Source organism: Lontra canadensis, unplaced genomic scaffold, assembly GCF_010015895.1.
Source record: "Lontra canadensis isolate GAN:19392208 unplaced genomic scaffold, GSC_riverotter_1.0 scaffold72, whole genome shotgun sequence".
NCBI classification, from domain to species: Eukaryota; Metazoa; Chordata; class Mammalia; order Carnivora; family Mustelidae; genus Lontra; species Lontra canadensis.
In genome coordinates this window covers 6930017-7067704 of record NW_022631066.1, presented here as the reverse complement: position 1 = coordinate 7067704, position 137688 = coordinate 6930017, and the positions used below count along the sequence as shown (strand labels likewise).

General features: G+C 38.4%; 1 protein-coding gene across 1 annotated transcript; it reads left to right on the top strand.

Moving 5' to 3' along the window:
• Nucleotides 1-17587: 17587 nt before the first annotated feature.
• Nucleotides 17588-117113, top strand: MRC1 (mannose receptor C-type 1). Its single transcript, XM_032880888.1, has 30 exons — nt 17588-17870; nt 30157-30558; nt 33826-33999; nt 38211-38375; nt 46266-46379; nt 49336-49482; nt 53074-53259; nt 60716-60873; nt 62446-62556; nt 69851-69966; nt 72015-72163; nt 74374-74573; nt 77352-77479; nt 78180-78267; nt 80218-80362; nt 81909-81950; nt 83379-83542; nt 84920-84987; nt 88344-88444; nt 89120-89262; nt 89645-89759; nt 92663-92829; nt 95987-96089; nt 99318-99550; nt 101661-101826; nt 102673-102822; nt 112793-112906; nt 113741-113905; nt 115012-115053; nt 116170-117113. Exons 1-30 carry the CDS (start codon nt 17810-17812, stop codon nt 116418-116420), a joined length of 4368 nt encoding a protein of 1455 aa, XP_032736779.1. The 5' UTR covers nt 17588-17809; the 3' UTR covers nt 116421-117113.
• The last annotated feature ends 20575 nt before the right edge of the window (nt 117114-137688 follow it).

The following is a 137688-nucleotide window of genomic DNA, read 5'->3' as shown; positions in this document are numbered from 1 at the left end:
TTTGTTCTCCGTGGTCTCCTGTCACTTTTTAGGTTTTGCCAGGGCCCCTCCACAAGGGGAGAAAACATAAGGAGTTAAATAAAAATGTTTTTAAACATCCAAAAAAAAAAATCTTAAGATTACCTCAGATTATAATTTTTCGTCAAGTTAGTATTAGGTTCAAAATGAGCAAATACACAGATTAAAGTTGTTCTGACTATTGATTCATCAGGCATTTGACTGTCCCCCCTGAGTTTTCATAGATCCTAATTATAGCGCTCTGTTAAGACTTTATGGATTTGCTTTTTTGAGTTCCCCATCAATGTTTAAATCCTTAATCTTGTTGACAAATGGATCTCTCACCTCATCTGTCAATCCAACAGGAACGTGTAATACTTCTAACTCTTAAAAATGAGAATTGAAATAATTTCTTTCAAATTATGCTTGATAATCTTTTTTAATTAAGGAAGACTTATGGTGAAGTAGTTGATTTGTAATGTTCTTAAATATGAACTTAAATATGAAGATATTTTATATACACTTATATTGGAATTTATAGTGTGAACAGTGCTCAAACTCTAAGGTATTACTTATTTGAGTTTAGAATGCATTTTGTGTCTCATATTTGAATATGTATGTACCTGATATATTGGGAAGTCACAACACTTAATACAAGTAGTAAAGTCATGTATGTGTAGTAGGAAGATTATTGAGTAATTTAATATTTTATTTCAAGAGTATACACGTTTATAAAGTTCAAGTCTATTTTTTTGTTACAATGCTTTTCAGTATTTTGTTTAATTAAAATTTTTTTAAATTGAAGAATAGTTGACATACAGTATTAATTTTAGGTGTATAATAGTAATTTGATATTTATATACATTACAAAATGATCACTATAATGAGTCTAGGTACCATCTGTCACCATACATAGCATTTATAATATTATTGACTACATTCCCTATGCTGTGTTTTATATCCCCATGACTTATTTATTTTATAACTTGAAATTTGTATCTTTAATCCCCTTCACCTGTTTCACCCATCCACCCACACCCTTCCTCTCTGGCAATTACCAGTTTGATCTCTGTGTCTAAGAGTCTATTTCTTTGTTTTGTTTGTTCATGTGTTTTGTTATTTAGATTCCACATATAAATGAAATCATATGGTATTTGTCCTTCTCTGTCTGACTTATTTCACTTAGTGTAATACCATCAAAACCATCCATGTTGTGGTAGATGGTGAGATTTCATTTTTTATGGCTGAATAATATTCCACAGTAATATATAGCACATTTTTAAATTTATTCATATGTTGATGAACACTTAGGCTGCTTCTGTATCTTGGTTATTGTGAACAGTGCTACAATGAACCCAAGGGTGCACATATCTTTTGGAGTCAATATTTCCATTTTCTTCTGATAAATACCCAGAGTTGGAATCACTGGGTTGTATGGTAGTTCTATTTTTAATTTTTTAGGACCCTCCATACTGTTTTCCATAATGGCTGTACAATATTACATACATTCCCACCAACAGATGTAGGTTCCCATTTCTCTACATTCTTACCCATGCTTATTATTTCTTTTCTTTTGAATTCTAGCCATTCTTATTGGCGAGGTGATATTGTAGTTTTGATTTGCATTTCCCTGTTGGTTAGTGATGTTGAGCATCTTTTTGTGGTCTGCTGGCCATCTGTATGTCTTCTTTGGAAGATGCCTCTTCGTCTCCCTCCTTTGCCCATTTTTTAAATTAAATTGTTATTGTTGTTGTATGGTGTTGAGTTGTATTAGTTCTTTATGTATTCTGGATATTAATCTCTTATCAGATACATCATTGGCAAATATATTCTTCCATTCAGTAACTTGCCTTTTCATTTTGTTGATGGCTCTGTACAAAAGCTTTTTCATTTGATGTGGTCCTATTTGTTTAGTTTTACTTCTGTTGCCCTTGCCTGGGGAGACAGGTCCAAAAAATATATTGCTAAGACCTATGTCCAAGATTTTACTGCCTCTGTTTTCTTTTAGGAATTTTACAGTTTTGGGTCTTAAATTAATGTCCTTAATTCATTTTGACTTTATTTTTGTGTATGGTTGAAAAAGTGGCCCAGTTTCATTCTTTTCCATGTAGCTGTCCAGTTTTCCCAACATTATTTATTGAAGAGCATGTCTTTTTTCTCATAATATATTCTTGCCTCTTTTGCCATAGATTAATTGACCATGTAGTTGTGGGGGTTTTTCCTGGGCTCTCTGTTTTATTGTGTCGATTGTGTGTCCATTTTTTGTGTGTGCATCTGTGTGCATCTGTGTGTGTGTGTGTGTGTGTGTGTACCATGCTGTTTTGATTATTAAAGCTTTGTATTACACTTTAAAGTCAAGGAGCATGATGGCCTCCAACTTTGTTCTTTTTCAAGACTGCTTTGGTTATTCAGGGACTTTTTTTTGCTTCCATACAAATTTTAGGACTATTTGTTCTATTTCTGTGAAAAATGCCATTGGTATTTAGATAGGATCACCTTGATTCTATAGATTTCCTTGGGTAGTATGGATACCTTAATAATATTACTTATTCCAATTCATAACCAAGGTCTAGCTTTCTATTTGTTTGTGTCCTCTTCAATTACTTTCATCAACATCTCAAACAGTTTTTGGAGTATAATTCTTTCACTTCCTTGATTAAATAGGCATTTTATACCTTTTTTGAGCCTAGCTAGCACCTTGAGAATTGTCATTCTGAACTCTGGATCTGACATATTACCAATGTCCCTATTGATTAAGTCCCTGCCCTTCAGTACTGCCTCTTGTTCTTGTTTTTGTGGTGAGTTTTTCTGCCTTGTCATTTTATCCAGATAAGAATATATGTAGGAGTGAATAAAATACTAAAAAAGGGTGGCAAAACCCCCAGTAAAATGTGCTTTAACCAAATCAGAGGAGACCCCAAATCATGGGGGGGAAGAAAGGGGGTAAAAAGAAGTTCAGAAAAAAAACAATTAAAAAGAGAAAAAAAATAAAAAGAAAAAATATATATATATTAGACTGGTGAATAGAACAGGTTCACCCACTTACTTTTGGGACTATTTTGGTCTCTTAGAAGAAACTACCTCCTAAAATTTTAAAGAATGAAAAACATATATAAGGGTAAATATGAAGAAGGGATGGAATATGACTATAAGGATGAAAATTTTTTTTTTTTAATTTCTAAAAAAGGAGTTGATAAGTTGGTTGGGAGAATAAAGAAATAGAAAGTGGAGAGAATTTGCTCAGGCTGGAGACTAGAACAAAGCCCTGTGCTAGATTTAGGGTATATTTTGATCTATCAGAAGAAGTTGTATCCCAATTTTTTTTAGAAGAAAAAAAACCCTATGTGTATACAAAAAATAAAGTTAGATACAATGAAGAATAAAATGTGACTATAATAATGAAGGTTCAAAAAAGATTTTTTTGAAAGGTATTGTGATAAACTAGTTAAAAAATGTTAAAAGAGGAAAGGGTAAAACTTAAAGAAAATTTAGCAGAAGAAAAAAATAAAATTAAAAAAATTAATTAACTTTGCAAGACTAAAGAATCGTGGGAAGAAAGCCATGAATTCCATGCTTTGCTTTCTCCTTCTCTGGAATTCCGCTGTTCTCCTTGGTAAGTGAACTTGGTCCTGGCTGGTTTTCTTGCTGATCTCTTGGAGAGGGGCCTGTTGTAATAATTCTCAAGTGTCTTTGCCCGAGGCGGAATTGCACCTCCTTTACCACGGGCCGGGCTGAGTAATCCGCTCGGGTTCGCTTTCGGGAGCTTTTGTTCCCTGAGCGCTTTCCGTAGAGTTCTGGAGGACGAGGATGAAAATGGTGGCCTCCCAATCTCTGGCCTGAAGGAGCCGAGAGCTTGGGGCCCCACTCCTCAGTATGCCCTTGGAGAAAAGCACTCAATCACTCCTGTCTCCCTGGCCTCTGGCTGCGCTCCGAGCTCACCCAGCCTGTGACCAAGAATCTCTGTCTCTGGCACACAGCCCAGCCTGGAGTCTTGGAACCTCGCAGATCCCTGAGCTCTTCCAGGGGAGTCTCCTGGGGTCTTGTGGAACCCCGGAGAGGGTCAGAGGCACAGAGGCACAGAGCAGTGGCCTGTGCCACGGATCACGATAAGGTAACCCCGAGTTGAGAGCTCACTCCTCGGCTCCATCTCTGTAGCCAGCTTTCCCGCTCTAATACCTGTGAGCTCTGCGACACTCAGACACCGCTGATCCTTCTGTGACCCTGCTGGACTTGAGGCCACGCTGTCCCCACGTGAGCTTCACCCCTGTTTAGCCTCTGGAGCAATGTGTCCCTCAGTGGAGCAGACTTTTAAAAGTTCTGATTTTGTGCTCCATTGCTCTGCCATTCTTTGAATCCTATTGGCTAGTATTTTGGTGAAAATTTTTGCACCCATGTTCATCAAGGATATTGGTCTGTAATTCTCCTTTTTGATGGGGTCTTTGTCTGGTTTTGGGATCAAGGTAATGCTGGTCTCATAAAATGAGTTTGGAAATTTTCCTTCCTTTTCTATTTTTTGGAACAGTTTCAGGAGAATAGGTATAAATTCTTCTTTAAATGTTTGGTAGAATTCCCCTGGGAAGCCATCAGGCCGTGGGCTCTTGTTTGTTGGGAGATTTTTGATGACTGCCTCAGTCTCCTTACTGGTTATGGGTCTGTTCAGGTTTTCTATTTCTTTCTAGTTCAGTTTTCGTAGTTTATATGTCTCTAGGAATGCATCTATTTCTTCCAGATTGTCAGATTTGCTGGCGTATAGTTGCTCATAATATGTTCTTATAATTGTTTGTGTTTCTTTGGTGTTGGTTGTGATCTCTTCTCTTTCATTCATGATTTTATTTGGGTCCTTTCTCTTTTCTTTTTGCTAAGTCTGGCCAGGGGTTTATCAATCGTACTAATTCTTTCAAAGAACCAGCTCCTAGTTTCATTGATTTGTTCTATTGTTCTTTTGGTTTCTATTTTAAAGATTTCTGCTCTGATATTTATTATTTCTCTTCTCTTGCTGGGTTTAGGTTTTCTTTGTTGTTCTTTCTCCAGCTCCTTTAGGTGTAGGGTTAAGTTGTGTACTTGAGACCTTTCTTGTTTCTTGAGAAAGGCTTTTATTGCTCTACACTTTCCTCTCAGGACAGCCTTTGCTGTGTCCCAAAGATTTTGAACAGTTGTGTTTTCATTTTCATTTGTTTCTGTAAATTTTTTTAATTCTTCTTTAATTTCCTGGTTGACCCATTCATTCTTTAGTAGGATGCTCTTTAGTCTCCATGTATTTGAGTTCTTTCCAACTTTCTTTTTGTGGTTGAGTTCTAGTTTCAGAGCACTGTGATCTGAAAATATGCAGAGAATGATCCCAATCTTTTAGTACTTGTTGAAATTGAGACCCAGGATGTGATCTATTCTGGAAAATATTCCATGTGCACTAGAGAAGAATGTGTATTCTGTTATTATGTTCTGAATATATTTGTGATGTCCATCTGGCCCAGTGTGTCATTTAAAGCCTTTATTTCCTTCTTGATCTTTTGTTTAGATGATCTGTCCATTTCAGTGAGGAGGGTGGGTGTTAATGCCCCCTACTATTATTGTATTATTGCCGATGTGTTTCTTTGGTTTTGTTATTAATTGGTTTATATAATTGTCTGCTTCCATGTTAGGGGCATAGATGTTTAAAATTGTTTCATCTTGTTGGACAGACCCTTTAAGTATGATATATTGTCCCTCCTCATCTCTTATTATAGTCTTTGGCTTAAAATCTAATTTATCTGATATAAGGATTGCCACCCAGGCTTTCTTTTGATGTCTATTAGCATGGTAAATTGTTTTCCATCCCCTCACTCTAAATCTGGAGGTGTCTTTGGATCTAAAATGAGTTTCTTGCAGACAGCATATTGATGGGTCCTGTTTTTTTTTTTTTAATCCATTCTGATACCCTGTGTCTTTTGATTGGGCATTTAGCCCATTTACATTCAGGGTAACTATTGAAAGATATGAATTTAGTGCCATTTTATTGCCTGTAATGTGACTGTTACTGTATATTGTCTCTGTTCCTTTGTGGTCTGTAACTTTTAGGCTCTCTCTTTGCTTAGAGGACCCCTTTCAATATTTCCTGTAGGTCTTGTTTGGTGTTTGTGAATTATTTTAGTTTTTGTTTGTCCTGGAAGGTTTTTATCTGTGCTTCTATTTTCAATGACAGCCTAGCTAGATATAGTATTCTTGGCTGCATATTTTCCTCACTTAATGCTCTGAATATATCATGCCAGTCCTTTCTGACCTGCCAGGTCTCTGTAGATAGGTCTGCTGTCAATCTATATTTCTACCGTTCTGTGTTATAGACCTCTTGTTCTGAGTTACTTTCAGGATTTTATCTTTGTCACTGAGACTTGTAAGTTTTACTAATAGATGATGGGTTGTTGACTTATTTTTACTGATTTTGAGGGGGGTTCTCTATGCCTCCCGTATTTTGATGCTTGTTCCCTTTGCCATATTAGGGAAATTCTCTAGTATAATTTGCTCCAATATACCTTCTGGCCCTCTTTCTTTCTTCTTCTTCTGGGATCCCCATTATTCTAATATTCTTTTGTCTTATGGTATCGCTTATCTCTCAAATTCTCCCCTCGTGATCCAGTAATTGTTTATCTCTCTTTTGCTCAGCCTCTTTATTCTCCATCATTTGGTCTTCTATATCACTAATTTTCTCTTCTGCCTCATTTATCCTAGCAGTAAGAGCCTCCATTTTTTATTGTACCTCCTTAATAGATTTTTTAATTTCAACTTAGTTAGATTTTAGTTCCTTTATTTCTCCAGAAAGGGATTTTATTTCTCCAGAAAGTGATTCTCTAGTATCTGACATGCTTTTTTTTTTTTTTTTAAGCTCAGCTAGCACCTTGATAATCATCATTCTGAGCTCTAGTTCTTACATCTTACTAATGTCCTTATTGATTAGGTCCCTAGCCATCAGTACTGCCTCTTGTTCTTTCTTTTGAGGTGGGTTTTTCCACCTTGTGGAAAAACTTTCCCCTATTTCATCCAGATAAGAATAGGTGAATGAGAGAACAAAATACTAAAAGGGTAGCAATGACCCCAGAAAAATATACACTAACTAAATAGGAAGAGACCCAAAACTGGGGGAGAAAGAAAGGAGAAAAAAAAATCTATCTTGATATATCTATATATCTCTCTCTATATATAGTGAATTGAACAGAGCTACACACTTGATTTTGGTTGTATTTTGCTCTGTTAGAAGAAACTGCCTCCCAGAATTTTAAAGAAAGAAAAACTTATATATATATACACAAAAATAAGGGGTAAACATGATGAAGAGATGGCATATGACTGCAAAGATGAAAATTAAAAAAGATTCTAAAAAAGGAATTGATAAGATAAGAAAGAGAGGGGGGGGGAAAAAAAAAAAAAAAAAAAAAAACAGAGGAAAGAATATGATCAGGCTGGAGACCAGAACAAAGCCATGTGTTTGATTTAGGGTATATCTTGATCTATTAGAAGAAACTGTATCCCAAAATTTTAAAGAAATAAAAACCTGTAAGTATACAAAAAATAAGTTTAAATACAATGAAGGGATAGAATATGACTATAACAATGAAAATTTTAAAAGATTTTTTAAAGGTATTGATAAGATAAAATAGTTAAAAAGGGTTAAAGTAGGAAAGGAAAAATTAGAAAAAAAATAGAATAAGAAAAAAATAAAATTTTAAAAATTTAACTTTGAAAGACTAAAAAACCATTGGAAGGGTGCCTGAGTGGCTCAGTGGGTTAAAGCCTCTGCCTTCGGTTCAAGTCATGAACCCAGGGTCCTGGGATCGAGCCTCGGATCGGACTCTCTGCTCAGCAGAGAGCCTGCTTCTTCCTCTCTCTCTGCCTGCTTCTCTGCCTCCTTGTGATCTTTGTCTGTCAAATAAATAAATAAAAAATCTTAAAAAAAATAAATAAAAAACCATGGGAAAAAAGCCATGAATTCTATGTGCTGTATTCCCATAGCTCTGAAGTTTTGCAGTTCTCACTGATTAGTAAACTTGGTCTTGGCTGGATATTCTTGCTGATCTTCTGGGGGAGGGGCCTGTCGCCATGATTCTCAAATGTCTTTGCCTAAGATAGAATTGCACCACCCTTGCCAAGGGCCAGGCTAAGCAATCTGCTCAGGTTTGCTCTCGGGAGCTTTTGTCCCCTGAATGCTTTCCGTACAGATTTGGAGGATGGGAATGAAAATGGCGACCTCCCAGCCTCCAATCCCAGAGGAGCTGAGAGCTCGCAGGTCCCACTCTTCAGTGCACCCTCAGAGAAGAGCAGTGAATCCCTGCCGTCTCTGTGGTTTCCAGCCACACCCTGAGCTCACCTCGCTGACGGAGCGTTTCTATCTCTGGTGCTGGGCCCTGTTTGGAGTCTCCAAACCTAGCAGATTCTTGCCGTTTGCTCCCTCATCACTCCTTCTGGGATCTACCAATTTTTGGGTCCTTCCTCGAAGAGCAGTGGCCTGACTGTGCCTCAGATCATGGTTTAAGGTAACCCTGAGCTGAGAGCCCACTGCTCAGCTCCATCTCTGCCTCCGGCTTCCCCGCTCTGTTATCTGGGTGCTCTATAATCCTCAGATACCCCTGGTCTCTTTGTGACCCTGAGACAACACTGTCCCTGCAAGGGCTCCACCCCCCCAACTGAGCCTCTGGAACAATGTCCTTCAGTCGAGCAGACTTCTGAAAGTTCTGATTTTGTGCTTTGCTGCTCCACCACTTGCTGGGAGCCAGCCCCTCCCCCCCCCATCACCCTCTCTTTCCACTTACTGCTTTAGATTCACTTCTCTGCATGTCCTACCTTGCAGAAAGTGGTCACTTTTCTGTTCCTAGAATTGCCGCTCTTCTCTTCAATCTCCTGTTGAGTTTGTAGGTTTTCAGAATGGTTTGATAGCTATCTAGCTGAACTCCTGGGACCCAATGATATGAGGAGCATGTTTCCTGCTCCTCCTCTATCTTGCTCCTCCCTACCCTTAATCTTTTCTCTTTGTTTTGATGATTTTCTATAGGTTATGTTTGAAATTCTTTCTCCTTATTTTTTTGGGTGTCTCTTGTAAGGTTTTGGTTTGTTGTCACCATGAGATTTATATTTAACACCCTTTGTATATACAAGTCTATTTAAGTTGATGGACCATAAGTTTGAACATGTTCTAAAAGAGCTGCATTTTTACTCCTTCCCCAATGTTTTATGTATTTGATGCCATATTTTACATCATTTTATTTTGTGTATCCCTTAATTAATTATTATAATTATAATTGATTTTACCACTTTTGGTCTTTTAAGATTCATACTAGCTTTATAAGGCTTATCCACTACCTTACCTATGTGTTTGCTTCTACCAGTAAGATTTTTCCTTTCATAATTTATTTTTTTTTTAACTTCTAGTAATAGTCTTTTCTTTTCCACCTAAAGAATTTCCTTTAACATTTCCTGAAAGGCCAGATTAGTGGTGACAAATTTTAACTTTTGTTTCTTTGGAAAGCTCTTTATTTGTCTTTCAGTTCTGAATGATAACCTTACTGGGTAGAGTATTTTTGGTTGTATGTTTTTTTACCCCTTTCAGCAGTTTGACTATATCATGCCAGTTCCTTTTGGACTGTAAACTTTCTGCCAAAATATGAGCTGATAGTCTTAGAGGGGTTCAATTGTACATGACAAGATGTTTTTCTCTTGCTACTTTTAAGAGTCTTCCTTCAACCTTAACTTTTGACATTTTAATTATTATGTGTCTTGGTGGGAACTTCTTTGGGTTCATCTTGTTTGGGACTCTCTGTGCTTTATGAACTTGGATGTCTGTTTCCTTTCCCAGGTCTGGGAGGTTTTCAACTATTATTTCTTCAAATGAGTTTTCTGATCCTTTTGTCTTCTATTTCCAGAATCCCTATAATAAAAAGAAAAAAAAATAGCGTGGTTGATATTGTTTCATAGGTTAAACTATTCTTGTTTTTTAATTTTCTTTTTGCTGTTCACTTTGGATGATTTCAACTACCCTGTCTTCTGGATTACTAATCTGTTCTTCCGTATCCTATAATCTGATGTTGATTCCCTTTAGTGTATTTTTCATTTCAGTTATTGTATTCTTCAGCTTGGCTTGGTTCATTTTTATATTCTTTATCTCTTTATTGGAGTTTTCACTGTCTTCATTCATTCTCTCCCTAGTTCAATAACCATGTTTATGACCATTACCTCCAATTCTTTATCAGACAGATTGCTTATCTTCATTTCATTCACTACTTTTTCTATAGTTTTGTCTTGTTTGTTTGTTTGTTTTGTTTTGTATGGAAAATATTCCTCTATTTCCTCATTTTGTCTGACTCTCTCTTTTGGTGTCTATGTATTAGGTAGATCAGCTTCATCTCCTGGGCTTGAAGAAGTGGCCTTATGCAGATGTCCTGGGAGGCTCAGAAGTACAATCCTCCCAGTCACTAGAACTAAGTGCTCCAGAGGTGTCCCCTGAGTGGTCTGCATGTGCCCTCCTATTATGGCTCTGCTATGACTGGTGGGCAAGCCTGGCCCCAGTATGGTTGATTAAGAGGACAACTGTGGCTACTATGGGCATTCTTGTGTTTGAAGTTGGTTGAAGGCCCAGCTGATAGGTACGCCACACTGCTGTACCTGCACTGGGAATGTGCTTCAGTTTCTCACAAAGAGACATTAATTCATGAACTCTAAATCATGCTTCTCCATGTATTTTTCAGGACTGTCATGAATGCCCGTGGTAGCCCATGCAAAGGGCACCCCTTTAGGTTTACCAGTGAACAACCCACACATCCTTTTGCAATGCCCTTGAAAAAAAGAAACTTCCTCCAATATGCATTCCCTGCTTGGTGAGTGTTGACCCAGAAGATACAACCAAGCTGAAGAATAGGAAAAGGAAAGAGTTTTGCCTGCAACAAGTAAGAAGAACATCAGGGATTTTTCCAAGATTGGAGAGATAGACAGGGAGTCACAGCTTCCTAAAAGAGATACCAGAACCCAGGTAGGAAAACCTCAGATGTAACCAATGAATTGTTGAAGGCTCTGTGTAGATAACTGAGTTAAAAGCTCCAGAGGGACCCAGTCATAGAAACTCCCCATAATACTGTGAGATTAACCTCCAGGAGCTTTATCAAGTTTCCATAGTAAATATTGGGGAAAAAATTCCCTCATGCTTCCACCAGGGGGAAGAGAAAAGGAACCTATTTGAAATAATTCAGGGGAAGCTAGCTAACCAGAACCTAATATGCTGGGGTGATCATCAGAGTCTAGCTGAGGGACACTGACCCAGTTTTGGCCCACTCTAGCTATCTTGTTGACTTAAGATGGGGGAGAAAACAAAACAAAGCAAAACAGGGAAACTCTTGTGAAGTTCACAGTCCAGAGGCATAGACTGCCTAAAGACTGAGACCTGGTCATAAATTATAAAATGCTGCCCTCTGAAACACACACGTTTCACCAGAACACTACTAAAGGCCTAGTTACAGAAGTTCCTTTTTCCTGGTATACCATGTCCAGCTAGCAAGAAAAAATTAGCAGGCGTAGCAACAGGCAAAAAACAAAACAAAACAAACAAACAAACAAAACCCCCCAAACCTGGAGAGATAGAACAAGCATCAAAACCAGACATGTCAGGGATGTTAGAATCCTCAGACCAAGAATTTAAGACAACTAGAGTTAATATGATAAGGGCTCAAATGGTTAAAGTAGAGAGCATGCAAGAACAGATGGGTAGTGCAACCAGAGAAATGGAAATCCCAAGAAGGAATCAAAAAAGAAATGCTAGAAACAAAAAACTGTGTAGCAGAAATGAAGACTGCATTCAGTAGACTTACTAGTAGATTGAATACAGCTGAGGAAGGAATCTCTGCATTAAAGGATATAGCAATAGAATCTTTGAAATCAAAGAAAATGAAGTCTGAAAAAAAAATGGAACAGAGTACCCCAAAACTGTGGACAGCTGCAGAAGGCATAAGTTATGAGTAATAGGAATACTAGAACTGGAGAAAGAGAGAAAGGAACTAAAGAAATATTTGAAACAATAATGACTAAGAATTTCCCCAAATTACTGTGAGACACCAAGCCCACAGATCCAGAAAGCTCAGAAAACACCAAACAAGATAAATGGCAAAAGAATTACACCTTAGGATATCATTTTCAAATTATAGAAAAGTCAAAGATGAAATATCCTGAAAGAAGCCAGAGGGAAAAAGCCACCTTACCTCTAATACCCACCTTCTCAGAAACCATGCAAGCAAAAGAGAGAACAGTGAAATACTTAAAGGGCTAAGAGGAAAAAGCTACCAATCTAGAATTCTGTACCCTGTGAAATCATTCTTCAAAGGTGTGGAGAAATAAAGACTTTCCTAGACTTACAAAAGTTGAGGAAATCTGTTGCCAGTAGATCTGTCTTACAAGAAATGTTTAAAGAAGTTCTTAGAGAGAAAGAAAAAAATGAATCAGAAACTGAGATACACAAAGAAAGGAAGAGCATCAGAAAATGGATAGATGAAGGAAAATAAAAATTAAAAAAAAATTTGTAACTGACCTAATGAGTAACAGTTTGTTCAAAATAATAATAGCAACAATGTAATTATGTATGCATATGTATATATCATATATACATATATATTTATTACATGCTTTATACAAATACATGTAAATAAAGTGAGCAATGATACAAGTGATGGGAGGAAAGAATTAGGAATTTTTTAAAATTTTAAGATACCTTCATGGTAAGTGGTATAGCATTATTTGAAACTGTACTTGGATTAACTGTAAAAATGTGTTGCAAAGTCTAGGACAGTCACTAAAAACGTTTAAAAAAGGAAGAATAACAGACACCCGAGAAAGGAGACAAAATGGAGTCATATAAAATGCTCAATTAATACCATAAAGGGCAGAAAAAGAATGAAAGACAAAAAGAACAAAGAAAACAGCAATACATATGATAGATATGAATCCAACTTTATCAATAATCACTCTGAATGTCATTGGTCTAAATACACCACTTAAAAGACAGAGATTGTCAGGAAAGCCTGGATGGCTCAGCTCTGCCTATGGCTCAGGTCATGATCTCGGGGTCATGGGATGAAGCCCTGCCTGAGGCTCCCTGCTCAGCCTGAGGTCTGCTTCTCCCTTTGCCCCTCCCCCTGCTCATGTGCACGTGCATGCTCTCTCTTTCTCTCAAATGAATAAATGAAATCTTAAAAAAAAAAGTTGGAGATGGTCAGAGTGGATCAAAAAGTATGACCCAGCTATCTGGTCTACAAGAAACCCACTTTAAATATAAGGACATATTATAGATAAAAAGTAAATGGATGGAGAAAAACATGTTTACACTAACAACAAAAACAAAAAGCAGTAGTAGCTATATTAATTTTGGAAAGAGAAGTCAGCAAAGTAAGGAAAGTTACCAGGATTAAGGAAGGTATTCCATAATGTAAAGGGTGGATATCTTAAGGAGACATGAAAATTCTTAACATGTATGCAACCTAAAAACAGAGCATCAAACCACATGAGTCAAAAACTGCAATAGATAAATCCATTATAGTCAAAGACTTCAACACCCCTGTTCAGAGATGGACAGTTCCAACAGGCAGAAGTAAGGGCACAGTTGAACTCAACAACACTATCAATCATACTACAAATCTCTGATAAAGAATATCAAAGGAGAACTAAATAAATGGAGAGATATTTCACGTTCATGGATAGGAAAACTCAATATTGTCAAGATGTCAGTTCTTCACAACTTGATCTAGAGATTCAGTGCAATCCCAATGAAAGTTTTCACAAGTTATTTTGTGGATATTGACAAACTGATTCTAAGTTTATATGGAGAGATAAAATCTTCAGAAGAGAGCACAGTACTGAAGGAGAAGAGCAATGTTGGAGAATTGACTGCCTGACTCAAGACTTACTCTAAAGCTACAATATTGTATTGACAAAACAATAGACAAACAGATCAATAGAATAGGATAGAGAGACCAGAAATAAACCCACACAAAAGTAGTCAACTGATCTTTGAAAAAGGAACAAAATAAATAAAATGAAGAAAAGATAGTCTTTTCAACAAATGGTGTAGGAACTACTAGACATCCACATGTAAAACATTAATCTGTATGTAGACCTTACATCCTTCACAAAAACTAAGTCAAGATGGATTATATATCTAAATGGTAAATATGAAACTATGAAACTCTTAGAAGATAATAGGAGAAAACCTAGATGACCTTGGATATAGTGATGCTTTTTTAGGTCTAACATCAAAGGTATGATCCATACAGAAATAATTGATGAGCTTGATTTCATTAAATTAAAAAGCCTCTGCTTCATGAAAGACAATGTCAAAATTGGAATACAAACCAGAGACTGGAAGAAAATAATTGCAAAATTCATATCTGATAAAGATTGCTATCCAAAATATACAAAGAACCCTTAAAACTCAACACTAAGAAAACAAGCAACCCTGAAGACAAACCACAAGAGACTCTTGACTCTGGGAAACAAACTGAAGGTTGAAGAAAGGGAGGCGGGTGGGGGACTAGGGTAACAGGGTGATTGTCAGTAAGAAAAACACATGATGTGATGAGCACTGAGTGTTATATGCAACTAATGAATCACTGAACATTTTATCGGAAACTAATGATATACTGTATGTTGGCTTATGGAATTTAAATTAAAAAGAAAAGAAAAAGAAAACAAGCAACCTAATTAAAAAATGGAAAAGGACCTCACCAACTGAATAGACACCTCACGGATGGCAAGTTTACATACAAAGAGATATTCCAGATCATATGTCATCAGGGAAATTTAAATTAAAACTACAATGAGATACCACTACACCTCGATTAGAAGGGCCAAAATAAAAAAAAAAAAAAAAAACTGGCAAGAACAAATGCTGGGGAGGATGTGGAACAGAAGAAATTGTCATTTATCGATGACAGGAATGCAAAATGGTATAGATACTTTGAAAGACAGAAAGATGGTTTCTTATGAAAATAAACATAGTCCTACAATACCATCCAGCAGTCATGCTTCTTGTCATTTACCCAAAGGAGCTGGAAGCTTATGTCAACACAAAAGCTTGAGTGTGGTACTATGTTGAATATAAGTGTTGAAAGCAATTAAAAGCAGTGGTCAGTCTTCAGAACCCACAACTCTGATATTTTGAAGGACAAAGTCTTTATTGTCCACTCTGACTCTAGCAAGCTACAATGGAAAATCAGTCTGCCACCCTAACACTGCCAGCCACAAAGATTGGGGATAGAGGATGGTAGCCACTACCATTAGGGAAATGTTGAAATTCATTGAAATTTGCCAGTTCTCCACTGGGTGTTTCAAAGTTTCTACTACAGCCCAGAGTTCCAGAAGTCACTTCAGACAGTTGCTGCCAGTTCAATAGTTGCTGAGATGAGATGATGAATTCCTAGAGCTTCCCAGTCCACCATCCTCTGTGATGTCACTCTCCCAAAAGTTGCGTTTCTTTTTTGCCTGTCTACCTCTTCTAGCCTGATATATTTTTGTTTCAATAAGTTCAAGGCCTGGGGCACCTGGGTGGCTCAGTGGGTTAAAGCCTCTGTCTTCGGCTCGGGTCATGATCCCAGCGTCCTGGGATCGAGCTCCGAGTTGGGCTCTCTCCTCAGCGGGGAGCCTGCTTCCTCCTCTCTGTCTGCCTCTGCCTGCTTGTGATCTCTGTCTGTCAAATAAATAAATAAAATCTTAAAAAAAAAAATAAGGTCAAGGCCTTGAGGTAAATTCTTTGTGGGACAATTGGATCCCTTTTGTTTCAGAGTCACAGATTTACCATTGATTTTGGCTGGCCATGTGACACATTTGTATAATTCAAAAAACTTTGAGGGTGAGTGTAGAGAGAATATAATTATATTTTCTTTGCTTCTGAAATTGATATACATCTAAATTGGGCCAAATTTTTTGTATTTATGTAAATTATTTATATCTAAAAGCCATGAATGACTCATTTAAAATATCTTTTTTGTGTATGTGATAAATCAGTGAAACAGTGTGTCAGAAACAAACACGTTGTTTTATCTGTTCTGTTTCATAACCAACTTTTTCTGTCAGTCAAGTCTTAGCTTAATGAAAAAACAAAAACAACAAACTTTTGTCCTGTGGCCTACATTTTTATCACCTTTGACATCCTGTCTGAATAATCTTAGAGTTAGAATGTTTTAAAAAAATCAGTGAGGTGACTTTATCATATTTCTTCCTAGGAAGCAGTTTCTAACTTTTATAACATTCACAAAAATAGTCAATTTGGGGGCTACTTCATGATAAACTACTCATGTAAAATTTTACAAAAAGGGGTGCCTGGGTAGCTCAGTCAGTTAAGTGTCTGCCTTTGGCTCAGGTCATGATATTAGGGTCCTGAGATCATGCCCTACATTGGGCTCCCTGCTCAGCTGGAGAGCCTGCTTCTCCCTTTCCTCTCAGCCCCTCCACTCTCCTCTGCTCATGCTCTCTATCTAGCTCTCTCTCTCTCTCAAATAAATAACATCTTTAAAAATTTTTTTTTTAAATGCAATGTTTCTAGCAGCTTCATTTTGAATTGCTAATTTTTACCATGTTCCAGGTGTGGGTTGGCTATCTAATTACTGATATCTGCATCAAGATACTCTTAATCCATGTTTTACTTCTGAAAAATAACAGTAGATGTTTAGGGGTTAATGTTGTATTTAATGAACATTTTGTTTTTCTTTTTATTTATTGTTAAAATTATCATTATTTTTTTAAGTAGGCTCCACACCCAGCATGGAGCCCAATGCAGGGCTGGAACTCACAACCCTGAGATCAAGACCTGAGCTGAGATCTAGAGTCGGACGCTTAACCAACGGAGCCATTTGCTCCCATTTTTGTTTTTAAAGAAAGAATTCCATCCATCATGTAATGAATATACATCCTTGTGACTAAGTAAGCGGATTTTCTCCTTTAAGAGGACCTTTCTGAAGTTGAAGAGGATGAGTATGGTTGAGGCTGGGCTTCGAGGCTTTATTACAAATCTTTTATCCCTGTTTTCTCTGTTTTTCTGGAGAACTTTCTAGAGAAAGCCTTCTAGAACTATCTGCTTCCTAGCCTGGAGGAGACTCCCTCTTAGGTTTAGCCTCTCACTTTTCTTCTGACTGAAGGAACAAAGCTCTGTGAGAACGGTGTCTTTTGAAGCTAAGAAAAAAAGACACGACGCTCCAAGCACTGAGTATACAAAATGAGGGGAATCCATTTCAGCCCTTAAGAAAACGTTTCCAGCACAAAGCTGTCCTTTTTAGTGCTGCCATTTCTGTCACTCTACAGTGACGTTATCTGCTGAGGGACCGTTGGCTCAGCTGCTTCACTGAGGGAAGCCCAACTTTCCAGGCCAGGTAATGGCCTCCTGCTTGCTTTTCACACAGCCCCTTCTGAGCCAGCCCTGAGCCGCACAGCTGTTTCACTTCTCCCCTTCTCTGCAGGCCAGCCTGGCTCGGCGTTTCTCACCATCACCCTTTCGCCACCCTCCCTTCCTCACCCCTCTCCCACATGTGTCCCTTTCTTCCCTTCCTCTGTGTCTGCTCTTCTCAGAAGTTAGCTTACAAAGCAAAGTTGTAACTTTGAATTCCTGTTTTTCCAACTACCATCATGTGACAGGATATCTCCTTATTGGAGGTTTTCCCTAATTTCAGAAGCCCTTTAAAAGTGAGAGCTTCCTCCACACCTCTTTTCAGCAGGGCAGCTCAGAGACCAGAGTAGGGGAAGGGGGGATTGGGTGCCTGCCTTGTTTTGGTTTCTTCCTCCCCACTCCTCTCCATTAGTGCAAGTGAAGGATAAACTGTGGGACATGAGGCTGTCCCTGCTCCTGGTTTTCTTCCCTCTCATTCCGGTCGCTGTACAGCTATTGGGTAAGTTGACTGAAGCGGAAGCTTTCTGACTTGGGGCCTGGGGGAGATGGCACACCTTCCCTTTTGGGTCAAGGTTAATGGATTCCTTTTAATACCGTGGTGAGGAGGAAAGCAAAAGTCCCCTGCACTTCCGGGTCTGCGGGGGAAACGGTTTTCCTCCTCTTGGAAGCCGGGAACATGGAGTAGGGAGGCTGCTTCTCAGGCCAGAGGTGCTACCTGACCCCCAGCCCCAAAGAACCCCTGTTTCCTCCTGACTTCTTTCACGTCCCATGGTTCCTTCCCTGTTCTGTTCTTAGAGGCATTTCCTCTGTAGTTTGTTCTGGTTTTCAATTCACAATATTCCCGTCTAAGCACCAAGAAATATCTTCTGAATATTTTTGGCCAAAAGGAGGGCGGCACTGCTCTCTTTCTTCATGGTGGGTCTAAGGACAGGGTCATAGATCATCCTCCAAGGACAGATTCCATGAGGTTTTCACAACGCGTCTCTTTCTGTGAACAAACGTTTTAAATACCCATAGATTTTTATAGCTACAAAGTTCATCAGTATTCTAAGTTGTTCAAACTGATTTACACTTGTTTTCTTCCCTTTTTTTTTTTTCCTGGAGACTGGTGATTACTCATGAGGAACAGAATCATAGCTTTTCAATTCTTAAAGACATTGTCGAGTCTCCCTTTTCTTTTCTAGTCCTTTAGACTCAGACTGTTTAACTTCAGAATGAGAGTACCCATTAGAATTTTCTTTCCCTTTTGAAATGAGATCGAAGGGATCTCAACTTTGAACTTTGGTTCCTGATCTCTCTTCTTTTCTCCCAAATGAGCACAGGTCATCTGTGTGCATTCTGTTCCAAGGCACTCCACACTCTCCATGTAATGGTGCGGGCGGGACTGGGGCACACCAGTAAGACAGAAATGCCCACCACCAGGAGACTTCCAGAGAGGGTGCTGTCCACAGAAAACATTAAATCATAATGAGCATTAAGTAGTGGTAATTATATGGGGGCATTTGGTGACTTAGTCAGTTAAGTATCCGGCTCTTAACCTCAGTTCAGGTCTTAATCTTAGATGGTGAGTTCAAACCTCATGCTGGGCTCCATGCTGGTGTGGAGCCTACTAAAAAAAAAAAAAAAAAGAAAAAAAGAAAGGAAAAAGAAGTAGTAGTGAGTACAAAAGCTCAAGTGAAAGACCCCTGCCCTTGCCAGGGAGCTACTTAATTAATCTGTGTTTTAGATTCCCTGTTTATAAAATGGGGGGTATAATGTTACCTGCACCAAGTTTTTGCAAGAATTCAATGAGTTACAACATGGAAAATGTTTAGAACATAGTCTGGCCCATAGGAAGGCTTCCCAAGTGCTAGCTATTAAAAGTAGTGACTTCTTGTTCCCACAGCAGTAACAAATTATCCAATAAAAGCAGTATATTAAGCATTTAAAGGAGAGATTTTCCAAGGAACCGTGCTGAGGTTCCTGGAGCCTGAAAAGATATTTTACCTTATTGCTGGCTACAAAGCATATCTCTCAGTGAGTAAGGGGTGCTGGAGGAGGAGATGCTTAACCCAAGTGGGAGGAGACCACAGGCTGGGGTTAGACATTAACACAGTGTTTGTCTTGCTAGTCTGTCTTGCGGCAGGGAATTAATGTATGCTTCAGGGCCCCAAAGGTTAAAACTAAGACCAGTGAAAATCTAAGAGTTGTGCTGTCTTAGATAGGATAGTCTGCTTAGGAGTGAGTTCGCTGTCACTGAAGGTCTTCGAACAGAATGTCAATGAACAATTCGAGGGCTCTGTAAGCGACCTGGATTCTAACCCAGGCAGTCCAATAGAAACATCATTGGTTAAATTATGTAGCCATGCTAAAAAAGTAAAAAGAAACAGGTGACATTGATTCTTATGAATATATTTTATTTAACCCAATATATCCAAAATATTTTCAGTGAAGATCACTAATATCACCTGACCATTTTATCAGGATAAAATATATGGGGATATTTTTATATTGATTTTTTTTAAACATTAAATTTTCAAAATCCAGTATATATTTTGTACTTAGAGCACATTTCAAATCAGACTGGCCTCATTTCAAGCGTACAATAGACCCTCAGGGCTGATAGCCACCATATTGGGCAGCATAGGTACTAATTTTCTTTAAACTGACTCAACGTTTTGGGGCAAGAAATGTTTCTCAATTTGCTTAGGAAAGTTTCCCTCCTTGAGACAGCAGGATGCCTTGCTCTGATGAATGTCTTCCTCTTCTTAGGCACAAATATGGGGGAAGCAGGGAGGTGCTAAAGATGTGTTTACTCAGAGAATTTGAAAAAAAAAAAAAGAAAATGGGTAATGGAGTCCCTTCCAAATTTTTTTTTCCTCTAACTTGAAAGGCTATAATTCTGATTTTACCTTTTCTTGGTTCACATAGCACATGGACAGAGGTTAGTTACTGCTTCATAATAAAGCAGTAGAACAAAGGGTATTTGAATTCCCATACCCCTTGCACCAGCTGCCCTGGGTCCTAACCCATGAAGAAAACCCACAGAAAGGTCTCCCTACTTTCTGTGGTTTGTTTGTTTGTTTGTTTGTTTATAACTCAGAACACTTTCTCTTACCTCCCATAGTGCATCCCGCATCATCAATGCTGGGAGTACCCACGTCATACCTCGAGGGGCCAGGAGCCCAAACTTAAGCGGGGAGTGGGGGTGAGAGGGTGGTACATGGAATTCTTCTGCTTCTCTTGCCCTACTATCTGTTAGCAGGAAGAGTTGCATTCAGCACTAATGTTTAGATCTCAGTGGGGATATAGTCATAGTAGTGATATAGGGAGAGATGTTCAGACACAGAGGTTAAACCTCAGCTGAGAACTTTAGCTTAAAATGGAATGGTTTAGCTCATTAGCAATGGTGTGTTAGTAAACTTAACAATCGATTCTCAGAGAAGAGGAAAAAAAGCACTGATTTGTGGCATTTAGTGATTTCCATGGTGTAAGATTCCTGCTACGGTTGATTTCAAACTACGAATGCTATGTCATGGGAGGCAGAGTTGGAAAAGATGCCAACAATAGGACCTCACTAGCCAATGAGTGTAAAACAAATACAGTGAACATGATCCCTGGCTCAGTCTCATGCAGCATCCAACCTCTGTGTTTTATAGGTAAGAAAATTGAAGTCCTGACAGGTTAAGTGATCTTTCCAGAGTCCCACAACTAGTTAATGGCACAACCCATTTAGTGCTTAGGAGTCCTGACTCCCAAGGGAGTATTCTTTCTATTAAAGAGAAGTGATGTGTTTTCTTGCTGAATGAGTGTTTGGTTAATACCAATCTAGAATTCTTCAAGAAACAATTCCCCACTGACATTCCCTTTGTCATTTTAATTTTCATGGAATTTTCCTTATGATATTTCTATTTTTCTTTATTTCTAGTCTCTTCATTTCTTCCTTTACATACAACTTCTTTTAGATACCAGATGTAAGACACACTTTATCTAAAGTTACTGAGCAAAACCAAGTTCTTGTCATCATTTTTTTTGCCTCCATTGTTCTTATATTTGTCTATTTTTCCTGCTATTGTTCTAAACGTCATCTGACTTTTCTGAAATTGAAAAATGGAGTTCTGCATATGTAGGATATTGTGGTTAATGGTTAGATGACACTTGTTTTGCTAATGACAATTCAGCACCTTGTGAGGACGCTGAACTTAATTTCTCGGGGTCAGTACATATGACCCTGTAAAGTTCACATTTAACCAATGATGGTTAAATGTGAACTTTACAGGGCCATATGCGCTCAACCTCAGTTAAAGACAAAAAACCTTGCCCTCAAAAGGGAGCTAGAGACCATAGGCATCCTTCAACACTCAGATCTGGTTTCTGGGACTGGTAGGCAAGCAGCTAAGGGAGAACTAAGAAGTCACAGAGGCCACACAAGAGGAGTGGAATAAAAGGAAAGCAGCTTCTGAAATCGCATATTTCCATAGCTGAGAGGGAGTCAAACTGATATCAAATGAGAACACTAATGTCTCTTGGCTACCATCAAGCATTGTTGGATGGAAACATCATGTGGTTAGTTTGGGCCATACAGGAGACAGTCAGAACACAAACGAGAGTAAAGGTGGTAAGAAAGCAAGGACCCTTTCAAAAAGAATTGAAACTGACATCGGAAAGAGAAAGCATTCTAAGACAAATTTGTCCACTTACAAACCAAGTTAAAGTCACAAAGCACGTTCAGATCCCTCGTTCCATTCATTAGTCATTTTCAGATCCTTCACAATAGCCCCATGAGGTAAGATGGATAGGTGTTACCGCCCACCTTTTACTACATGAGAAAACAGGCTCAGAAGTTAGCTAGCCACTAAGGACCAGAGCTGATTCTTGACTATTGTCTTCTGGCTCTGATGCTAAGAATTTGCCAGCTGGAGTATGTTGACAAGGAAAGACATAAAATGTGCTCAAAACAGCAGTATTTCAAAAAAGGACTTAGTCCCTCTATTTGTATCAACTGTTTAGAGTTTTCACTTAGGGAGGGGAAGGAGGGCCTTAACCCTGCAATATTTACTGTACACAAAATGATATGCTGGGTTTTTTACACCAATTATCTCATTCAGAAATTTATAGCAAGTCTATCATGGAACATTATTATCCCTATTTTACAGATGAGGAAATCAAGGCAAGAATGGTTAATTTAACTGAGCAACACAACTAGTGAATGATGGATGCAGAATCTGATCACAAGTTTGCTGACCCCAAAGAATATACTTTTCTCCATCACATTACTTGTCTCTTGAGTTTGGAAACTCTGGAGTCTCCATCATCTCTGCTCTTCTGTTCCTTTCTCTGGGCTGCTGCAACAGCTCTATTTTCTCTAGTCTCATCTTCTTTTCAACCATTTCATGCTGTCTTCAAGACTGATTTTTCCAAGTTAATGATAATACTTAACATGTATATAGTAATTTCTACACGTCAGGAACTGTTCTCAGCGCTTTATTTAGAAGATCTCATTGGATCCTTACAACAACCAGCAGGTTCTATTATTTCCCCCTCATTTTTCAGATGGAGAAAAGGAAGCACAGAGTAGTTTAGAAACTTGACCAAAGTCCTATAGCCAGGGAGCATCAGAGCTCTGATTATGTCATGCTCATATAGATGTGATACATAAAGACTAATTAATTAGTTAGCATGACTGTGAAGGGAAGAAGAAAGAAGAAAGAGTAGTGTAGGTTCAAAATCTACAGATTTTGCTTGTTTGTCCTAGGATTGGGGGAGGGCCTGGCAATCTGAGGTTGAAGATCTAGGAGAGAAAGAAAGGAAGAGAACAAGTTGAGAGGCAGAAGGGGGTAGCATCCAGGACACAGCTAAAGAGATCAGCAGACTGAGGGTGACCTGCTGAGACGAGAGTGAACAAAATCAGGAAGGTTGTAGCTATTCATATCTTTAGGAAGTGAGACAGGAGGTTGGAGAAATTTCTTTTTAAAAAAATATATATATTTTTTAAAGATTTTATTTATTTATTTGAGAGAGATCACAAGCAGGCAGAGAGGCAGGCAGAGAGAGAGAAGGGGAAGGAGGCTCCTGCCAAGCAGAGAGCCCGATGCGGGGCTCGATCCCAGGACCCCGAGATCATGACCTGAGCCAAAGGCAGAGGCTTTAACCTACTGAGCCACCCAGGTGCCCCAGTTGGAGAAATTTCTTACTCCTGTCCTTACCTTTCTCCTGAGGTCATAACTCATATTGGATTCACCCATGTACCTCCCCAAATGGCCAAATGCAGTGACTTAAAAGTATTAGGTTCTCTGAAGGTTTGGTGAATAAATGAAGGATCAGAGTGAAAACTAAAATAACTCTCAATTTTTCCTTTATTATTTTATTTGATATTGCCACATCTAACAGTGTGATCCTTAGTCTGCCCCCTACCCCCAGCACTTGGCTTAGTTTTTTTGCATGTACTTGGTGTATGACAAATATCTGCTTTTCACTTAACCTTCGTCCTTGGAGGACACCTCTGTGGGTTTTACCTTCATTTACTGAGGGCTTAGGGACAGATTTCTTGGTTTGGGTTGTTTAAGACACGATCTCTGATGGTGATTGGCGTGACGTCGTTCATATGGGAAACAGTCCCAGGAAACAATGGCAGAGGTGTGGGGAGGTGAGATGGGAAGGGAAGGAGCCGTGGCCACTGTGGATAGCTGGAGTTCAGCCCTGCTCAGGTGCTCTGGGTGATAAGGCAGACTATGTCATCCCACCCAATATGCCAAGGATTGGAGTTGTTTCTTCATCAGCTGCTGTCAGTCACCGGTGAAGAGCTCCTCCTGGGGGCCTTCGTTCTCCAACCCTTCTTGCCTTCACAGCACGTGGGGACAGGGGCCTTTGATGCACCCCAGGCCCAGAGATGCTGTGCTGACATTGAGGAGTGGGGCTTGCATGCACCGAAATGGCAAAAGGCAAGAAGAAATAAGTAGGGTTCTGGCAGCACCTGCTACAAAATATCCAATTATTTTCCTTGTATCCAGTTTCTCTATCTTGCAAAAGATCGTTTTTCATGTTTGCAAGTCAGGATTTCATTTATCGATAATGGGGAAGGTCTACAAATGTGTAAGGAAATAGAGCATATAATGGTTCTGTCTCTAGAGGGTCAAATTTAATAACCTAATTTTCTTTGCTAGTCAATTTAGAAATTTCAGTATTTGTTTGATGTTATGGAAAAATGTAAAACTGTTAAAATGTGCTGAAAAGAATATTCACCTTCATGTGGCGCCCGGGTGGCTCAGTTGGTTAGGTGTCTTACTCTTGATCTCAGCTCGGGTCTTGATCTCGGGTTGTGGGTTGTGGGTTTGCATTGGGCTCCTTGCTGGGTGTGGAATGTATTAAAAAAAAAAAAAAGAATATTCACACTTATGTTATTGGTTACCTAGTCTTCACTTATTTTGACTTGAGATATTGAACTGAAACTTTGCTTCTTCCCTATATGTATTTTGACCTTTGAGGTTTCTGCCTTTGAATTAGCTACAGGCAGTATGAGCTCAGTGGGCCACAGAAGTTGTCTTTGGTTTGTCCTTACAATGTCACCCGCACAGTGCCTGGTACATATTTATTGAAAAATTAATATGAGGGACCCCTGGGTGGCTCAGTCAGTTAAGCATCTGCCTTCGTCTCAGGTCATGATCCCAGGGTCCTGAGAGCAGGCCCCATGTCAGGCTCCCTGCTCAGCGGGGAGTCTTCTTCTTCCTCTCCCTCTGCCTGTTGCTCCCTCTGCTTGTGCTCTCTCTCACTCTGTTTCTCTGTGTGTCAAATAAATAAATAAAATCTTCAAAAAAAAAAAGAAAAATTAATTTGAGATGAAGAAGATAAAGATGAAAGATGGGTCTCTCCAATTCTGTAAATATATTTCTTTTTTTTTTTTTAAGATTTCATTTATTTATTTATTTATTTGACAGAGAGAGATCACAAGTAGGCAGAGAGGCAGGCATAGAGAGAGGGGGAAGCAGGCTCCTTGCCGAGCAGACAGCCGGATGCGGGGCTCAATCCCAGGACCCTGGGATCATGACCTGAGCCGAAGGCAGAGGCTTTAACCCACTGAGCCACCCAGGCACCCCCAATTCTGTAAATATATTTCTGATGTGTATTTAAAATGCAGAAAGAAAAACACACATTCAATCCCATAATTGAGATGGCAGAGAAAGGAATATAACAATTCTACTGTCCTCATTTGTTAGCTTTGTGCTGTTTCTATTATAATTACATAACTAGTATAGACAGAGAACAGAATGTTTATATATATAAAACATTGGTATGGTTAATAGTGGCAAAAAAAATACCACAATGTATCTTTTGGTCAAGGCCTTGACTCCATTTAGAGGAAGAAATCAGAGCAACTGCACAGAGACCAGTGATACAAGGAAAACTCCATGTTGATTAGTGGGGGAGAGGAATAATGAATTACTGTGGAATCATAGAGTGATAATGTTGCATTTCCTTATATTGTCTAGCAAAGACAATATCAAACTTGCCCTGCTCCCTAATGTCAAAGATAAATAAAGGAAACCAGAATAGATAAGGTTGAATTGAAATAGAAACTTTTCATTTCCAATTACTCCTTGTATAAACAATTTATGAATTTTTCTTTGGTAAAAATAAACTTTCAGGGGAAGAAGTAACATGAAATATACCCATCACCATTCATCAGTTATTAAATAAACTAATGTATCTGGGTTATTAGTCAAGATGCTTCAGATTAAACTTACGTTCTTTCATGCATTCAACTAATATTTGTGGACAGAATATTTTGCTCCAAAAAGAAATGATACAGTCCTGAATCAGAAAGATTAAGTCTTTCTACTTGTGGGATTTACATTCCAGTAAAAGGACATGGACAAAACATAACTAAATGATTTTTGAAAAAGAGTATATTTTAAGATGGTTATGAACATTATATAGAAAAAGAGCAAAATTTGGATCATCTGCTCACTAAGGACTTGACACTTGAGCTGGGACCTTAAAGAATATCCAAGAAGAGGGAACTTGAACTATGAAGTTTCTCAAGTGGAAATGAAGGGTTTGAGGAACAGAAAGGCCTTGTGGCTGGAAGGTGGTGGATGAGAGCAGGGACGGGATCATGTCCTTCCTAGGGAGCTAGGATGTGGAGGTTGATGTTTTTCTCTTGTGTACAAAAGCACACTCTTAAAGGATTTAAAGTTTTGGGAAAATACAGTTAAAGACAAAATCTCTTCCAAACTTAGAAAAGCTCTCATCAAGGTAGAAGAAAAAGAAAAAAAAAAATGATGGTGGAATAAGCACTCAACCAGAATGGGATGCATATCACAGGTAATCTGCTAAAACAAAGAAATTGGACTCTTCTACATCATTAAGTGGAAACAACCCATTACATTAGGGAGGTACTACAATTTGGAGTCAGGTGGCAAATTAGGCCCATCTCACCCAGGAAGCTGGGAGTTCAAGGGTTATCTTCTTTGATGCTTGCATTTCAAAGAGAGGAAGACCAGAGTGAGACTATACTGGCTTGGTCTAGTGTGTTGGCCATAGTGATAGAGAGAAACTAATGGATTAGAATATATATATTTGCCAGGGTTCTCCAGAAAAATAGAAATAATAGGGTATGTGAGTGTGTTTATATGTGTGTGTATCCCTATACCTATCTATCTATCTATCCATCCATCCATCCATCCATCCATCCATCTATCCGTCATCTTCTGTCTCTCTTTCCGGAGATATTGAAGGAATTGGATCCTGCAGTTGTGAAGGCTGGCAAGTCCAAAATCTACAGAGGTAGACTGGCAGGCTGGAAACTCAAGAAAGAATTGATATTGTAGCACAAGTCCAAAGGCAATCTGGAGGTAGAGTTTTGTCTTCTTTAGGGACCTCTGTCTGTTATCTCTAAAGACCTTCAACTGACTGGATGAGGCCCACCCACAGTACAGAGGATAATGTACTTAAATTTGACTGACTCAAATGTTAATTTTATCAAATAAACAAATGAACAAACAAACCCTCACAGCAACATCCAGACTGCTGTTTAACCAAATATCTGGGTACTATGACCTAGCCACACTGACACAAAATTGTCACAGTATATTTTTGGGTAGAGACAGTAGATTCTGCTTTTGTTCTAGAAAGTGAAGGAGAGCTGGCTCTCCAGGATGTCCTAGGTTTTTGGCTTATGGATATGAGTGGACGATGTCACCATTAATGAAAAACAGAAGATTGGATGTTTGCCATGATATTTAGAGAAAAATTAAGATGGAACTACAGATGAAAATTAAGTACCTGAAATGAAAGTCAAATAAGTATACAAATCTCCAAAGGAAGAACACTATTTATGCATGAAAACTTTCAAGCACCTTACCTTAAATGGCTGGTGACCAACTGGTTGTATGACTGAATTTGGGTGATGAACAAATGTTGGCTGTTCAGTGATGCTGACATATGATGCAGAAGATATTACTGTTGATGAGATATTACTAAGCTAAACTATCTAAAAAGTGGAAGATAAGTCTCAATAGGAAAACACTTGGCAGAATAGAAAACAAATTAAATGTAAAGGGCCATATAGTTGAGTTTACAGATCTATATGACAAAATTTTCAGACTTCATTACCATTTTAGATTAGAAGAGCCTAGATGTACATTTATGTGAGGTAAATGTTCATAGCAGTTGGGTTTTTTTTTAACTTTTTGTTTTCCTATCTTCTGTTTTATTATGAACAAGACAGCATATTATTAATATTTTTATTTTATTACCAATGCAGAAAGTTACTCATCTTGTCACACGAGGACATGAGCAGCAACAAGATGAGATCAAGTCTGGGAAGGAGTTCAGCTAGATGGGAGGGGCTCCGGCGGGACATCGCATGCTCAGTTGACAGATGTCAACTCCAGAGACGCCAACAGAAGCAGGTGTTATGAGTTGAGACTCTATTGAGTCCCAATTCCGAGAAATCAAACCAAGAAAAATGAGAACCCCATTCCGAGGAAGCCCGGCTAAATTTCAAAGTGGCACCAAATTAGGAAACCAGATAGGTTAGAGGCAGGAGGTCTCTAACAAGTGTGGGACAAGAGCAGATGCAGGAGCAGGCCAGGGAAAACTAATCTTTGAAGGCACGGATCTTCGTAAGCCCTAAATTGATGGTCCAAGAACAGATCTCAGAACATAATGGTGCTAACCTGACAGGGGTGTTGAGGACAGTAAGTAGAATATGGCTTGTGAAAATGTTTTGTAAATGGTGAAGGACTCTGCTGTGGTACTTTTATGACTTTGTTATATTTCACTAGGATGCTTTGATTTAGAATAATGATCTAATTACTCAGACCCTCAAAAATCTGAAATTCTACCAGCTCATTTTGAAAGAACACTTGTGTAGAAGGAATTCAGTAAATCTTTAGAAGTAATATTTGGTATTTATATCATAAAATGAAAAGTCAGTTCTTTTCATTTGTCTATTCTTAAAAAAAAATAAACAAAAAGGAAAAACCTTTACATGAATTCTGTTTTAAGGGGAAAAATATGCTTACCAGATCCTTTTCTTTTTCTTCTTTCTTTCTTTCTTTCTTTCTCTCTCAATCTCTCTCTCTCCCTTCCTTCCTTCCTCCCACCCTCTCTCCCTCCCTCCCTCCCTCCCTCCCTTCCTTTCTTTCTTTCTTTTGGCAAGAGGAAGTTTAGTTTTGCCAGATAGCAGCTATGTACTCTAAGTATAAGCCATCTACACATATTTATTTAAATTACCAGCCCCAAATTATAAGTATAAAACAACACTGTTATTTGTAGTTATTGTCCAAAATATTACCACAAATGAAATAAAAACATATTTATTTAATCTTTACTGTGAACTTGACAAATTATTACACTTATAAGTACATTTTTATATCTTTTTGTTATACAAAGTCTAGCATGAGTATGCCAATGAAATGAAAGTTAAAATTATATAAAAGATACTAACTTATAGCTCTAGATGCTACACTATTAAGTTATCTATTGTAGCAAGGAAAAACAGAACAAAACAAAACACTTCTCTAGCAGGGCTCTCCAGAAAGCATTTAGTTCAAAGATTTGCCTAACATAAGGGTAAAAGTTCCTAAAATAAAACTATGTTTTAAGTTACGAAAAACCTCACCAATATTATAATTAGAATAATTATGTATGAGCTTCCTCTATCTCAAAGAGAGTAGGAATGGATCAGATTTCAAAATTCTATTCTAGGGTACACATATATCTAATTCTACAGCTTACTGTATTCATATCTAAATTTTCTTTTTTTTTAAGATTTTATTTATTTATTTGCCAGAGAAAGCGCAAGAGAGCGTGAGAGTACAAGCAGGGGGAGCAGCAGGCAGAGGGAGAAGCAGGCTCCCCACTGAGCAGGGAGCCCAACATGGGGCTCAATCCCAGGACCCTGGGATCATGACCTGAGCTGAAGGCAGACAGTTAACCAGTGAGCCACCCAGGCATCCCTCATATCCAAATTTTCTTTACTCAGATGGTTATTATTTCTTTCTCTGCTCTCAACCTTTTATGTTTACTACACTACAATTTGTGTGCATTTAAGGCAGGCCTTTAGTAATGCTCCCATAACAAACTAGGATGTCTTGAGGATGTCTTTCTGGCCAGTTGCTGGGGCCTCCTGGGAAGAGGCCCCTCATCCCATTCTCTCTTTCCAGTCTCAAAGACATCCCCCCTTCTCCTGGGATCATAAGTTTTCTGGAAATGGAAACATTGGGAATTTTGACCTAAAATATTCTTTGTCACATGTATCCACTTAAACATCTTTTCTTATTCTTTTTTTCTTTTTTAAACAGACACTAAGCAATTTTTAATATATAATGAAGATCACAAGCGCTGTGTGGAAGCATTAAGTCCCAGTGCAGTGCAAACAGCGGTTTGCAACCAAGACAATGAAGCACAGAAATTCCGATGGGTGTCTGAATCCCGGCTTATGAGTGTTGCTTTTAAATTATGTTTGGGGGTACCATCGAAAACGGACTGGGTGGCTGTCACTCTGTATGCCTGTGACCCGAAGAGCGAACTTCAGAAATGGGAGTGCAAAAATGACACACTTTTGGGGATCAAGGGAGAAGATTTATTTTTTAACTATGGCAATAAACAAGAAAAGAATATTATGCTTTACAAGGGTTCCGGTTTATGGAGCAGATGGAAAATCTATGGGACCACGGATGATTTATGCTCTAGAGGTTATGAAGGTAAGAAACATGGACTATCTTGACTTTCTGTCAAATTTTTCTCATCTTTCTTAGTTGGAACCTAATTCAAGAAAGTAAGTATATTCTTGTTTAGTCTGTGCTAGAATTACTGATTGATTATGTTTATGTTTTAAACTATTCTGTGTGCTATGAGAAAATGACAGTGAATAAATATAGTAAAAATTACTGAATGATACTTTAGCTGTTTATAATTAATGGAATGAGTGTGTGTGTGTGTGTGTGTGTGTGTGTGTGTGTAACTTCTGTTAAGGCTTTTTTTAAACTATGGATTATGATTTTAAAAAATGAATTTTCACCCTGGCCTTTGACCAAAAGCCTCCTCCTATTTGACATTATCTGGTTGTAGTGATAAATGAATTTACCAGATGTCTCTTTTCCTTTGGTTTAAGCTATCCCTAGAGAAATGACCCATGGAAAATCATTCTTTCCCAAGTCAGACTGCCTAAAATGAAATCTTGACATTCCTTGATCTTTTAAGTTTGTCAACGTTTCTCTGTCACCTTATGGGTATTAAAAGACTGTACTAATCAGAAGATTAGAAAGGCTAAGGAATTAGCCTGTAAATTAACATGCACCATAGTCCACTATTTTAGAAAGTGGTAACACCTGTGGGCAGAAAATAATTTTATATGAATTTGGTTCCTTAAGCTGTTGAAGGTTAAATAAAACCAGAGTATTTAGTTTTCTCTTATCTTGGCCAAATTTCATTCTCTGGTGGCTTGACAGAAACAACATAACACAAATAAAACAGAACTGGAAGCCTTTTACAAAGCCTCTTTGTGTCAGATGATGTTATAACCACATTCCAGGTTTGGACACTTGGTTATTTGGAAGTCTTATCAAGAATGACCTCAAGGTCAGAGGAAGAGATTACCTATTTCCAAAATTACTGTGTTACTGAGGCTACAAAGATTGGTTGAACCTCGTTGTCATAGCTCATCAGAGCCTGGGAGTCAGATATTTGTAAGGCCACAATTTGTCAGCTTTCCATTTTCCTTCTTTATGAAGAGAAGGAAAAGTAGGTATTGAAGAAGAGAGAGAAGAAGAGTTCAGAAAGAGGCTATCCTGAGGCATTTCTTGAACATAATGAAGGTTTAGAAGTTATAGGGGAAGCAGCCTAAGTAGTATAACCTTACAGAGGAAACTTGATAGAAAACTTTAGCAGGACAAGAGTGAATCAAACTTGACTGAGTCAAATTCCACAGGTAGGACAGTAGTCCTAATTGAGGGATTCCAAACAAAGAAGATTGCCATTAAGATGTTGGACTTCTTATTTTATTTAAAAATACATCACTGAAGTTGCAGAGACCCCACTTCTAATCCGCACCATCCTTTGTGCTCTCCTGCTAATTTGAGAAGAATATGCATAGGGTTAGGATGGTGGTTCTCAAACTACATGTTTAAGAATCACCAGGAAATCTTGTCAAAAGTGCAAATACCAAGGTTCCCAAGGACATGGGGATAGAGGGGAAAAGGTCTAAAAATCTATTGCGTTATTTCTATGAGCACCTGGGTGGTTGGAAGAAGACTGACCACATTTTGCCTGCTCCCCGAATCTCTCTCAGTACTTAAGATTTTTTCTGCTAGAAGGTCTAGCACTTCAGAGTGATCTTGGAATCTACTCATTGGAATACAAGTTCGATCTGAAGACAACATAGAGAAGGTCTACGTAGAGTCTGTCTCTCTAAAGAAAACTTGAGAAAGACAGCTGGCTGGGGTCAGGGATTATTTTAGAATAATGAAATCAGAATTGCAGACTTAGAAGGATCTGAGTGTTGTCTGAGAATTTGGACCATAGAGGAAGAAAAATTGACTACAGTTACATGACTTGTCAGTTAAGTGGTTGGAATAGAACTTGGGTCTTTAGGCCTCATCAGGACTTTGTTAAATAAGTTGGGTTACTCCTAAAAAGGCCATTTCTGACTGAGAACTATAAACCAGCACTGGAAATTTCTTGGCTAATTTAATGAACAGTACAACTAGCCCTGAGGTGGTCTTAACAGATTTTCTTCATGTGAAGGAACAGGAGACCTAGTGATTAAGAGTGGCGTAATTATATCTAAATCCAGGATGTTCCTTATACAATATATGATTTGGAAAACTGGTCCTGTAATGTAGTGGGGCAAAAGCTAGAGTTGCCTTTTGAAGTTCCTAACAACTAGCTAATTGGCGAAAAAGTAATTTTGTGGTAAATGAAAATAAACCTAGCTTGTCAGGAGGACTGGATAAGTACAGTGAGGAAAGGGAAAGGAAAGAGGGTAAGGAACTTAATGTGCGTTATAATTTTAATATATGTTAGGTGTTGTGCTGTATGTTTTACAAATTTTATATTGTCTAAATTGGATTTTGAGATGCCTTTGGGGGACTTTTTAAAGTCATAGAATCTAAAACACTTAATTGAGAAAAGAGTGTTTTTATCCTGGACAAATTTTCTCTGTAGAAGGTTATTGTTTCCCCAGGGGGTGTCCCTACAGAGACAGAGACACTAAATATTTTGGAGAATGTGGCTACAGGGAGTGGTATGGTTTTGGTGGAGATTTGAGCTTCTCTAATCCTTTGGCTTCAGCCAAACTATAATCAATGATGATTTTTTATTTGTTTCAATTTTCTCTTTTAGGTAAACCCAGAGATTCCCATTTTCTCTTTCTGAATTCAGTTTTAAGAAAGACAAATATTGACTGTCAATGGTATCCAATGGTTTTGAGTGCTTTCTTTCCATGATGTGGATTAGAAAGTTACACCCAAATTCTGACCCTTTCTCATAGTCATTGTTGAGGGACTCCAGTCGAGGCTGGCTTGATAGGAAGTGGTAGGGAGGCATTTAACTTTTGGCTGTGTGTTTGAGTTACACAGCTGTAATGCTATTTTTCCATCTAGAGAGTTATTCATTCTGTAATTCCAAGCAAGAGGAAGAATGGCTTCTTCCTTGTTTTGGGAGAAATGCAGAAGTCAAGACAGGTGTCAGAAGAACTTACTACTTTTGCCTCACATGAAGAAAGAGGAAAATCTGTCCTAAAAGACAGCAGATATTAGGTGGATTAGAGCTGTTCCTAATACAGGATGCTGTGTGTACTCAGCAAACGATGGGGGTAGAGAGAGAAGGCAGAGAGAAATGAATTCCCTGTGTGGAAATATCCAATGTGGTCAGAGAAGGAAGACCCCATTCTTTCAGCACCCTTCTTATTGGAAAGCCATGGGTCAGAAGATTGACTGACATTGTAAGTGTGATCAATGTATCTCTTCTAGACATGTACACGCTGCTGGGCAATGCCAATGGGGCAACGTGTGCCTTTCCATTCAAGTTTGAAAACAAGTGGTATGCAGATTGCACAAGTGCTGGGCGATCAGACGGATGGCTGTGGTGTGGGACCACTGCAGACTATGATGCGGACAAGCTATTTGGATATTGTCCCTTGAAATGTAAGTAACGTTATCACCAAGAAAATTTCGCCACATTTAGTACAGCACGGTGGCGATAGACCTTGTGTTTATTGAGACCATTTTCCCCCTCAAAGTTATTTCTCATTTACTGACTTGTCACACTCTACCACAACCCTGGGCAGATGTCATGGTGAAGGTGTCCGGCTGAAGCCCAGACACAGTTCTTTTGACCCTCAACCCTACTCTGCATCACATGACCCCTTTATTTCTGCCAACTGCTTCTTTCCTTCAATGTTTTCTGCTACTATCTGTAATTTTCTAAGACTATACAACAAATTATACTGTTTATGATACAATATATATTGAATATCCCCCCAGGGTTTACCTTTATTAAGCCATAGATCAAAAATAAAATTTAAACAAGTATGTAGTTTGAAGGAACAAAAGAGATATGAAGGGCTCCTGACTTTTTGCCAATATAATGAAAAGGACTTCTTTCCCTGAAAGTCATAGTAATGAATATTAATGATTTTAAATTTAATTTAAGAACAGTATCATTTAATTTAATGTAGCTGTGAATCAAATGGAAGTGGATTATTTTTATGTTTGAAGGGATTTTTAAAATGAAAACCTATTATTGCAGTAATACAAAATAAGTAGCTTTGCATGGTATTGATGGGAAAGCAGCCAGAACATAAGAATTCTCCTACGTTCCTTCCACACTCAAGAATCTGTAAAGAGGGGCGCCTGGGTGGCTTAGTTGGTTAAGCATCTGCCTTCGCCTCAGGTCATGATCCCAGTGTCTGGGGATCCAGCCCCATGTCAGGCTCCCTGCTTAGTGGGGAGTCTGCTTATCCTTCTGCCTGCCACTCCCCCTGTACCTGTTCTCACTCTCTCATTCTCTTTCTCTCTCAAATAAATAAAACCTTAAAAAAAAAAAAAGAATCTGTAAAGAAACAGTGTAACAGGTTTGGGTGCAGTGGAGGAGGACATCAGCCTTGGGAGAAGGGGTTGGGACTCAAGAAGGAGGCAAGGGAGAGGTTCTTCTACTTTCCCTGTTACCCTACATCGTCAGCCTGCTGCCGGCTACCCCCTTCCTTTTTCTACCCCCTAAAGTTCTTACTGTCTGCCCTCTAGCTCCTTCAGACTTTATGGATCACACAGCTCCCATTTTGTGCTATTACGCAGAACTTTCTCCTGCTGGCCTGCAGAGCGATGGGTGCTGGAGAAGAGTCTGGGTGAAGATGTGGTCCGGGATGGTCGTAAGGCCACGGGAATTGCAAGAGCATTGCTTACAACTGAATTGTGGGGACCCCACATCCACATACAGTCACATTATTCCAAGCACTACTGTGAAATAATTCACAAAAATATTTTAGTGTTTTTTAAGTTAAATCCCGAAGTCTAAGAATCATACTTATTTCTCTCTTTTGATTTATAATCCCACTTAAAATAAATTTGATTTTTCAGCTCCATATATTTATTACAATTCTGTCCTTTGTGCAGTCCCTATGTTCTGGGTGAGTAGCTACAAAAAGAGGCTTTCCCATTCATAGTGACACTCCTCTCCTGTTCTTGGGTAAATTAATTGAACTTGCCTCACTTATAACAACTCTTAGAGTTTTGATTCCTGTGAAACGTTTATAGATGTCCAACCTCATTTTAGATGGCTTTTTGTCGGAATCAAGCTATTTTTTTCCCCTAAGATAAAGCAATACTTGTTTTCCAATGATTGAGGACTGTCTTTCACCTTTACTTAGTAGAAAGGGTATTTTCTGAATCTATTATCATGAAGTTTCTTGGGAGTGTGGATTTTGTGGGTCTAACTAGCATCTCACACTTAAGTGGTATTGATGAAGGAGTTGTTGGAGGTATGTACGATTTAATCAATCATTAAATGGAAGACAAATAGCTAGTTACTAATCTCACACACACACACACACACACACACACACACACACACCCACAAAAAAAATCTCACAACCTGGGGATCAATGTGTGTTGGAGCTGTATCCTGAGTATTTTCTTGAATAATCTTTTAGTATTATTACTTCTAATTTATGTCTTCAAAGCCTATATATATATTTTTTATTTAATATATATCTTCATATTTTATATGTCTTTAAAGTCTATATATATGTATTTTATACATTTCATGCCTTTCTTAAAGGGCTTTGTGATTTCCCAATCTACTTCATTTTCCTTGCTCTGTGTTCCTTTCAAAAGAACATTTTAGGGGCACCTGGGTGGCTCAGTGGGTTAAAGCTTCTGCCTTCAGCTCAGGTCATGATCCCAGGGTCCTGGGATGGAGCCCCACATTGGGCTCTCTGCTCAGCAGGGAGCCTGCTGCTTCCTTCTCTTTCTCTGCCTACTTGTGATCTCTGTCTGTCAAATAAATAAATAAAATCTAAAAAAAAAAAGAACATTTTATTTCCTATTAGCCTTAAAGTGGCGGGTTTAATACGGAAGATGAGGTATCAGTTATTGACCTAGTGACATTTTAATAAGTGCTCTTTGTGGTCCTTTGCATTGTTTATTGTAATGTTTTCCTTCTGTTTAGACATTTATTTTCAAGTATCATGAGAACAGGAAAAGGAAAAAACCCTTTCTCTCAGTTCTCCATAGCTTGCAACTTTAGCTCTTCAAATCTGTTGTGCTGGTTTGTTACAGGAATTGGAACAATGTGGGGAGGTGTAGGGCCAGTAAACCTCTACACTCATTAAGAAATGGATTTTAATTCCTTGATCTAAAGTGCAAAATATACTTTCTTTAAATGAAGAGAAGAGTCAAATAGCATTTCCTTCTTGGGTCATGTATATCCCCTCTCTTCCATTCCTGGGCAAGAAAATTATCCCTTTTTGTTTGTTTGTTTGTTTTGTGTCTCACATTTTCTACCATATTAGACCTCCGAATTTCTAAAAATATGTATTTTAAAACATCTCCATTTTCAAAAAACCCTCAAGTCAGTCTCATTTAAATGATCTCACTTACATGGAGAAGAATCCTTTTGGGTATGGAACTAGTAAGATCTCAGGTTGTGATCACTGAAATTAAACATTACCAATTCAAATTTATTTTTATGTAATCATATAGTAATTTTATAATGAAAAGATCTTGGAAATTTCTATGTTGTTGCCTGAATGGAATTTTGATTTTTCTTCCTCTTTGATGTGCCATGGAACCACAGGTTTCATATCATAGTGTGTGTTGTTTGTCTGAAAAAGGTCACTTCCTTGTCACATACAAAGATTCATGGCAGCATAGGCTATATGCTTACGGGAAACTGGCCAACTTCTTGGCAGGTTGAACCCGTCTCAGAAAACTTGAGAAATTACATGATTATTTCTCTTCCTTACAAATAAGTAAAGAGATTATTACCCCCTAGAATTTTTAAGTAGAATTTTATATTATTAAGAAGAGAAAAGGGACATTTTTATAACACTAAGCACATAGAAATACTTCATTTGTTGACTAATTTCCCAAACATCTTAGAAGTAACACACTATAAATTATATTTATCCATTGACACTATTGGCCTTTCATAGGTACAACTAAGTTTATAGAGTATATTGGGAATCATAAAATAGCAAAGGTAAAAATAAACTCAAAAATGATTTTTTACTCTGAAAATAACAATCTAACAATCAGCATCTACTAGGATCTGGGGATACACAGATTTAATACATCCTAGAGATGGGGATATGAGGCTTCAGAACTAAGGACAAACCAGTAGTGAGTGACCATGCCTGGGTGTAGGTCCAGTCATCCTGGTGGTGGAGTGCATGACTTTGCCTTCTAACACCCATGCCTTCGGTCTAAAAAGACCTATCTAGAATGTGAAGGCAAAATATCTACTTGCTGAGTGAAGATTTATATCTTTTCTCTTTCCCCTATATTTTTTTCTAGATTAAGGAATTTGGATTAGCATCTCTATTCTTAATATTTTCATTTGCCTCAGTTCCCAACTCAATTGATCCCGAACATCCCAACACAAAAATAGGAAGACAATGCCTCTCTTTCCTTTCATACGCATTTGAAAAGAATGAGATGCAATCGATCTTTTGAAAACTCACACTCTTCATCAGAGGAGTGATGAAAATCTCATAGGCACTTCAAAAATAAGTAAAGGAAAAGAAAGGAAAACAAATATGCTTCAGGCAAAAATGCTCCTAGACTCGTTTAAGAAGTATTGTTACTTGAAAGTCTTTTCTATGCCTAATGCAGCCAATCGCATTTGACTTCTTTTATAGTTGAGGGCAGTGAAAGCTTGTGGAATAAAGACCCGTTGACTGGCATTGCCTACCAGATAAACTCCAAATCTGCTTTAACTTGGCACCAGGCGAGGAGAAGCTGCCAACAACAGAATGCTGAACTCTTGAGTATCACCGAGATTCATGAGCAAACGTACTTGACAGGTAATGATGGGGAAAGAGAACAAAGTTGCAAGTAAGATCATGATGGTTGTATTTTGGTCCAGTTTAGCTTAGAAGCAGATGGTGCATGTGATTATAGACATCAGGATAGAGTCCGTCCTGAGCAGCTGTTACAAAGGGTGGGGGGTGGAGGGGACAAATGTGCCCCTAGAATGGCAAATAGGTTTTGTCTTAGGAGCCAACTTTCTTCCATCGGTTGTGACGGTCTCAAGAACCTGTGTTAAGAAGGATTCTGAGACTTGATCCAGGCTTAGAATAGAAGATATTGCAATCAATAGGTTATGTTCTTAGACAGGGCAAGGGGACTGTGGTGGTCATGTATTCCAGGTCTAATCTGTAGCCAAAGATTTTGCATCAGCATCACAGACGTCAAAAGGAAAAAAGGAAAAGCCAGGGATGAGTCGAGAGCAGCTCGGAAACTCTGCCTCCTTTGGGTTTCCTTTCTCTCAAACTTGCAGGCTGTACAGGGTTTCACAGCTTACTAGTATTCTTTTCACGACGTGTTTGCTTTTGAAGCGTTTGTTCTCATAGGATTGTAAAGATGGAAAGAACGAATGTTTGCTTGATGTGAAAGTATTTGTTGTAGCTTTGAGATCCACACTTGGGGATCAGAGAGATTAGGAGCAGAAAAGAGCAGGGAGACAAGGCATCCTCAGGCCCCTGTTCCAGAATCCCCTTCCTCCGGTTTACCTGGATACTGCTCCCAATGCACAGATCTCTGATCTATGACTTACTGTATTCAGAAACTCTTGGTGGCTTATTTCTTATCAAATAATTAAGAAAACACTTCTGCCTGGCATTCAGAGGCTGTCATCTGTCCCCTGGCTCTGATTCCCCTCCATGCATGTTGCAGTCTTGACAGAGAGTTTTGGGTTTCTCATCTTTCTCTAATGCTTTCTCGCTGCTACATCTTTTCCTATGCCATTCCATGTACCAGGAATTCCCCAAATTTCATACAGTTGAAATGCAATCCTATCCATTTCTAGCTGCATTTCTCTTGGTTGCTGCTTTCGTAATAGCTACATACATTTATGTCCCCCTTCCAGTAAGACTAGAAATGCATTCACTTATTTTTTGTTCATTCATTCATTCATTCATTCAACATGGTGGCTGGTATCTGTGTGTGAGGTCTAGGTCCTACGGACACAACGGTGACCAAAGCCAGTCATGTCCTATCTACAAGGAGCTTAAAGTTCAATGGGGAAAACAAACAGAAACAAGAAAACAAACAAATACGAATTTTAGTAAGTGACGTGAAGAAAGGAAACTGAAGGCTGTGTGGAGAATGGATTATAGGGGCAAGTGGCTGAAAATCAGGAATGTCTTATGAGTGTATATGCTCCCCAACCCCCAAGGAGACTCACACAGAACCTTCCAAGGAAGAGTCTCAAAGAATGTTTGCTGACTGGCAAATGATGGTGGAACACAATAAAAAGGATTATATAGAAACTCATCCTCATGTGTGGAGAGGTGGTCAGTTTATGGCAAGAAGACAGTAAGTGCCATGGTCCTTCCATGTGAAGGTGCCTATTCATCACCGTTGAACTTTGTTAAGCTGAAGATGCGTGGGCACAGACTCCAGAGATGCTAGATTGGTGGATGTGACCCCCTTCCTGGGGCCCAGGAAGTTGCATACTGTTAACCTCCCAGGTGACTCTGGGACAAGTGGTTGAGGGACCCCCCATGTTAGTGTCCGCTGCGTCAGCCATGCCTACGCATTCCAACTCACTAGCCCCCAGGCAGCAGAGTGCAGGAGTAAAGAGAATCAGCTCTGGAGCCCCACTGCCTGGGTCTCAGCTTTTTGACACTGTGAAGCTTCTAGGCCTCAGTGACTTCGTCTGTTAAAGGGGAGAGTATGTGAACCAATACGAGGGATAGAGCGTGTCCCTACCTTGGCCTTCTTTTCTCTTTCTGGGTGATACCTTTCATTAACTGGACCATGTTTCTCCTGTAAGTTATTATTTTTATTTGAATTTTTAATTACTTTTAATTGAATTTTCAGGTGTTTATTGCATTCTTTTTTTTTTTTTTTGAGAAAAAGAGTAAACACACATTTATTTAGCACAACCTTGCGAAATGCGTTTTTCTACTCTTCCTCTCTTCCTGAGGACTAAAGCATGAACTGCTCCACTGTAATGAAATCTTTAACATTTACTTATTGTCTCCTCTCGGCAGAGGCAGCAGTTAGCCATTTTCTTTCCATTATTATTACTGAGACTGACAGGAGACAAGCCCTCTGACCTCACCGTGTATTCACACACTCAGAGAAGGAATTATGCCTCAAGTCTGCTCAATTATTCTGTTTTGCGTTGGTCTATGGGGCTGCTAGTATTGGGGCATAGTATCAGTGTGATTAATATTTATAACCGTGTCTAAAAATCAGGATGGAAATCACAGAAAGAGATAAAACTGAATTCCTATAGATGATCAAGGAAGAGAAAAGATTACTCAAGACTACCCAGGTGTTTTCTGGGCATGCCGGCATGAGTGAGAGAAAGTTCTATGAAAGTTGAAGTGGTTTCTAAGTCAGTTACAGGAAGACAAATACCATAGGATTTCACCCAGATGTGGAGTGTAGGAAACAAAACAAACAAGCAAAGGGCAAAGAAAGACAGAGAGAGGGGGGTTGGGGGAGAGAGGGAGAGACAAACCAAGAAACAGACTTTAACTATAGAGAACACACTGCTGGTCACCAGAGGGAAGGAGAATGGGGGGTGAGGGGAAATAGGTGATGGGGGTCAAGGAGGGCAATTATGGTGATGAGCAGAGGGTAATGTATTAAAATTAAAACTTTAAAAAAAAAAGTTGAAATGGTTCCAGTTGGCTTTTTTTTTTTTTTAAAGGAATCTATTTGTGGGTTGTATTATCTTGACTCTTTCCAAGTTTTTAAGTTGACTCTTCCAGACTTTCCAAGTTTCTTGTTTCCTGGCTTTCTGGAAGCCACAGGAGAGAACCCAGGTTACTTTTTAGCTACCTTCAGCAGCTGCCTAAAGGAAAGGGGTGATGTGGGCAGTACAGCAGCTCCAGCTGGGACTGCAGGAAATGCTTTCCCAATCAGCCAGTGTTATCATTGTGTCCCTCAAGAGTGCAAACAAGCCCTAAGAGATTCCGAGGCTGAGTTTACCTCAGATACTCATTTGAAACTTATCCAAGCCTCTGGAATTTTAGTCAGCAAATTTTAACTGAAATCTGGATAAGAATGATTTCATTAACAAGATCTGCAGTATTTCCTGCTTTTCTTTAAGTAAAAAATATCATGCATTAGGGGGAAAAAAGCCTACAGGGGAATTCATAAAGTGAAGCAGAGGTTTGGTTTTTGGAGGGAAGATATTCATGACTTTCAGGATTTATTGGGATGTAGTGGGGGAAGAATCTAGAAAATAATGGTGTGAGTAAAGGATTGTGATCTACCTTCATTGGGAAAATATGCCACTAAAATAAAAAAAAATATGCCCATAAATAGTTATCTTTTTAAAATAAGATTTATTCTATGTGAGAATTGTGAGCAATGTAAATGTTCTTTTTTTATAAAAAGATGTAAACCATTTTTTTTATTTTATTTTTTATAAACGTATATTTTTTTTCCCCAGGGGTACCCATTTTTATGACTCAGTTCCATTTAGCTGTCATTTATTGATCAGCTGCTGTGTATCAGACACTGGGCTTTCTTTCTTTCTTTTTTTTTTTTAAGATTTTATTTATTTATTTGACAGGGAGAGAGAGATCACAAGTAGGCAGAGAGGCAGGCAGGGGAAGCAGGCTCCCCGCTGAGCAGAGAGCCCGATGCGGGGCTCGATCCCAGGACCCTGAGACCATGACCTGAGCTGAAGGCAGAGGCTTAACCCACTGAGCCACCCAGGCACCCCTGGGCTTTATTTCTAAAGCTCACACCAACCTCCTAAATGAACACTATTTTCTCCACTTTACTGAAGAAATAACAGGGAGAAGCTAGAAAGTTGCCTAATGCCTCCTGTTCAGAAAATAGTTAGAATGGAACCGAGCACTGTCTGACTGCCCGGGTCACATTCACGAACTAAGTGAGGATCTGGTGGTCCCCAAAGCACTAAAGAGAACCTTAATTTAGTTGTGAGCCACTCCTTGTCCTGGTTAACTTAGTCTAAACCCACACTCTGATTCCCTGTTGACTGCAGGGTTTAGTGTCTGCCCAGCGGCGACTTCTTACATCATTCACGGTCATTGCATCATCCTCACTTCTGTTTCTACCCCCAAAATGTTGGGAAGCTATTTAATCCTCAATTCCTAAATCAGAGTTATAACTACATCATGTGCAGGATTAGGATTTACAGAACTGAAATAAGATGTGGGAAGTGAAAGCTGGCTTGCTACCCTGATTGTTTTTGATGTTGGCTGGACAGTGAATTGGACCACAATGCGGAAGAGAGGAAAGCAAAGGGCAACGTTGGACCCAAGTACATCTTCTGTTATAACTAGGTTTGAAAGTAGGTGCATAACCGTTTCAGACAATATATGCAGAAAAAGCAAGAATTAAAAAGTTCAGCCTGTGAAATTGATATTTTGTGTTATAATGCTAAAAAAAAAAAAAACTCTTGGTCTCTCTATGACATTACAAAAGCACATTAGAGGAAGAAATTTGTGGATGGTGCTCATTTGCTTTAAGTGAGGATATATTTAACACAAAACTTGAATTTTGTTTCTAATCATACTTTTTGCCAACCTCATTCAACACAGAGGAGTAGTAGTCGTAACAGTAATAATAATAATAGCTCATTTTTATTGGGCACAGATTATGTGTTAAGCCCTGGTTTAAGAAGTATTTATTAATTCAGTTCTTCAAAATAAGATGTCAGAGGACAGATAACTCCTTTAAGAAGCTACCTGCTTTGCTTTGTTATGCTAAACACAGTAATTTCAGCAATCAGAAAAAATCTACTTTAATTCTTTCTATAGTCAGTGAATTACTTATAGTTTTGAAAACTTATAAATGTTTATTTTCTTAACGAATAAATTTTTTAAAATACAAGAGTATTTGATTTGGGGGAATAGCTATATTAAGCATTTGTGAAATGCTACTTTCAGCATCATTGTCTCTAGTTTACCCCTCTCTACGTATAGAGATTATTAGTCAGGTGACTACAACTTTAAGTAATTTATGAAAAAAGTCGTTGTGTTCAATAGTATTTAATGGAGTAATTACTAACATAAAATGTAGTGTCAGTGTGACACTGATCCCAGAATGACATTTCTAAGGCACAGAGTAGTAAACAAGTATTTCCACTTGACACATCATAAGTTACCTATTACATAAATGAGATAGGACAGAACTTTTTAGTTGATTTCTTTAATTTATCCTAAAGTGACTAAATAGTATAGTACTCAAATAGTTTTAATAACTATATGTAAAAAATAAAAGGTGACCATTGATAAGATAAATAATTATAAAATTAATTTCATATGAATGCATTTTTATCACATTAATATTATTTTAAATAAATGCAGTCATACTTGGTGATGCTCATCCCAGAGATTTAAGACTTTAGAAATACAAAGACTTACCCTTTTGATAATCTCATCTCCTTGGTAGAGTTTACAATAAACATTTCTATTTTTTTGAGATTCCAACTTTGGAGAACCCAAAGCTGAGTCTTCACACAGGTGTTAGGAGTGAGTTCCGGCATGGACTTTTGTTTGGAGAGGAATGACACGTATCAGAAATAGCTGTCTGGTTCATTGTTGTTTATTTAAAAGTGCTATGACATTTAAAGTTATCTAGAAAATAACTCACAGGCAAAATTAATTCAAACTGGGATTGAATCCACTGGAGAAACCACATTGAACATGATCTGCTAATCCTCTGCCTCTCCCCATGTTTCTAAATCTCTCTGTCTTTAATTTCTTACTCTGTAAAATGAAGAGATTGGACTAGATACCTCGCAAGGTACATAAAGTACCTGTCTGTAAGAACTGTGCTAACTCAAACAATTTTTCTAGAACATCTGATAAAAATGAGCAGATCTGAATTAATTTTCACTGATTTTTACATTCCAGTATTTAATTTCATCCCATCATTATTTTATTACTTTGTTTAAAGAAATCACACAATAGGGTTTACTTTTCAGTAAGTAATTCCAGTATCGAATTCAGTTCAGTTTATTAAGCATCAACCTACCTAATCAATATCAACCTAATCAACAAGTGGGTATTTGGACCTCCCTTTGTGAGTGCCTCGCTTCCAGATTCTGAATGTACTGAATGCAACATTCAGGCCCCGTGACCTCTAAGACCATCATCTGCCCTTTAATGGAAGTGGATGCAATAAATGTGAGATCTGATTATTTGGCTGAGTCGCTGTGACCTCCATTCATTTGATTTGGTGACATGAATATATGCATATGGGAGCTAATGAGAAATTGGGGAAAATGTTAGTGACTTTGAGATAGCTCAGTTGGTTACGTAAGAACTGTAGAGTCTGGGTTTTGGTGTCACAAGACACCTATCATAGTTTGTGGGATTAAATGGACACATACAGTAGGCTGAATAGAGTAAGTGGTAATTCTCACCATTGACAAGAATACCAACTTAAGTTTGGTATTTTACTTCAGACAAAGGATAGTTTTGTTTTTTATGCACCCCCCTTTTTTTTATTATGTTCAACTTGCCAGTATATAGTACATCATTAGTTTTTGATGTAGTGTTCAACGATTCCTATAACACCCAGTGCTCATCACCACATGTGCCCTCCTTAATACCCATCACTCTGTTACCCCATCCCTCCATCCCCTTCCTTCTATAACCCTCAGTTTGTGTCCTGGAGTCCAGAGTCTATCATGGTTTTTCTCCCTATCTGATTCCTTCCCATTTACTTTTCCCTCTCCTCTGTGGTCCTCTTTAATCAACTAAAAACAAGGTAGAGAGAACAGAGAATTTGTTTTTTAAAAGTATAGGTAGGTAAGAAATCAGAGTGTTTGACACCACAGGGCAAATGTCCATGTGGCTTGTTTTTTAATTCTACACTAACCTCCACCAAACCAACCCCCCCAACCGCACAGAGTTTGAAATATTGTAATTATGATTTATGAAGTGCCTAAACAAACTATTGTTCACGTTAGCCAAAGAATTTCACTTAGACTTTAAGTAAAATATTAATAAAAAGAAAAATTGATTTTTAAAAAATGTCATGAGATAAAATTCATAGACTAAGTTATGGAAGATTAGGTAATAACTTATGAGAATGAGAGATTGAAATGTTTATTAAACATTTTATGATAGAAAACTTGGAATATTTTTCATAATAAATCCTATTTGTACTGTAGGAGCACCTGGGTGGCTCAGTTGGTTAAATGTCTGACTCTTTATTTCTGCTCAGGTCATGGTCTCAGGGTTGTGAGTTGGAGCCCATGTAGGGCTCATCAAGGAGTCTGCTTGTCCCTCCTGCTGCTCATTTGTGGACTCTCAAATAAATTAACAAAATCTTTTTAAAAAATCTTATTTGTACTCTAAAATGAAGTAAAATTATTTTTTGTTGATAGAGTCTTATCCAAATTAAAAGCACACTCCTACTATCCTATAGGAGTATTCTAAGATGATAGGGTCGAAGCCTGGTCATATCTGGATTAGAAGCTTAGCAAGAATCTTACTAGAGCTCACTAAGAATCTTTCTTGGGCTTTCTTTGTTTCTCTGTTTCTTTGTTTCTCTGTTTCTTTATTTGCCAATGGAGGTAGTAGTTGTACTTACCTTAGGAGAATCCAAGGAGAAATATTAGGCATTTTTTTTTTTTACTTCTCTCTAATACATTTTGATCCAAGCACTTAATTCTGAATTCAATTACATTGTGTTTTCCAAATGTCAGTTTTGTTTTTTGTTTGTTGTTTGGTTTTGCTTTTGTTCCATAGGATTAACCAGTTCCTTGACCTCAGGACTCTGGATTGGACTTAACAGCCTGAGTTTCAACACTGGATGGCAGTGGAGCAGTGGCAGTCCATTCCGGTATTTGAACTGGTTACCAGGTAGGGTCCAGCTTGTCTGTGGATAAATACATCAAGGTTTAATTTATCTGGATACCATAGTGATCTTCATCATCTCACATGGGGAGCTCAAAGAAAAGAATTGGGAGACTTTACCAAATATAGTCTTTCTCACATTCCTTTGAAATCTGCCGACTAGATTTGCATATCATAAAACTGTAAAGTTATACCTGCTTCCCGGGTTAGAGATTTGTCTGGCAGAGTTATGACACAAATCAATACAGGACTCTGTTAAAGTACACATTCTCTGAATATCCTTGATTTGCTAGCTATTATATTCAAAATCAAATTTTCAAATTCTACAATGTTCCAGTTGAAAGTGCTTATATATGAAATTTATACTTATGAGATGTATGTGTATATATACTATATAATGCTATATAGTATATTCAAAGATTGTATATGTATTTATTTACATTTACACACACACATAAGTGAATTTAAGTGAATATGAATTATTTAGGGCTGGACAATTTCTCATTGTCTTGAGCCCTGAGATATTTATGATTTTTCTGTCATTGTTATAAGGAGCTTAACATCATTTTCTTCTGTTGTTAATCTAATAGAGTTGGATTAAAATGGTATTTAGACATAGATGATAATATTCCATGCTAGCATAATAATTCATTAGCACTTTTGTGCTTGAGGTGCTCTATGGAGTGTGATTCAGAACTCCCCACCCCCACTTCCAATCCCACCCCATACTAATGTTGGTTTATTAGCAAAGAATATAATAATTAATGATTACTAATGTCTGCCTGGGTGTGGAAAATGATGGGTCACATTTTCATTCACTAATTCTGCTATGAGAAAATACTGATGTAGTGTTTTCTCATATGGTCAAACATCTTTCTTAAAAGCCACTGAATGGTTTTTGCATTGGGCTTAGGAAACGAAACTCTCTTCTATGTTACTAATTTATGGTATTTAAAGAAAATGAAAACTTTGAAAATAAGAAAGAAGCAAGCAAGCTAGCTAGCTAGCTCAGAATAGATGCCAAAATACAAAAGGGAAATTTTAGAGGATATATTTTGGTTTAAACTGATGTGCTTTTCCTATGAAATTCCACATCCAATGCATTCCTTCAGTGCATACTAACAGGGCTGTCACTACAGTCGGCTTTGTTTTCCTCTACAATATGGGAACTAAACATTACGGTAGAGGAATATAAGATGTCTTTCTCGTGGGTGAGGATTTGATTTGTCTGCCCACTCAGTCAAATTAAATTAGAGAATGCCAGTTGGGCTCAATCAGATCATTAAATAATAATGATTTTTTTAAGGAACTAGAGTTTATTTTTTGCTGCTGAATTATTGCATGTTTGGCAGGTCACTTTATTTATTATGCAATTTTGGAATAATTATTGTAATACTTAACCACTTGCATTCCAAGGATTCAGTGAGAAAATTGGGGGGCTAACTGCAGTGAAAATGAGGAATGAAATTAGAATATTGATGAGAAAGGAAAAGAAATGTCCTCCCTTATTAAACCAAATTCCTGAGAAATAAGAGGTACAAGGTTAAATCACCTTCTGAAATAATCTGAAACTCTCTGGAGAGTTTCTTCAAACTAGAATCAGAAACCTTGTGGAATATTAGAAGCTGTTATTGCATGAAATATTTGATTAAGCATTCAGTTGTGTACTTCCAAGAAATACATCTATTAAAATACATTCACATTTAAAGTGAGGATATTTTACACAAATGCCGGAGAAGTGTGAACTCAAATCTATATCTATGATAGCCATTTAAAGACAACTAATTGATATATTTAAGTCCTTATCATTGGCAGTGTTTTTCACTGTACGCTCTTCCAAAACTTTCAAAAAATGTTGACAAAAGCTTTATGGAGCAGGAGATATGGTTCCCATTTAGCAGGAAGGCAAAGTGAGGTCCAGGTCCAGGTTATATACGTGTCAGAGGTCACAAAACAGAGTCATTAACAAAAGGTGGCTCATCAACCTGTCTTCAGGTGAGAGATGGCACTAGTTTTCAGAACACTGGTTTTAAAATCCTGTATTAACTAGTGAAAAGGCATGAGAAATTTGGGCATTCATGTATCCATTGCATTCCCAAAGGTGACTTTTTTTTAAAGATTTTATTTATTTATTTGACAGAGAGAGATCACAAGTAGGCAGAGAGGCAGGCAGAGAGAGAAGGGGAAGCAGGCTCCCTGCTGAGCAAAGAGCCTGATGCGGGGCTCGATTTCAGGACCCTGAGATCATGACCTGAGCCAAAAGCAGGCGCCCCCCAAAGTTGACTTTATCTGGTTCTTTTATCAATTTTCAGGAAGATAGGGGATGATGGGTTAGTGGTTAAAAATCTTCAGTGGGCTTGGTTGAAAATCGTGAGGAAGAGTCTGAGTTTGGGGTGGACTTTATCAGTGTTTCCTATGCCCTGTTGCTTCTCAAGCTCCCCTTCCCTAGTCTTTCTCCTCTTTGCTGTCTTCCTCTTCCATCTCCTCTCTCCAGTTGGAGGAAGTTTTACCATGTTCAGAAATTCTCTAGTTCGCTCCTCGCAGTTAGCCTTACGTAGGTTTTTGGTAGGTATTTACAATATTTAATATAGTTGGTTTAGAACATTGTGTGTTTTGCATTTTGTTAGTTACTTCTAGATTGATTATACATAACAAAACCCAATGTGAAGATTGTTTAGGATTATAAAGTCTAGCTTTATTGTCAATATTGTGAAATGAGTTATTTCAAAGAAGTGAACTTGTATAATCAACATTTTAGACACTAGAACAACCCAACGATAAGAAAAGAAATAGATACTCAACATGTCTTTTGCACTGCAGTCAGTAAAGATTTATTGGTGAATATGAAGCCAGAGACAGAATGGGATCCAATTAAATCCCAGGGATGAAGTTGTGAGGTTTTGGGGGCTAACTGCTTGTACTACCATAATAATCCCACTTTGATATTTTCTTTTCCCCAAAGGAAGTCCATCAACAGAACCTGGAAAAAGCTGTGTGTCACTAAATCCTGGGAAAAATGCTAAATGGGAAAATCTGGAATGTGTTCAGAGACTAGGCTATATTTGTAAAAAGGGCAACACAAGTTTGAATCCTTTTGTGATTCCCTCTGGTAAGTGATCGATTTGGTCTGAAGTGTAGAAGATATTTTAATTGAAAGAAGAAAATTATAGACAAGCATAACTGTATGAGATGACAGGTTGTGTTGATAATTTATGGAGTAAATTTAGTTATAGTCCTACGGAATTTCTTTTTGTTGCGTACTAGTAATGGTCACCAACATTTCCTGAGTGTGCTGTGGTGTACAGGCATGTACAAAGACTTCAAAAGAACATAAATAAGAATTCTAGCCTCATAGCAGCCCTATGAGCAAGGCATTATTATTCACACATTCTCAATGAGGAAGAGGATATTCAGAGGATATATAAAACTTGCACATGTGACAAAACAGGAATCCAAACTAGGAAATAAATATCTGCAAAGGATGTTTTTATTATATTCTGGCTATTTAAGGATTTTTCTGGGCTCTCGTGCCGTAAGTTTAGCATCTTCAGTGGAAGTCTTCACAGAAATGGGACAAAACATCCAAAAATACTAACTGAATTTTATATATTGGCTAGACTCTGGGGAAAGAAGTCAATTATGCTCTCTCTTATTATTTTATAGAAGAATTAAGTTACTAACGCAAGAATGCACCCTTTTTTCAAATTGACAAAAAGCAGACAACCCACATTTTTTTCACTATCAGCTGTTTTTGGAGAGACACTTAATACTTCAGAGGGATGTATGTATGTATGTGTGTATTCTGCTTGAGAAATCTGACAGTATGGCATTCTTGACTTCTCTCCTTGACTTCTAAAGTTAAAAAAAAAGTTGACTTTTTGACATAATTGGAAAATCAAAATTTATAAAGTGATAGAAAATAATAGTATTTTCTTTCTACCTCTTAACCTCTAACACCTAGTTCTCGTCTCTGATAAATAACTGTTTCTGGGTGTTTATCCTTATCTGGTTAGTCTATAAATATATCAACAAATATGTTTATGATTATTTCTGTCTGCTTTATACAAATGGCAGCACCCAATACATATCTTCTTCACCTTTTTCAGATAAAAAATGTGGACATCTTTCCATATTGTACAAAAATAGCTTTGGGGTTTATTTTTATGACTCACAATAGACATTAGAGAGAGACCATGAATATTTTTGACCAGTCACCTATTGATGGACCTTCAATTTTCTTCTGATTTTTTATTTTTACAAACAATCCTACAGTGAATAATTTTATACACATATCATTTCATGTGTGTGATCATTCCCAGAAGTGGAGTTGCTAGACCAAAGAGTAGGTGTATTTACGATTTTTAAAATATTTATTAACATATAATGTATTATTTGTCCCAGGGGTACAGGTCTGTATTTATAATTTTAATAGAGACAGAAATGGTCACAATCTCCAGTGGGTACAGACAATGGTCCTGGTTCTTGGGCTTGATGATATTATGACTAGAAACATGTGTCTGGGAGACCTAAATCATTTTGTACTTCATCTTCTCTATTCCTCCCATAGGAGAAAAAGTATAATTATTTCTCCTTGGAAAAAGTCATACAATTCTCCTTCAGAAGATTTGGAATTACCATGTAGGGGGGAGATGAGAATGCTTTTTTTAAATAGCTTCCCTGGTACAGGAAGCAGAATTCTGGAACTTAGCCTTATTACCTAACTCCCAGTTTTGGGTTTCTCATCTGTAACGGGAAATATTAATACCTGTTTTGCCTGTGAAAATGTGTTCATACTGTCAAGCATTCCATAAATTAGCCTAATTTCTCTACTATGCCCCACCTCATTTCACTTGCTAACCTTCATTTGACATGGGGTTTTGAATTTCTCTGTATTTCCTGGATGAATCATTCTGTCTTATCTATAAACTCAAATAAACCTGTGAGAATTAAAATTATGCAGTACACATGACTGGTGACCCCCTGGGGCAAGTGTTCTACCTTGTACCCTGTTGGTCCCTGCAATGCTACCCTGTTTGCCATAATTCCTGGGATCCTAGAACCACAGTCACATGACCCCCCCCCAACCACAAGTGGCCACTGAGAGCATGAAGTGGGCTAGTTTGACTTGAAATGTGCTCTAAGTGTGTAAAATGCATATGGCCTTTCCAAGACTTCCCACACAAACGAGTAAAAATATCTCGTAACTTCTTTTTTATTGATTACATGTTGAAATGATAATATTTGGGGTATACTGGGTTAAATAAAATAAATTATTAAAATTAAATGTGTCTGTTTCTTTTTATTTTTATTTAACACAGCCACCAGCAAATTTAAAACCATGTATGTGATTCTCATTCGTGACTTACATCGTATCTCTGTTAGTGTTGCTCCACAGGAACGAGAGATCTTTCCTGGCTGCCCCTTGGAACTCCTTTTTCTTGGATGTCTTCATGTTTTAAGATATTTTTAAAGGTCACCGGTTCAGTTTTTGAAGGCCTCAGTACTTACTGACATTATTTTCAGCCTCCCAGGTAGCAAGATCAAAATATCCCACCAGAGGGCTCCAGAGTTATAGTTATTTATTTATTTTTTTTTTAATGTAACATAGAAGTGTAGAATATCTAAACTGTATTGAGGGGCTGGGATTTTTTAAGCATGTGCATGTTTTCTATGATGATAATGCAGTGCTTGGTCATCATGGGTGACTGTTTACTTACATGACTCCTGTAAACAGAATCTGGGACTCAAACATGTGGCAGACAGTCCTGGTCTATAGGGAAAAAGGGCTTTAAGGGATTCATTAAATAACACACATTTACCATACTGAGCATTTGCTAAGGTAGCATGCTGAGTACATTCACTACCAAACATGTATAAATTAACATTCATGTGGTTATAGAGTCTCTCTTTAAGCAAGGTGCATTGCTAACTTGCAGTTTGAAAGAGTATCGATAAATGGTAATGATAAGCTGTTGCATATCCAATATATATTCTCGACCTACGTTCATTACACCAGCCGTGTGCCAACCCCCATGCCAGTCCTAGGGCATACAAGGATGAATAACGTGACTTTCTGCCCTCAAATATCTTTCCTTTCCCTTTCGCCAGCTCATTACTATTACAGTTCATTTTTGCAACATGAAGTCACGATTTAGGAGATTTAACCCTAACTCTTAGTAGCAATAATTAGGATGTTGGCCACTATTACTCATTGACTTAATAATAATTATTGTGGTGTTTGTAATTTATAGTAACATTATCTCAAATGGTTTCTAGCCCAGAAGAACACAGTGAGGATAAGTAGCTTCCTATTAGTATTGCCATCAATATTAGTGAAACGTTTTTACATATACGGATCCTTTGGTTCCTGTCATGTGACTTATCCAAGATCACATGACCTGTGGCAAATTCAAAAGACTTCTGAATCTAAATCCCTTTGCTCACAACAGTGTCATATGCCGTCTTGCAGGAGCAAGCCGGAGGCCATGCAAAGGCACAGGTGGCCAGCTCATGCTCTGGTAGTTTCTGTGGGTTTTTGGTGGCTCTTCTGCCCGCACCTAGTTTATCTTTTGTGAATATGTATGCCAAAAAAGAAAAATAAATATTACCTTTAAATGTTTACTATGAATTGTTTTGTGTATCAAATCAAATCAAATGATAGAAAATTTTGTTATAATTTTTAAAACTCTTTTTTCTCTAGAAAGCGATGTGCCCATTAACTGTCCAAGTCAGTGGTGGCCATATGCAGGTCACTGCTACAAGATTCACAGAGAGGAAAAGAAAATCCAAAGAGATGCCTTGACTGCATGTCGGAAGGAAGGTGGCGATCTAGCCAGCATCCACAGCATCGAGGAATTTGACTTTATCATCTCCCAACTGGGATATGGTGAGAAACCTACAACAGTAATATGCTTCCCTCTCCCCAACTCTCCATCCATCTCTGGAATTTAATCATTATCCATTTAATCACAAATGTTATGATTTAATAATTTTAATTTAATAAAATTAATGAGATTATTTACTGTATACAATAAATATTAATCATGTATAAGAAGTAAAAATTGTTTAGGAATTTAAAGAATTTTAATAATATTTTATTTATTTATTTGAGAAAGAGAAAGAGAGAGAGAGCATGGGGATGAGGGGCAGAGGGAGGGAGAGAATCCCAAACAGATTCTTCACTAAGAATGGAGCCCAATGCGGGGCTTGATCCCAGGACTCTGAGATCATGACCTGAGCTGAAATCATGAGTTGAACACTGAACTGACTGACCCACCCAGGCACCCCGAAATTTAAAGAATTTTTATTCAAGAGATGATTTGACTTATTTTTCTTTTAATATGCAATCAATTGACAGTTTTAAAAATATTATTTTTCTCTATGTAATCTGCATTCAGAGCAGTCTACCTTAGATTTGTCAATAATACTCCATTTATTAGAAGTAGTGGTGCATATATATTTTCTTTTTTAATGCCCTATTTTCTCTGACCAGAAACATCTCTAAATGAGCCATCTCATACTCCGGACTTTATTTTCTTGATTAACCTAGCTACCGCTGCTACGGTGTTGAGCAGTAGAAGAAACGGGATAGTTTATTGGGGTGGTTAGGTGTTGGCCTCCAACTTTTAAAGAAATGTGTTCCTCAATTTTAGGTACGTAAAGATTCTAAAGAAAATGTACTGAACAAAATTTTGTAAAGGTTTCAAAAATCAGTTCTATCAAAAACAAAACAAAGCAAAGCAAAGCAAAGCAAAACAAAACAAAACAAAAACCCCAAAACAAAACCAGGGAAAATGAGCTAGGAACAACTCCTCCCAGAGAAGAGGCAGGCGAGGAGGAACAGAGCGCTAACTGGCAAGCAGGGGTACCTGCTGGTTAAATGATGATCGTTTTCTGCTTCCCCCTGAGCCTGCTGACTAGCCGTTTCCAGCCAGCAAAACAAGAGGAAATGGATGGTGGCGATGGTGGGGACGGCTTCCTGACGTTTATTGCCTGAAAATTGATAGGAGTCAGGGTGGGGGGAGGAGGGGAGAAGAAAAATACAGTTGACAAATAGACGGGAATTAGCAGCGTAGTCGCAGAGAACAGTTGCAAAGACCCCAAAACACCAGGACATCTAACACCCGTGCCAAATGGGATTCTTTCTCATCTGTGCGCTTCCCTTGGTTTAATAGACCCTGATAATAGCCTGCGGCAGCCTGTAAACAACTTCTTATATTCTCTGCTTACCCATTCTGGAGAATTCAGACCAGACGGTAATAATGTGAGCAGGACTGATGTGTCTGAATAATATCATGGCATACAAGTCACAATGCTTACAGCAGGTAATAAAGTTTGCAAATGAATCACTGGAGACCAGATTAGTTAAGGGGCTGTAGTGCCAAAGTGCAAAATTTTCTTTACTTCCTATAACATGTTATAGTAATAGGAAAAGCTGGTATGTTTATTGCTCTGGTTATATAGGGAAGGTGGCTGACAAAGGTAGACTTCATTTATTGAAGGATAATTGACATACATTTTGTTAGTTTCAGGTAATGATTCCACAACTGCAAAGTGATCACCACAATATCCCTAGCTACCAATATTGACTATGGTCACCCTGCTATGCATTACATCTCCTCGACTTATTAATTTTATCACTGGAAGTTTGTACCTCTTTTTTAAAAAAGATTTTATTTATTTATTTGAGAGAGAGAAAAAAAATGAGTGGGGGAGGGGCAGAGGATAAGCAGACTCCCTGCTGAGTGGGGAGCCCATCACAGGGCTTAATCCCAGGACCCTGAGATTGTGACCTAACACTTAACTGACTGAGCCACCCAGGTGCCCCTGAAGTTTCTATCTCTTGTTCCCCTCACCCATCTCACCTTAACACCCCCTCTCTCCTTTACATCTGGCAACCACAGATCTGTTCTATCTATGAGTTTTGTTTTGTCTGTTCGTTTGTTTTGCTTTTTAGATTTCACATATAAGTGAGATCAAATGGTATCTGTCTATTTAGTTCACTGAGCATCATGTCCTCAAGGTCCATCCATGTCATTGCAAATGGATGATCCCCCTCAAATCCAATGGATTCTTTTTTATGGCTTTATAGTATCCTAATATGTGTGTGTGTGTGTGTGTGTGTGTGTGTGTATGTGTGTGTGTGTACAGATTGGAATATATATATATGCACTATCTTCTTCATTTATTCATCCATTGATAGACACTAAGGCTGTTTCTATATCTTGGCTATTGTAGATAATGTTGCAAAGAACATTGATGGCACATATGTCTTTTTAGTTAGTGTTTTTTTCCTTTGGATAAATGCCCAGAAGTGGAATCACTGTATCATATGGTAGTTCTATTTTTAATTCATTGAGAAACCTCCATACTGTTTTCCAAGGTGGTGACACCAATTTATGCTCCTACCAACCGCGCAGGAGGGTTCCCTTTTTTCCATGTTGCTGCCAACACTTGTTATTTCTTGTCCTTTTGATAATAGTCATTCTGGCAGGTGTTAAGTAATATTTCATTATGGTTTTAATTTGTATTTCCCTGATGATTGGTGGTTTTGAGTATCTTTTCATGTGTCTTTTAGCCATATGGATGTACTCTCTGGAAAAATGTCTATTCAGATCCTCTGCCTATTTTTAAATCAGATTGGCTTTTGTTTTTTTTGTTTTTTTTGTTTTGTTTTTGTTTTTTTTTTTTTTGGTTACTGAACTGTATGAATTCTTTACATAGTTTAGATATAAACCCTTAATGAATATACGGTTTACAAATATCTTCTTCCATTCAGTAGGTTGTCTTTTCATTTTGTTGATGCTTTCCTTTGTTATGCAGAAGCTTTTAGGTTGATGTAGTCTTTTGTTTACTTTTGCTTTTGTTGCCATTGCCTTTAGAGTCATATCTCAAAACATACTGCCAAGAACAATGTCAAGGAACTTACTGCTTATATTTCTTCTCAGAGTTTTATGGCTTCCAGACCTATATTTAAGTCTTTACTTTGAATTAATTTGTATATGGTGTAAGGTAGTGGCCCTGTTTCATTCTTTTGTAAGTGGCTTCCAGTTTTCCTAACACCATTTACTGAAGAGAGTATCCTTTCCTCATTGTATGCTTACCATCTTTGTTGTAAATTAATTGACTATATATGTGTGGGTTTATTTCTGGGCTGTCTATTCTGTTCCACTGTTCTGTGTCTGCTTTTATGCAGATACCATGCTATTTTGATTATTTTGGCTTTGTGATACAGTTTGAAATATGGGAGTGTGATACCTTCAGCTTTGTTCTTTCTCAAGATTACTTTGGCTCTTTGGGATCTTTTGTGGTTCCATACAAATTTTAGGTTTGTTTTATTTCTGTGAAAAATGCCATTGATATTTTGATAGGGATTACATTGAATCTGTATATTGCTTTGGGTAACAGGATGCTTTTATAATATTAATTCTCCAATCCATGAGCATGGACTATCTCTTTATTTGTGTTTTCTTCAATTTCTTTCATCAAGTCTTATAATTTTAAGTATAGAGGTCTTTTATTTTCTTGGTTAAATTATTCCTACGTATTTTATTGTTTTTGATGCAATTGAAAATGGGATTGTTTTCTTAATTTCTCTTTCTTATAGTTCATTGTTAGTATATAAAAAAGAAACAGTTTTATATATTGATTTTGTATCATGCAACTTTATTGAATTCGTTTTCTAGTCTTAACAGTTTTTTTGGTGGATTCTTTAGGGTTGTCTATAAAATCATGTCATTGAAAATAATGATAATTTTATTTCTTCCTTTCTAATTTAGATGCCTTTTATTTCTTATTTGTTCCTAAGTTCTGGCTAGGACTTCCAATATTATGTTGAGTAAAAATGGCAAAGGGGTTCATCTTTTCCTTTTTCTTATTCTTAAGGGAAAAGCTTCCAGCTTTTCACCATTGAATATGTTAGTTGTGGACTCACCATATATGGCCTTTATTATGTTAAGGTACATTCTGTCTATTCCCAACTGACTGATTTTATCATAAATAGATATTGATTTTGTCAATTATTTTTTCTGTCTCTATTGAGATGTTAATATGATTTATTTTATTTTTATTTTAGAGAGAGAGAGCAAGTGTAAATGGAGGAGGGCCAGAGGGAGAGTGAGAGTCTTTTTTTTTTTTAAAGTTTTTATTTATTTGTCAGAGAGACAGAGTGAGAGAGCACAAGCAGCAGGAACAGCAGAGGGAGAGGGAGAAGCAGGCTCCCCTCTGAGCAGGGAGCCTGATGTGGGACTCAATCCCAGGATCCTGGGATCATGAACCAAGCTGAAGGCAGACGCTTAACCAACTGAGTCACGCAGGTGTCCTGAGAGAGAGAATCTTAAGCCTGTATTGCTATGAACTTCCCTCTTGAATGTTTTTGCTGAATCACATGGATTTTGATATTTTATTTATATTTCATTTCTCTAAAGGTATTTTTTTATTTCTTCTTTGATTTCTTCAGTGACTTATTGGTTGTACAGTAGCATAATTAATTAATTTATTTATTTATTTATTTTTTTAGTAGCAGACTTAAAATCACAACTTATTTGTGATTTTTCCAGTTTTCTTTTTGTAGTTGATTTCTGGTTTCATACCACTGTGTTTGAAAAAGAAGCTTGATACGATTTTAGCCTTCTTAGATTTATTGAGACTTATTTTGTGGCCTAGTATATGAACTATCTTGGAGAATATTCCTTGTGCACTTCAGAAGAATGTATATTCAGCTGTTTTGGGATGGAATGTTCTCTACATGTAAATTACTTATCTCCATTTCCTTAAGTATTTTTTCTGGGATTTTTGTCTTGGATTTGTTTGTTTGTTTGTTTGTTTGGAACATATTCCTCTGTTTCCTCATTTTGTCTAACTCTCTGTGTTTGATTCCATGTGTCAGGTGAAACAGCTATCTCTCTCAGTCTTAGAATGGTGTCCCTATGTGAGCAATGATCCTTACCATTTAACTTTGCGGTAGTCATTAGTTGTTTCTTGAATTGTTTCTCCAATTGTTTCAAACTTAATGGGGCCTAAAACATAGTCCCCCCCCTTACTGAATCCCAGGACTCAAGGGGCATCCCTTGTGTAGGCTGTGCTTGGAAGAACTGTGGAGAGGTGGAGTGCTGCCTGCTGTTTGTGGGGGGTGCAGTAGTGGCCTGGGGAGTGAGGCCCTCACCTGCCTCTGGCAGGGCTTCAGCATCAGTGTGGTGGGGTAGGCACTAGCTGGTTAGATCGACAGTGCAAAAATAGTGCCCACTAGTGCTGCCACTAGCAAACTAGAGCAAGAATGCAAAAATGGTGCCTTTTTGCAGTTTTCTCTGGAGATAGTTCCAGTAGACTTTTGCCCCTCTGACAGATTTATTATTTATTTATTTATTTATTTATTTGACAGAGAGAGAGAGATCACAAGTAGGCAGAGAGGCAGGCAGAGAGAGAGGGGGAAGCAGGATCTCTGCTGAGCAGAGAGTCCAATATGGGGCTTGATCCCAGGACCCTGAGACCATGACCTGAGCCGAAGGCAGAGGCTTAACCTAGTGAGCCACCCAGGTGCCCCTGGCAGAATTTTTAAGATTAGCAAATAAATCTCAATTGCATATGGTCTAGGGTCTTTCCAAACTGCTGCTTTTGCCCTGGGTCTTGGGGTGAGTGAGTCTGTATATCAGATCTTTAAGAGTAGAATCTCTATTCCCTAAGCCCTTTGGTTCTCTTGGATTTAAGCCCCATTGGTTTTCAAAACTAGATATTTTGGAGACTCATCTATAATACACATCCTGATAGTTGGGGTGCCTGATGTGAGAAACAAACCCCTCACTTGCTGGGAAGGAGGTCCATATTTATGAGACCCCTCCCGATGGTGGGTCAGTACACCCTGGTAGGGTTTTTAACCAGACTAGGTCTCTTCTTCTGCTACGCATCTCAGCATGGCCTTTTTATCCTTTGTTGAAGAGCAGTTGTTCAGCTAATTCTCAGGTTACTTTCAGAGGGAATTGTTCCATATGTATCTATAGATTTGTTGTAGGGTTAGTTCAGGGTCTTCTTATGCAGCCATCTTGAACCACCTCTGGCAAAGATTGCTTTAAAGTTCAACTTAAGAATTAATAAATTTTCACTAGGGAAATATTCCCTTTTTTGATTATTGATAAAGCTTATTTATTTAAAACAGTGAAAATAATGTTGCTAAAGTTAAAAAAAATTATAAAATTATTGTTTCTAAATCAAAAGCCTAGAAAAACTTTTTAGGTAGTTGAGATAGTATCTTTTAAAAATATTTTTATATTAATTGTGGAAATACAGTGGAGAAATTTGGACTTACACATGTAAGTTATGACTACTTCAAGTAAGACAGCTTCCCTAACCGACTCATAATGATTGAGCTAACAACTTTTTACACTCGTGTATTATATGGAGTCTAGCTTGTGCTTAGGAATTACAAAAACTAGACTGAGGTGCACAATTTAGTGAGAAAAAATATTTATAGGGAACTCATTTTTTTTTAAAGATTTTATTTATTTATTTGACAGACAGAGATCACAAGTAGGCAGAGAGGCAGGTCAGGGGCGGGGCGGGGAGCAGACTCCCCACTGAGCAGAAAGTCTGATGTGGGTTCGATCCCAGGACCCTGGGATCATGACCTGAGCCAAAGGCAGAGGCTTAACGACTGAGCCACCCAGGCACCCCATGGAACTCTTAATACTTTATTTTAATTGTGGGCCCTGAGGGTTTAGGTTTTTATTAGTCTTGAACCTAGAAGGACACGTGAGGTCATTTTGAAGCCTTTATTTGCTGCCCAAAAGATCATGATCTGCCATATTAAGTGAAAGGAAAAGGGGATCATCCTGGCAATGTCATTCATGCCTCATGGCACTGGAAACATCTGTTGGGGCTGGCAATGAGCCAGTCAGGGACTTCTCCAAAAGCAAAGTTAAGTGACAACCTTTAGGAGGAAGAGATGAAACCATTTAGGGAAATTCCTATATAGTGTGGCATTTTCCTCTTTTTCTACTACAACATCATCTTTATAATCCTTTGACAAGTAGTTTTATTTTTACCATTTAAAGAACACAAATCAGTCATTCATGATGAAATTTCCAATAGTACAAATTAAATAGATATTGAATTGTGTATTCTTTCATTTTTTGAATTTGCAAATATGTATGTTTCTAGCTATGAAAACTTGGGCCTTAAATTTTGTCCCATTAGTTATAATACTTAGAATTTTTAGAATTCTAACTTCAGATAAGGGCAGTAATAAAGTAATAAAGTAATAAAGCAGGGGACCTTCCTTTCCTGATAACCTCCTGATTTTTGGAAAGAAAACATATGTACATTACTTTTGTGTCTTTCTTCCTGTTTAGAGCCAAATGATGAGTTATGGATTGGCTTAAATGACATCAAGATTCAAATGTATTTTGAGTGGAGTGATGGGACCCCTGTCACATTTACTAAATGGCTCCGTGGGGAACCAAGCCATGAAAACAATAGGCAGGAAGACTGCGTTGTAATGAAAGGCAAGGTAAGGCAACTTTATTTGCTGATATCTAGCAAAAGCCAGAGGATATTTTTCTTCCTGCCTCACTCACTACACATCATCATTTAGATTGGTATTAGTCTAGGTGATCTATCTATATTTCAATTGTTTAGCAAAGTCAAATTTTCAAGAGGACTAGAAAATCAGCAGAGAGAAACTTTCAGTTCAAGGACAAAATTAACCAGTGACCCGTATTCATACTGTTCTTATGCTGAGTTCTAAAGGGCAATACATAGAGCTTGACTGAGCAAACGAGAGCTTTGGTTCTATTTTGACTCGTTTCTCTGAATTGATGTACTTAGGTCTGTTCTGGGTTCCACAATCTGCAGTCTGTATTTGGAGGGTTACATATGTTCTTTTAGGATACATGGAGATGTCACATCTGAAAAAATTGTGCCTATGTCTTATATATGACTCTCGTGCCTGAAGAATACGATCAAAATATCTTTCGCTAATGGGTAATGAACATGGTGGTTGAGAGGCTGGGTTTTGATGCATGGCTTATTTTCACATTTATAAGATGGGCGTAATAACTGTATCCAGCTTAATGGTAGATATAAGGATGGAATGGGTTAATGAATATAATAAGCACAATGACTGTCCCAAACCTACTGTTCAGTAGTTATAAGCTTCTGTTTCATCATGGGGTTGTTTTCATTGTGATTAATTGAAAGCTTAAGAAAAAAGTAAGTGTTAACTATTGAAAGGGTAGGCAGAAGTGTGCAGGAAACCAGAAAGCATCATTCTTATGAAGAACTGAAGGACAATATGGCCGAAAGCCCAGAGTTAGAGGTGGAAGGGTTGGTAAGAACACTAGCAACTGCTGAGGTGGAGAAAATATGCCTTTGTCCAGGAGTGGCAAGACCAATTTTTCAATTTAGAAATATTACTCTGGCTGAAGGTTGAGTACCAGATGGCAGTGGGTTGTTACTGAGTGAGAAATGAGGAATCAGAGGCAGACAATATAGAAAATATTTTTCAAGGTGTTTAGTAGTTTTGTGAAGGAGAAGAGAGGCCATTTTGATGTGAGGTCTCTAAGGAAGGAGGAGTAGGAGCCATCTGAAGCAGAGTGGGAGGTAGAGCCTTAGACCCAAGAGGACACTCATTAATACGAACTGAAAAAGGGAGGAGAGGTGACTGGTTTCAGGTGTGTTTTCGAATTTGGTGTGTTGGGTGAGGGAATATTCTGGATGAGTTTCTATGTACTTGGTTAACTTGAAAACAGTTGACAGGAAAGGCTGTGTGTAAACCTTCTTTTGGCACCACCACTTAAAGGCTGACAAGCTTTTTTAGTTTCTCTCTTGATTCCTCTACACAGTGGCAGGGATAGTTAAAATATAAAAACATATTGGGGAGCTTCAATCTCTTTCACATCTTTGTAGCCAGAACCAAATTTGCTGTTGAGTTATAAAATGTCAATTTACCTTTCTTTTCAGAGATGCCATTTTTCTCTTAACAACCTTTGTTTTTCTTTCCTGAGGCCCAATTACAAGAAAACTGCCTCAGAGTCAAATATCTGATAATCACTATTTTTTTTTCTCTCTTTGCTTTCCACAGGATGGGTACTGGGCAGATCGGGCCTGCGAGCGGCCTCTTAACTACATCTGTAAGATGAAATCTCAAACCCAGCCCTCGGGAACAGTGGAAGTAGAACAAGGCTGCCGGAAAGTGAGTATAGAGCATGGACAATAAGTTCAGACCCGAAAATATTATGTGATCTCTTGGCTTTATTTTTTGGCGGTGAAAGTGCTTTATTATTGTCATAGGTAGCCAAGTGTTCCAGCTGTTTAGATGTTCAACAGGTTCTTGATAGGGTTTGGTATCATTGTTCTTCCTGAAGGCCTCTTTGGGTGTTCTCTACAGTTACCATGGGAGCATGTGGTCAGCAGCAATTTTCAGAATGCTGTGGGAATTCTCCTACCCCAATGGGGGAATGAGAACAGAGAATAAAACCACATGCCTGTGGAACCTGGTAAGGGTAACAAGATTCAGGTGGGTTATGGTCATGGAAAATGGTCATTGAAGCCTTGGTAGCCGATGATCCTATGGGTGGTAGAAACATATCCAGCAGATAACTGTTAAGTTTCAGACAGCAAGCTATCCTGCCATTTTCTCCATTTATAAGGATGGCCTCCATTGAGGACATTGCTTCTGGTGGGGATTCCTCCCAGGAGATCCCTTCAGCGGAAGGCAGATGAAACTAGCTGGTGGTAGCTGGTGGTAACCATGGAGTAAAGCCATGCCATCTTAGCGTGTGTCATCCTTGCCTGTACCTCAGTTCGTCGCCGCTCCCTGCATCTCTTTTAATACTTTGAGATTGAAGTAAAGGGTCTCTGTGAAACAATTTCCAACAGCAGAAAGAAACTCCAAAATACAGGGTGTATGGTTGTCATTTTCCTGTTTAATTACTGAGTTGCTTGTCTTCCTCTTTTTCCTTTCTCACTTCTCTTAGATAAAAATAAAATAGATACTAAATCTCTTTCCAAGCTCGTCATGTTGTGATCAGATCATCTTGTCACAAACACCAGAAGGCTGAGAGTTCATGAAACATAATTTAGGACTGTCCAAATAAATCATCAAGAAACATCGAGCAGACACAAAATCAGAGACTGTTAACGATATAGAGGATCTTTGTGATAATTGAAATCCCCCCTTTAATTGTTATGTTCTGGAAATTCAGCCCAGAGAAGCTATGCCTTTCTTGGAATGACAGAAACAAGACTAGAACCCTGGCCTCCTGACCCCACGTCTCACACTGAAACTACTGTGTTCATTGCCAGTGTGTTTACTTTTGCTTTGTCTAATCATATGGAGATATGGGAGAGTGTATATTATTGTAATTTTCTATAAATAAGAAATAATCTTTAAATGTGATTACTTCTATACAATGGATCAAAGTTTGTATACATATAACAGTTATATAGATAATAAAAGTTATATATATATATATATGGTCTAGTAATATTCATATCTATAATGTCTGATAAAATCCACTTTAATCTTAGGGTGGTAGATAAATAAGATAATATCCATAACTTTTTGTTGAGTGTATTTATTATGCTGTCAATGATCTTAAAGGATAAACATTATGTTCCTAAGTAGACAGGAGGGGAAACTGAAGCTCAGAGACATTTGGTCAGTTTAAAAATACCTCCTGTGGCTCAGAGGGCTGGGAAGACTCAAACATTGAACAACAAAAAAATCCATTCACTAGCAAAGAAAGATAACAAGACTGTTTCTTTTGTTTTTTTGTGGTTTTTCTGTTTGTTTGTTTTTGTTTTTTTCCTGTCTGGGTCTAGGCACTTGGTGGTGTGGGGACATTTTTGAGAATTCAAAACCACAAGTATATTACACAGATCTGGGATTCAGTTTTCAATTCATTGCTACCTTTGTGGGCAATCTGGGGCAAAGTGGTCCTGAGTCTCTGAGATTCCAGGATGTCTGACAGATACAAATGTTAAGCTGTTTTACATAGAAGTTCCCTTTACCCAGCTGACGAGTAATCCCCTGGATGAGTTTGAAATCTTGAAGTTATAGAATCTACTACCAGGAGCTTTAGATGGTGAGATTAGTGGATGTGACATTCAAATGAATGTGTTTTTAAATACTTACAGAAATGAAAGGTGAGCGTGGAACCCTGGACCAACCAAGTTTTGTTATCAAGTACTTCATTATGATTCACTTCCAAATATTTTTGATTTCCATTAAGATTTCTTTGATCCTTGAATTTAGAAGTGTGTGTGTGTGTGTGTGTGTGTGTGTTGATATTGGGTGGGGGTTTTGGTGGTAGTGATGGGAATTTTTTTTTTTTAGTTTTTAAATAATTAGAAACTATTGATTTTAATTTCACTGCATTGTGATCATTAGTTGTGGTTATTGTTACTTCTTGAGGCTTTCTTCATGGTCTAATTCATAGTTTTGTTAAATTTTCAGTGGGGTTGAGCAGAATGACTTTTTTGGTAATTTTATTTTTATTTTAATTATTTTTATTTTTTTTATAAACATATAATGTATTATTAGCCCCAGGGGTACAGGTCTGTGAATCGCCAGGTTTACACACTTCACAGCACTCACCATAGCACATACCCTCCCCAATGTCCATAACCCCACCACCCTCTCCTGACCCCCATGCCCCCAGCAATTCTCGGTTTGTTTTGTGAGATTGAGTCTCTTATGGTTTGTCTCGCTCCTGATCCCATCTTGTTTCATTTATTCTTTTCCTACCCTCCAAACCCCAACATTGCATCTCCACTTCCTCATATCAGGGAGATCATATGATGATTGTCTTTCTCTGATTGACTTATTTCACTAGGCATAATACCCTCTAGTTCTATCCACGTCGTCACAAATGGCAAGATTTCATTTCCTTTGAAGGCTGCATAGTATTACATTGTATATATATACCACCTCTTCTTTATCCATTCATCTGTTGGTGGATATCTAGGTTCTTTCCATAGTTTGGCTATTGTGGACATTGCTGCTATAAACATTCGGGTGCACCTGCCCCTTTGGATCACTACGTTTGTATCTTTAGGGTAAATACCCAGTAGTGCAATTGCTGGGTCGTAGGGTAGCTCTATTTTCAACTTTTTGAGGAACCTCCATGCTGTTTTCCAGAGTGGTCTCACCAGCTTGAATTCCCACCAACAGTGTAGGAGGGTTCCCCTTTTTCCGCATCCTCGCCAGCATCTGTCATTTCCTGACTTGTTAATTTTAGCCATTCTCACTGGTGTGAGGTGGTATCTCATTGTGGTTTTGATTTGTAAAACAGAATGACCTTTGATTGTTCAGTTCGGGGTCTATATATGTTAACTAGAAAAAAACTTAACAATTTATATTATTCAGATGTTCTATATTCCTAATAATTTGTCTGCTCAAAAAATATTCTCCTTGCACTTCTGTCAGCTTTTGTTTTATATACTTTGATCTGTGTTATATATACTTTGTATATACACTGCGTTATATATACTTCGATCTTTGTTTTATATACTTTGATCTGATGTATCTTATTGATACATCGGTCCTTTAATTATGTAATTACTTTCTTTATTCATAATGCTTTTTTTTAACCATAAAGTCAACTTTAAATAATATCAGTATTGTCACAGAAGCTATCTTTTGCTTGGTATTTCCCTAGAATCTCCTTTTCCAACTAATTGTTTTTAATCATTCTATATCATGGAATGGTTCTTGTAAACATGTATCTGCATTTTTACTTTTTATCTAATTTGAAGAACTCTGGCTTTTTATTGGCAAACACAAGTTTAGTTTTTGGTTTTTTTGGTTTTTGTTTTTTGGTGTTTTTTTTTTTGCATACTGATATATTTGCCTTTGTTTCTACCATCTTACTCTGAGCTCTATTTTATTTACTGTTCTGATTTCTTTTCTCTCTTGTTTGTTCTTTCCTTCATTCCACTGGTCCTATTGAATGTTTTTTTTGTTTTTTTGTTTTTTTTTTTAAGATTTATTTATTTATTTGAGAGAGAATGAGTAAGAGAGAGCACGAGAGAGGAGAAGGTCAGAGGGAGAAGCAGACTCCCCAAGGAGCTGGGAGCCCGATGTGGGACTCGATCTTGGAAGTCCAGGATCATGACCTGATCTGCTCAACCAACTGAGCCACCCAGGTGCCCCTATTGAATGTTTTGATCTCATTTTCCTTCTCTACAGGTTTGGGAATAATACATTTCACTTTTTTTTTAAATTTTAATTTTAATTTAATTTTATTTTTTTTTTACATTTCACTTTTTTAAATGGTTAAACTTAGGGTTGTTTTTTTTTAAGATTTTATTTATTTATTTGAGAGAGAGAGAGTATGAGCAGTGGGGAGAGGTAGAGGGAAAAGCAGATTCCCTGCTGAGCAGAGAGCCTGATACAGGGCTTGATCCTCAGGACCCTGGGATCATGACCTGAGCCAAAAGCAGATGGTTCACCAACTTAAGCCACCCAGGCATCCTAACCTTAGGTATTTAACATACATTTCTGACTTGAAGTTAAGCAGTATCTCTTCTGCTTCCTAAACAAAATGAAATTCATTATTCCACTTAAGCATGAATTTTTGTTTTAAATTTTAGAAATGTTAGACTCACAGGGAACTGAAAAAGAAAGTACAGAGAATTCCCCCATGCCAACTACTTTCTTCCCTCCAGTGAGAGCTTCTTATGTAGCAAGAGTGCAAACAGCTAGGTAACTGACATGGATACAGAATATTAACTAAACTATACATCTTGTTAATTTCCAATTTCTTAACTTCCCACCCGTAATTAGTTATCTTTGCTATTTGTACATTTAGACTTGTTCACTAAGGCATTTATTGGTTTCTTTATTCAGTGTGACTTTCAGCCCATTTATTCCTCCTGACTTAAAATTCCTTCTTGCCAAAGTAAATCTTTTTGTGATTTTTTCCACTGGTGATACGGGAGTGGAAAACTCCCATCTTTATCTGAAAATGTCTTGTTCCATCATCACCTTGTGTAATAATTTTAGGTTGCCTACTTTAAAATGCTCGGTTGACAGCCATTTTCAGACCGTGCTGTGTATATAACGTTTCATTTTCTCCTAGCCTTTATTTTGCCATTGGAACTCCTGTTATTAGGATAATTCTTCTTTTCTAAAAAGTGAGTCCTCTGTATTTTCTCTCTGATTGATTTTAAGATCTACTCATTGGCTTTGTCATTCTGCTAGCTTTTAGCACAGTATGTTGAGATTTGGATTAATTTTCTTTTGTTTGGTACTCAATGTTCTTCAGTTTTAGAATTTGTCTCTTTTAATTCTTGAAAATTATCAGTCATTAATTTTATTTGGTGATTCTGAAACTTATCTTAGGTTGATTTTCAAACTTTTCATTCTATTTTTTGTGTTCTCTCTCTGTTTTTTAAAATCTCTTTCATACGTTTATCTCTCTGCTACATTCATTCATATGACTAATCTTTCTGAAACCACATTTTCTACATTTAATAAGGCCATTGAGTTTTTAACTTTATAGATTTCTTTTCTGGAAATTCTATTTTTTGTATGTTCAGGTCCTCTTGTTCTTTGTTCATAGCATTTTGATCTTTAGTTATTGATTCTCCTTTTGTCTTCTTTTGTTAAATCATCTGAGACATGTTTTTTTTTAAGATTTTATTCATTTACTTGAGAGAGCGAGAGAGAGCACAAGTAGGGTGGAGGGGCAGAGGGAAAGGGAGAAGCAAACTCCCTATTCCACAGAGAGCCCAACATGGGGCTCGATTCCCAGGACCCTGAGATCACAATCCAGACTGAAGGCAGAAGCTTAACTGACTGAACCACCCAGGCACCCCTGAAACATGCTTATTTTTGTATTTCTTTTTCCAGATTGTTTTATTATGTTACATTTCTGACTTTCCCTTAAAATGAACCTCAGGTGGTTTGTAAATTTTGACTGTGATTAGTCCCAATCCCATACCCATCCTAAGCCTCAGAAGTCACAGTGGTTTTTTTTTTATTTTTTTTAAGATTTTATTTATTTATTTGACACAGAGAGAGAGATCACAAGTAGGCAGACCAGCAGACGGGGGCTGGGTGTTGGGTGGTGGGGAAGCTGGCTCCTTGCTAAGCAGAGAGCCTGACGCGGGGCCTGATCCCAGGACCCTGAGATCATGACCCAAGCCAAAGGCAGAAGCTTAACCCACTGAGCTACCCAGGCGCCCTTCAAAAGTCATAGTCTTACATGACCTGTGTTGTGGAAATATTTCTATTGTGTGGTTCTGCATTTTACTTCTCTGAGTGCCTAGGAATTTCTCCTTTTGTAAACCAAGATTTATTTTATGTTTTTGGCTGTGGAGTCTAACACAATGTGAATAGTATCAAGTTGGGGCCAGCACCCATCTCTAGCACAGAATCAGTATTTATTTTTAACAGAATGATTTCTTATTTCTCTGCACCTAGAACCCCAAGCAGATGACAAGAATCTGCTGTTGCCTGGTTTTGTGAATAGAGTTTTCTCACTTTCCTTTCCAGAGGGACTTTCCTTAGTGGGTATCGTCTTTTTTTTTTTTTTTTTAAGATTTATTTATTTATTTGAGAGAGAGATAGAGAGAGAGGGCATGAGTAGGGGGAGGGGCAGAGAAAGAGAGAGAGAATCCTGAAGCAGACTCCTCAGTGAGCCTGGAGCCTGATGTGGGGCTCGATCCCAGGACCCTGAGATCGTGAATCACAAAATCAGGAGTCAGCCAATAATCTGACTGAGCCACTCAGGCGCCCCAGTGGGGATCATCTTTATGTAAGCACTTCAGCCCCACTTCCCTGCCTCAGGTAGACTGATGGCCAAATACCCTCATTTGTATGGACATTAGTACCCTTGCCTCTAAAGCCTAGTACCCTAGTCTTGGTCTGGTACATGACAGGACAATGACAGTCTTGGCTTGAGCATTTCCCATTCTAGCGTTTTAGTTTTCTCTATGTTTTCGGTACCTGAAGATTACCTCAAGTATGGATTTTTTGTTTAATGTTATGTTTTTATTTAGCATTTCTGTGTATTTGAAGTATGGGAGAGGAACCATGCCGCATCATGTTGCCAGAAGTTTGCTAAGTATTCTCCCAGGACCAGATGACTCAGCTTTATGGTCACTGTCTACTTTTGGCTTCAGTAGACCACTAGGTTAGCTACTCAGCAAACGATTTCCTGTGGCTCTCTCTTCTAATACAGAAATCTTAGCCATTCTGTTCAGGTTCCTCAGTATGCATTTTACAAGTCACTTTTATTGGAAGATGTATCAGGAGGGGAGAGAATGAATACGCCGACCCCAGTTTTGTGTAATAAGAGGAACAATGTACTACTCTTTTCTTTATTCATATAAATATTTTTCATTGCATTTCAAATTTTCTATATTTGTGTTCTCTACATACTTCTGTCATTTATCAATTTATGTTTCATGATAGAGCAATTATTAAAATAATATTATTTAATTAATATCCCTGATTATCTGCTTGATAACATTAATAGGGCTGGAAAAGACATGGCTTCTACTGCTATATGATTGGACACACACTTTCAACATTTATGGAAGCAAACCAAACCTGTATAAGTGAGAATGCTTATTTAACAACTGTTGAAGACAGGTATGCAACCACTTTAATTTTATTTGAATGTAGGTCAAATAATGAAATGTTTTCAGAGAAGCCTAAATATCAACAGGCTCTAGATTTCTGTAAATTTCTCTAAATTCTATAAATTGACACACTGTAAATTTCTGCTCATCTTGAAGTATGGCTTGTAAAAGTAGGAGCATTAAAAATCATATCCTTATTTGGATTCTTCATTGTAAGCACTATAAAATATTTTGCTACTTCTAGAACTATAAAGCAATATTCAAAACAGTTTATTAGTACTCTAGCAAATATAGTTTGTGGATCTTTTTTCTGACCTAATATGTATCAATTTTTTTCAAGCAGGGAAACTAAGTAAAATTCATTAGTTAAAAAAGGCCATTTTCTATCTTTACCATTATCTCCACCTAAAAAGCGAGTAGAGATTCACTGATTTTATTATTCCTTTACATTCTTCTGGGTTTTTATTTTTGTTGCTTGTTTTTGTTTGTTTGTTTGTTTGCTTTTGTGTGTGTGTGTGTGTGTGTGTGTGTGCATTGCTAGGTTTACTAGACTGATAGGTCAGAAAAATCAAAATCACATAGACGTAGAACATTTTATATAATTTTTACTTCTAGAGTCCCAGCCATCTTTAAGGTTTTAGTTTTTATTTATTTTTCCCTTAATCTTTTCAAAGCACTGGATTAGGCACAGAGGATACTTAAATTCTAAAATGTGCATTTGACTTGTAATAAAAAGGGAAAAATGTATCTAGTTTAAATACAAAAAGTTATGTCCATTGGCCTTTCAAGACACACCCAATAAAATATAGAGAATACTATTGATATGAAAACATCCTTTGATAAAACCAAAAAAAGAAAGATATCATAAAATTTGTATAGTCTCAGTAAAAGTGCTTGTAGTTCAACCATATCCTTTTTCACATATGATTAAATGTCTAATATTTGTAGCACACTCATATAATGCTAATGTGTGAAAATCTGAATGTAGATACTTTTTATCTTATGACAAGGTGAACTTTACCTCTGTAAGTACTATGGGAACATATTCTGAGCTTCCCTGTAGTGGATCTTTTGGTTTACTGGAGCAGAGATTGCCCTATATTTTATATTTTAGGTTTGTTTTCTATGATGTTTATATTCAGGAGCTCACAAATTGTGGTCAAATTTGGTTTCTAGACATTTGAGAAATATTGAGTTTAGGACTTTTAAATTTTTTTGTTTGTTCAATTTAGGGAATAAAATTACTCAGATTAAGATCATACAAGTGTTCTGTTATGGTAACCTCTCCATTTCCCTCTCTACTCTCTCTGGAGTCATCCACCTCTCTTTGTTCCTGGAAACGTTGAGTCTCACTTTTATTTTGCTCCAAAGAAAGATTTTTGCCTGCATTGCTGCCTTATTGTGTAATGTTTGTCTGTGAAGACAAACTTTGGTCGCTTTACTAACCTAAAATTGTGTCATTACCAGATTATGCAAATACATGGATGAGAGCCAAAAGGAGAGAAAATGTGGGAATTTCTGACTCTGCTCCCAGTTCTTTCTAGAGACTGAATCTCTGCTTCTCTATTTTTCTCAATTTTCTCTTCTGTTTCAGACCTGAGATGAGAATAAAATTGTGGGGGACAGCCAACAGATTTTTCCATCTGTATCCTCCTTGATAATGTTATGACCTCACAGTTTTCTTAACCAAGAATTGTGTAGAACATTTAAATATTTGGAAATTGGACTAAGTTTTTAAACAATGTATTTTGAAATGCTGTAGTCTTCTCCTTTGCTTTTTTAGAATTCTCTTACATTTTGAGGGGGGGCAGAGGGGCTGGTGAGGAATAGAGAGAAATTGTTTGAGTATATTTGAATGATTTTATTTACTCAGCTCTCTTATATTTCCCCCTCATTTCCTTAGTAGAAATTTGCATAATTTAAATGACCTATCCCTAGGACACAAGATGTTTTGATTACCAACTAAACCATAACCTAAACATAAAACTGAGATACATTTCATGTGGCTAATTGGAAAGATTCACATTTCTAAAATTTAGTTAATTTTTTTTTCTTAAGATATGAACAAGCCTTTCTGACCAGTTTTGTTGGATTGAGGCCTGAAAGGTATTTTTGGACAGGACTTTCAGATGTGCAAAACAAAGGGACCTTTCAATGGACCATTGAGGAAAAGGTTCAGTTCACCCACTGGAATTCAGATATGCCAGGTATGTGAATTTCTTGGGGCTGAGGTTTTCATTCACCCTACCAGTCCATTATCTTTCTATGTACCTTTCCAAACAAACTGTATATATTAATTATGTTCTTAGCATTTTGTATTTCACTTTCCTTTTTTTTTAAATTTTCTAATTAGTTCACATTGGTCTAAGAAAATAAGGAAGATAAAACTACTCATGGTCTGCTACTACTCTGTTTGGAAAATATTTAGGAAATCCTAAATGGTCATAGATGTTCTAAATGGCTAATTTATTCCTGTACCCTTGACACTATATGAAAGGGATTTAAAACTTTTGAGTGCAACGATGAATAGAACCATCAGTGGTCTTTGGTGGCAGGGCAAGGAACCATGTTTGCGTGGAGTGTATTATTTCACGGTCTTGTGTACTGCCTTGCTTAGCCTTTTATATGTCTGGATCTTATTTTATCTTTTTAAAGAAATCTGCCAGGTAAGTTGAAGGATCTTCATTTTAAAGATGTGGAAACTAGAACTCAGAAAACGTATGTGAGTAGAAATATTCTAGGCATGGGCTTAGACTAGCCTGTATGATTCACGTCGCTTGGCGTGAACACTGCCATGCCTCTCAATCAGTTTGGATTTACCTTCCCTAGTAAGTAGTTCTGGAAATAGTCTCCGAACGATTGTTTGCCTTCTTTATTCACTGGTATCACAGCATGTGACATTATCCACTGTGACACCTTCCGAAAATTCCACATCTTTAATGGCAAATGTTTCATTGTGTCTGGGCAAAAAGCTAAAGGAGGACCATTAGTTCAAGTGCATGAACTTACTACTTGGCCTAACAAGTCCTAATCTTCAGAAGTTCTTTTAATTTGTATTCTCAAATTATTGACAGAGAAAATAGATCAACAATTTGGATAGTGGGATTCTTGGTGAATTACTGAATGTTCTGAAAGGCAGTAGGATTTCAGTTTATTTTGAAATTAACTGGGGAGGATACTAAAAAATAAAAATTAAGTGGGCAGGATATTAAGAAAAAAATATATATATATTTTAGCATCAGTAGGAGTGGTAATTCTTATTCTCTCGGTCAAACTCCTTATTTTTACGGGTGTTGATCATTCAGTGGTAGGATGTTGAGAGATTAATTTTGGAATGTCCTTAGGGAATAAAAATGGATGATATCAGAGCCATAGAGAATCAGAGATCTTAGAGAAATCAGAGATCTTAGAGAAAATGTTTTGGGAAATATGTGCCTTCCCAGAACTTTGAGAGTTACCTCTAAACACTGAATGTCCATTAAAAGAATAATAATAAAAGATTATCTCATGCTAACAGCATAGACTCTTGGTGTTTTCAAAGTTCTATCTTAATGAATTACTACTTGGAAATAATCACAACTGTAAAACAGATTTATAAATTGTTAAGCCGACTATAGTCCTCATTTTATTTTATGTGCCTTTTTATCCATTAAAGCTGGTCCTCATCACAACTCCAAGATAGGTAGTGATATTTGCATATTAAGGTGAGGAAACAGGTCCAAGGTAATTGCAAAGTCAATAAATAACTAAAATCTCTAGCTCAGTTGTATTTCATTTTGAAGTCTGTGAAAAATTTCTGTTCTGAGAGATCTACAAGGGCCCCATGGGGGGGAAATGGCTTTTAAAAAACTTAAAAAAAATTAAACCACTATTTTTGCCATTATGGTAAATTTTGTCCATACTAAAATCATTGTATTGTTAGATATCTATATGGGGAGCACCCTGACAGATGTTAGAAATACAAAATGTTATCAAAACTCTGATGTAGGAGATCAAAATTCTGTTAGGGATGTGGACCACGCAAAGAAAAGGTAAATAACAGGTCAAAATAGCATAAATGAATTGCCAAACACTGCCAGATTTCTCCTCTATATTTTCTCTTCATATGCAGACTTTCTTTTTTTAAGATTTTATTTATTTATTTGACTAAGAGAGACCACAACCAGGGGGTGCAGCAGCCAGAAGGAAAAGCAGGTACTCCACTGACCAAGGAGCCCTGATGAGGGACCTGATCCCAGGACCCCAGGATCACGACCTGAGCTGAAGGCAGATGCTTAACCCACTGAGCCACCCAGGCGCCCCTTTTCACGTGCAGGCTCCACCACGTAGATCACAGTCCGGTGTGTACTGTTTTGTGAGCACAGCCAGACATCAGTAGCACCCGTTAAGTGATTTTGGCTTTGTGTATTTAATACAGGGCGGAAAACAGGATGCGTTGCCATGAGAACTGGAGTTGCAGGGGGCTTGTGGGATGTTTTGAGATGTGAAGAAAAAGCAAAATTTGTGTGCAAACACTGGGCAGAGGGAGTCACTCGCCCGCCGGAGCCCACGACAACCCCCGAACCCAAATGTCCAGAGGATTGGGGCACCAGCGGTAAAACAAGCTTGTGTTTCAAGGTGAGTATCGATTGCTAAGTCAATAAAGAATGTGGAATGGATGTTGGCCTAAAGAATCACATGAGGAATCAAAATAGAACCCCAAACCATGGTGCTCAGGCTCGACCTGCAGAAATTCCAGTTTTATTCATCTGGAAGGTGATCTGGGCTTCCGTTCTTTAAAAAGTTCTCCTTGTGTTCACACTAATGACAAATTGCATTTCGACCAACCAACGTGACTCACAGAAGCTTTCTTCACTCGCTTGCCTTCATCATCCTCCCTCTGTCTCTTCTCTCTCCTAAGCTTCCTTGGCTTAGTCTGAGCTCCCAGCTCTTTGCATCTTAATGAACATTTCTGTTTGCCCTCGTGCTCTCCCACTGCATCTCATTTCGCCCTGTTCTTAGAGTCCAAGTTTTTAGGTAAGTGCACAGATCGTGCCCATAGGCATCCTAGAGGTGATGCTCCACTGTTCTGATTTAGCCCCTGGTTGTTACACCTGCTGGGAGAGGAAGGCTCAGCTAGGTAGGGGCACATGGCTGTTCTGTGCCGTTTAAATGATAATTTGATATTCTGTTCTCACTTTATCCATTCCAAGGTCACGCCATCTATTCTCTCCTTAGGGAGTCAAGTTGACCAAAACAAATGAGACAAAAACCTCAGTGATTTATGCATTGGGGTACTTTTTTCGCTCTTATGAGTCATATCCTTTCTGGAGAAGGTTAGTTCTAGTCAAATACAGAAATGTGCGTATCTCCTGCTTAATGATACTATTCTCTAGTGTCCGACTCTCAGGACCTCTTTCATTCAGTCCCTTTGGTGGCATATGGCCATGGCCTGCCATGTAAGATAGCTCAAGTTGAGGGAAAACTGGAATTACTAACGTGTATCAGAATGAGGGTAGTTAGGGTGCCTGGGTGGCACAGTTGCGTAAGCGACTGCCTTCGGCTCAGGTCATGATCCTGGAGTCCCGAGATCGAGTCCCATGTTGGGGTCCCTGCCTGGCAAGGAGTCTGCTTCTCCCGCTGACCTCTCTCCTCTCATGCTCTCTCTCTCTCTCATTCTCTGTTTCTCAAATAAATAAAATCTTAAAAGAAAAAAAAAAGAATGAGGGTAGTTAGCTCTTCTGTAACTCAAGGGGTGTGGCTAGTCAGTTTAGTCACTCCCACTGCTAGCCATAGAGACTGATAACCTGTTCAATCCTGGTTAGGCAGTTTCGAGTAAACATGTAATTTACCTAGAAGGGAATGTATAGGAGCAAGACAGGAGAGGATTTTGTAAATGGGTTAATTGAGGATGAACACAAAGCAAGTCAGGTGTTTGTTGTGGCATCTAGAAACTTTGGCATTGACTACACAAAGGTCAGTTTCATCCTATGCACAGTCATTCCTCCAAGGTGGTAGGCTGAGCAGATTTGTTGCAGGGTTTTGAGGGAAGTAGCAGAATTCTTCAGAGCTGTGAAGTGACCAGGGTTCTGGTAGAGATGTTGCCCAGGTGGGTATTTAACAAATTGGAATATGTGCTTCACTAAAAAATTAGGTAGTTTTAGAGATACTTGGGTAGGGTTTATTTGGAAATATATGGACTATCTTTGTACATATGAAGATAAGGGAGTTATTAATAAAACTTAGGTGATGGTAAATTTATTTAAGAAAATAAAATCTTATGTCACAGTGGAGCAGGTTGAAGTTCTCACAGGAGTCTTGGGAATTACTGGAAACTTCCTCAAGATACTTCTGTCCAGATGGCTCAAGATAGGGTCAAGGTGGAGATTGCCTTGGGTTGCTTAGTGACAGCTGGGCAGCCATAGTCTGTTGCGAGCAAATCCCATTTCCCACAAACCTGTGATGGTGGGGACCATGACTCATGAGAAGCAATAAATAAAAATTACAAAAGTTGGTAGATACAATGGACTCCTATACTGTTTGGATAAAGATAGGTATTTCCCAGTCTGGAATTCTGTTTCACTACAGACCTCACGATAATATGAGATATTTCCTAATTTATATAATCCGTTAAATTTAGTTCAGCTTGTCACCTTTTTAGATGCTTTGCCAAGTAAGTGTCTTTTGTGGCATGTGCTCCAATAGTTGTTAAAATATGCAACTGTAAGGAAAAAAAGACAAGACCATAGTAAAGACACTAAAAACAAAGTATTGAAAGACTGCCCGGTTATGCGTTGTTTAAGCTAAACAGGATAACAAACTCTGGCACAATTTTTGTTTGCTTGGAAGTTTTTTCCTTATTTGTGTTTAATTTCTCTGTATCAAAAGTTATTCGGGGCCCCTGGGTGGCTCAGTCAGTTGAGTGTCTGGCTCTTGATCTCAGATCAGGGGAGCCTGCTTAACATTCTCTCTCTTCCTCTCCTGCTGCCCCTTCCCTCCTCCTGCTTGCACATGCTTTCTCTTTCTCTCTCTTTCTATAATAATAATAATAATAATAATAATAATAATACTCTTCTCTCTTTCCATCTAACACTTAACCAAACTAATCCTGTCTTCTACAATGACCTGTATACCTAACCAATACGCCTGAACCTTCTAAGATTTTAATCTAATTTCTCCTTTGCTGTAAAATGCTTTTATTTTCTAAGGTTTTCTCAACAAAATATCATCCCACACATTTTGTTACCAAAATACTTACTCCTAAATTGATTTTCAACCAAGAGAATTACCTTGCTTTGTGCTATAGCAGTGTCTTACTTTCGATAGAGTGAAATCTCATCAAAAGTAAATAATTATTTCCCTTGATTTGATAAGCAATTGAGTATAAAATAACTTCTGAAATGATATCATCTTTAGCTGTTTGCAAAAGGAAAACATGAGAAGAAAACCTGGTTTGAGTCTCGAGATTTTTGTAAAGCTCTGGGCGGTGACCTAGCTAGTATCAATAATAAAGAAGAACAGCAAGCAATATGGCGCTTAATAACGTAAGTGTCTTTTCTGTGTAATACTCCTTTCTTTTACCTACTTGGTGCTAACGATGTTGAGAAAATTCTCATATTTTTGAAACTGTCGACTCATAGTGCTACTTGGAGTGCCTATATTGTATCTCAAATCCAAAGGAACTTTTTGATCTGATTTCACTTCCAAATGATTTAATTTTATAGGTATAAATCCTGTGATGAATTGCTCTATAAAAGTACAAGGCATGGGGCACCTGGGTGGCTCAGTGGGTTAAGCCTCTGCCTTTGGCTCAGGTCATGATCCCAGGGTCCCAGGATCAAGCCCCGCATCGGGCTCTCTGCCCAGCGGGGAGCCTGCTTCCCCCTCTCTCTCTGCCTGCTGGTCTGCCTACTTGTGATTTCTCTCTCTGTCAAATAAATAAATAAAATCTTAAAAAAAAACCCCAAAAGTACAAGGCACTCAATAAATCTTATTAAATGTTAAAGAAATGTTAATAAATGAATTACTGTCTTTCAGTGCTTTCCAAGTATATATTCTCAAATGGTGTCTTCTTTTCAGGATACTTATAGGCTATACCAAAATGCAATTGTGTAATGCTTATATTTAGTCACTGAATCTCATGACCTGGTTTGGAAGGTAACTCTCAAATTTGATTAGCTCTTATAGGTAACCAGACTTGTTTCATCCAATAGCATAAGCTTTCTTTATGTCTTGTAATTGCAGGGCTAGCGGAAGCTACCATGAGCTGTTTTGGTTGGGATTGACATATGGAAGTCCTTCAGAGGGCTTTACTTGGAGTGATGGTTCTCCTGTGAGTAATTTGATTTAATATATCATTTTCTCACTTTATCAGGTATTTATTTTGATGTTATCCTTGGGCTTAATCCAAATTTTTGGTAAGACAGGCTATTGTGTTAGCTACAAACATTTTTCTATGCAAAAGTAAATGTTATTTTGGATCATTATTCTGCTCCTGCCCTGATAAAGTTCTCCTGTTCACCCAAGCTTGTAAGCACGGTGGACTGGATGGAAAAAAAAAAAAATTAGAAAACTCATTTCGCTGTTTAAATAAAATAATGTTTTCATTCTATCATTGCAAAACTGGTGTGCAAGTAGTTAAGCTTCTTAAAAGTTGCGTTCTAAATAAGTGTTGGCGAGGATGTGGAGAAGACAGAGCCCTTGTGCCCTCTTGGTGGGAATGCAAACGGGTGCAGCTACTCTGGGAAACAGTATGGTGGTTCCTCAAAAAGTTAAAAATAGAACTATCCTCTGATCCAGCAATAGCACTACTGGGTATTTACCCCCAAAATATGAAAACATTAATTCGAAAGAACCCATGAACCCTTATCATTATTACAGCATTATTTACAATAGCTATACTAGGGAAGCAGCCCAAGTGCCCAATGATAGATGAATGGGTAAAGAAGATGTGGTGTGTATATACATCTATATGCAATGAGATATTATTCACCCATAAGGAAAGAATGAAATCTTGCCATTTGCAACAACACGGATGGAGCTAGCGAGTGCAGTGTTAAGCGAAATAAGTCAGTTGGAGAAAGACAAATACCGTATGATTGCACTCACAGGTGGAATTTAAGAAACAAAACAAAGGAGCAATGGAGAAAGAGAGACAAACCAGGAAACAGATCCTTAACTATAGAAAACGAAGTAGTGCTCCCAGAGGGGAGATGGGTTGGGGATGGGGAATGAGTGGGGGATGGGTGATGGGTGGGGGATGGGTGAAATAGGTGGAGGGGATGAAGAGTGCACTTACCTTGGTGAGCAATGAGCAATGTGTAGGATTGTTGAATCACTACATTGTACACCTGAAACTAACATCACACAGTATATTAACTGTACTAGAATTATAATTAAGGACAGTATAAAAAATTGAGTGTTTTATAGCTTCTTGTAGATCAGGAGATCTGGAAACAACTTTTGAGAATCTACTAGTAACCTCTGGGACTTGCCAGCCTTCCCCATTCTCGGGAATGGAGAAGTGAGAGGCTTGGGCACATGCTGGCAACATTTCGTGTTCTAGTCATCCCAGGAAGTGATTTTATGTAATTCAGTTCTATCTCCTCTTAGAAACCATCAGCAACTTTTCAAGGCCCTTGAGTAATGTGATTTATTTGATAGTTCCATTGACACTCGGATTTCATATTGATATTTCTGGAAAACACTTTGTCTGAAACTTGGCTCTGATTCCACACTGAAAACTATAAAGTGGACCGGAACCCAGCCCTCCATTGATTTCCACTGTTAATTTACATGAAGGCTGGCCACTTGGTTAGCAGTATTTCATGTCTTTTTCCTTTAAAAGAAGAACTAATTGTACTTCTCTGTCTAATGAAGAGAAAAGTTTCCAACAACACACTGAAATATTAGCCCTTAAGAATTAGGGATATTAGAGATTGAGGAACTCCCAACACTGAGAAGTGGGGCTTTTTTTGCCAAATTTTTCCCATATATAAATCCCACTTTTGTGACCCTGGATCCATTCTATGAATAAGACCAAAGAGGATTTTGTAGTATAGTAACAGCATATTCTCTTCAACTTTGAGAATTTCCATGTAAGGCAAGCTATTTCTTACTCACCCATTTTCATAAACCTTGTTTTCAAAACAAAGCTATTGCAAAGAAAAGTAAATGGAATTAAAAAAAATACTAATATACCTTTCTTTTCCTACTTGGATAAATGATAGGAAATGGCCTGATAAAAATGATTAATGGTTGCAATGTAATATTTTGGACATAGGTTTCATATGAAAATTGGGCTTATGGAGAACCTAACAATTATCAAAATGTTGAATACTGTGGTGAGTTGAAAGGGGACTCTGGTATGTCCTGGAATGATATTAACTGTGAACATCTTAACAACTGGATTTGCCAGATACAAAAAGGTATGGTAACCTGTCCTTTATTTTCTCTCTCGTTGGAGAACTAACCTCCTGATATCCCAGTATTTTCCCTTTATTAGCAGAACCAAACAAACAAAATAACTAAATAAGGGAACTGGCAGGGGCCATCATTTCACAGGATAAGAATGAAGTCACTGAGTACAGATAAATGTTCCAAAGGAACAGAAGATCAAAAGGCCACCAGGGAATCCTGGACAAGAGTCACGTCCTCTAAAGTTGTTCTCACAAGCTGTGATTCTGGCTCAGGTTCTATAGGGGGCGGAAGTGGGTGGGTACTTTACTCGGCAAGCAGAGTCATGCAAACGCCATTCCTTTTTTGGAATATTTACCCTCTGACCTATGTTAGCCCTCCGATAGGTGAAAGTTTCCCAAATATTCTAAATATGGATTTCTTAAATAAATGTTTTTAGCACAAAGAACAAGCACCAATTTGAGATATCTGGTGCTGTGATTCCCAGCGTGTTACTGGTGGCCAAAAAATATCACTGCATGCTGTCAGTCATGATCTGGGACTCAGAAAGTTCCACAAACCCAAGTCAGGCATTGAGGTCCAATGATCTTAGGTTAAGATCAAGGAATAAACAGATCTTTCGTGGAACCACCATGTAGGTAAGCTTCCTCTTTTGTAAACAGTTCAGTGGAACCACATTGCCCCCTGCTGTTGGGGACCTTGGCTACTTGCTAGAGACACTTGCTCTCTCACTGTCCATCTGAGTCTTTTCCTCACTTCTCATGGATTAGCGCTTTCACAGTTTTCAGAATGAAGGCATAAGTAGTGGCCAGTTTTTCTTTAGAGATCTCCAAGCCACCGATGACTAGCTTCTCCATGTACTTTTGGTAGCTCTATACTTACAGGTGTTAATGGCATGAAGCCAAGCTAGGGAACCTGCCTTTTATCAAGTTCTCCCAACATCCAGATAGATTGACTACTTAGAAAGAAAAATATTTTGTTCAAATTTAGTAAAACATACGTTTAATAAAAATAAGATTCTTCGAAGAAAATATTTTATAAATAAAAAGTTCATCTCTAACGGTTTCAAATAATGAAATCTTAAGTAGTTTCACAGCTAATTATAAGATGCGTACCTGTCCAACAAACATCTATTGAGTACCTTCTCCATACCTGTAACACATATATTTTACCCCACCTCTCTACACGTATGACTAATTCCTTTTAGCTGTTGACAGAATTGAAGATAGGCAATTTAAACCCCATCTCGGATTTGAACCTAGGCTTTCGGAATCCATCACCTGTGTTCCTTTCTTTCCTTTCTATGCCACCATTTGTTGGGCCTGAAAAGTATCTTCCAATTTCTGGTGGCAATGACTTACCTAGTTCTTCTGTCCTTCCTTCTCCAACTCCATGACATGATGGGAGAATTGGAGAGTGGAAAAGAGGGAGAGAAAGAGAAAGAGAGAACAGTTATGTTTTTAGATATTTTGACCCATGAAAATAGTTAAATTAGAAGGACATGTGATTGCAGAAGTTCAAGCACACTTTAAAATCTGATTTCCTTTTGTTTTCCAGGACAAACACCCAAACCTGAGCCAACACCAGCTCCTCAAGACAGTAGGTGTTTCCTAATTTTGTGATCTGCATACTGATAATCTTTTTTCTCTCTCTCTCCTTTCTCTATGAAACCTACTTATACCTAGGAAGAACGGAATTTTCAGTATCTTTGAGAATCTTGTGAAAGTGTGGATCTTTTCCTCTAGACAGGAAGTGTGGATCTTAGGCACAAACCTAAGGCATTTTAATACAAAGTCTTAAGGGCTCTTGAATCATATCCCAGGGGCCAGATCTCCTCTTTTTAGTAATGTAAAAAGTTTGTTTTCCAGGGCTTACTGTAACAAATTACCACAAACTCAGTGCCTTTTTTTTTTTTAAGATTTTATTTATTTATTTATTTGACAGGGAGGGACACAGCGAGAGAGGGAACGCGAGCAGGGGCACTGGGGAGGGAGAAGCAGGCCTATGGCAGAGCAAGGAGCCCGATGCAGGGCTCGATCCCAGGACCCTGGGATCATGATCTGAGCCAAAGGCAGCTGCTCAGTGACTGGGTGGCCAAACTGAGGGGCACAAACTCAGTGCCTTAAACCAACACACACTTATTCAGAGATATGAAGTCAGTTTCACCGGGCCAACATTGGCAGGACTGTGCTTCCTGCAGAGGCTCTAAGGAAGAATGTGATTCCTTGCCTTTACTAATTTCTAGGACTGTATTCCTTGCATTTGCTAGCTCATGGCCCCCTTCTCCATCTTGAAAAACCAGCAGTGTAGCACCTTGCTTCATTTATCACATTACATTCGTCTGTAGTCAGATGTCCTTCCTAAAGGATACTTGTGATTACATTAGGTCCCACTGGATGATAATAGGATATCTCTCCATCTCAAGACCCTTAAATTAATCACATGTACAAAGTTCCCTTTTCTATACAAGGTAACATTTATGGATTCCAGAGATTAGGATATGGATATCTCTGGGGGCTCATACTGAGCCTACAGTAGCCCAGACTGTGGAACACCATGGTTTGGAAGAAGGCTTAGGAGCCCGCCTTGTGTGTGAATTCCTTTTTTCTCCAGTTATACACTGAAGTGCCCAAGTTCATCTGTTACAGACTCTTTGTTATATTGAGATGAAAGTTGATTTCTCCCAGCTTCCACTTCTTGAACTGAGAACATCATGCGTGCAGGTATGTAAGTCCTGCCAGCTATGCGATCCCATTGATAAAAGTAACATTGGGACTTCTTTTCTCCAGTGACCATACATGGAACTTACTTGAGGAGAAAAAGTTCCAGAGTTGGTGCAAAGCAGCTATCTGGCCTTCAGTAATTCAGTCTGTATTTGGCATAACTATCCTGCTTATTCTGGTCTCTCAGAGTTGCAGATATTGCTGACAAAGCTACTTTGTCCTTTCCACTTTTGTGTACCACAAGAACCAGATTCTTGAATTAGTCTAAGTAAACTTCATCATCCTTTTTTCATTAATTTTTCAGATCCACCAGTCACCGAAGATGGGTGGGTTATTTACAAAGACTACCAGTATTATTTTAGCAAAGAGAAGGAAACCATGGACAATGCCCGAGAATTTTGCAAGAGGAACTTTGGTGATCTTGTTTCTATTCAAAGTGAAAGTAAAAAGAAGTTTCTATGGAAATATGTAAGAATTTGATCAATTGAAGAATGAAACAGTGACGTGATAAAAAAAATTATAATGTCTACTATTGGTACCCGATGGTGTAGTTTCAAATTATGGGCTGAATTTGAATTTTCTTAGGTCAGGAGAAAGATGTCCATGCCAAAGGAAGGGGTGGTGGTGGTGCTGTAACAGAAATGAGTGACCTGATGGCTTAAATATTCAGTGCAGAATCACAAAACCTGGAATGTTTTTAGTTGAGGCTTTGTGAGGACCCAGACATGATGGCTTTGAGTTCACTAATTTGTTTTTCGAAGATCATAATTCTTAACTAATTGTTATATGTCAATCCTGGACGCTTTGTGTATAGTGTAGGTTGATTACTTAAATATCTATCTTAGCTGGACCAAATTGTTGGTTAAAAGTACAGCTTGATTGTTCACATAAACATCTTTCTTCGTTGTACCAAAATTGTCACATAGTAGAGCACAGTTTATTCTTTCCAAAGGTACTTAGCTCAGTATTTCTTTTTCAAAATCTTCATGGAACACTTGCTGCTTACCAGAAGCGAGGTAAGAGAGAGAGCAGATAAAAATAAGGTGAACGTAATGAAAGAATGAATATTCATTTGCTTACAAAGGTATTAAAGAGTAGCCTGACTTATTTTCATCTTTGTGGGTATATCTTGGTTTGGAATTTTTAGGATATTTCCTTATATTGTACAAATATATATGCATATGAAGTCTTTCCTTAGAAGCAAAATACCAAATGGTTACTTTGTTTTAAAAAGAATATCTTCAATAATTTAATTACTATAAGCATTTGGTATTATAATTATTTGAGGTATTTGTTTTATAAATTCAGGTTCTTATATGATGTGCATATTTTTCTTTTTATTTTATTTAAAGCATATTTAATTTCTACACCCAACGTGGGGCTCAAATTCACAACCCCAAGATCAAGAGTCACATGCTCCTCTGACTTAACCAAGCACCGCAATATTTTTCTTATTATTTCTATGAAAAACAGAACTCTGAATGTACAATAAAATTTCTGCATGAATCCTCCCTTAGACAATGTCCCAAATGGGCTGCCTCATTAATAAATAGGGTTTATTTAAGAATTTTCTTATTATAGGGGTGCCTGGGTGGCTCAGTTGGTTGAGCATCAACTCTTGGTTTTGGCGCAGGTCATAATCTTGGGGTCCTGAGATCCAGCCCAACACTGGGCTCTACACTCAGCACAAAGTCTGCTTAAGATTCTCTTTTTTCCTCTCCCTTTCCCCCTCCCCCTGCTCATGCTCTCTCTGTCTCTCAAATAAATAAATAAATATTTAAAAAAAAAAGAATTTATTTATTATATAAGTAAGGAATGAACTATAGGTAAACTTCTGCCTTTTAGGTAAACAGGAATGATGCACAACCAGCATATTTTATTGGCTTACTGATCAGCTTGGATAAAAAGTTTATGTAAGTACATCAAAATGAAACAACTTTGCTCCAGAGAGTGATTTGATAAGCATCTAAGAGTTACTTTGAGACTAATTTTGCTGAATACATTTTTAAAAATCCTACTGAATTCTCAATCTGAAAAGCATCTTTTTTTTTTTGTGGGTTTTCTTTTTTTAATTTAAATTCAATTAATTAACATACAGTGTACTATTAGTTTCAGAGGTAGAGTTCAGTGATTCATCAGTTGCATAGAACACCCAGTGCTCATTCCATCAAGTGCCCCCCTTAATGCCCATCACCCAGCTACCCCATCCACCCACCCACCTTCCCTCCAAGAACCCAAAGTTTGTTTCCTTTGCTTAAGAAGAGTCTCTTATTGCTTGTCTCCCTCTCTGGTTTCATCCTGTTTTATTTTTCCCAGGTTTGTTTCTTTTACTAACCAGAATCATGCTATATGTATTGTTCTTTGGTGTGCTTGTTGGCAATGTTCTCAGCCTAGCACACTCCTTTTATCCATTGTGTATTCCATAGAATTAGTATCACGGTTTGGGTTGCTTCCTTCTGCCATTATATTAAGGCTGATTTTTGTGCACAAACTTGAGCACAGGGGCTGGAATTTGAGGGGAAGAGTGTCAGTTTGAGCCCTTGGCAATCTGAGAGGAAGGTGTGTTAACTTGGCATTGAGTAGGTGGCAGGTCATGCATGCTGACTTGGGCAGGAGGGCAGCTGGATTGTGAATTTGGGACCCACAGACCGATGGCATCATGTGTGACAGGGACATGGCTGGTTTTGGTTTTAACTTTTGTTTTTCTAGGACACTTTCTCTCTCCTTCTATTCTAAGTGAAAGCCTTGCTGGATAGAGTATTCTTGGCTGTAGATTTTTTTCCTTTTAGCAGTTGGAATTTATCATGTTGCTTTCTTCTGGCCTGCAGAGTTTCTGCTGAAAAACCCACCGATAGCCATATGAGGTTTCCCTTGTATGTCACTGCTTTCCTTTCGCTTGCTGCTTTTAAAATTCTCTATCACTGCTTTTGACCAACTTATTTACTTTATGTCTTGGTGCAGACCTCTTTGGGTTAGTTTTGTTGGGGGTTGTCTCTGCCTCCTGGTTCTGGATTTTTCTTTCCTTTCCCAGGAATTTTTGCTATTATTTCTTTAGACAAATCTTCTGCCCCCTTTTCTTTCCCTTCTCCTTCTGAGATCCCTGTCATGTGACTGTTATGCTTGACAGTGTCACTGAATTCCCTGGATCTATTCTCATTTTGTGTGTTTTTCCCCTCTCATCTGTTCAGCTTGATTACTTCCCAGGACTCTGTCCTCCAGGTGGCTGATCTGTTCTTCCGCTTCCTGTCATTTGCTATTTATTCCAGGTGGTCTATTTTTATTTCCATTTAGTGAGTCCAATAGCTCTAGTTGGTTCTTTTTTACATCTCCTGTCTCTTAGTAGGGGATCTCCTGGAGGTCTTGCACTCTTTTCTCAAGTCTATTGAGTATTGTTTCGAGCATTACTTTAAATTCTCTATCAGACGTATTTCTTATCTCCATTTTGTTTAGGTCTCTTGTGATTTTGTTCTGCCCTTTCATTTGGGTCATATTCCTCTGTCTCCTCGTCCTGTCTATTGTTGTGTCTGTTTCTCTGCATTAGGGGAGTCAGCTATGTCTCCCACACTTGAAAGTAGTGGCTTTATGAAGAAGAGGTCCTGCAGTGCAATGTCTCCTTTTCACCAGAAAATGGTGCTTCGGGGTTGTCACCTATGTGTGTTACTACAGGGGTTCCTACCATTGTGGTGGAGCTATATTTGCCTTAGGTCCAGTCTGCAATGGCTCTCTGCCTGTTGTGGGCAGAGTCTGGTCCCTGTGGTGTTAGTGGTCCAGTTGGGGGCTGCCTTGGGCTTGAGTTGAGTCAGACTGAGAGTTTACCAGAGATGAAGTAGCACCAAACTGCAGGTACTCTCCCTATGTGGTCCCCTGAGAAGCTTTGGGTGCTGGGCGGGGCCTGCAGTCAGATTAGCTGCCTGCTCCTGGTCAGACTGGCATGTGGTTCTCTTCCTCTCTCCCTGGAGCAGGACTCACTCTGGAGTGGTGCTGGCCCTCGTCTGGGCTGCTTGCACACAGCCCAGCTGGTGACATCACTTTGATGGGACCCCGCCAAGAGTGACTGGAGGGGGCTGATCTGCTTCACTGTGGCCTCTTGTCTCTGTCAGTCTGCAGAGAATCTATTTTGCCTAAAAAGTGTCTTTAAAAAGACAAAAAGAATTTTTTTTTAAATCCTGTTGAATATTTTCAACATCATAATTCTCAAACAACTCAAATTTAACTCAAGATTTAATCTTGCATAATTCCACCTATCTTGGTTTTAGGGTATCATCATATGTTAGCCAGTGATGTACTAAGAAGATATATGTATATGAATACTGAGCTTATTTTGGAAAATTATGATTCCCATTTGGACCATCCTTGGTGCACAGAATTAAAGGGTCCTTTTATGTTGCCCCACTTATGCTTTCACAGCATTACTTTGAAATACCCTTTCAACTGCTTGAAATGCTTTCCCTTCAAAGGGATGACTGTACTGTTTTCTATTAGATACAGAGGCCAGGAAAAGCTGTGGGAGGGAGGAAATTAGTACATTTTTGGGGTTTCTTTCCTTGTTCATTAATACACATGTTCTCCTGAGTTTGAAGAGCAGATATGTCTTCCTGGCTCAGGCACAGATGTTTTAGCTGCATGGGTTCTGTGTGACCATTAATTGCCATTTTTGAGATAGAGATCCAAACTCACACTCATTATTTTTAAACATCAGAAACGCTTGATGCTTCTTTGGGCAAGCACCGTTTTAATCATCTCTAAAATGAGAGGGTCGCATTTGATGATGTCTTGCTCTCTTTCCAGCTCACAGTCCCTGAATTTCCATAATTTATGAAAATAAACATCAGCCCACATACCTTAGGAGAAACCTAGAATAAACATGAAAATCAGAGTATGGGCATAATGAGAAAATCTGAATTCTTGGTCTTTCTCTATGGGTGGTTTTGTTTTGTGGGAATCATGCCTAATAAGTACTTGGAGAGGCTGTTTGCTTCTGGTCCCCTTCCAAAGAAACTGGGATCTCCATGACCTTTCTCACTTCAAGACTAAAGAAAGGTAGCTTCTTCCAGGGAGGGAAAAGAAGACAGACGAGCCAAGACATTGGGTTGCTGAAGAGGAGCAAAATGCCACAGGAAGCACCAACCACTTGGGAGTTTTCCTGCTGGTCTCTCTAGAATCTTCTCTTCTGTTTGCTTAAGATCCTGTGCCCTCCCCACACCAAGCTGTAGCCAGTTATCCTAATGTTTGGATAATTTTTCCTAACTGCCTGAATTTTCTTTTCCAGTTGGATGGATGGAAGCAAAGTGGAGTATGTGGCTTGGGCCACAGGTGAACCTAATTTTGCAAATGACGATGAAAACTGCGTGACCATGTACTCAAATTCAGGTAGACTATAAAAATCTTGAGTTTGCCTTGTGGCATGTTGTGTTGACCCTACCCTAACCCTAGGCTAAAGGTAGCAAGTCATGCGCTTCAATCAGGCAAGAAAAGCAGAGAAAAAGAAGTTTAATTTCAGTAGCATCACTGTTTGGTTTGTGAGAATGGGAGCTTGACATTTGCTCTACTACATGACACAGACATCTTTCTTCTCATTTTATGTAACATTTCTTCATGTTTTGATTTGAGCAAAATATCCAAAATATTTATCTATCTCTTTTATCTCTCTCTACATCTTTGTAAAATGAGAACCATGGCAGAACTTACCTGTTGTTGAGTAGATTAAAGATGTAATATACCTAAAACACTAAGCAAATGCTTGGTATAGCTAAGTTTAGGTATTATTAGATTATTGTTATTAGCTCCTAATGGCTATTTAGATAATACATCTGCAACACTGAGTTCATTCTGGGCTCATAGGAAGCTCTCTATAAAGTTGAACTATTACCAGTTTAAGTGAAAGAACAAAAGAACAGGGCATAGATCTTTCTAGTCACTTGTGTAAAAATGTTTGTAGTCTCAGCCATTTCTGAGAATCTTTATAAAACATAAGTACGTTTTTTTAAAAGAATGTTTTTAAATGCAAACATGTAAGTCTAACTTGGCTACTTTGTCCTTTGCCAGGGTTCTGGAATGACATTAATTGTGGTTATCCAAATGCCTTCATCTGCCAGAGACATAACAGCAGCATCAATGCCACGGTTATTCCAACCGTGCCTTCAGTCCCAGGAGGTTGCAAGGAAGGCTGGAATTTTTATAATAACAAGGTACTAAGAATATTAGTTGTAGTCTTGGCATTGATCAATACAGAGAGCGATAATGCACATCTTTCAGCTCAGAGGTAACTTTGGCTTACCAATGACTTTAGAAAATTTTAGGCAAGAATAGATAGAGGTTCCTATGCCAAATTTCTTATGGAAATGGAGAGTATGCTTGGAGATAGTCTCCAAATGGGTGTGTCCTTTCTTCTAAGGAAGAAAAAAACTTTGCAAAGGAAGTTCATGGGTGACAAATCTCACTTAACCTTTTGGATCTCTATTTGGTTGTAGAAAATTTATGTGTAGCTATCAGCTTCATGAAAAATTTTCATTTCTTTAGAGCAAACACTAGTATCTTTATTTAGTCCCTTTTTTCCCTCTTTCATCCAAGTGTTTCAGAATCTTTGGATTTGTTGAAGAAGAAAGAAAAAATTGGCAAGAGGCACGGAAAGCTTGCATAGGATTTGGGGGAAATCTGGTATCGATCCGCAATGAAAAAGAGCAAGGTATGCAGACTTGTACATCTAGTGACGCATTTAAATATGTAACTTTTCCCCCCGCTGATAGTAAATGATACTTTGGTTTTCCAGAGTGAACACTGGCAGGGGAGAAAACCCAAAGACACAGGAAGAACGATTTTATTCAGTTGTAGACACCGCCCTGGGCATTGAAAAGAACCTTTTCATTGTTAGGACAATTCTGTGAAGTCAGTTATCATCACCCCACTTGTGAGAGAGGAAGTGGTGTTCCGGGAGCCCGTTGCTAAGGAATCAAACTGGCTCTTCGACTTACATTCCGTTCTGTTTCTGCCAAACTGGTTTATTCCCCAAAGAGCCAAAGAAGTAGAGTAGTTCTAGGAGTGAAATGGAAAATTGTTAATTTATTGCACCTCTAATCACTTAATCACATACCTTAAAATGCAATAAAAGTAATTTTACATAGGAACATTGAACAAATTGAGCTCCCCCCCCCAAAAAAAAAACCATTAAGGATAAACCAGAGGTTTGAAGAAAATATTGAAAGAGAAAGCGGACCATATTCGTATAGTGGGTCAAGGGAAAGAGAGTTGACCAATCTTGCATGGTCTTTCCATGGCCACCTTACCGGAAATAGACTACGCTAAATGAGTGACTCGTCACCTGAAGGACGATACTAACCACCAGCAGACCAGCCAGATGATGATACTAGATCCATAGAGGGTTTGGAAGCCACAGCAGCAGCAAGGGAGACATGTTTGAAAGACCTTCAGTTTTCACAGCCTGGAAAAGAGAGGGTGCGGGCTTTGAAAAGAGAAGATGTGGACCTGTATTGTTCCAGAATGAAGACTTAGCACCAATGAAGGGCTGTTGCAAAGAAATAGATTTAGGCTCCAAATCGGGAGGCCATTCCCATAATTAGAACTGATTAAATGAGCTGCTTTATAATTTCTCTAAAGGGCTGTGAAAAGGCTTACCTTGGAAAGTTCTCAGTTGGCTGCTGTAGAGTCACACAGACTGACTGGTACGTAGTAGGAAAGATGTTCAGTAAATACTTTTATGAATGAATTTATGTGAGATCTTGAGGGGGAGATGAGGAACTGCATAATTTCAGGCTCCCTTTTGGTTTTGGGATTCTCTGACTTCCAGAATCATTTATATGTCTCCAAAAATATACAAAGAAGAAAGACCCAGGAAACTTCCATAGCCCTCACTCAAATGTTTCCTCTCCTCTGTAAATGCTGTCATGGTCTCTCTTGGAACATGAGATTTAATAAATCAACCAAGGTTTCACTGAGAGCCTTTGTCAAGTTCAGAACTTGCCAGACCCTGAAAGAAAAGGGTTAAACCATCACACACAATAGAAACATTTTCAGAACAGAATAGAATAGAACAGAATAGAATATTTCTCTAACTGGACTACCATATTTTGGGCTTAACTACCCAGCAGAGAAATATAATTGATTTCTTCTCTTAACCACTAAGTGCTGATTCCTGGCATCACAGAATTAGAACCTGGGTAATAGAGATGTGCAGAAGGAAACAATTTTCAGATAAAATAACATTATTCCTGGCAAAACCGGCACACGTTGAATTCTTATTGTGGTTGTTGGCAGAAAAAAAAGTCAGTGCTGAAATATTGGCAAGTAGTGCTTTTCCACATTCATTTTAATTTGGGGATGGGGAAAGTTAAGATCTTATTTAGGCAATAAAACAAAACCAAAATAAATATCTAGCCATGCTCTTCTCCCCCTGAAAAATTTTGAAAAAAAAATTTTTTTTTTCTTAACCTTTAGTTGAGAAATAAACAAATCCCTGAGCAGAGGGAGAATATACCCTAACAGGAGAATAAACACGTAACAGTGGCCCTTCCGTGGAATTGTTTCATGAATAAACAGCTTCTCTGTTTTGTGTTTTCTTTGAGTAACCCGGACGCTTAGTCACTCCATATCCCATTCGCATTCAGGAGCCGGGGTTTAAGCAGAGGTGCTGGGAAATTGTTTTGTCCAACTAGTGCTCACTCATCTGGGCAGCCTTAGCTCCTGGCCCAAGAGGCTGCCAGCCATGGGGGTGGCTGGGAGGTGTGGGACGCATGCTCACGGGCAAACGCACGCGGGATGGGGCACGTGTTCATGGAAGCCTTTTACAGCTTCTGGGCACTTGCCACCCTCCTGTCTGCCACAGAACGGGCAAGGAAGCAAAAGGCCACACTGGCTCTACATTTGCTGCATTTTTCTAGATCTTCTCTCGTAATGATGAGAATGATGCCCCCCACCGCATACAAACCCCCGGGTTCGAGCACATGGGGTGGATGCCTCTGGCCCCTGAGGGGTTGCTGCCAAAGGGAGTTCTAATTGGGTAGCTCTTTTGGTTTGGAAATCCAGTGTAGTGATAACTTGATAGCCTCAAGCATCTTATTTGGACAAGTAGGTTTCACTTTTAGATGTTTTCTGGGTTAAGAGCGCTGTTTGCCTCCCTAGGGTTATCTTATCTAAAGAATCAGGAAACCTGCTAACTCCTAGGATGAGTGTGTGTGATTTAGAAACACTAGCGCTTCCTGTAGGCCGGCAGGCAGCCCCAGCCCGAATTGGGGAGAGGAGGTATGACATGGCACTCCCGGAGCAAGGGATGGACTCAGCCACCCTTGTCCCAGTACCCCACTGCCCCTGGGCACGGCGCAGCCTGTCCAGCTATCTGCAATGGCCCAGATAAAACCTAGACTTTGATTATACGAAACTTTCCAAAGTACAAACTGAAGTGATCGGGTGAATGTAAGGGTTAGAATGTGTTTGTTTTCATGGTAAGTGGTTTTAAACAGTAATAAAGACCTTAGTCACGTACTCAGTATTTTAAACTTACATATTTTGAATATTTTCTGTATCTTGAGTATTTTTCCCCAAAGGTTAAAATTCTCTTGTGGAACTTTCTTTCAGCATTTCTTACCTATCATATGAAGGACTCCACGTTTAATGCCTGGACTGGGCTGAATGATGTGAATTCAGAGCACACGTTTCTTTGGACGGATGGGCGAGGAGTTCATTATACAAACTGGGGCAAAGGTTATCCTGGAGGAAGAAGGAGCAGTCTTTCCTATGAAGATGTAAATATGAGTTTCAGGTCACCTCTCTGCATACGGTCAGGCTGCTTAAGGGTAGCAGATTGTTGATTCACCTGTGAAACATCTACCAGAGTTCTTGATCTGGTTCATTCTTGCAGATCTTAAGTGTTTCAGACTCAGCCCGCCTTGAGGGAAAGGGTATAAATTCAATTACAAACTCTGCAGCTTGTGGCGTAGGTGGTGGCAGTCTCAAGGGATGGGAAAACCAGCTCCATTCCAAATCTGTGTTTTGGTCAGGATGTACACTTGAGCCCAGAGTTGCCAATTTTATTTGTATCAGCTAACTCAAAACTCTTCAAGCTTGTAGTATTAGTGCAACTACGACTCCTTCTAAAGGTAGAAGTTATCTGCCATTCATAGAGGATTGATCATGTGCCAAACACTGCTAGCTGCTCTCACACGTTAACCTAAGAGACAGAGGGGTGTTTATTTTCGTACTTTTAATCTGGCATCATTGAACAGTCAATCGGTCCATGTTAAACACCGCGCTAGGTTTTGAGAAAAACATGAAGAAACAGCAGCTTCTGTTCTGACATTAAAGAAGCCTAACATTGATGTTAGACCGCAAGTCTGACACAGGAAAGAAGAGAGTATGAAGTGTGAGTGTGTGGTGACAGGCTCAGTTATAGAGCCCTGTAGGAGGTAGGAGGAAAGAAGCTTACTGTGGGATAGAGTGATCTAGTCAGTCAGTACTCACTTAGGGAGGCTCTCGTTTGATGAAGAGAGGGAAAAAAATCAGCTCTGGGTCTTTTCCTCAAGAGGTTTCAAACAATGATCTGGGAAGTTGGGTATGTGGGGTGGGGAAAACCATGAAGTGGGCAAGGTAAATAAAGTCTTCAAGAAAAGAGCACCAGGGGGTGCCTGGGTGGCTCAGTGAGTTAATCCGCTGCCTTCGGCTCAGGTCATGATCTCAGGGTCCTGGGATGGAGCCCCGCATCGGGTTCTCTGCTCAGCGGGGAGCCTGCTTCCCTCTCTCTCTCTCTCTCTGCCTGCCTCTCTGCCTACTTGTGATCTCTGTCAAGTGAATAAATGAAATCCTTAAAAAAAAAAGAGAGAGAAGCAAGTGGGTCTGGGTAGGAGTAAATGACTTGGGTTATAGTAGGGCTTTTATACACAAAAGGAGTAGAAGTAAACTTTGAAAGGTTGACAGCAGAATTTAGAGAAACTTAGTTGCTCCAGGAGTGAGTTTGGACTTTGTCAGATGGGCAGTGAGAAAAGGTTAGAGCAAAAAAATGATCTGATCAAAATGGTACCTTTATGATAGTCAATTGGGTGAGCTCTGTGTAGGGTAGATATGTTTAGATGATGGGTCAGTGATTTTCTGTTGAGAAATTCTTTGAATCTTCATAACATTCATGAGGACTAGAAACTTACTGAAGAAGTTAAAGTAGAATGGAGCGAGGTGAGGTTTGCTTAGAAAAATTTGTGTGAGGGGTGAATTTTGTGTAAAGCAAAAAAAAAAAAAAAAATTATTGTTGCCCAAGTTTGTTTTGTTTTGTTTTGAGAACATAAAGACAAGCAGAAACAATGGAAGCAAAAATCTGCAATCTCACCACCCAGGGAAAAAAAACACTGTTAATTTTTTGTTGGATTTATTTCTAGACTTTTTCTTAGTACGTGAAAAATAGAAAGTTTATTTCGCAAAAATGGAATCAAAACACACATACTGTGTTGTTACAATTTCAGGACTTGAAAAGTGACAAGGATTCACTACAGTGTGATAAAGAGAGTGTGAGAGAACTCTTCGTACAGGTTCTGTGGGGGAAACATGCTTGCTCTGTACAGGTTTTCTGGAGCAGAGCATGGGCTGTAAGCCAGCGTAATGGAAGATAAGAATAGCCAAGAGGGTAGATGGGAATGAACGGAGCATCTAAATGTGGGACTGGGAGTTCCTAGGAGTTGAAGTTCATGGGATAATGAGGCTGGGGGCAGGGCGGTTGCAAAGGCAGCCAGAGCAGCACAAGCTGTGGATCAGGGATCTGAGAACTGGGGCTCTTTCCATCTTTCTCCTCTGTATCACTGGCATGCTGGCCTAGCTCTTCATTGCTGCATGGGAGAGAAATTTCAGTCATCCTGTCTGTTCAAGATAATACCCAATCTCTCCTTCCTTTGTGGCTCTTTACCAAAAAGAAACCCTTCCTGGGGAGCACTCCTGCTCATAGCACACTTTGCATTCCTCATTTGTTGAGAAGCAAGATAGTGCAGTGCTGTCATCTATGCCAGGAGACAGGATGCCTGGGGTTTGAAGCCTAACTCTTATTTATTAGCTGAATAACTGTGGGCAAGTTAACCTGTGCCTCAATGAACCTGCACCTCATATCTCTCATCTATGAACGGGGCATACCCTAGGACCAACCACTAAGGATGACTGTGAGCTTACAGGAATTAATATGCATCTAGTACTTAGTACAATGTCAGATATTATAGATGTGAGCTCTAATTGCTAGAGCCTATGGGTAAAGAAGCGCAACACATGATAAATCAAAGACTTCATCTGACCCTGGATGAAAACTCTGGCAGGTACAAGTTTTTCTTTACTTGCTTTGGCTCATAGACTGTCCTCTGGAAGTTTGGTATTGCAAACATATCCACAACAAAAAATAGGAAAGTCTTTCCAGACTGGCATATGTCCGTGTAAGTTTGCAAATGACATGTGAAACTTTCTAGTTACATACCAACCATTTGCTCTGAATCCATAATGATAATTGCATAAATTAAATTAGCAATGAAGAAACATAGATTATACTCATTTCTCTTTAACAGTAGGATACCTGTTTTGGGGTTTGAGTCATGAGAATTTATATGGAGAAGATATTATTCTCCTAACATTTGATTGCTAAACTTTGATAGAGATGTATACCATTTCTGATAGCAAAGTTTCTCAGACCTGTCTCTAAAATCATCCCAATCTATCTGGTTTTAAATTAAAAATAGCAAGAATTCAGTGTGAGAGATTCACTTGGAAAGTGCAAGCAGTTTCCTGGAAAAAAGGATGAATTGAATGTGACTATAAATGAATCAGGATAATCTTTAAATTTGGTGGTTAAGAATGAGGGTTTTTTCCTGACTTATAATGAATTGATTAAAACAATTATTGATTCACACTAATTTTTATTTTTATTTTTCCACAAATGTACAGGCTGACTGTGTGGTTATTATTGGAGGGAAATCAAGGGATGCAGGAAAATGGATGGATGACACGTGTGAGAGTAAACGAGGTTACATATGCCAAACCCTTCCAGGTAGGTTCTCCCAAACCTCGCCTGCCCATAGAGCGGGGTGGTTTTATATATATATATTTTTTAAGATTTTATTTATTTATTTGATAGAGAGAGATCACAAGTAGAAGCAGAGAGGAGGGGGAAGCAGGTTCCCTGCTGAGCAGAGAGCCCAATGCAGGGCTCTATCCCAGGACCCTGAGATCATGACCTGAGCCGAAGGCAGAGGCTTAACCCACTGAGCCACCCAGGTGCCCCTTAATATATTTTTAAAAAATGATCTCCTTCTCAATTTTGCTCTAAACCTTAAATGGCTCTAAAACCATAAAATTTTATTTAAAGAATGGCCATTCTCAAGCACATTGTTTGTTTGTCACTGCAACCTGTGATCAAGAGAAAAGGTGACATTTTCTAGAAACTATTCATGAGCGTAACCCTTCATCCATTACCAAAAATATTTGTACAGATTACCCTTGAAGTTGGACCTTTTTCTAACTTCATAAGAAATATAGGATATTCGTCTACCTGTTCCTTTTTAACAATGTCACAGTAAGAATACTTCGGTTCTGCTTGCGTAATTTGAGAACCATTGGCACAGAACATCATATATGCCCCATCAGTTCTGTATTCTCTGCCTTTAAAAATGTAGATGTCTTTTTTTTTATGATTTTAAGAGTGTACCCAGTGTGGGGCTCGAACTCACAACCCCAAGATCAAGAGTTGCTTGTTCTACCACTGAGCCGGCCAGGTGCCCCTAAAAATGTAGATACCTGATTTGTGTTTCGCTTTGTATCTTAGGAAGCCCTGCGGTTAAACAAAAATAAAACAGAAAATGTGCAATTTGCTTAGAGTCCAGATTATGGTTGCACACACTTTAGTGTCCAGTGAAAGAAGAATACAAATGTCTAGTTACACAAAAAGAGGGCCCGAAATTAAAAGGTGGTTTAGAGAGGAGGGTGTAGGGGGGGGCGTGCTGCTTTCATTCTGAGAACAGCTCTTTGTGAGTTTGAACTAGAAGGTACTTGTTCTAATACATCAAACTGACTTTCCAACACTCTCCAGGGAATCAGGCAACTACGGTCAACTAATGACCATGAGTGAAAATCACTTGAGATATTTTCAGATGATTGAAAAGTGCTGCAGAAATTCTAAGCTTTCATTAATTCAAAAGCTGGTCTAGGACTTGTTGCTTTTCCCTCTATGCTCTGGTCCTATGGCTGCAGAATTTTAGGCCATCAGAAAAGTACACATGCCATCTGTGCCCGTGTTTTGAGGGAAGGAGGGAATATCTTTCCAGGAGTGAATGCTGACTCATAAGCTTTTTGAAAATCTTTTTCTTCTTATTATAAACATAAGTGATAGCATATTTTCCACTAATAAAAGCTTATTAAAGATAAAGTACTTATCATCATTCACACATACCTTCATGATTTTATTCATATATATATATATATATATATTCATGTATGTATGTGAATAAAACCCCCATTTAAAAAAATATGTAACACATGTTCTTTGTTGACATTTTAGAAAATGCAGAAAAGCATAAAGAAGGGGGGAAAGTTACCCACAATCCAACCACCTGAAAATAACTTCTCAATAGTTTAGTTTTTCCTTAGTCATTTTATGAATGTCGTAATAAACAAATTGGACAGATGAGCTATTTCCTAATTGCATATAGCCTTCCGTGAAACTTTTTAAAGCTTTACTTGAAGTCTCATTTGGCACTTTTACTGGTCCCCACATTCTCCACGGGTATTAAGACAAACCCAGACCTCCACAAGTTGGGAAACAGTAAGATCATTCAGTCTCTACAGGCTATATGTACCACGTGAAGGGTGCTGGTTGGAGTCTCTTGGTTTACTGATATTCTTCTACCAACACAAGGTGGCAGCAACAGCAGAAGAAAGGGGAAGCTGCCTTGGCCGAAATGAAGTCATTACCATACTAGGTGTAATCAAAAGCACGTTTGGCATTTGGATAGTGACAGAACAAGGCAGATGGTAGATTAGGTCGGTATTATAGTGGAACACGTCTGAGAATTAGCCGAGACAAACTTGGTAGGCAAGGACATCTAGAACCCTAAAATAGGAGTTGGCAATTTTTTTCTGTAGAGAGACACACTGTAAATATTTTAGGCTGCAAATATACATTCTCTGTTGTAACTCCTCAGCTCTGACATGATGCTAGGCAGTCACAGACAACATGTAAACAAGTGAATATGGCTGGGTTCCAATAAAACTTTATTTATGGACACAAATGTGAATTTCATACAATGTTTACGTGTCACAAAATATTATTTTTATTTAATTGTTGTTATTTTTGTCAGCCAATTAAAAGCCATTCTTGGCTTACTGGCTACAAAAACAGACAACAGGCCAGATTTCACCCTCTGGCTGTCATTTGCTAACCTCTCACTTTAGGGCATCCATTAAGGGACACGGAAAGAAACTCTTTTTTGGGGTGTTGACAGTAAAGGGCACAAAGGTTGGGTGGGCCTTAAACAGCCATTAGAAACACATACTGGAAGACTGAGGGGAAAAGTTCAGTGAGTCAGAGTGACTCTGTTTTAGGCTCTACCCCCTGAGTCGGTTTGGTCAAGATATGGGAGGCCTGGATGAGGGTATAAGCAATCGTCAGTAGGAGAGCCTGATCCTGAGATAAAGGTTAAATGACCCAGGACTGGTGTCTGGCTTCATGCCAAAACTTAAAGCAGGCTCTGGAAGGTCCATTACTGACAGGTAGAGTCAAATAGATACAAATGGATGCAAATTCATGGAGAGGGTGCAGCGCACAGAGGAGAGGGAGGAAGCTCTGTTGGTGGCCTTGAAATATGACCAAGATGGTAAAACAAAGATTAGTAATGACAGGATGGTAGATATTCTTTAATCGATGGAATTAAACTGTGCCATTTCTTTCATTCAGATACTAGATCTCATTGAATTTGTAGGCCTTTGGGTTTTTTTTTTCCATTTTTTTTAAATTTAGAAACTTGATTACATATCTATATTAATGGTCTAAGTACAGTTTGGAAATTATTTCATTCAACCAGCCATACTGATTAAAAAACAGAGCTTTGTTTTTTGGTGTGAAATGACTCATGAAAATATTTTTAACACCTGATGGTTTAGATTTATGCTATCCTGATTATCTTTATAATGTATGAGATATGGTAATAGATGACGTGTACCATTAACCCTCAAAGAAATGGTTATTGATAATGCTAATGAAAAATGAATCTTTCTGTTCCAGACTCTTCCCTGCCTAATCCTCCAACAACAATTCCAACAGATGGCTTTGTTAAATATGGTGAAAGTAACTATTCACTCATGAAATTAAAGTTAGAGTGGCATGAAGCAGAGAAGTATTGCAAGCTTCATAGTTCCCTTATTGCTAGCATTCTAGATCCCTATAGTAACGCATTTGCATGGATGCAAATGCAAAAATTTAATGAACCTGTGTGGATCGCCCTGAACAGTAACTTGGTAAGATGCCGGGAACATGTGTGATTTGACGTGATTGGTTAATTGTGATTAAATACGATTCTCTTTCTGTTCATTCTGTTGGATATTTGTTACATGTAAGACACTGTGCCGGGCAATGTGAATGATGTGAACGTGAACTAGACCTAATCTTGCAAGGACCCCAATGCCTTCAAGGATCTAGCAAGCTGGTGATATCTCTCAGAAATCAAACTAAGATTTATATAGCTTATATTAACTATAATATTGCTTTTGAATATTAAAATTAGATTCTGCATCTAAGCACTTCTATTTATTAACTTACTCCTCTCTGGTGTCCCAATTACAACTATGCCATCGGAATTAAGAAAGCAGATCAGGGCATGGTTCCTGGATCATGAGGCACTTTTTCTTTGTCGAGGCAAGCCCTGGAGTTATCGGGCCTAAAGTTGTGTGAAGAATTTCACTGCAGTCAATTCTCTGTGTTGCATAAAAGAAAAAGGCAGGTTGGTGGAGCATTGGAGTGGTGGGCGGAGGCAGTGGGCACGGAAAGAAGAGTGGTGATGAAGTGGCCAAAATATGCCTATAATGAGTCTTCTCTGATGCCCTGTGAGCCATCTGTCCTCCATCTATTTAGCTAGCCAGCCGGCAGAGTTCCTAATAGAATAGTGATGACTGCAAGTAACTAAGGGACAAGATCGAAAATGTTGAAGAGAGTTGTATAAAAGCTCTAATAAGAGGAGACAAAAGGTATGGGTTGAGTGAGGGTAGAAGGTCAAGAAGACTTCTCAGAGAAAGTGGGCTTTATAGATGTGGTCTGAGATGGCTGGACATAAAGAAGGAGTACCACAAAGAGACAAAAAGGCAGAAGGAGCTAGAACTGGAAAGCAGGTTGGTGTCAGATTTGAGAGAGCTTCTAATTGTGTGCTACAGAGATAAAAAGGTGCACTTCATGGGCAGAGTAATTCCTGAGTAGGGAAGTGAACATTTAAAAGTAAACGGTTCCATAATGATTTCTGTGATGAAACTTAGGCAAGACATTTTTGTGTCTATGTTGACTTTTCTTGAGTTAGTTCATTTTCTCTTATAGACTCATTTTCTTCTTATAGACATGGTCACAGATCTCTCATGAGTTTAAAACAGGTTTTTATTTATTTTTAGAAAGATCAAGTAGATTTTCCACTATCCGAACCTTTATAATTAAAACAGTAGTATTATCTTCCTTATGTCTGTGGAATTAATAACTATGTAAGTATTATGTGATTAAACGTGATAGAATACTACAAAATACTAACTTGGAATAACACATGCTTTTGATTTTGTCATTAAATCTTCGGTGATTGGTTTGGCAAATGAAATAATGTGGTTAAAATGGGAGCGATTTGAATTATTTCAAAATTCATTTATCTCATTAAGGCTATATATCATATTTTTAGGCATTACTTGTAAAATCTCTCAGGCTGTTAAGAGGATATTATTGATTAGTAATATTTTTGATGTTATTAATTAATTTATATGTGATCATAAATTCATTCTACTAAATTTAATAAGAAAGTAAGTGTGCAAATTGAATAAAACAATCGGCTGTGTAAAAATTACTCTCATGATTTGCTGGAAGACCGCCTTACTGGAAAGCAAGACACCTAGGCTCCTCTGTTACTTATCCATCTGATCTCACCTGTCATTTGTCATGTGTACTTTTTCAAAAGCTAACCAATAATCAGAAGAGATTAGTGTTTCTCCCCCAAAGTCTATCAAAGAAAATCACTTAATTTTCATTATCATTTCATTGATAATATAATAAACATTTTATTTGTTCCGAAGACAAAATTTGTATTACGCTGAAAACCTGTGAAGAAAGAGTTTCTTAGAATAGGTTGTAGGTGAAGTCTGTGTTTTTCAAATTAGTTTCCAAGGGTTTAGTTATGGGGAACTCTGAGAGTCTCTCTAAAAGAAAGGTGACATTTACTGAATTTAAGTTGGTAGAACTTATTTAGACAATGTACTTTTTGTTCCCAAATGTTGGAGACTGTCAAACTGTAGTCTCAAATATACTTCTGCTCTTCACTGGGTCTTTTTGGTGTTTTCGAAATGAGGCGAGACTCTCTGTTAATGGTGGTTTTTCTTCTTGCAGACCAATAATGAGTATGCTTGGACTGACAAGTGGAAGATGAGGTTCACTAACTGGGCTGCTGATGAGCCCAGACTGAAATCAGCATGTGTTTATCTGGATTCTGATGGCTACTGGAAGACCGCATCTTGCAATGAAAGTTTTTATTTTCTCTGCAAAAGATCAGATGGTAATTGAATACGCAAAAACAATCAAGGGGTTTGACATTTTTCTCAATAAGCTAAGACCTACCACTATTGATATTATTAAACAGTAACATGTTTTGGAGAATTAAGAATAAGATAATAAAACCTATCCCTTCACCTAACAAAAGACTGACCTGGGAATAAACAAATGTATAGAGATCTGAATAATAGAGAAAATTTTCTTCAGTGCTAGAGTTTATTTGCATTTTTTAGATTTTTGAATTTTTATTATTGAGATTATCCTCTGCATCTATGATGTCAGATTTGTCAGGAAATTATGATTACCTTTTATATCAACAGCATCTGTATCAGAGTAATTTTTATCAGAGTGCATATAGATTAATCAAAGTCAGTGAGATTATGGTTTTAGCTTTCCTAGAATACAGTCCTAGAAGTGGACGAGGATACATTCCTAGAGTTTTAACTGTCCCATTTCGTTATATCACAGACATGAGTCATAGCTAACAAGCGTTACTAGGCGTTAGAATTCCAGAAAAGAGTGACTTGGAGGGGGACTTTCTCGGCAAATTATTTTTAGGTGACCTTTTTTTAAGGAACTAAACATCTTTGTAAGTATTTATAGATCTGCCCTCTTCAGGATGACTTTGATTGATTTCTACGCTATCGGAATACAGTCTATTGAAATATATTTAAAATGAAAACAAAAAGATAAAGTAAAAAGAACACCCAATAACAAAAACGTCAGATCCAAATAATTACCATTAGAACTTCTTAAAAATAATCATCAATAAAATTTTCCTTAGCTGCTACTCTATCACACTACTGAAACTTTAGATTTTATTTTATTTGAACTGTCTTTTTATTAACAGAAATCCCTGCCACTGAGCCCCCACAGCTGCCCGGCAGATGCCCAGAGTCAGAACACACGGCATGGATTCCTTTCCACGGTCACTGCTACTATATCGAATCTTCGTACACAAGAAACTGGGGTCAAGCTTCTCTGGAATGCCTCCGAATGGGTAAGTGCCACATTGATGTGAGAAAATGCCATCATCCTCTACTCTGGACTACTGTCATACAAATAACACTGTACATTAAATCATATGGAATGTGAAGATACCTGTTCATTTTTCTCCATAATTTGTACCATAACAAAATGCTCAACATCATCCCCCCAATGTAATTTACAACACTGTAGCCTCAGTGTTTTAAAGAAATACAGTAGAAAGTAATCATTTGCCGAACAAGTCTTTCTTATTTTCTGCCCTAATATTCTAAATTGTTAGGATTGTCATTCTCAGTTGTCCAGAGTATTGTGTTCACCTCTTCTCCCAAAAGCTCAAGGTCCCACAGTGCCCAGGGGCCATTTTGCTTTACTGTGACTAGAAAAGCGTGGAGCCCGGGTTATCTGATGTGTGAAGAAGAACAAGACAAAACTCAAACAGACCTGACATAGATGGATAATTTTCCTCTCAAAATAAAAATGTTAAATAAAGTTAATTTGTCAGAGTGCATTTAAAAACGCCACTAAATTAAATCCTACTTTAAAAATTACTGAATTGTTCTTATACTAAATTTTGATTATCTTCTAAGTCAGTGTTCTTTATCCAACAGCGATATATATACGAGAGCTATATTCTCATTTCCTTCAAATTCATTGAAAAGTTGACCTTGAGTTTTGACCTTTTCTTTTTACTTTTAGGCTGTTTTTCCCCTTCAGTTCCATTGAGGTATAATCAATAAATGAAATTATAAGACATTTAAAGTATACAATGTGGTGGCTTGACACAGGTGTACATTGTGAAGGGATTCTCACCATCAAGTTTATTAATACATCATATCACTTATCACATATTTACCTTTTTTTTTCTTTTCTGGTTGGAACACTTAAGTTCTTCTCTCTTGGTAAATCTCAATTGTTTTACAGTGTAGCATTATCAGCTATAGTCACCATGTCATCCATTCAATCCCATATGCACACACACACATACACACACACACACACACACACTATATTTTCTTTATGCAGTCATCTGTTGATGGACACGTAGGTTGTTTTTCTACCTTGACTATTGTGAATAATGTTGCAGGGAACATGGGAGTGGAGAGCTACCTTTGAGAAGTGATTCCATCGCCTTTGTATATATAGATACCCAGAAGTGGGAATGCTGGATCATATGACAGTGCTATCTTTAATTTCTGGAGAACCTCCATGCTGTTTTCCATAAGGGCTATGTCAGTTTGCATTCCTACCAACAGTGTACAGGGGATCTCTTCTCATACCTCACCTCATTGTGGTTTTGATTTGTATTTCCTTGATGATTAGTGACATTAAGAATTTTTTCCTGTTCTTGTTAGCCATTTTTGAATCTTCTTTTGGGGAAAAAAAATCTATTCAGGTCTATTTGTCTATTTTTTGAGTCATTTTTTTTTATTTTTTGCTATTGAATTGTGTAAGTTCCTTGTACATTTTAGATCTTAAACCTCTATTAGGATATGCAGTTGGCAAATATTTTATTCCCTTCCATAGGTTGTCTTTTCATTTTGTTGATGGTTTCCTTGGCTGTGCAGAAGCTTTTTAGTTTGTGGTAATCCCATTTGTTTATTTTTGTTTTTGTTGCTTTTGCTTTTGGTGTCAAATACTATACACACACACACACACATAGTATATATGTGTACATACGTGTGTGTGTGTGTGTGTGTGTGTGTGTGTGTAGTCATTGTTCTTGGGGAAATAGATAGATAGATGATAGATAGATAGATAGATACCTAAAACAGGTAGCTTGCCACCTGTTATCTTCTTTTTGCTCCTCTGGGTGTATTTGATTGGCTCTTCTTGGAGGCCATCATTTCTAGCTTCCACTTTACCTATCTGCACTTTACCTGTCTGAATCCCACTCCTATATGTTTCTGTTCCATTATTCTTTAGCCCTGCGATTTCTGCTTGGTACTTGTTGATTCTTTCTCTCTCTCTCTATTGAAATTTTCACTTTGTGCATCACTTTTTTAACCTCAATGAGCATCTTCATAACTGTTGCTTTGAACTCTGTCAGGTAAATCAGTCACCTGTTTCATTAAGATCCGTTCGGAGATTTATCTTGTTCTTTTGTTTGGAACATATTTCTCCTTTTCTTCATTTTCCTTGATTCTCTGTGTTGGTTGCTGCACATTGGATAAAACAAACACCTCTCCCAGTTTTGAAAGCCTGGTGTCATGTAGGAGATGAACCTCATCAATCAACCCAACCCAACCTCCTGTTTGTCCCTCAACCCTTTGTGATGGTCTAAGCCGCCATCTTTGTTTTTTAGTGGCTCCCAGTAGTTGAGGGTGTGCAAGGAACCTGTGATGTCCCAAAGGAGAAAATCACAGTCAGCACATAAATGCAGGCTGATTAGAAGCCAGACTCTCAAGTGGCAGCTAGGAAAATATATAAGTCAAGTGTGTACACATGCTCCTTCCAGAGAAATATTGGTGACCTGCTTTTGTCATTGTGGCAAGACAGAGAAAAAAGGTGGTGGAAGTACCCCCCAGATACCCCAGACTTCACGGAAGATCACACATTGCCCCTAGATGCATGCAAATTAGCAGCTGGACCACAGGCAGTGGGTTGTAAAATATACAGTCAGTCCCTCTCCAAGGAAAGGCTGGAAAATGGGCATTTTTGCTGTTTCCTCTTAGCTGAGTCCTGAGTGTGGGGGTGGGGACAGTTGTGGTGAAGTCTCGCGTGCCCATTTAAGAACTGTTTCTTTGTTTTTCTGTCATCTTGTGGATCTTATGGCTGCAAACCCCACTGGTTTTCAGAGCAAGGTAGTTTGGTAGCCTGTCCCTTAGGGGGAAGCTTTAAAACTTGGATTGCTAGAGGTGTGGTCCAAACCCTTCTCTCCTCAGGGGAAAGCTGGGAGTTGGCTACTCCTCCTGATTATGTGGTGCTCTACTGGAGATAGGCTTTATAGAGTATGTCTCAGCCTTTCCTACTCCTTTAGATGTAGACATACTCTCAGTTACCCCATATGTCAGAGTAACTCAGCTTGTTTCTGGGTTTCTCCGAGGTAGTTGTTCCATGTGTAACTGTTCCTTAGTGTGTCTTTGAAGGAAGACATTTCAGGAACCTCCTATTTTGTCATCTTAGTCCCTTGCTGTAAGTTTTGACTTCAAATTCTGAGTCAAGTGAAGTCTCTTTGACTGTTCTTTGTTCATTTGGGGGGGAGGCTTTATTGTAGGGTATATATATCATATATATCATATGTTGGTTTAGTTCCTTTATTTCTTCATTTCTACTATCATATCTATGTAACATCATGTATGTCTATAATTGTTATAGATATGTTATATAGAGAGGTATTATAGATATGTTATATATATATACCTGTTATATATATAGAATATATGTATGGAACATACATAATGTATATGTTACATATATATGTCTATAATTGTTCTACCTTCTTACATATGTATGTTATATATGTGCCTATAATTGTTATATCTTCTTAATGAAATGAAAATTTAATCATTATACATGTCCTTATTTGTCTCTAGCAAAAATTTTTGTCTGAAAGTTTATTTTTTCCAGTATCAGTATAACTACTTCAACTTTTTTTAAGTTACTATTTGCATGGTATATCTCTTTCCATGCTCTTACTTTCAATCTTTTTGTGTCTTTGAATCTCAAGTGTGTATTTTGCAGATGACATATAATTAGATAGTTTTAAAATTTATTTTTATTTTCTTATTTTAATTGTTAAATTTATTCTGCCAATCTGTTTTATATTACAGCAGTTAATCTATTTATATTTAATGTAATTATTGATAGGGTAGGATTTACATCTGCCACTTTACTTATTTGCCATATATCTTTTGTCTTTTGGCTCCTCTGTTTCTCCATTTCCACTTTCTTTCATGTTAAATCGATAATCTCTAGTGTACCATTTTAATTTTCTTATTATTAAAAAATGATTTATAAACAAAAAATAAATTAATAGTCTCTTATTTTTAGTACCTTTATTAGTGCTTTTTATATCTTCATGTGGATTTGAGTTTCTGTCAAGTATCCTCTCACTTCATCCTCAAAAACTCTCTTTAGTATTTCTTGTAGAGCATATCTGCTTGTGACAATTTCTCTCCATTTTTGTTTAACTATGAATTTATTTTTTCCCCTCATTTCTGAAGGATAGTGTTGCTGGATAGAAAGTTGTTGGTCAACAATCATTTTCTTTTCCAGCCTTTTGAGTATCTCGTGCACTGCCCTCTGGCCCCCACGGTTTCTGTTGAGAAATCAGTGTTAATTTTTTTGAGGTTCTCTTGTACATGATGAGTCACTTCTCTCTTGCCAATTTTAAGAATCTCTTTCTTTTGACAGTTTGTGGTGTGAATTTCCTTGCAATTATCTTACTTGGAGTTTGGATAAATGTGGAGTTTCCTAGATGTATACATTAATGTTTTTTGTCAAATTTCAGAATTTTTTAAAATTTTATTTTTTAAAAGATTTTATTTATATATTTGACAAAGAGAGACACAGTGAGAAAGGGAGCATAAGCAGGGGGAGTGGAGAAGGAGAAGCAGGCTTCCCGCTGAACAGGGAGCCCAACATGAGGCTTGATCCCAGGACCCTGGGATCATGACCTGAACCAAAGGCAGATGCTTAATGACTGAGCCACCCAGGCACCCCATATTTCAGAATTTTTGACCATTATTCCTTCAAGTATTCTTTTTGCTTCTTTCTCTTTTCCTTCTCAGACTCCCATTATGTATGTTTTGATACACTTGATGATGTCCCACAAATCTCTGAGGCTCTGTTAATTTTTCTCCACCCACCCCCCCAATATTCAGACTGGATAATTTCAATTTACCTGCTTTCATTTTTTTTTTTTTTGTTCTTTCTTTTGCTTAATCAAATCTGCTCTTAGGCTACTCTAGTAAATTTTCCCTTCAATTATTGTGATTTTCAACTCCAAAATTTTAAGAAATAATTTCTGTCTCCCTCTTAATATTCTCTATTTGGTGAGATATTACGCATACTTATTTTTTCCCCATTCTTTACACGTGTTTTCCTTTATTTCTTTAACATACCTGATTTGGTCTTTGGCAAATCAAAGGTGTGGCTTTCTCAGAAACAGTCAGTATTAAATGCTTCTTTCCTTGGGTATGGGTCATACTTTCTTGTTGTTGTTGTTGTTGTTGTTTTCCATTTCCTATATTTTTTTGTTGAAAACTGGACATTTTAAATAACATGATGGGCAACTCTCAAAATGAGATTCTTTCCATTCTACAGAGTATGCTGTTCCTGTTTGTTGTTTTTTCTCTGGTTTAGTGATTTTCCTTCTCTAATTCTGTAAAGCTTGTATTCTTTTTCATGTGTGGTCACTGCAGTCACTGCTTCCTTAATTTAGGGGTCAGCTCATGGTTGGGAACAGATTTCCTTAAATGCCTAGAACCAATAAGTCTCCCAGGGTTTCCTGAGGGACTCTGCCTGAAGTACTGCCTTCCACATTCATTCAAGTAGTTTAAAACTCTGCCTTAGTCCTCCCTTCCTGTTTGTGCAGACACTCAAGGTCAGCCAGTGGTGAGAGCTTAGGAGTCCCTCAGATTTTTCATAAGAATGCATGTCATCTTGAGTGTGTACATGCCCCAGTGCATGTCTGTGGCCTTCTAGATTCCCAAGAATGGATTGAAGTTTTTTGGAGTCCCTCATATTTTTCATAAGAATGCATGTCATCTTGGGTGTGTACATGCCCCAGTGCATGTCTGTGGTCTTCTAGATTCCCAAGAATGGATTGAAGTTTTTTGGAGCTCCCTGTGGACTGCTTATTCCCACTTTTCCTTTTAACTTTTTTTCTTTGTTATCCTCTTTCCCTCACCTGTTATCCCTGCCTCGGGCATCTGTGATGTTAGACAATTGCCACTGAAAGTTTTTGAAAAACGCCATCAGGAAGAAGGCTGTTGACACTGTTGAGTTCTGAAATAGGATAAATAAAGCCAAACTTTGCAAGTGAGACTTTCCATGGAACTGTCAGATAAAATAATGGAAATTATTTGAATTGGGACTTTGAAAGAGCTCCAACCCCATTCTGAGTATTCTGGTGGCTTCTAGGCTGCTGGTTTCACAGTGATTTGGGTGCTATTTGTTTTTAAGGTAAACAGAGAGCTGAGGATAAGACAATGAAATTAGAACAAGTTAAAACACCATGAAGCTCACTCTTTATCCAAGTTTTCAATGCAAGTTTTTTTTTTTATGGAGAAACTTTGTTTTCAATTTTAGGTGACATGTTTTCCCATAAATAAAATAAATGATTCTCATTTATCAAAACATGTCCAAAATATTTTGAATTGGTTGTTATCTTTGAAATATATTAAACAATGAAATATGTAATCATGCAATAAAAACAATCACCAAGGGGATCATCCAGGACTCAGAACCATGCAATGCAGGCATACAGTTAAGTGTAGGGTTCTGAGATTCAGAATGCCTGGATCATGCCCTCTGCTATCATTGGGATCTTGACAAATTACTTACCCTCTATACTTTTGGGTCCTTATCTATAAAGCGAGGTAACAGTAGTGCTCATTTAATAAGATAGTTGTAAATTTCTAGTGAGATCATACTTGTAATGCACAATGTGAAATGTCTGGCATAAAGTGCGTAAAATATATTAGTTGTTATTATTATAAAGCTATAGATTTTTACTATAAACTCTAATGCTGATACTGAATCAACTCTAATGTAATGAGAGATGTTGATGTCATAGTAATCTAACCAGTCTTTCAGTTTTCCTCTCTCTTTTTACTTTGTACAGTCCTATACCTAAGAGCAAGATTAATAATTAACCCTGCTGCCTAAAAAAATCTAAGTGTTCTTTATCACTACCTTAAATACCAATCTCTTTCTATCTGCAGAGAGGCCTAACCCAAGTCTTTTTTCACATGTTGACCAGAGTAGTCCATCCAAACTGAGCCATCTAGTAACACTCTAAGTTCCTCCCAGTAGGTAGGTCTATATATCCATCATTTGTCTATATCATATCATCATGAACCAAATACAGAGGAATCCATGTATCTGCATGCCACATTCTTGAAGAAGCTCTAGGCTTCCCTCTCTTTGTCTCCTCTCTCATTCCTTCTCTTCTTGGAATTATTTTCTATTCATTCCACTTGAAATCCTATGCTTCTCAATAACTTAAATTATTTTTCTCCATGCTCTCCTTTAGTTACTCCACTTAAAAAAAAATCTTCTCTTCATTTGACATGTCAGTTACATATCATACCTATTTTCTCTTCTAATCCATCCATCTATCCATGCTATCTCCTGAGCCATAACCTTGTTAAGACATATCTATGATGACCTGAAAAGACATTTTTCGAAAGAAGACATCCAGATGGCTAAGAGACACATGGAAAGATGCTCAACATCACTAATCATTAGGGAGGTAAAAATCAAAGCCACAATGAGATACCACCTCACACCTGTCAGAAAGGCTAAAATCAAAAAGAGAAGAAATAACAAGTGCTGGTGAGGATGTAGAGGAAAAGAAACCCTCATACTCTGTTGGTGGGAATGTAAATTGCTGCAGCCACTGTGGAAAAACAGAATGTAAGTTCCTCAAAAAATTAAAGATAGAACTATTGTATCATCCCATAATTCCACTATTGAGTATTTACCCAGAGAAAACAAAAACACTACCTCAAAAAGATATATGCACCCCTATGTTTATTGCAGCATTATTTATAATAGCCAAGACATGGAAGCAACTTACAAGTCCATCATTAAACAAGTAGATAAGGAAAAATGTGTGATATAGGTATATATGAAATGGAATATTACATAGCCATGAAAAGGATGAGATTGTGCTTTCTTTTTTTTTAGAAACATGACGGACCTAGAAGGTATTGTGCCAAGTGAAATAATTCAGAGAAATACCATATGATTCCATTCATAAATAGAATCTAAAAAAGGAATAAACAATCAAAAAGCCAGAATCAGAACTATAAACACAGAGAACAAACTGATGGTTGCCAGAGGGGAGGGAGGTAGAATGTTGGGCAAAATGGGTGAACATGAGAGAGGGAGAGATACAGGCCTCCAGTTAAGGAATTGGTAAGTAAAGGGAATAAAAGCAGAACATAAGGAATGCAGTGATAATATAGTAGTGATGTAATTGGACAGAGGGTAATTGTACTTCTGGTGAACATAGTATAATATATCAACTTGTCAAGTCACTAAGTTGTACGCCTAAAACTGATATAACATTGTGTGTCAATTGTAGTCAAATAGAAAAAAACTCACACACAGACACATTGCTACAACCAAACCCCCCTCAAAAGGAGATATTACATGAATGCTTAAATATCAGGAGGCAGGGATCAAAGTGAGCCATCTTAGATTCTGTCTACCATGAGAGCTATTGCAATAATTTGAGTGTGAGATACTAGTGGCCATTCTTAAGGTAAAGGTAATAGAAACATAGAGAAGCAGACAGATGTGACAAATATTTAAGCAGTAAAATCAACAGAATTTGGGCGTAGGCACTAGAAAGGGTGGAAGTTGAGAATGATTCTCATGTTCAGGCCTGAGCCAGTGGAAAGATGCTGCCGCTGCTGTTCACTGATACATAAAGAGCTAAGGAGAAATAAGATTTTGGGGCAAGAATTTTATGAGTTTTGTTTTGTACATGTTGAGCTTGAAGTGACAGTGAAACATTACAGCAGAGTTTAAAAAAAAAAAAAACACGTCCTACTGGTCTTTGCATGTCCTTCAGCAGCTTTTTCAGTGTCTTATACAAAAATTATGCTTAAATCAGGGAAATACAAATCAAAACCACAGTGAGATACCACCTCACACCAGTCAGAATGGCTAAAATTAACAAGTCAGGAAATGACAGGTGCTGGAGAGGATGCAGAGAAAGGGGAACCCTCCTACACTGTTGGTAGGAATGCAAGCTGGTGCAACCACTCTGGAAAATAGCATGGAGGTTCCTCAAAAAGTTGAAAATAGAGCTACACTATGACCCAGCAATTTTACTACTGGGTATTTACCCTAAAGATACAAATGTAGTGATCTGAAAGGGCACGTGCACTTGAATGTTTATAGCAGCAATGTCCACAATAGCCAAACTATGGAAAGAACCTAGCTGTCCATCCACAGTTGAATGAATAAAGGAGATGTGGTATATATATATATATTATGCAACCATCAAAAGAAATGAAATCTTGCCTCTTGCAACTGACATGGATAGAACTAGAGGGTATTGTGCTGAGTGAAATAAGTCAATCAGAGAAAGACAATTATCATATGATCTCTCTGATAATTTCCTCAAATTTCTCTGAGGAAGTTGAGAGGCAGGGTGGGAGTTGTGGTGGGTAGGGAAGGTAAAAATGAAACAAGATGGCATTGAGAGAGAGACAAACTGTAAGAGACTCTTAATCTCACAAAACAAACTGAGGGCTGCTGGGAAGTGGGGGTTAGGGAGAGGGTGGCTAAGTTATGGACATTGGGCCTCCCCAACGTGCTATGGTGAGTGCTGTGAAATGCATAAGCCTGATGATACTTGGACCTGTACCCCTGGGGCAAATAATACATTACATGTTAATAAAAATAATTCAAAAAATAAATAATGCTTAAAAAAATTTTTTTAAGAGAGCATGAGCAGGGGAGGGGGAGAGGGAAAGGGAGAGAGAGAATCTTAAGCAGGCTCCACACTCAGCATAGAGCTCAGTGCAGGGTCTGATCTCATGACCCTGAGATCATGACCTTAGCCCAAATCAAGAATTGGCCAGTTAATTGACTGAGCCAGCCAGGCAGCCTCCCCTCCAAATCTTACTTTTAGCCAGGAAAGTGAAATTTTGAGAAGATAAATGTCTACTTTTTGACATTCTTCCCCTTAAGTGGGGATGTTGGGGTGATTTTTATTGCTCTTACTATCAATACTGTCATTATAAAAATATTATTAGCTACTTAAATGTCATTCCATCATGTTGTTTTTTTATACTTCGCAGGCTCCTCTTTGGTTTCCATTGAAAGTGCTGCTGAATCAAGTTTTCTGTCTTATCGAGTAGAGCCGCTTCAAAGCAAAACCAATTTTTGGATAGGATTGTTCAGAAATGTTGAAGGTAAATTTGCAGAACAATTATTTAATCACAAATATTTCAAAGTGTTCTGTGCAAAAAAAAAGTTTTCTGTTCCAGAAAGTCTTGTCTTAAATAATGATAAATTTGTGAAGAGTTTGGAAATTCAAACTTATACTTTCATAAGTCAATTATCATATGGTTTCACTTATTTGTGGAGCATAACAAATAGCATGGAGGACATGGGGAGTTAGGAGAAGGGAGTTGGGGGAAATTGGAAGGGGAGGTGAACAATGAGAGACTATGGACTCTGAAAAACAATCTGAAGGGTTTGAAGAGGTGGGGGGGTGGGAGGTTGGGGGAACCAGGTGGTGGGTATTAGGGAGGGCATGGATTGCATGGAGCACTGGGTGTGGTGCAAAAACAATGAATACTGTTATGCTGAAAATAAATTTAAAAAATGATTAATAAAAAAGGAAAAAAAATAAAATAAGAACTGAAATTTTAAATGACTCCATATAATGTTATCTTGAAAGCTGTTGATTTAAAGTGTTTTCTGTAGCTAAGTTAGTTTAAGAAGAGTTAAAAAATAATTTCTCTCTTCTGCCAGGAAGAAAAAAATAGGGAAGCTTAAGTATATATATTTGTACTAATTAGGAATCAGTTTTCAAATAATGCTAATAAGAAACATAATCTTTTCAGTCTTTTTTCTCTGTAATAATTGGTTATTATAATCTTGCATACTAAAAGTCTGGTGGTCAACAACAATGGATTATAGTATAAAATAATATGTTTATAAATTTTGCATGAATAAGTGGAATTTATTTTAAGATGGCTGATTTTTAACCTCTGATTTTACTGACTTCATTCGATCATCAGGAAAATGGCTGTGGATAAACAACAATCCAGTCTCCTTTGTGAACTGGAACACAGGAGATCCTTCCGGTGAACGAAATGATTGTGTAGCTTTATCTGCATCTTCTGGATTTTGGAATAATATTCACTGTTCTTCCTACAAAGGATATATTTGTAAAAGACCAAAAAGTAAGTAAGAATTCTCCTTGCAGTACCTGTGTTCACAGTCCATCCTAGTTTCTTTCCAAATATTAAGGGGTCAGGTGTGGGATTATAATGTGGTTACGGGTCCCGTTATACAAGCTCGCCCCCATGTAAGTGATAAATCCCCGGTGATCAGTTGTCCGCAGCTCTGAGTGGACGAACTCTGTGTGCAAAGCTGACATAATAATTTAGATATATCCATACATTTATGATGGGATCCCCAGGCATACAGACTATAGAGTTGTAGGTGGTTTGAGGAGTCAGCTTGCAAAGCCTTATGGCATAAAAGGAAAAAGGGATAAAGTTTGCCCTCTCCACCAAACCAGAAGGGATTGGGGTTCTGGAGAGGGATCAGAATTCACTGTGGGATAAATCATGTAAGACCAATTAAATCTCCTGAGATTAAGCAGCAGATCATGTAAATACAAGAACTGGGGGAATTAATAGTGTTCTATGCCCACGATGTAGTACTCTCTAGACTTTAATAATATTTTTATGCCATTCCACTTCACATAATATCCTTCCCAAGAGATAAAATTATTAATTAGATAATAGAATTAAATAAATAAATTAGGTAAATTAACACTCTACCCCCCAGTAGATTTTATTATTTAGGAATTGTGTTGTTCTTTAGTCTTTTAAAACTCTGTTTGAGACACTTCAGTGGAGTGTTGGAGTTTTATTTTACTTTTCATTCAAGTGCCTTGTCGTACCTTAGGCTTCAGTGGACCAATTTCAAAACAGCCTAGAATATGTTATTTTTGGATGGGTTGGGAGATTTTGAGGATCAGTATCAGTGGGTCAAATGCAATTCAGTGGATTGTATTTTCAGAAATTTTATTGTATTCAAACTCTCCCTACAGTTGTAGGATATTGAATCAGGATGGATGGATGGATGGATGGATGGATACATACATAGGTCTTCTAAATTATATTTATCTATCCTCTATCATCTATCTCTATATATCATATCACCATGGACCAAATATGGAGGATTCCATACATCTGTGAAACAAATAATAGTCACTATCTGCATGCAATTATTCTGGGTTTTTTTAAGTAATTAATTAATTTTTTTATTTCACCAACAGTTGTTGATGCTGAACCTACACATTCATTAATTACAACAAGAGGTAAGACCACTGTGAGATTTTAAGTTCTGTACTAGTAATATATCAATACAGTTTATTTGTTTTAAAAAACATAAAAATACCTTCCTATATTCCCTGTATTCAGTAGAATTGTGAGTTACATTAACCTTTGTCAATACGTCATCAGCCTCCCTTGAATAATGCTCTAGGAAAGCAGACCTGGGAGTCAGGTTGGGGTTTTTACCATAGATATTATCGAAAATATTGCTGTATTACAGAGGTGTCTTGTGGAAACCACAGGAGAGATTCCTCTCCAGAATCCCTGTGGTTTTCCTCTTTTTTTTTTTTAAGCAATATTTTAAATGTTATTTTTATAGACAACTTGAACCAGGTAACTGAAGGTAACTGATCTTATTTCACCAATTTTGTCAGCAGCTAGAAAAACTCAGAGTGACATTAATGGTTTGCTTGCAATCTCCTTATTAGCCTCCTGAGTGTTCTTTATTAACTAATTATACTCATGAGTTCAGATTCCCTCTACTCTGATGTTCTCTTTTCCTTAGTTTTCTCCTTTGCTTTTTTAAAATCATCATCATGATGATTATCTATTTATCTTCATATGATGTATTTGTAAGCACCATTAAATTATTTTGAAACAGGTGTACATATTTTAAAACACCGATGTTTACAGGGTGCCTAGATGGCTCAGTTGGTTGAGCATCTGACTCTTGGTTTTGGCTTTGATCATGGTCTCATGGGTCCTGGGATCGAGCCCTGTGCAGGGCTCGCTGCCCAGTACAGAGTCTGCTTGAGATTCTCTCTGTCCCTCCCCCTGTTCTTGCTCACACTCTCACTTTCTCTCTCTCTTTCTCTCAAATAAATCAATAAATCCTTAAAAACAACAACAAAGAACTGATTAACTAAGAAATGGAATATTCCTGCAACTGAATAATAATCTTACACCTAAAACAATCCTCTAGGTCATGTGGACTCTGTTTTCATGTCCTGCATTTCTGTCTGACAAAGGTCAAGGAATATTTGACATGAAAGGACATTTATGCATTTTAGCTTTTCCAAAAAGAAAGTTGTCTTGTTCTCCATAGCATTCTACCTTTTGCCTCTCTCCATCTTTCTCCTCACGATTTTGTTTATTTCTAGCTGACCCAAGGAAGATGGATCCTTCCAAACCGTCTTCTAGCGTGGCAGGAGTTGTGGTCATAGTGGTCCTCCTGATCGTGGCAGGTGCTGGCCTTGTGGCGTATTTCTTTTATAAGAAAAGACGTGTGCCTTTACCTCAAGAAAGCACTTTTGAGAACACTCTCTATTTTAACAGCAGATCAAGTCCAGGAACTAGTGATATGAAAGATCTCATGGGCAACATTGAACAGAATGAACACGCAGGCATCTAGTGTCCTAATGGGATTTCGATATATTTGAATTTCATAACATTATAACTAAAATGTTAAGGTCTTTAATGCAATGTGATTGTTTCTTTAAAAATTTGTACTGTAGTGAAATGGACTGTCCTTTTTCTTTGCCTAATTGAAGAAATAATTGCTCATGTTCTAGTCTGGCAAGGGATTTTCACGAAAGAGGGATAAGGATACGGACTACCACTTGAAAAATAGCTTAGGTGAACACAGAGCACAATAATGCCAACTTAAAATTTAAGCATCACTGGTGTGTAGCCAGGATCAACTGCATGTGGGTTAGAAGAACCCCAAAGACCTAAGCTTCCTGAAATAGATCAAGGAGCTCCCAAAGCAATGTTTGGTAATTAGAAGACCGTTTAAAAATTCAGGTACAGATAACCTCAGATGGCATGAAAATTTAGTCACTGTTTTCACTTACCAGTCTTGATTTTTACTTCAGTTACTTAGAATTGTATTTGTACACATACAGAAAGAATGAGGCAGCTGAGAATCTTGTTTTTTTCTGAGCAAGGTTTCCCAGGCTGAATCTTGCAAAGGTGTTCTTTGTCCTGTAATATGTATATCGGGGATACAAAGATGTGAAATAAAAATGTAAATTTGCATAACTGGATGTACTTAAATAATGTGAAATAAACATCAAAGACAAGGTCTATTTTTAATATATGTGTATTTTGGTGATCTTGGTAAATGTCAATTTTCTTTTAAGTAAGACTTATTTATCTGTTTACCATATACTTTACTCTGAAAATAAATAATATGATTAGTAGAGGAATTCTTTAAACCCTCCATCTATTTGGGAGAGATGTGTTGCTAAAATAGGTGTAAAATGAATTTTTTTTCCCACAGTGACTTGCATAATTTCCCCAGATCTTCTCCTATAACACTGGTTCAAGTCAGAATTCAACAAAGGCACTGTTACTGAAAGTTAGGTCTCTAAATATCTTTTTCTCACTTTAATAATTAATCATTCCTTTTTGTCTTAAAAAATGTTGCCTTAGATAAAGCTTCCTGGTTCATTGTGTAATACTTGGGAGGTTTTCTATCTCACGCAGCTACCACACTATCAGCTCATCCTGGCCTTTGTCAAGACCTGCAGTCCCAGGACTGGACTCAGATGGCGTCAAGAGGTCTGGGAACGTCCAAAAATTACACACATAATGCTGTGCTAATTTGTGTTTGTGCCTTCTTTTTTTTTTCTTTTCTGGGAAGAAAATGGCAGATTTTCCGGTAAGTCTGTAATTCAAAACAGATGAAGAAGCTGAGCATTGGGTAGGATGAGGATGGAGTTTCTAATATCCCAACTCAGATGAGTAACAGGAGGAAAGAAATAGGAAGTGAGAGGCAGGTAATTGTGGAAAAGGTTGCTGATCACAAACAATTCCCTCTCATACTTGAAACAGTAGAGGACAAGTTGCTTTTTATTTTCTTGGTAAGAATGAAGCATTTTCCATCTGAAGAAATAGCAATGGGAACGATGACTGTAGAATCACAGCTGTCTGTAGTGAACTATGCTAAAGGAATGACTTTCCTAATATAATATATATATTAGGATATATTTTTAGGAATATATGCTATATATATTATATATACCAAAATATACTATACATATTTCACATATATACCATATATAGTATCTATTATATATATTATATAGACATATACTATATATTCATAGCATATTACAGATACTACATATATAGTATATCATATAGATAGATACAGATATATATTACAGATATACATATGCATAGTATATATATAATAACTATTATAGATATATAGTGTGTATATATACTATATTATATATACTGTATATATATATTTTAAAGATTTTATTTATTTATTTGACACAGAGAAAGATCACAGGTGGGCAGAGAGTTCTATATTAGATATGAGGCCTATTTTGTATATATATATAATAGTAATTTTTTTAATATTTTATTTATTTACTTGACACATAGAGAGAGATTACAAATAAGCAGAGAGGCAGGCAGAGAGAGAGGGGAAAGCAGGCTCCCTGCTGAGCAGAGAGCCCGATGTGGGGCTCGATCCCAGGACCTTGAGATCATGACCTGAGCCGAAGGAAGAGGCTTAACCCACTGAGCCACCCAGGCGCCCCTGTAGTATATATATTATATATAATCTATATTATAGTATCTATAATAAATACTATATATAGTATACATAGAGTATGCATAGTATATGTACCCTATATAGAAAGATATATACCATATAGATACTATCTCTATACATAGTATATAGATATGCTATATATACACTATACTGTATATTATATAATGTATAATAATATATATACATATATACTACACATACTAAAATATATTATACATATATATATTATATGCAGTATATATTCCTTATATATTTATACACTGTATAGTCTCTGTATATTTCCTTTTCCTAATACATGTATATTTTTTCCCCATAAGATACAGGAGAGAACTAGAAATATAAAATAAGGAGAAATACATAAAAGCATGATTTAAAAATTATTTACAAAAGTCAGTAAACTCAGAGCCACATATTCACAGAAAACATTTTAGACGTCAAACACATATCTCAGAATGAAACGTCTTGCCTTTCCGACAGACAGTCCACATTTGGCACAGTGCTGAGCATTAGATTCGCACTCACATTATCTACTCGAGTATATAATCAAATAGTTAAGTCAGTTGTATCTACACAAGTATCCAAACACAGTAGTAAAATATCAGGGATATTTTGGTGGGCAAGAGACAGCTAGGGTGGAGAAAAGCAGTTGTATGCAGTTTGGGTCTTGGTTGCTGGAGGTGAGTTGTTTCATTTCTTTACCAGAAATTCTGTCTGGCAGACCAAATGTTTAATTGCTTTCTTCGACAGCTTGCTTGCTTCAGGTTTGCATCAGAATCCAGCAGCTGGAAGACTCTTAAGGATATTTTTTCCCCCAGTTGAGCTCAGACAATGTCAATCATCTTTAACTTGAACTCTAAAACTAGAATTGGTATCTGTAGAGACTGGCAGATTCTGAATTCACTTTTCAGTAGTCACTAGTGCATCTGGTTGTATGTTTGCCCAGTCGTCCGTCAGGTGTTTCTGGAGCGCCCGTCACATGTGCCAGACATGGAGCCACCCACGGGAGACTCAAATACGGGTACGGGGAAGTGCGTGTGTGTCCACAAGACGTGCACAGACCAGATCATTTTACAACGATATGGGAGATCCACTGGATGAAATGGGCTTAAGATATTTTTTCAGCTTGGGGCCCCTGGGCGACTCAGTTGGTTAAGCGTCATGATCCTGGGACTGAGCCCTGCGTCAGGGTCTCCACTCCGCGGGGAGTCTGCTTCTCCCTCTATCCCTTTCCCTGCTCATGCGCTCGTGCTCTATATCTCTCTCAAGGAAATAAATAAAATCTTAACATTTTTTTCAGCTTTCTTGATATAGAATTGACATATAACCGCGTCAGTTTAAGACGTACAACATAATGATTTGCTATCTGTATGTCTTGCAGCACGACGACCGCAGTAAGGTGAGGTAGCTCAGCCCTCACTTCACATAGTTACAATTTGAAATATAATTTGCCTTAAGCTTTTAATGGAGCAGTGACGGATGTAGACATGGTTTCAGCAACGCCAGAGCTGAGTTTTGTGTGTCCAAGAGGTTAACTTTGGGAGTTATCCTCTTGAAGAAAGGTAACACGAAAAAGTAGGTACAAAAGTGAAAATTTATTCAAAATGAAAAAAGAAACAAGAAGTTACACATTTTTTAAAGTTGGCAGCTACAATAAATATCATAAATTCAGGACAAATTATGATTTATTTTTTAATAATTAACTGCCTGATCTACTTTGTATTCATTTTCTAGGATTTACCATAATGAAACATCAGGGACTGGTAGCTTAAACAATGCACATTTATTTTTCTTTCAGCTTTCCTACAGCTTACGGTTCTGAAGGCTGGAAGTTCAAGGTCACTGTACTGGCCGGGAGGAGCTGGGGTGCTCTGATGTCTCTCTCCCTCTGGCCTGCAGATGGCTGCCCACTTCCCGCCCCTTTATATAGCTGTCCCTTTGTGTGCAGGAGTTCCTTGTGTTTCTGTGTGGGTCCTACCTCCTCGTATAAAGGTACCAGTTAGACTGGACTAGGTCATACCTTAAAGACTGTGCTTTTAACTTAATACCCTCTTTAAAGATCCTATCTTCATATATAGTCACATTCCGAGTTACTAGGGCTGAGGGCTCACCCATTGGAATTTGGCGGGGGTGGAAGGACTCAATTCAGCCTATCACGTACTTCAGAACACTTCTTTCTGATTATCCCTTGTGTTTGTCAGAGTCTTCCAGAGAAACTGAACCAATAGAATGTGTCTGTCTATCTATCTAACATTCAACTATTTTTTATCTACTTAGCTCTCATCTATCTAAAGGGAGAAAGATATTTTAAGGAAAAGCCTCATGCAATTGCAGGTGTCTGATAACTCCAAAATGAACAGGATATGTGAGCAGGCTGAGGACCCAGGGAAGAGTTGCAGATTGAGTCTGAAGGCGGCCATTCTGCTGGCGGACTCACTCAAGGAAGGTCAGTCTCTGTTCTGATAAGGCCTTTAAGTGATTAGACAAGCCTCACCTGCACTAAGGAGGAAAATGTGCTTTGCTCAAAGCCCACTGATTTAAATGTTAATCTCATCCAAAATAACTCCTTCACAGAAACATGCAGAGTAATGCTTGAGCCCATATCTGGCATCATGGCCCAGCCAAGTGGACACGTAAAATTAACCACCACACCCCTTGAAACGACAATGGTTTTGCAATATTTTTTATAGAGAGACTAGAAAGATAATGCAGTCTTCAGCATGATGGAGCAAAGTTTTGAAAAATTCTTTCATAGTTTATAGTTTAACTCTTTAACTTGTGATTGATAATGTAGTATAAATTTTAGGATTAAGGTCAACTATGGGAAAACCTCTTGAATTTCATTCATCTATAAACATTAATACTCAGGGCATTCATTTGAGTTCCTGTGCATGTGCATGTGTATGTAACAAGTAATTGTAAATACCTCTGAATCTGGTCATAATCGCTAATCAGTTTGTTGACATTTTTATAATGTTATATTATGAGTGCTTGGTGAGGTTGGTATTTTGTATCAAATCAGCTAATCATTTAAATGGGACTTGCATTTTATTCTAATTTTTTAACAATTTTTTAAAGATTTTATTCATTTATTTGACAGAGGGAGAGAGCATGAGAGAGCACAAGTAGGGGGAGGGGCAGGCAGAGGGAGAGGGAGAAGTAACCTCCCCACTTAGCAGGGCGCCCAGGTGTGGCTTGATCCCAGGATCCTGGAATTAGGACCTGAGCTGAAGGCTGATACTTAACTGATTGAGCCACCCAGGTGCCCCCTTTGACGAATAAATTTTAAAATGACAAAATAAGGTATACTTTCTATACATCCAAATGTGCAGTCTGCCAGGAATTATAAAAGAATTTCTCAGTTGTTTTTCTGAGATGTTCCAAAAATATTTTTCCAACTTCCAGGTAAAGTGTATATGCTACCTTACTTGAGTCTTCCATTTTGAATTGGTTGGATGACATCTGAAATTTCTACTTCAGTTTTCTTCCCTGTGGTAAGTGGAGGAATTTCTGTAGACTAGCTTCTGGTTGCAAATGTTTCAAGTGTTTCTAAATCCACTTACGTGGATCCTGGGCACGTTAGGATATGCTCACACTATTGAATAAATTCTGGTTCTCCAGGGGGCTGGACAATCTGATACAGTGGATGGTAGGTGCGTTCCCAGAAGCCTCGAGGTAGCTGCCTGACACGATGGTTTCAGGAGGCTGAACCACAGTATTCAGTCCAACGTGAATCTAGCTGCTCTGTGAAGGGATTTTGCAGAAGTAACTGAAGTCCCTAAATCAGGTGACTTTAAGTTGGGGATATTATCCTGTGTGGGCCTGGCTTAGTCAGTTAAATGGTCTCTCAGAATTGGGCTTAGGCTTTCCCTGAGGTGGGGCTGGGGGCAGACTCTTTCTTTTAGGAAACTGTTTTGGCCCGTGGAGTTCCAACTTGCTCCAGATCTTCCCTTTGTGATGGCCTCCCTGGTGGACTTCAGACTTGTTCAGACAGTCTGCCCAGTTACATAAGCCAATTCCTTATGTCTCTAGAGACCTTTACCTACTATTTATCATCTATGTATCTATCTATATCTGTCATCCATCTATCATGTTAATATTTCCTACTGGTCCCCTTTCTTTGCCTGAACCCTGACTGATACACCTATCCCGACAACCACATAAACATATTATTCCATTAAACCAACCAAATACATTCCAAACTCAATGTCCCTTTACCCTGATTCCCGAAAGTGCTCACGATCATTCCCATCCTACCTGACACAAGAAGGAGTTTAATGGAAGGGTAGTAGGAGTAGAGAGTCTGAATCATTTAGGGTTAGAATATCTTACTTTGGCGCATCTTATTTTAAAAAACACAACTGTGTGAAAACACGGCTAGGACCCTGTCCAAGAGCTTAAAAGGGATGCATGCAAGGGAAGGCCCCCCAAATTATGCTTCATTTGAATGCTTCATTAGAGAACCACTCTGAATGTCAGGACGAGTTTCTGAGAGAGGGGCCACTGGAGAGAAGACCTGACTGAGCACAGTCCTGTAAGATGAGAGAAAAGAGTATCTCGGTGGGGAGGGGGAAGGTAGGAACAGATGCCAGACAGAGGAAATCTGAAGCAAAACCAGAGAGGAGAACCCACTGGTTGTAGATAGGGAGTAAAGTGGGGTGAACGTGGTAGAGGCTAGAATTCAGGAGTCACACCCTCAAACACAGCAGGCATCTTCCGTTTGGTCCTCCCTTCGATTCATCTGCATTCAAAGCTCCCTTTTGTTTGTTTAGGGATGTTATTTATTTGTTTGACCGAGAGAGAAAGAGAGAGGGAGCCTACAAGCAGGCAGAGGGAGAGGGAGAAGCAGGCCCCCTCCCTGAGCAGGGAGCTGGATTGCAGCCTTGATCCCAGAACCCCAGGATCATGACCTGAGCCGAAGGCAGATGCTCTGAGCCACCAGACACCCCTACCTTCGGAACACCTTGATGTGTCAGGTTCGGCCCAGTTGACCTAACCAAGGACACAACGTGTCTCGCTAGTTCGGTGCCTTAACACATGAAAAGCTGCATAGTGAGGTCCTCAGCACTCACACTCCTTTTTTCTCAGACCTTTGTGTTTGGAGCCACTAAGTTACTCTAGTAGATGCAGGAAGAATTAGGTTCTGAGACTGCTGGGGACTTAGGTTACCTAACTATGGGATGCGCAAAACAACAAGCTTGTTGGCATGGCAAAACTGGAGGCTGAAAAATGTTAATTTAGAAACCCTTGAATTATGAAGAATATAAGGCCCCTGTCTTAGTGAAAATTTCTTTTCTGCTGCTATCTTAGGGAAAACCTATTCCATTGGCTATAAATGGGCATCTCCAGCCAGATTGCCCTTTTTAATTGCCTGGGCCTCACCTCGAACCTGTAAAATGAGAATCTGGGAGTGGGACTCAGGCGCTGGCTGCTTGACCAGCAGCACAGAAGAGGGCAAACCAATAAAAACTGGCCAGGTGACCTTATAAACTGGATAACAAAACAATAAGGTTAAATAGTACAAGTTTGAAGGTGTTAATTGTTCCTCAGTGTTCCCTAGTACGTCAAAATTCTTGAAAACAGGAATATGGTAATAGTTTTCAAAATTAGCAGAGGGCAGTTGGTGAATTTCATGATGTAGGATGGCTGCCCTTAATATAACTTTTTTTTTTTAACTAAAAAGAAGATATAACGAAAAATAGTAATATTACAATTTGCCCTTGCATACTTCTGTTTTTTCTTAGAGAATTCATATTGTATCCAAATATCTAATAAGAAAATTTCCTTAAAACACTGTTTTTGGTCAAGCCTAAATAGATGTTGTCATAAAAATGTTTCAGGAGATTTCTTCCACTGGAACTTTTATCCAAACTGGTGCAACACATACTTTGGTATTAGAATTTCCTTAGCATTCTATAAATAATGTTTTTGATTTGGAAGGGTCCCTGACAGGCAGCAATGTTGAACAAAAGATGGCACTGACATTGGAAAGGCTCCCTGAGTTGGCTGGAGATCCTGGCTGTGCTGTGGGGGCTTTAAAATATTAAAAGTTATTCATGGTGTCCCTGCACGATTAGATTTTGGCAAAGATTGTTGATCTCACGCAATGAGCTCTGTGCGTTGAGTGAAAACCATTCCTATCACAGCTTTCTCCTTATGGGTCTGATTACAGTTCATGTACACAGAGTTCTCCCGGAGTCAGAGAACTCCGCAAGGCGATCATGCTCTCTTTTCTGTTAACTTTATGTTTTCTTTAAGGACAGGAAAGTTCGAGACTCTGTGGGCTTGCTCCTGATTTGGGGTTTTGGCAGGGGTTCTTAAACCGTGATGGGCATAAGAGCCACATAGGGAGTGTATTCAAAAATACAGATTCCTCTGGGCTCATGGTTCTGATTCTGATTAAGAAGAGCTGGGTTGAGGTCCTGGAATCTGCCTTTCAGGAGCATCCCAGGAGATTCTGATGGCCTCGGGCTATGATTTTTGATGAGCTCAATTTCAGAATCATTTTGCATTGAGATAGCATTTCCTTAAAGCTCTTAGAAATCTCACATAATCCCATAATCCCTGAGGTAAAAGCAGGATAGCCAAATAGCATGGGAGTTAACCAGAGTTTCAGTTTTTCCATTCTTTCTGTTAATTAACCAGGAGCTGTTGATGCTAAAATCTTCCTGCACTACTTTTTGTAAATTCCCTTATACTCTCTCCTCTCTACTGAATGTTTGCCTCCCCCGCCACCCGCACCCCACTCATACCTTGAGACCTAATTCCCAGTGTGATGGTTTTAAGAGGTGGGGTCTTTGGAAGGTGATTAGGTGGTGAAAGTTGTGCCCTTGTGAATGGAATTAGTGCCCTTATAAAAGAGACCCCAGAGAGCTTCCAGTCCCTTCCATCAGGTGAAGACACAGAAAGAAGACTACTGTCTATGAACCAGGAAGCAGGTTCTCACCCAACACTGAATCTGCTGGTAACTTGATCTTGGACTTCCCAGGCTCCAGAACTGTGAGAAATAAATGTTTGTTGTTTCTTGGCCTACCAAATCTACTAGAATCTACTAGAATGCCTATGGCTTTCTATTAGAGCAGCCCAAAGGATCTAAGACATTCTCCCAACACTAACCTGTGCCTATATCCCCTTTATAGTTACCATTAATGAATATGTGTGAGTTGATGATTTGTCTCTCTTGTCCAATCTTAGAATATTAACTCAGGGAAGGGAAAAGCCAGATATTATGTGGTCCTGGACAGAACCTTAGATCCTTGTGAAAAGCATCATTTCTCTTTGCTGTGTGAGAAAGCAAAGAAATTGTCCCTAGAGAGACTCCTGTCTCATGGAAATGTCAGCTGTGATGGGTCAGGGTTTGCTCATGTTATAAAAGGGAGTACGTGGAAACCTTGTAATGCTGTGACCATCAGAACTCTGTAATTCACATTTATTGTCTTGATGAAGTGGAAAAGAAACCTCACCAGCTTCTTTGATAAAAATTGCAATATTTCAAAGAGGATTCTGTCTCTTCTTTTCCCTCAATTTCCTGGAAATCAGGAGCAGCTCTTGGCAAGAAGGTAATAGGGATAATTTCCTATCATGCTAGACACAGTGGCCTGTAATTGAATGAATTCCAGATGGTCCTAAAGTGTGTTCTGCCAACTACCACATTCCACCTGAGGAGTTAATTCCAAAACCCCCAAGTCCTGGCTCTTGAGCTGTGTGGACAGAAGAAGAGATTTGAAGTTGCTAACAGACAAGAAGGAAGGGTGTGGGATCGACAGTCTCTAGGTATCCATGTCTCTGAATATGACAGTTTGCTTATCAGGCAAGATTTAACTTGCTTGAGGAAATACCAGGTTAAGACATGCGCAAGATCTCTATGTGTTTTGTGTTCTTGACCTTGGGTCTCAATACCGAGTCCTGATTTTCTCTGGTTGTGTCTGGACTTCTCTCTGGGCCTTGCGCCCATGTGTCAGTAGGCTGTGAATACACATGGATTATGGAAGAACTGCTTTTGTCAGAAGAGTCTGCTTCCATATCCCAGGTACCCCATCGGCCCCTGACTGCCATGGGCCACCTCCCCACCTGCATGGCAGCTCTGCAGGAAACACCAGACGGGAGCACCTGTGGTGTGTGTGCCGCAAGACAGGTAACGGGACTCTTGCTTTTACCATCCAGGGGGCCACTCCTCGCCCAGTGAGGACCGCCAGGCCAGCGTTGCAGAGCATGAAGAAGGAAGCAGATCCAGTGTGGGGTCTTCTTCGCTTGAGTAGCTGACAGAGATTCCACTGCCAAGTAACGGAGAATCTGTCACAATCTCTGAAGAGCCTCAGCCAACTGGAACTTTAGAAGCCACAGCTTTCTTCTGAGCTCCCCCTCAAGATGTGTATAGTCATTGAGCTTGTTTTGCTTCCTCCCTGTTCTTGTTTAAAAGCCCGATTTCCCCCTGGACAGACAGCAAAGTCTCAGTCCTCTGGGGTTGCCATAAGGGCAGAGAGGAACAGGGAGAACAAGCTTGGGGAGGCCAGGGCGGTATCGGGTAACCTTTCCTGAAGTTGATCTTTAGAGTATCCAAGCCACTGTGTTCTTTTGGACTGTCTTCAACCAAGCGTTTCCCACAGTGCCAAACCTCAGGATATCAAAGAACCACTCTCAAAATATTCTCTCTCTCAGAAGAAGCAGAATGATTTTGCTAAGAGGACATTTCTGCCAACACATGTCACATAGACTGAGACAGTAAAAAAAAAAAAAAAAGATTAAAAAAAGGCCTAAAGAGAATGAGAGTGAGTTTTCAGTGGAAAGAACACAGTCACTCCCCTTCTAAGAGTTCCTGTGATTGGCCAACCTAAGCTACTTTGGTGGATGCCACCTCCTCTGTGTCCCTCAAAAATGACTAAAACAATAGGAAACGTTGTACCTCAGTGACCATAACTGGTACCACACCTGGGTAGCCATCAACATCCATAATCATGCACTTTTTAGCTCTCACTTTGTTTTCTTCATTCAATGGTATTTCAGTTTCCATTGTATCTGATAGAAGTGTCCAGGGGTCAAGTGCTGTAAAGAACCACAACAGAAAAATGACAACCGTATAAGCTGCAAACTCAAAACCTGTTGCTGGGACCTAGCCAGAGGTAAATGGTCAAATGGACACACCCTGTTCTTCTGAATACACCAGTCATAACATGACAACTTCCCTGAATATTTGACAGATCTGTGAAACTGGTCACTCCTGCCATTCTGGCAGGCCATTCTGTATTAGTACAGAAAGCAGACCTACATCCATTTGGTTGAATGTTGAGGCCAAAAGTACCATCACAAGGATGATCAACACCCATCACCCCTAAGGAATCCTGTCTAAGACAGCAATGATCACCATCAGGGCACGAAAAGTTGAGTCAGAAATGAGGATACCATCCATACCAGCCATGAGGCTGAAGGCCACACCCAACACATGCACAATACGAAACCTTACATCTTTCAAGAAGGTGGTTGAGACAGTACGCTGATTACTGATGACAGAAAAATCTAGAGTTGAGGCTGTTGTCAGTACTGTCTTGACAGAGCTTATAAAAATGCTGAAGATACCAACAACAAACTCAAGACAGGACAGATCCATTGGGTCATATGTGCTTGTTGTCACAAAGTTTCTGAATGACCCTAAACAGATTTTACCCTTGGTGCCCCTTTTAATTTCTCTTGTCATATTTATCTTTAAAAGCTTCAAGAAGAGCTACACCCACAAAGTTCTTAATTAATAGACTTCAGGTGATTATGAAGGAATTACTGGAAGGATACTCACACAAAAAACAATTTCTGTATTAAGTGTGCTTGGAAATCTGGGGGGACATTTCTCCTTCTTTTGTGATCTGTTAAGTCTGAATCAGGTATTATTTTATGCATTGTTTGAGAGAGATGCCAGATACTTAATAGATCTGTTATAAAACTAATGTTATAATTAAAAGCTCCATCCTCTTTTTGAAATTGAAAAAAAAAAAATGTCATGTTATAGACCAGGGAAGTGTAGTAACTCTGTCAGCATAGAAGTAAGTGATCCCAATTTCATCATTGAATTAGTTTATTGGGTCATTTTTCAACTTGATCATATCTAAAGAGAGAATTCTTGTGGATCTTGACTTTTTTCTCCCTTTTAAAACAATGTTATGTTTATAGCCCATTCTAGTTAGAAACTTTGTGAAATGTATGGTGAGTAATTAGTATTGTTTTTATAACTAGTCATTTAATGAAAAGAAAAATAAGATCCTAGAAAAATAAGTAAGCATGAGAATGAATAAATACCATGTTCGTGGGGTGCCTGGGTGGCTCAGTTAAGCATTCATCTTCAGCTCAGGTCATGATCCTAGGGTCTGGGATCAAGCCCTATGTCATCCGGGCTCCTCCTCAGCAGGGAATCTGCTTTTCCCTTTTCCCCTCCCCCCACTTCTTGCTTGTTCTCTTTCTCAAATGATTTTTAAAAGTCTTTAAAAAAAATACCATGTTCATGCTCATAATTCTCAAATTTGTATCTGTAGCCTTAACTTCTGCTTGGAACTTTTAACTTGCCTGCTTGACTGCTCTATTTGAATGTTTCATAGATAGCTCACATTTAACAAAATAGAACACAGGCTTGCCCCCACGCTATTACCACTCTGGTCTCCATTTTGTCAATGGCAACATGAGCTATCCAACCATTCACTCTAGACAACTTGGAGCCATTCTTACTTCATCTCTATCCTCAATTCTCTGTATCTGTCACCAAGTCTATTCAATTCAACTCCCCAAATAAGCCTTTGGTCTTATCTATGTCTTTCTCTTTTTATGGCTGCTCCCTAGTCCAGCCCTCATTATATCTTGCCGAAAATACAAAAGCCTGCTACCTGATCTCCCTGTTTCTGCTTCTGTTGTCCTCCATTTGTCCTCCACTTTGCAGCAAGTGGCTTTATTAAAATGCAAGTCATATCATGTCACTCCACAACTCAACACCTTTCAATAGCTTTCAATTTCATTTAGGAGACCACTCAACATTCTTACCATGACTGGTAGGACCCATGTGATCTGCCCCTGACTTGCCACATGTTCACCACCCATACTCCAGCCAACTAATCCTCTCTCAGCATTTCAGAAATAGAACTCTTTCACCCCAGGGACTTTGCACGTATTGGTCCCTCCACGTGGAATGTGCTTTCTTCCTAGCTTTAAGATCTAGAGCTATCCCTCAGGTCATTTTCATCAAGGTAGTCTCTGATTCTGTTGGTCTTCAACTCAGCCTCCTGCTTGTTTCCATAACACTCATAATTCCTTAATATTTCCTTTATTTGTTTCTTCCTTTCTCCTCCCTGCCCTCCTCCCCCACCCCCATGTAACGAAGGCAGGAACCAATGTCTAGTTTGATTCATCAGTGAATTTCTGGTGCCTTCCACAGTCCTTGGCTCATGATGGTGTTCAATAACATTTGTTAACTGAATCAATGGAAGAATTTAAATATTAAAATATTAAAAGAGAGCATCAGGCAGAATTCAGGGGAGAGCTAACATCAACTTTGAGGGGGCAGGATATAAACCTACCGGGAAATTCAAAAGAAGCAGTCAGAGGGGAAGGATTCTGCTAGAATATTCTGAAAGCCAACCAAAGGATGCATTTCAAGAAGGAGGGCTAGGGAGAAGTAGGCTTGGCCAGATGCTGCCAGATGTCAGGTGAAACATGGGGTGAGGCTGTCTGCTGTATTTAGCAATACAAGCGTCATTTGTGACCTTGGCAATAGCAGTTTCAAGAAGACTGGTGAAGGAGAAGAGAAATCAGGCACAAGTTACTGGAGGGAAAGACTTCAGTATGATTGAGTTAAGAAAGGACCTGGGAGAGAAGGAAAGTATAAGAGCCAGCAGTGAGAGGCTACGATCAATGGAACACAGCACCCCACCCCCCATCATTCACTTCCATGGAACCCAAAGCCCAAGTGGAGGAAAGAAGAGATTTCTCTAGAGTCACTGTGAAAATCACCTGGGAGGGTTTTTGTTTTTGATTTTGTTTTTTAAGATTTTATTTATTTATTTGACACAGAGAGAGAGATCACAATTAGGCAGAGAGGCAGGCAGGGCGGAGGGGGAAGAAGGCTCCCTGCTGAGCAGAGAGCCCAATGTGGGGCTTGATCCCAGGACCTCGAGATCACGATGGAAGCCGAGGACAGAGGCCCAACCCACTGAGCCACCCAGGCACCCCAAAAATCACCTGGAAGGCTTTTAAAAGTACCAATGTCCTTGGGCCTACCCTAATTCAATTAGAGCAGATCTGTAGGCATGGGGTCTAGATATGATATTTTTATAAAGCATCCAGGCTCTTCGAATGTGCAGACCATGGTTAAGAAATGCCAGTTTAAGTAACTGTTTTAACTTTCTTTCTTTTGTGTGTTGAAATAGTACTTGCAATTGGGGGAGGTTTCCTAGTTGGGCAAACACTGAGTTAGGGTAGCTGACAGGTGTCAGCAGGAAGGGGTGAAGAAGTTAGTGGGTTCCTTTACCTTTATCCAGCTGAATTGTTTTAAATCCATGTATACATTCATTTATAAAAATGTGGTAGAATACACGTAACATAAAATTGGCCACCGTAACCATTTTCATGTATGGAGTTCTGTAGTAAGTATATTTACATTGTTGTGCAACCAATCTCCAAAACTCTTTTATCTTGCAAAACTAAGACTGTATGCCCATTAAATACCTTTCCATTCCCCTAACCTCCAGCCCCTGAAACTACCATGCTACTTTCTGCCTCTATGAATCTGACTTCTCTAAGTAGCTCATATAAGTGAAATCATGCACATTTGTTCTTTTGTGACTGCCTTATTTCACTTAGCATAGTGTTCTCAAGGTTCATCCATACTGTAGCATGTGTCAGAATTCCTTTCCTTTTTTTCTTTTTTTAAGATTTTATTTATTTATTTGAGAGAGAGAGCACAAGTGGGAGGAAGGGGTAGAGGGAGAAACAGACTCCGTGCTGAGTGCAGAGTCTGACATAGGGCTCGCTCCATCCCAGGACCCTGAGATCATGACCTAGCAGATGTTTAACAAACTGAGCCACCCAGGTGCCCCAGAATTCCTTTCCTTTTAAAGGCTGAATAATATTCCATTGTATGTATAGATGACATTTTGTTTATCTATTCATTGGTCTTTGGACACTTCATTGCTTCTACTCTTGGTGATTGTAAGTAATGCTTTAATTAGCATGGGTATACAAATATCTCTTCAAGACCCCGCTTTTAATTCTTTTGGGTAATTCTCAGTAGTGGGGTTACTGGATCCTATGGTAATTCTATTTTCAATTTGTTGAGGAACCACCATACTGTTTTCCACAGTGACTACAGCATTTTATATTCCCACCAGCAGTGCATAAGAGGTCTAATTTCTTCACATCCTTCCCAAAACTGTTTTTTGTTATTTATTTTTTGATAGTAGTTACCTAAAATATGTGAGGTGGTTACATCGTTCATTTTTGCTTTTGCTATTTTTTATTTTTTGTTTCATTTTTTTGAAGATTTATTTATTTATTCGAGAGAGGGCACGGATGAGTGGAGGGAAGGGGCAGAGGAGAGACTCTTCAAGGAGAGTCCCTGTTGAGCACAGAGAATCCCACAGGGCTCAATCTCACAATCCTGAGATCATGACCCAAATTTTAGTATTTTTTTTAAAAGATTCAGATCTTTATTTATTTGAGAAAGAGAGAATGTGCCTACTAGTGGAGGTGGGGGAGGCGAGAGAGAGAGAAAGAATCCACGCTTAACATGGAGCCTGATATGGGGCTCGATCCCATGACCCTGAGATCATGACCTGAGCCAAGATCAAGAGTGAGACACCTGGGGTGCCTGGGTGGCTCAGTTGGTTGGGCATCTGCCTTCAGCTCAGGTCATGATCCCTGAGTTCTGGGATCAAGCCTGGTGTTGGACTCCCTGCTCAGCTGGGAGTCTTCTTCTCCCTCTTCCCCTTACCCCACTTGTGCTCTCTCTCTCGCTCACTCTCTTAAATAAAAAAATCTTTGGGGAAAAAAAAAGTGAGATACTGAACAAACTGAGTCACACAGGAGCCCCCACTTTCACTGTATTTGAGAACTTCTTTTTTAAAGTTATTTTTATTAATGTATAACGTATTATTTGCCCCAGGAGTACAGGTCTGTGAATCATCAGGCTTACACATTTCACAACACTTACCATAGCACATACCCTCCCTAATGTCCATAACCCAACCATCTTATCCTTACCACCCTCACCCCCGAGCAACTCTCAGTTTGTTTTGTGAGATTAAGAGTCTCTTATGGTTTGTCTCCCTCCCAATCCCATCTTGTTTCATTTTTTTTCCTTCCCTACCCCCCACAACCCCCCACCCTGCCTCTCAAATTCCTCATATCAGAGAGATCATATGATAATTGTCTTTCTCCAGTTGACTTATTTTGCTCAGCATAATACCCTCTAGTTCCATCTATGTAGTTGCATATGGCAAGATTTCATTTCTTTTGATGGCTGCATAGTATTCCATTATATATATAATATATATATATATATATATATATATTATATATATATATATATATATATACCACATCTTCTTTATCCATTCATCTGTCGATGGACATGGAGGTTCTTTTCATAATTTGGCTATTGTGGACGTTGCTGCCATAAACATTTGGGTACACATGCCCCTTCAGATCCCTACATTTGTATCTTTAGGGTAAATACCCAGTAGTGTGATTATTGGGTCATAGGGTAGCTCTGTTTTATTTAAGAACTTCTTAAGTGAGGCTATACCAGGTGGTGTTGGATTTTTCAATGGATCTCCATCCTGGGGGAGACTAGGATTGGGTAACTCAGACTTTAGCAAGGCTCTCTCTCTCCTTTTCTTGTAGAAATTTTTGACATCTCAAAAATAAAGAAAAACTTACAGTTACAAATCATGTCCTCTGATAGGGTTCATCCTCTCTGGGGAAGACATGTGCACACAGCCTTGTCTAAAGGTTTCTCTCACTCTGAATCCTAGAGAGGTGTGAGGAGGGCAGATTCTATTTCTCAGTGCCGCTCATTTCTGGGCAAATCTTTGCTGCTCATTTTGAATAATATCCAAGATAACCAGAGGCTTACAAAGTGTGCAAGGGAAGAGATAGGCCAAGCTGTTGACTCCTTTCTCTGGCCCCACCTATAGAGAACAGTGTCAGTCTGGGAGAGAAAATCATGATGTCTGCTGAGTTCAGGGTTGGAGGCTTTAAAAATTTAAGTATTTGTTGAGAATCTATGTACCTTACTACTACTCTATTATACCTCTCTTGACTTCAGCAAACAGGACACATTTGATGAAGAAAATGGAAGAAAAATTTTAAGTTTGTATTATAATATGTTTTGTACCCAAGAGACTATGAAATCTGACTACCAGATATCTATTTAGATTACAGAAATGTGAACCCCAGTGCATTAAGGATCTAACTTTTGTTGCAAAAGGTTGAGTTGCCCTTGCCTTTCTCAACATTCCCTTACCTTCCTCTCAGAGAAGCCTGCACAGGCTAAGCTATTAGACCAAGGAAGTGCTGGAAGGCTTCTGTCTGCTAATGAGCCAGAATAAGGTGTGACTCCCCATGGGGTCACTTCAGAAGTCTTATTTATATGTCATCCAAGGAAATCTTGAGAGTTGACAGTAGATGGCAATTTGGGCTCAGCGATAATTATTTTGTTCAAGGGTATTTCCAGTCTCTCTTCTCCACTTGATTTCACACAGACCTCTCTATTTTACTAGTGCCCAAGTCAACTTGCCTTTTGTTGGTGCCCACAGAGGATAAGGGATTCCCATAGAACATGCTGTACGTTTCATCGTAATTAGCCTGCTGCATGCTGTTGGACTTTTTGTCAGGCTTTTTTCTGACAAACTGTGATTGTGGGCAGAAAGGCCCTCCAGTTCAAGGGAGGTCTGATCTAGGTGTTTGCAACGTACCCTTCACAGCAGGAATCCTGGGATACAGCAATTATTTGAACAAAGGTGTTCAGTTGATCAAGTGAGGCCCAGACCTTAACTGGAGGTTTTTTGGTTTTATTTGTTTGTTTGTTTTCTTCATTTCATCTATAGAAGAGGAGGACTATAAGTAGACCAAGAGATCAGAGGAGCATGGCTCCCGAGGATACCATTTCCTCCTCTCAGCACCTTTTCATCACCTTATTATCTGGACCATGACTTTTTCTCTTTCAGTGTTTGAGCTCATTTCTTTTAAGCTAGTCCTCTCCTTCCCTGGTGCCAGGTCTCCTGATCACATCCATTTTCTTTTATCCATACAGGGATCACACAGTTCTAATCTACTTTTCCTTCTCTGGCTCATTCATTCAATTATTCATTGATTCATTCATCAGATATTTATTCAGCATCCACCATATGCAAGGGACTTTGTGTGAAAACTGGGATACAGCAGGGATAGGAAGACATAGTCCTTTCAGCTACGGACCTTGGTGGACTGTAGGAAAGACAGAATTTAAAAAAATGATTTCGTTATTGAAGCAAGCATAATGGAAGGAACTTACAGGAAGTCATGAAGGTACATATTGGGGTCAGAGAAGGCTTGAGAAAAATTAAAAAGGGTAGAATGAGTCAGAGTTGGGGGAAACTGATCACTGGAGGACTGGGTGTGGGCAGGGAAGGGCGTGTGCGGAGAAGGTACAGAAGTGAAAAGGTATAGAGTGAGCAAGGGGCAAGGCCATGCTCAGGGTGAGGCTACCCCATTTCTTAGCTCCCAGTCTTTACAAACGCTTAGTTGAGATTTTTTTTTAAAACTTTTCCATTCAATTCTCCAAAGTTTAATTAAGAAGGAGATTGCTGGATGGAGTTATTTTTCTCACTGAATGTAGTCCATTAAAAATGAAGTCCTACCCTCTCACCTTAATCAGAGCTGAGTGATTCCTCCACACACGAGAACAGAGGGCAGGCCCTGAACCACACTGTAGTATTGTTGTTTGGGGCTGGGCTGAGGTGTCCCAACAGAAGAAGGGCCCGGGAGAGGGGAGAGTGCAGGTTGTTGTATTTCACACAAACTATAATGGTAACTTGCACGTAGCAGATTCTAAACAGGTGCTAGCTGAACCGAATTATTATGTGTTGATTTCAAAGTTTTCTGGAAATTATCTCTAGAAAACTTATTATTCAGGGAACCATTTTCTCAGTAAATGGTAAGGACCATTTTTGTTTTCTAACATTAACTCTTCCGGGATATATATATTTTTTTCTCCCAAACAATCCTCTCTATTCCCTCCCCTATTCTCAACCAGAAGCTGGAATTTCAGTGCCTCTTTGCCTCAGAGATGGTAAGAGAAACATACATATCACCACAGCATGGGACAAGTAGGATAAAAACAAAGTATATCAGGCACAGGCGATGAGGATTCTACTACGTCGTGGGAATCATGGGAGGCTTTTACAAGAAAGGGGTGTCTGAGCTGGGTCTGAGGAAAAGCGACACAAACAAAAGGAACAAAGATTTGGCCCCGAAGGGGAGAAAGGGCCATTTCCGCTGGACAGAATAGCATGAATTCTAGAAGCTGGAGAAGCTCCAGGTAAGAGAAGTGAAGGAAAGTGGCTTGGAGAAGGAGCCGAAGAAAGAGAGGCTAGTGAGGGACTTTCCATGGAATTATTACTGTAGAGCTTGCGTAATAATTGCAGAGCGATGACAGTCCATTTAATGAACTCACAGCTGTGCCAGCTACCAAAATGCCATAAAGGCAGGTGATAGCCCCATCTTAAAAATGAGAAGGCTCGAGGCACCTGGGTGGCTCAGTCGTAAATGACCACCTTCAGCTCAGGGCAGGATCTCCAGGTCCTGGGATCGAGCCGCAGGGCTCTCTGCTCAGCTGGGAGACGACTTCTCCCTCTGCCTGCTGCTTCCCCTACTTGTGCGCTCGCTCTCTTTCTCTCTCTCTCTCTCTGTCAGATAAATAAAATCTGGAAAAAAAGTGAGGAGAAGGCTCAAAGGGCCCATAACATACCCTACATGGGGCCAGTATTCTTTACCCCGGGTCTGTGTGATTCCTATTATCACCACACCCTGCTTTAAAGAACTCTAAAACCATCCTGGCTGGTAGTTTTAAAAAAGGATTTCAAAGAGCCCTCAGCTGTTGTGGAGTTCCACAAACAATAAAAAATACTTTCTAAAACATAATTATCACTCTTCTCAGATTCAAATATTAGGCTTCCTCCTCTAAAAGAAGCGTTTTGATGCTAAAATAAATGAATGAGAAAAGGAAAATCTTTAATTTATTCCAATCCTCTTTTAAAGATGATTTTCCTCCATTGTGCAAAATTATATGTTTACTATAAAAAATGTGGAAAACATAAAAAAGGAGGAAAAAGTCACCTATATTCCTACCACCAGTGAGGAAATATTACTACTTAATTTATAGTAATATTCTTGCCATGAATATATTTGCCATAGTTATGATCTCTGTAACATTATACACAAATGTGTAAAAATAACTTGTTCTTATTATACAATTTGCCTAATGACTGGATAAATATTGCAAAGATCTCTTTCCTGCTGAGAATAAAATCTACCAAATAATAAACACTGAACAACTCATTTTGTAGAATTCTTATGAAGACCATTAGTTAAGTCAATATAAATAGTGTTGAATCATTCTTTCTGGCAATTGCTGAGTTCAAAAAAATTTTAAATTGTCATTAACTTAAAGAATATTCGAAAGATAGAAATTTCAGCACGTCACATAATTCTGAAATACCCGTCTGTTGACACCAACCTCTTAATCTTAAGAGCGGGCTAAAATGTTAAACCAGGATTCTGCCACTTTTCTAAAAATATTCTAGAAACTTCAATGGTTTTGGTGTGTGGAGTAAAAAATAAGTCTGAGGGTTTTGTACCTTAATATCCTTTTCATCTCAAATTACAAAGGATTAGTTCTTCATTTTAGAAACAAGCAAGGAAGACATTAAATTAAAAAGGAAAAAATCTCCAGTGTGTTAGACTGCACTGAAGATGCTGAATAAATATTAGATGTTGAATATATTCTTTGTCATATTTGTGGCTAACCCCGGAAAGGCCTGGAAACAAGTGAAGTTGGGGTGTGGCTGAAAATGGAGAAAGATGTTCCACTGTCTCCACTTCCCCA

Excerpts from the sequence above, each read along its gene's own strand:
- MRC1 (XM_032880888.1), top strand. The coding sequence starts at position 17,810 with ATGAGGCTGTCCCTGCTCCTGGTTTTCTTCCCTCTCATTCCGGTCGCT. Across the intron at positions 60,874-62,445 it reads GCGTTGTAATGAAAGGCAAG|GATGGGTACTGGGCAGATCG; the intron begins GTAAGGCAACTT and ends TGCTTTCCACAG. Across the intron at positions 69,967-72,014 it reads TTAACAACTGTTGAAGACAG|ATATGAACAAGCCTTTCTGA; the intron begins GTATGCAACCAC and ends TTTTTTCTTAAG.